Source organism: Gossypium arboreum, chromosome 5 (genome assembly GCF_025698485.1).
Source record: "Gossypium arboreum isolate Shixiya-1 chromosome 5, ASM2569848v2, whole genome shotgun sequence".
In the NCBI taxonomy this organism is placed as follows: Eukaryota; Viridiplantae; Streptophyta; class Magnoliopsida; order Malvales; family Malvaceae; genus Gossypium; species Gossypium arboreum.
In genome coordinates, this window is record NC_069074.1 from 18,269,001 (window position 1) to 18,413,179 (window position 144,179).

Below are 144,179 nucleotides of genomic sequence, written 5' to 3' on the forward strand. Positions count from 1 at the left end.
ATATAATAACAATAATAACTATAATAAAAATCTATTTAATAACAAATATTTATTTAACACTTGTACCAAACATTTTTATACACTTGCTTTTCTTTTCTTTTCTTTTCTCAGTAATGAAGTTTTCGTACGTCGTAGTAGAACTGAACGAGGATGTGGAGGTTCTCAGTAATGAAGTTTTCGTACGTAGTAGTAGAACTGAACGAGGATGTGGAGGATCGGATATTGTGCATTCACAATAGTGGGGGGAGTTCTCAGTAATGAAGTTTTCGTACTTGCTGTCTGTTAATGGAATGGGTGTTATTGATTTTCCGTTCGATAGAATTTGGAAATTGAAGGTTCCAACCAATAGCGCATAATTTTATGTAGAAATTGGCGATTAATTGTGTACCAACGAAAGATTTTTTGATTAGGCGAGGGAACAACTGGATCCGTTATCTAGTGGCTGTGCATGGTGTGATAGAGTTACATAAAATGTTATCATTTGTTTCTTCTATGTCCTTTTATTAATAGTTTTTGGTCTCGTATTTTTAATTGGTGAAGTTTTGATTGGAAGAATGTGGCAAATTTTGATGAGTTCTTTACTTTGTGCTAGAACATGCCCCTGATAGGTCTGCAACAAAGCTTATGGTTAGTGGCGATTACGGCGTCTTGTTGGACATGGCTATCTCAGAATGGTAAAGTGTTTGAAAGGTTGGTTACAACTCTTGACACTTTATTCTTTCATTCTAAAATGAGAGTGTTAATATGGACAAGAGTTGTCCATAATGAATGTTTCTTCTCGGAAAGTGATTGGTGGAGCTGGCCAGTGAAATGTTGTGTGAGGACTCGAGACTTAGTTTGGGATCCTCCTCTCATGGGTAGGATAAAATTCAATTTGGCAGGGTTTGTTATGAATGAGATAGCGGCTTGTGGAGGAGTGTTGAAGGATGATAGGAGGGTGGTTTCGGCTTTATTTTCTGGTAGATGTACAGCGGGAGGCTTGAAAATTGGGTTCTAATGGCAATTAAAGAGGCTGCAGAGATGGTTATAGAGTTGATTCGGAAGGAACAGGTCCCTTTAATCATAGAATGCGATTCAATTATTGTTCCGGATTGGTTGAGGTATAGTCGTCTTCGGCCATGGTCGTTTAGGAATTTATTCGCAAATCTTGAAGGAAGTTTAAGGCGAATGGCTGAGGTTTGGATTGAAGTCACAAATCAAGATAAGAATGGAATGGCGGAAGCCTTGGCTAAAGCAGGTTTGTCGAGGAATACCTTGTTTAGAACATATTGTTAATCTATTTTGGGGTTTGCTATTTTTCTGGTTGTTTGTGCCCTATTTTGGCATAGTTTGGCTGCTTTTGATTCGTTGTTCGAACTGAAATGGGTTGGATGATCCCAATGCCTTTTTCTGTAATCAATTGACTGAGTAAAAAAAATACGAGTAGATTATGTAGCAATCATAATGTTTGATTGTATGTATATGTATCAATTATTTATTAACTACTTGTTGTCCCAAAGTATTTGGTTAACCTATCAAAATGTGGCACCACCACTTTCTTAAAAAGAAAAAAAGATATAGTTGCTTTTATGAGAGAAATAAACCCTAGTGCTCAATATGTACCATTGATATAAAACTTGCTACATTGCCAAAAACCGACATAATTATATTACAATTCCTTTCTTTTTATATATTCCGACCTTATTCATGGCTTCGACTCTTTTTTATTACTTTTTAAAATATACAATAAAACGCAATTTGCTTCAGTACATAAAACCCTAACCCAATGTCTAGAAATGTTAGATCTTTTACCCTATCATCCGAAGAAACAAATACATGGAGCCAAATTTGCGTGTGTAAACACACCATTGATGTCCTTAATGTCTCTCGAGACTTCAAAATGCTCCACAACTGGAGAATACTTTAATTGCCATAAATTGAAATTCAATGGTACAACCTTTTGCGTCCCGATTGCCCAAATTTGTACATGAAGATAATAAAATAATATTATCAACTCAACGTTAATGATCATGCATGAAAGAAAATGTAGAATGTACTAAGATACGGGATATTACCATGTGTCGAATCTTAATTACTCTAGTCCTTTCCTTTCGACACGTATTGACATTGATTTGATTTACGTAATCTCCAAATGACAAGGAAATCTGTCCTAAATCCTACTGTGTTGTCAATCATTTAGGGCATGTGTCGCCTTCTTACAAGGTTCGAGTCACCTAGCCATGGTATTACTATTGCTGCACCTGAAAAGCACTGGACGTTCTATTCTTTTTGAAGTTCAAAGAAACCTTTGATTGGTGTCTGAATAAAATTGTAATTGAGAGATTCGGTAACAGTCTTAGTCAAAAAAGTTAAATAAGATGGTGTGTGTCTAGAGATTCTCACTGAATTTAGTGACCAATGTGGACGATCAAAGTACAGATTTAGTTTTCAAAGCTATATGTAAGTGTGTCTAGAGATCCTTACTGAATTGATAGTTCATTTTGTCTATACAACTCACTAATTCTTTTAATCCATGCATATTATTTAAATTTAAATATAATTTCATAAATCAGAGTTTCTTAACTGAAAAAATACCTTTGTCGTCCGGAGTTAAAACAAGCCTATCCACCTCTTCTGGTAGTAGCGGGATCCTCGAGACATGCTGCCATAAATCACCACGGGTGCTGCCAACAATTAGAAATTTTTAAAATGCTTGTATTTTAGATTTTTTTTTATTTTTTATCCTTACAAACTACAACTCTCGCTACTAATTTTTTCCTAAGAGAACTTAATCTGTAAAATTACATTATATAGGTTTACAATTAAATGCACTTATACAAATAATATTTCTCTCTTGAATAGATTTAAGTCGTTCAATAATTAATACATTAACTTATACAAGTTTTGAAAATTTACTAACATAATGAAAATTAATTACAATCCTTCTAAAATGCATTTGAAATAACCAAATACAATATAATAATAATAATCAAGGTAGCATAGACTGTTGGCAATAAGATAATAAAGTTTCAATTAGATCCAACTTCCTCGTTACAAGAGATAAAATAGACTTGTTCCGATCTAATTCGATTCTTCATATATATTTTTCTAATTAGTATAATATTTATTGATGAGCTAAATATCATTCACAATCTCAATTTAACGTAAAAATATGATTCAATAAATTGGTAATCTCGTAAATATGACAAGCTGTTGATTGTTGCAATAGTGAAGGAAGTTGACAGTCCTTCGTATACATCTCAACAATTTTAAATATTTCATATTGTTATAATATTGATATTATGATCAAAATAATTAAAATATTTTAATTATGTTTATTAATTTAAATAATATTTTTTACTTTAATTATATTAATTATTTTAAATATAACACACGTTGCACTAAAACTAATACTATAAAGCCATACTGACATGGGACATAACAGACTTTTAATCTAATATAATAATTTTTGAAAAAAAACACCTAAAGAACTAATAATATTTTGAGTACATTTTGCTTTCAAAATTCAAAATATTATAGGAAATGAGTGGCATTAGCTAATTTACATTATGCTTTTGTCTCTCTAACTGTTATGGTTTGAGGTAATATATATGAAGGTATCTAAATTAAATTAATATATATGAAGGTACTTGAATTTAGTAATTTGTACTTACTTGATATTTAATTTTTTAGATTTAATTCATACCTAAATTTGGAAACTATAAGCTAATTTAGTACATTTTTTAGGTATTTGACTAATATCATTAAAATATGTTGATGTCACACTGACACCTAATAACATAGTGACACGTGGTAACCTCACATTTTGACACGTGAAAAAAAAATAGAAAAATATTTAAAATTACATAGGGAACAAACTTGGACAAATAGTTCTTCAATTCATCTCATGAATCCAGACAACATTATGTCCAAGTTCATTCTGACATAATTCTTTAGTATTTTTTTTTATTTTTTATTTTTATTTATAACATATCATATCAATATTTTGAATTTTAAAATATATAAAATCTAAAAATTATAGACTTATAAATTTATAAAAATATTATAAATATTATTTGAAACTAGAACTAACTTGGGCAACCATTATTCAGATACTTTTCAACCCAAATAATCATTTGTCTAGATTCATTCTAGACATGTTTTTGAGTAGTTTATATATTTCTATTTTTTCATAAAATATTAGATTTTAGATTATTATTAGAAAGTTAAAATATATAAAAAAATTATATTTATAAAGTATATTATTTCACGTCAGATTTTATAAACAAATATAAAAAATTAGATTTTATAAAATAATTTGTCAAATACATAAAATATAATTTATATAAAACATATAAAATCTAAAATATATAAAAATGTATATAACATTAGATTTTATTAAATTTTATGTATTGTAATTTAATGGTACAAAAATATGATAATTTATGAAAAATTAAAAATATATGTGTACTATTTTTATAAATTGATAATTTTAATTTTTTTAGATTTTATATATTTTAAATTTTAAAATAATAATATAAAAATATGATATATTATGAAAAACTTAAAATAAATAAAAATACTAAAAAGTATGTTCAAGTACATTCCTTTTTGTAAAGAAAAAATTATATATATATTTTTATAAATTTTAAATAATTTATTTTTTGCCACGTATTAAAATGTAATGCTGTTAAGTGTCGACATACTAATAGTTGTCAATGTCACCTCAACGTATTTAGTGATATTAGTCAGATACTTAAAAAAATATCAAGTTAACTTACTATTTCTAAATTTAAATATAAATTAAATCCAAACAAAACTTGAGGTATGAATTATAAGGTTATCCTTAAAGTTTGGAAGGGCTTTCTTTGGGTACATATTATTTACAAGTTAGCAAATGAAGAAAAAGTATTAGTTATATAATAGGTTAAGTTAAATTATTTAAAATTCAAATTAATTGCTTTTTGGCTTAATAACTTTAAGTTAAGTGAGTAACAAAAATTCCAATCCATAAAAAAGATGGCGCTTTGTTTATTTTTCCAGCTTTTTAGCGCAATATGGCTTTATGTCATTTCTAAGTTGTAAGTGAAAATTGAGAAGATTTGTTTTATTGTTAAAGTTACATTACCTTTCAAAAAAAAATTTTGAGTAACGAAATAAAATCTTCAACACTTGAATGGTGAATATTGGAATGTATATTGAATAGCAGAGTTAGAAATTTTTTAGATTAAAATTAAATTGTATATTTTATGATAGTAAAAGTATAATTTTATAATTTTAATAAATTATATTTTATAATTTTTAAATGATTAAATCAAAATCTTATCATTTTAAAGGATAAAATATAATATTATTATTAATTTAAAATTTTAAAAATTATAAAAATTAAAATTAAAATTGTTGCATTTTAAGAAGGACTGATTCTCTATTCGGCTCTGTAACTGTATATATCTCTATCTTCTTATCTCAATGCTTTTATTGGCAATGCCTATCTCTATTGCCATTGCTACTACAATAGTTGGCGTCTTTATCTCATATTTTGATTATGATATTTATATTATAATACATAAATATATATATATTTAATTTTAACTAAATAAATTTAGAGTTAAAATTAAATAATACAACATATGTAAAGAAATTTAACACATGATACAAAATATAATATGAAAAATAATTAAAAATAAAATGACACAAAATTAATTACAAAGCAACATATAAAAATTATAATAATTGATACACAAAATATAAATTGAGTAGGAAGGTAATTTTCATTAAATTAAATCACTATTACAAATTATACAAAATATAAGATAAAAAATAATACACAATCTACCAAAGAATAAAGTAATCTTTATGACTACACAAAATACGATAGACTCACCAACATGGCACGCATACACAAACTTGTTAATGTATACATAAAAAGGAATTATTAGTGCGAAATACATATATAAACTCATGATATTTTGAATTAAAAAATAATACAGACACAAACATATGTACTTGGAAAACTTAAGCAGCTTTATCAACGTGCAGGTAATATGCTTTACACTTTTATTAGTGCTAATGAAAGTTCTTTAGGAGGAGTAGATGATTTTCTTACATAAATCTTCAAGTTTGCAAATTTGTTTTGATTTAATATAGAATATATACAAATTTTAATTAACGTACTTAAACCCCACATTCTCTTATATTAATAATGATATCGTTACTAATCGAATTAAGATTCGATCGGAGTTTCCTATATTGTTTTATTTTCTAAAAAGGTTTGTAGCTATTTTATTTAAAAAGAAAATCAAATATATCACTAGGCGGGAAGAGTGATGCGTGGCTATGGAATAGCAAAAAGGGAGAAAGAGAAACAGAATTGACTTTCAAATATTCAATAATTAATCAATTTAATGAAAACCCTAGATAAATAGGCCCGAAATGGGTCCAAAACAATTCACATGCGCTTGAAAATGGGGTAATTTTATTTGAAGTCCTTCATAATTATTAACAACTTCATTTAAGTTTTCTCTAAAATTATTTTAATTTTAAATTTTAATTTTCGCTATCAATTTCAAATTCTCGGCTTCATCATTACATAATAATTCCAAAAGTCCAGCTATAAGTATATATATGGACATATATGTATTTCTTAGGGTAAATGACTAGCTAGCAGCTAGCTAGCTAGCTACGTAGCTAGGCACTTGGAACATGTTTCATGCGTTCAAACTATATAGACATATAATATATTATTATCCAATGTAGGTTGAAGGACACATCGAGCAATAGTATTTGCAAGTAAATACTGATCATTTCCTAGTTGAATACATATAAAATGAATGGGCGGGCTCAGGAATACTGCTTCAAGCATGCATCAAGGATTCAAGATGGATGCATGGCTTCCCATCATGAGAAAAATCTTTCTCGGATTTTATTCCCTGTGCAAAGACTAAGTAACAAAATTCAAAATCATACATGCATTAGTGTCCTCTTGTCACATTGCATTATATCACTGCCTTGGCTGCATTCCATTAATTCAGTCATTGATTTTTCACGTTTGTTTTAGTTAATGAACTCTAAAAGTCGTGGGTCTTGCATTTTATATAGTACCATTCATTCATCATATCAAACCGAATTTGTAATAATTGTTTTAGGGTATAATTCTACTCATCATTTTGTCACATAAGACATTCAATTTGACATTTAAAATCTATTTGAATTGTCACGTAGGACCGCATTAGGGAAGTAACAGAGTTAACGGTAGAGTAACCACTTCGTAACAAAATAATAATGTAAGTGACTAAAATGTAAAATTTCAAACATAAGTGACTAAAATCTAATCTAAAACAAATAAAGTGACTATTTTTATAGTTTATCCAATTAAAATATATTCATAATAATGCTCCTATTTCTCTAAGGCAGACTTATTTTTATGCAGATAATTTTATTCATGATAAGTTCTATGTATTTTGGATAATGACCATTATTGAAAGTAAGAGATTTAGGAATGGATGTATAAGGTAACTAAGCATGTTGTTTTGGATTTTTGGTTTCTCTTGTTTTTTTATCGTATTAATGAAATGCTTTTTACCTTTAAAAAATTAAGAGTATATTCACTTATTAGCCAGGCAGTCCGTAAAGCAGTGCCTGCAGCTTGTAAAACATAGCATTTCATGTTAGATTTTTAATTTTCAATAATCAAAAACATTTATTTTGATATAATCACCTTCTCAACTTTTAAATAAGAGGTATAAATGCATTTTGAATGTTTGGACTCATATCTTTCTGCAATAATAACAATATTGATACCAACTAAACTAAGATTCAATAAGGTAATTAAAAAAAGTTTTAGGTGTATAAAAAATGGTTAAATCCATTCTTCAAACTATCACTTAATTTTAAATTGGCCTATAAATTTCAACATATTTTAATTTAATTTTCAAATTATTAAATATTATATCAATCGAGTCATTCTTCTAGTTTAACCGTCAATTTAGACATTAAACGCCCATTTTGATCTTATGTGGGTCATGGAGTATGTTTAAAACATGTAATACAAATTGTAAACACACACACATATATATATTGCATTGACAACTTGGATCAAATGTGTAAAAAAATTGTAAATAAGGATTATTTCTTCTTCTTCTTCTTTTCTTATTACAATGTATCCAAATTGATCATGTAATAGATACACATATTTATAATTTAATCCACGTCTGATTTAATATTAAATGTCTAAACTAATGGCTAAGTTAGTAGAAGACCTAATCAATACGTATATAACTCAATTTAAATATTTTAAAATTTGAACACCAATTAAAATCCTAGACTATAATTTAGAAGTATATAATACAATCAATGATAATAAAACAACCGTACGAGAAATATAAACGTACAAAGCATATACGATATATATTATAGCAAGTGGGCAAAAGCTAAGCATATCTGGATTAAGTTCATGTACGGAATTATTAAAGATGTGCAATGTATCAGTCGTAAAAGATTTTGGCTATAGATTTTCGCTACATTATCAACTTGCTGGACCCTATTCACACACACGTATAGATAGAGTTGAAGAACATTCAATTTTGATTTTCATGAGAGGCACGACTTTTGGGAGCTGCTGTGACAACGCCAAGATAACGTATCAGCATCAAATTAATAGCCGTCAATAATGAATATCTTCCTTCATCAACAACTTGTTCTATATATTGGATAAGCCAATTGTTAAGCTCGAGATCATCTTTATTATTATTATATTATTATTATTATTATTATTTTAAAAGGTTGAAAAATACCAATTTTAGTTTTATCAACAAGTTTCTTTTTAGTTAAATTAACAATAAAATGGTATGGCTATTATTAGTTTGATTTGAATTTGGAAAATAAGCAGTCAACCTCAACATGAAAAATAGCAATACGAATAGGAATAGGTGGAGGGCGGGATCCACGACCACATTGTGTGGTGGGGCAGCAATGCAGTTGCAATTCTGGGACGTACACTAACAACGCTCTACTGCAGATATTTTCTTCTCAACATGGCTGCTTGTTTATGAAATACATGAACTTGAATTATATTATTGATTTTTGTTAATTTATTGCATATAAATTTGTGCAATGTAATGATAAATTTTAGCGTTGTTACGTACCCAAGTGGGGTAGCTTCTTAATTCTTGCAAATTACAATGATCAAAGTTTATTAATTGAATTATTTGATATAAAAAGTAGATGAGATAAAAAGAGAAAAGAAGAAGATATAATGTATTAGCTGTTGGTCATATTTGATATGGAATGAGGGTTGCTTAATACATATATCCAATCATCATGGATTGGGGGAGGGACAGAGTGTGGGAAATATTGGTATGTAATAAAAGAGTAGTTCCAGCTGGAGGTATCTCCGAAAGTACATGAATTATTGGGTGGGCTTTAGGATTATTTATAATTTGAGGTAAATAGATGAGGGGGATCTTGACAACTCTTACTTACAGCCAATCGATTACATGGTGCATAGGCATATAATTGAATTTGAATGTGGGCTCACTCTCATCATCCTCTCTTTTTTCTTTTTATGATTTTTGTTCTAAACGCTTTGATCAATATTTGATATGACACGCTCTTTTTTTTTTTTTTTTTTGGTTGAAGATTCAATGGCAAAGGCGAGTCCACATAAAATCAGAGTCTAAATCTATGATTTTATAGATCATATTGGTGTTTGTAATTGTCAAGGGTCGTTTTCGTGAGTTTTGGCCTGTCATCCATTACCCATTTTCCATAATCCCGCCTCCTTTCTCTTGTCTTCTTCACCACACCCTTTTTTATTAATGCTACAGAAAAACAAAGGGGAAGGGGATGGGGGGATTTGAAGGAAGGGGCAATGCGCATGTGTTGGTAGCTACAACAATGATTGATGATTGGCATTCACAAATGGTGCGGCCCAGAGTTATGATCCCTAGTCCCACTCAAACTCGTGCCAATCCTTAAAACTATAATAAGTGTACCCAAAACATCTGCCAGTTCAAAAGTTTAACCTAATTAAAGTGAAATCCTTAATAAATAATAATAATAATAAAGCAGAAACTGCTTTTCTTTATTATCGATTTCCGAACATTGATTTCTCCAAAGATTTTTACCAACACTTGTTTTCACATCAACTATTATATTCAAAGTGACGTATTCATTCTTTTCTCTTTGTAATAGATGTGAAGGACAATCAATGATAGACAAGTCTTGATATTACTACAACTAATCATAAATTTAGTTTTTGAGGTTTAATTCCGTCTAAGACTCAAGTTTTTTTCTGTTTTATATATATATACATATATAATATACATCACGTGAGTTGTTATGTTTAAAAATATTTTTATTTTAAAAATAACAATTTAACTATCTTTTAAAAGTTTATGGTTAAATTTAATTCATTCTAAAAATTAAGTGTCAGCTTTAACATAAAAAAAAAAAGTCAATTTGATGAGAGATATAAACATTAAAAGGTTAAATTTGTTATTTTAAAAAAATGGTTAAACAAATGAAAAGAAAGTAAAGATTATTATAATTACTTTTTTTAAAAATCTATTTTAATACAAAATAATTTATGAAAAAGATTAAGGGGATGGGAAAAATTATTTTATATAATTACCTTTTACTCCTTTTTCAACATTCTCCTCATAAATAAAAATTGGAGTAATTCAAAGGAAAGTAGTCTCCTTGGCTTAATAAAATATCCATCCAAACAAGAGCCCTCACTTTCCTTTATTTTAATCTAATCCAAATGTAAGAGTAGTCTTGTATAATAAAATATGGTCCAACAAAAAAAATTAAAGTTTTAAAGGTAATATTGATGTTTGAGCCTTTTAAAATATTTATTCTGAAATTATAAATTTCAGTAACACTTTTTTATCTAAACCTCATTCATTAATAATATTTTTTAATCAAGTAGGTATCAATTATATTAAATAATTGTATGTATAATTCAATTAAGTTATAGAGACATTAATTCTTTAATGTTTACATAAAAGATATGGTGTTTCTATATTTTGGCAACCTCACAATAAATTATTGTTTATATTTGAAGTTTGGGTTTAAGGAATTTTAAACATTAAATAGGACTACTTTTTTAACTCCTCTCCACTCGTTATAGGTTTGGGCAGAATGTTTTGTCTTTATTAAATAAATTTTAAAAATATTTTTATTTAAATTTAACTCTAAAAATATATAAAATCTCCAATCTGAAATTTTTCTAAATTAAAAATTAATCTATCTCAACTCATGAACATCTTTAATTTCAATCTCCTTTTATCACTGTTCTTGACTTCCCCCGTGTATTATAATCTGAAACTCAGATTTAGTGACTGGCAATTCGATGGGCACGTAAACATAATAGGTGGGCAGAAACTGATGTGATGAAGGCCTATCACACCTGGGGGAACATTGTCACTTACCAAATGTTGAATCCTATAAAAAAGATGTTCCTCAATAGCTTAGCATAGTCTTAATTCTTCCTATATTATTATTACGGCCATGGTGAAGCATCCTCAAATGCTTGATTTGTCACTTCATAAAATTAGAACAACACATCCCGGATTTCCTCTCAACATTTATTTCTACCTCCAAATGCAAAAGCCCAACAATATCCTAAGCTTTAAGAAGATTTAATTTTGTCTTGTATTCACCTATATTCAGTAGTCTTCGAAAATCAAGTTAAATTAAATCTTTAAACGAGATGCAAAGCTCTATTATTGTTGTTCTATAACTTAAGAGACATTGCTGACTATGACACGATTATAACTTAGAAGGAACAAATATTACTTGTAATAATCATGGCAAGAAAAGCGCATTCCACCCATACAGACACACGAACACATCCGCTTGTTAAATATGAATGAAAAGCTAAAAGTTACTGTGCCAGGATACCAATTTGAAAAGACTTAATTTATAAGTAAATTGTAATAATTAAATCCGAATTACATAAGTTTTCACTATAACGCAACCTCATTAGGCTTTTATACTTCCACTAAATAATATCTTTCCAATTACATTTTTTAAATTTATTGGGTTTATAATATCAGAACGATTGGGCCTAAGGCCCAGACTTTAGCTATGGGAAGACAATAGGCGTTGTGGCCTCTAGAGAGAAAATAAAATAGGCATATATGCCGGGACCGATGAGTCGTTTTAACTTGCCAAATTTATGGTGAAATTTTAGAATGCAAAGGAAACAAGAACCAGTGTGCATTATCAACACTAAAAAGAAGACCCCTTCATTCCAACTAAAGTGAAAATTATCATGCTATTATAAGATTATTGGGTGCAACAACACAAATGCATGATCGATAATTCAATAGTTATCAATTTGTAAACCGTAAAATATAGACAGAGCTGAAAATTGGTTGAATGACAATCACTTGATCTTTGTGAAAATTGGATGAGGGCAAACGAATACCTAATATGGTTAAGGCAAGTTTTAATGGCTGGGCAGTGCAGAAAACACACTACCCAGCAGGCATTGTATCCTTATAATTCCAGCTGCTGTCCTAAAATGCACTTCAAACGCTGCTTCTGGAAAACAAATGTTTATGTCCTTTCTCCATAAGAGTTCTCAAGGACTGGAACCCCCGGCCCATAAATCAATCGGCAACGTTCGCTGAATGAGCTGATCATTCGGGACACTACTTCCTTAAAAAACATGGATGCCACCTGTTACACCAAAATATTAGGATGATCCAAGACTATTGAAGCTACCTCAGATAAAAAATTTCCTTTTTTAAACCTATCTATTATAAAGCCATAAAATTAATAGTTAAAACTCTGTTGGTCCTTGGATATTTATATATTTGGCTATATGTATCCACAACCGAAAATATGCACTCTCAAGCAATAAAATGCTTTGAAACCCATTTAGCTGACAATATGGATGCAGTTATATTAAAAGAGAACAGAAGGGAAGAAGGTTCAGGTGGTTAACAAGAATCTAAAACAACTACTCAAGAGGCTGGCAACATTTCGTCAAAGGAGAAAAGAAATAATAAGTCAAAAAACAAACAGCAGAGTGATTGTTACACGCATACCACAAGAGGGAAAATCAAGTATTGGTAATGACCTATAAACGCCCTATGGCCTATTAGGACATTACCTGCCGATAGAGTGGTGACTGGAACTTAAAGTCCACAAGAAAGTAAAGGCTGCAAGTTCCTGGGACTGGTCCAGGATTGAATTCCCAAATGTTTATCAAATGATCGAAAAGACTACTTTCTGATGCAGTTGACTGCAAAAACATTACATAGGGTCAGATCATCAGTAAGGGTAAAAATTAAAATCATGGACCAAAAAAAAAAAAAGGGATCATCCATACAGAGATGAGCCAAGCAATATCTTTTTTATAATTTACAAGTACAAAATAGTAGCCCACAGATGCCATAGACAGGGACTAAGAAAAGACTCTTCGTATTATCCAGCCAAGAGGAAACCCTAATTAAAAGCAATCAATATGAAGTAGTATGCCATTGCAATCCTAAAGAGCAAAAGAGATCACATACATACTCCACGAGCATACAGGTTAAACAAATAAAAACCCACTATAAGATAACTTGAAATGGTACCCAAAACATTCAGGCAAACTTTGAAGTTTGAGATTGTTTTGACTGGAAACAAGATGATTTCTTTCTAAGTTGAGGCTACATGGCAATGGCTTCTAACTCCAATATTTTGGGAGAAGGGAGAGAGACAAAAACATGTGCTGCCGTCCAATGGCTTCATTCCAGTTTTGGTGAGGTTATGTTCAAAACATTAAGTATCATATCTCAATCATGCCCAGTTCACCCTAATCCAAAATTTGGCATCTGAATCCCCCTAAATGCATTGCATAGAGTTCACATAAGTTGCCTCAGAAACATTCTCAGACAGGCAACCAATCTACATCAAGAACTACTCTATTCGTAGATATATAGGACAATGAAGGCTTTAACAGATTGCAAGTAGCATATCCAGAGAAAGACAATAGCATGCTCAATGTAAATGTTGTCACAAATCTTCAATTTCATGAAATGGCAAAGCATGCAAAAAGATTTACAGCTAAACAGCGTATTGAAATTCAACTCCATCTCAGTATCTACCAGATAAAATGTGTTGTAATTAGCATATTGCAATATTTTCAAACATCAAATATCCAATATCTTAATACAATAGACGTCGCTAAGTAGATATCATCAGCTTACAGAACACATAAAAGCCAAGCGAAGAGAAAGCAGCAGTTTTAAATATAAGGGTGAAATTCACTGCTATTACCTTTACAAACTTTGGCCTGCTTAATTCTACATGAGAAACATAACTCTCAACCAGAAACTTAAAACCAATCTCTAATTCAGCATCAAACGATCCATCTGGATAGTGTTTAATTACGTCAGACCGCTGACACCAAGGAACAAATCCGTGGTACAAATCAACAGCTGCGACCACATCAAATAATTGTTCTGGCGAATACCTAATTATCAACAAAATCATCTTAATCCAATAAGAAATCTTATGCTAATACTAACTTAAATCTCTTAACGGAAGTAAAACAAGTTTTATTCATGAGAAGGTTTTTTATAAAATTACCCCATGACGATCCTTTCCTCGTAAACTTTAGATAAAACGCCGCCTTCTTCGCCGTCACCACAGCCTAAAAATTGTCTCCTTTGGAAAGTATAATGATTGAAAAAATAGTTTAATGGAACAATGGAATCCACCTTGCGTGAACCAAGTACCGGGTGAACCGACGGCATTTGGATACCGGAAATACTAGTAACCCATCGGATTTGATCGAAGTTCCCGGTTCGCCCTCCGTTCTTTGCGTGCCCAACAAACTGGTTAATCACATTTCTACGGGATATTACCGACCCGACCGCCTTTGAGGTCGATAAAAATGGCGGCATTGCAAGTTTCAGGAATTAGGCACGAATTGAAACTGTTAGGTATAAAAAGATTGGGGGGTTAAAACCAATGATGAAGACTAATGTGAAGAAGGTAAGAGGAAATCTTTAAAAAAAGGAAAAAGGGAAACCCTAAGTTGACAGGGAAAAAGGGAAAGAAAAGATACGTCTTTTAGAAGAACTAGGACAAGTTTACCATAGAAATTTCTTTGTTTGGGACATGGAGCTAGGTTCCTGGATATTCCCGGCTTCAATTTCCAATTTAAGCGTTGGGTGATAAATTTCTAGATTAATATCATTTTTTGTTTCTCTCTGAAGGGGGAAAGAAAAAAAAAAAAGAACGAAAGAGAAAAACTAATATAAATTTTAATTTTCTCTAAATTTAAGAATTTGAGAATTTTCTCTAATTTTGATTTTGAAAATGATGCTGGATATTATTATTAATTATTTCTAGAATTTTTATTTTTTTAGGAATTTCCAGAAATTTTTATTATAAATTACATATGAAATGTGACGTAAATTATCAGGTCATGATATTTCAAAGAAAAACAATTTAGACCAAAGAAATATAAAAAATTAAAATGAAAATGATAAAATTAAAATAGTGAAAGTTAAGTTATTAATATTATATCTTCGTTATCTATAATTTCACAGGCAAGGCGTGAAAGTTAGTTTTTTTTTTATAAACCAAAAAAAAAATAAAAAATAAAAAATCAAAGATTAGCCCTCAACCTCAATACCAAAGCCCATGGGCCATAAGGTCAATGGCAGCTGTTCTACAATTAGCTTAACCAAACCATAAAGCAAATTCCAAATTTACTTGTCCTTCATTCTTTTTTGACAATGAATCTGTTCCATCTCCTCAACTTATAACAATATTCACACGCAACACACACTAAACGGTGTAAGTACGTACACGGTCTCAAGAAATAATGATAAAACAATTTTGATTAAGTGTAACAAATATATCACAATCAAATTATAAATGTAAATACTATAAGAACAAATTGTCTAAGTAATCGTAAAGTAGAATTAAATTATTACAACATAAACAAGCTAAAATTAATACAATTTAAACTAAAGTCAACAAATTAAACTAAAAATTCAATATATGATTAAATTTAAAACCTACGATATAATTATGCATGACAAAATATATTTGTATTTTAAAAAAATTCAAATCTTAAAAACAATATCATAAAAAGAAAATCATGACTCCCAAAAGATTAATTAATTTTATCAATAGTGAAATAAATATAAAAGACTATTTTTTTGAAAGTACGAAAGACACATTAATTTTAAAAAAATGTATAACTTGCAAATAATCCTGATTCATATTAGTTCTTATGTTATTGAAACAAAAACCGAACGAAACTAATTCAACACTATTTAATGTCTTGATCAAATTGATTAACAACTTAGTTAAGAAACGACAAAAAACCCCAAATCCAATCGTTATCATCATGGCTACGGTTTACGTCAATAGAGCGATTAAAGCTTATGAGAGCTTATGTAATCACTAACTACTAATGCAAAATAATTTGGTGACGAGAATAGAGAGCATCACGACGCCGACTTATAACGTGTATGTTGGATCGAAGATCCGGAAGATATCACAAGAAAAATTTTCCATCAATCTTTTGGGATCAAAAGCAAGTTGTTGATTTCTCGATTCATCGTTGCATCTATTTATCGTATGGGTTTCTCATTTGTAGTGTTTTGGACTAAAGAGAAACTACTTGGGGTGACTTGGGAAATCCAATCAGTATGGAATGATATAATCATGCGAAGACTCTTCCAATTTACAATATCAATGATGCTGAAGCCCTGAATTGGACATGTAGAGAAGCTAATAAACTAGTTTCAACTTTGTTAAGTTAGGATTGTAGGTATTTTTTCTCATTGTATTCCCTGTATGTTTTCACTTTGTTCATAAAAAAGATTGTCTTCTTATATTAAATAAATAAACGAACCCTGGGTTTTAGTTTTAACATTTTAATTAAAATCATGTTTGATTTTTATATATAATTTTTTATAGTTGTAGCAATACTAAAAAAAACAAATAAGATCAAAATTTAACTATTAAAATAATATCATTTACAATTTAAAAGAACTATATATGAAAACTGCAAAATAGGACACAGCAAACTATCTGCAACGCATTGCTCTACTTTACGCATTGTAGTTCCACTAAAAATTAGTATAAACCTTTTGTTACACAATGAAGATGATAACAAGGTATCCATTCTGAGTTCAAAAACTGCTATGGCAATAGTATGCACATATAGAAGGACAGGGTAGACCAAAATATTCTCAGATCATACCATCACTGCCTGTGTAAGTGTATAAATTTATATATCGCCAATGCTTCAAATTTGAACCCTATAACTCATCTTTCTGGCACTAAATACTAATGTCGGCCGCACTTGTTTATATTTGCAAGGAAAAAAACTGCCCTATATGAACTACTCCTATCTGTCTCTTTGTTAGTGTCATTCCTTTATACGTACGCAAATGCAAGCAACACAAGCATTAAGTATGAAGTCACAATAGTTTTTAATATTTATAGAGTATCCTTGGGTTTGCTTACTATATCAGGATGTAACTAAACAAAACATCTGCTATTTTCCAAATGAATATTCACTGGTGGAAGCTCTTTATCTAGCTGCCGTGCCAATACATGTTAAGCTAGGTACTTCTGCTAAAGCAGGCTTCGCCTTAAGGATGAAACTAAAAAACAGAAAAATGAAAAAGTATTCAGAAACTTAGGACTAAAGAGGTGATCATTAATCAATGGCAATGCCAACAATTTGATCTCATCATTACATGAAGCAACAGTTACCAAAGATGTCAGCTTCTTGGAGCTACATTCTCATTGCTAGCCTTTTCACCTTTTTCCTCATCTACGAAGTTCTGATCAGACACCTCTGCAAACAAAAACTCCAGCCAAAGCTCTGATAATCTTGAATAAAATGTTCATTTTGATACATATATATAGAAATGGTGATTATAATAGAGATGAAAAATATTAGTGAAAGCACTTCAATTGAAACGTTGACATATGGACCATTCAATTTTCAATCATCATGCACACACCGAAATACCAGTGCGGACATCTGTTGTAGTACTGCCAAGTGAAATAATGTTATCTTCACAATCTCCGCCAACTATGGGTAATGGGATGCATGAAAGTGTTCATTTAAATTGTTTGTTTTTACCTCTGGTTGAAGCATTGCCTTGAAGACTAGAGGAGGCTAAGACACATGACTTAGATCCAGATCTGAACTGCTGGATGCAAGGGCTTCCCACAAAAGAACGAGAGCCATTAGTTTTATTAGGTTGAAATCCAGGTCTTTCGAAATTGATCTTCTTCCAGCAACCACCTCGAAGAACTTTAAACTGCAGTATAGATGGGAAGAAAGCAGTATATAAGACTTTGCATAGGGAATTCAGAGGAACACCATCATTATGAAGGAGCAGAGATCAGCCTTGAACCTGGCCAGAAGAGGTACAGTGTATTTGCCTTGATGATTTTGGTCTTTCCAATTTCTCCTTTTGTGAGTTCCAGCCAACAAGATTCACAGAATCATATAACTGGTTAATAAATGATGCTTCCATGGAATTAAGGTATTAACTGTGCTTTTCATCTGTCCATTCATTAGAGGTAGTCTCTGCCACCACAGAACTCTGTTGTATTATCATCAACACACATCATCAGCAAGTTATTGCAAAAGGGCAGAAATTAAAACAGTACGTAATTCTTGCTGGCAACCAGATTAGAAAACAACAATCCAAAATTAAAGTAAATAAACACCAAACTATAAAACTAATGCTCAAAAGAAGAAAGGTTGTAAATGAAAAATTAAAAGAAGATGCATGCTTGAAAATAAACAAATAAAAAATTAGCCTATAAAAGTGTTTTATTAGTATATTAGGTGGTTTTAAAGTGAAGCAAGGAAATTGAGCTACAAACCCATATGTAATTTACACTTGTCAACTGAGAGGGAGACGCCTCTAGACTCCTCCGAGGCTCAATTCTGTTCATACCCTCCATGCCAAAAACAACTTAAGAAAAGATCCTTAGAGCGATGAAGACAAATATATTTAAAGGGAGGGGTAGAGATGATGGCAGGTGAGATGTAATGAAAAGGTGATCAGTCGAGGAATGAGGATTGACAAAAAGAAAGTTACACTTGTCATCACTTTTACACGTGTCATAGGACTTTCACACAGATATTTGTTGGAGTGTTCAAAATATCTCCTCCCTCCCTCGGTCTCTTTCTCTCCTTTTTCGCTTAACTTCGGAAATAAGATTATGTAGCAGTACTTTTCCTTTTTTCCTTCAACTATTTTTATTTCTTATTTCTTATTTATATTTGGAGATATTATCTTTAAATGCATACATTTAATTTGGTTTTTTACTTGATTATGGCTTTTATTATATGTTTCTGTAAAAGATATTTTTATTATAAGACTCAAGTTTAGGGTAATCTACGATCATTATGAAAGTTTGTGTCGTCTGACAATCCTATAAAGTATAATTAATAATATCTTGACGTTTATAGGTACTAAGTTCAAATATTGAAGTTTGAGTCCACAATTATGTGAGTATTCCATCTCTTTTTCTTTTCAAAATCCACTTCAACCTTCCAAAAAGTAATTTATTATTAGGAAGATTATCACATTGGCAACTATGTTGTCAATATCATCAATTTTTTTATAGTTTTACATTGGAGTATCAATAAATAAATAAAAATGACTTCAACAACCATTTATCTAAATTTATTTAATATATATTTTCTTAAGTTTTATGTCTCTATAATAAGTTGTATTAGCACTATTAACGGTTAAATCAATTAACTAACAGTTTTCGCTAATAAAATATTTTAATTAATTTTTTCGTCATTAAGGAATTAACAATGTAAACTTTTTAAGAATTAGTTGATTTTTTTAATTTTTTTAACTAAAGAGCTTTTTACCTTTAAACGAATTTAAATTAAGGTTTTGCTGAAACTTGAAACATAAAGATGTTGATGTCCCTTTAGGATTTCGTTAAAATTTTTCAAATTACATTATACTTATTCTTAAAATTTCATAAAATTTCAAATTAAATGTTAGTCCAACCATTAAAATATTTAGTATTATTGTCACTGTTTAAAATTGAAATAATTATTCTAATTTCGACCAAGTGCAAAATATTTGGCTAAGTAAAAAATCATATATAATTCAACCCTCATGAATACCATAATAACAAGTAACCCTAAAAGAAAACTTATTCAAAGAAATATTCTCCATATATACATTTTAATAAATAATAATATAAACAACAATCAAGTAAAAGGATCATTACTTTAAAAATAAAATCCAAAACAATGAATTTCGAATCCTCCAAAATTTCAAAGAACAAAATGGAATCAAACTAATATTTAATTTACACACAAAAATAGACTAAACATAATTTTGGGTTTTAAAGTGGCAGCTTATACCCAACAATTTTAGAAAAGGAAAACAAAACTATAGCGGTCAAGATGACCTCCTTCCACCTGAATATGTCTTCCAAGAAGCACTTCTTTCACTAATTCGATCCCATATGATAGCTAGCAACCCTTTTGGGCTTTGGCGTAGTGAGTGTTCATCATGGGATGAAACAAAAAGATCAGACAGACAGTGCTCTGTCTGATTCAAGTTTTCTGCTCGGCCTACGGAATCACCGTTCCTTTGAAAATCAATCTGACCTGCTTCAATAGAAAGGGAACTAATTGATTATCAAGTGAAGCCTCCATTTTCCACCTTTTGCAAATATACGAGTACTATAGTTGTATGTATCTGCTGCCTGAAAACTTGTTTGAGCACAAAGCAAATCCCCCACTAATGTATAGTAGTTTTGTACAAGGGGAATAGAGTGCCTGAGTTTTATCATACACACATTCTCAAATTTGATTTTGTAATCTTAAAAGGATTAAGTCGATCTCTTAAAAATCTCAATTGTAGATAAGCTCGAATCTCGGCTGTCGATGTAGAGTAAACTGTATTATTGGATCTAGGAACATAATTTGAATATATTTTAAAGTATTTATTCAAACACTTGATGTGCACTATTTTTCTATTTCATTCGTGACTTCTTACTTTTACTTTATTTTTGATGTCTTAAATTTTTTTTTTAATTTTCCGAGAGTGACTTGTCTTTAGCTTTGTATTCCACGGAAGGCCTATGAAAGTTTAATTTCGTCAAAACTGAATGTGATTAGAGTGGTAGTAACATTTCTGTTTAAGTGTTTAGGGCTGTAAATGAACTTAGCTTAAACAAACGAAAACAAACCTTTGTTCATGTTCATTTGTTTATTTTTAAGCTTGATCGTATTCAGTTTGTATTTGTTAAAAAGTTTAATTTTTTTTTAAAGTTCGTTTATTTAAAATTATGTATGCTATTGTTCGTTTGTTTAATGTTCGCGAACATGTTTGTAATATCCTGATTTTGGGCCTAGTCGGAATGGTGGTTTCGAGACCACAAATTTGAAATATAAATAATTATTTTATAATTATTTTGAGGTCTATGATATGATTGCATGATTGTGTGAAAATTTCGTGAAGAAATTCTATACATAAAGTGCTTAATTTGAAATTAAGGACTAAATTGAATAAATTGCAAAACTTGTGTTCTAGAAGCCTTTTGCATAAAATTGAATAGATTATTAATTAGAGGTCCTTAAAGAGCAATTTTACCAATTTATAAAAAAAATTTGGACAAAAATGGGCTTGGAAGGGTAAAAATTTAAAGATAGTGAAAAGGGCATTTTGGTCATTTAGGGGTAAAATGAATTGAAAGACAAATTTTAAAACCCAAATGTGTCCATCTTCAACCCCATGGCCGAATATAGCAAGGAGAAACCATGGCTAGGGTTTTTCAAGCTTCCAAGCTCGATTGTAAGTCCATTCTAGCCTCGTTTTTAATTTTTTTACGTTTTTGGAGTCCCGGTAACTTGATTTAGCTTATGCTAGCAATAATTTAACCTAGGGTTTATATTTGGAAAAATACCCATAGGTGAAATTTGTGTATTTTGGTGTTGTATGATAGAATATGTGGCTTTAAATTATGTTAGACAACTTGTGCTACTCGGTTTTAAGTGAAAACGAGCAAAAGGGCTTAATCGGTAAAAATACCTAATAGTCATAAGTACATGTTAGAGTGAGAATTTGATGTTTCCATAGAAGGGAAAAATGATCAGCATGTCATAAAACATAAGAAAATAGGCTGAAGTTTAATTTACGAGCTTTGGGGCAAAAGTGTAAATATGCGAAAGTTTAAGGGCAAAATTGTAATTTTTCCAAAATATGATTTTGGCTCAATTTGAATAATGTGAGTCCTAATTAGACTATATTTTAAATGATAGAGCAAGGAAAACTGAAATTCGGGCTAAAATGGGAAAAATACCAAGTTGTAGACGAAATGGTAAAAGTAGCCATTTTCGCATACGAGGTAAGTTCATATGTAAATTTTGGTAACATAGTTATTATTTTAAATGTTTTAATGTTATTTAAATGATATGATAATTATTATGAAATATTATACTTGTGATAATTGTTTGATAATATGTCAAATTATGTGATATACTTGGAAAATGTGAAATACTACCGAGTATCGGTATCGGCATTCCGTAGAAGATGGTTGAGACACATGATTGGGAAAAAGGTCCCGTTGAACCTTAGGAATGGATTAGGATACAAGTGACATGTCACTAGGATATTTGGGCATCCGAACTCGTTGAGTTGAGTCCGAGTTCGAGAGATGTAACTAGGCATCCGAGCTCGTTGAGTTGAGTCCGAGTTCACTTATGGATGCGAACGCCCGAGCTCGTTGAGTTGAGTCCGAGTTCACTTATGGGCGGGTTACATGGTAGCTTGGCTACATATATGGCACTTATGTGCAAACTTTCCATGTATCCAAATTATATTTCGATGTGTTCAACGGGTAAAATTCTACTCAAATGGAGGAATACTCGAGATGAAAGGGACGTATTGATAAGTGTTGTGAAATGGATACTTTGAACAGGTATGTACTTAACCCTCGGGTTGAAAACTCGATATAACAACAATATGGTAAGATGATAAATGAAAATGTGATAAAAATATCTCGGTGATGATTATGCAAATGATGTTTTATGTTTGCTTATATAGTTGTGTTACTTGCTATTTGCATGTGAACTTATTAAGCATTTATGCTTACTCCCTCCTTTTCATTCCTTGTAGTTTTGACAAGCCAGCTCGGAAATCGGGAACGGTCGGAGGCTCGCTCACACTATCCGTGTATCATCTTGGCATAATGGTTTGTATATTTTGAGCATGGCATGTATAGCATTATAATCATTTTGTGTATATGGTCTTATGATATGGTTATTGAGTGGTATGGAAATGCTTGGTAATGATTAGCCATTGGAATAGCTAATCATGATCATATTTGGTGTTATGCATACTAAATTGCTAGCTAATCCATGGAAACCATGAAATAGGTAAAATTTACCATAAAATAGATTCAGATAGCAGCAGTGACGTGAGTTTGAAAAATCATTAAAAATAGTAGAGATATAATTAGATGATGAATAAAATATGGAATTGAATAATTATGAGTCTATTTTCATATGGATGGAACAAAACAGATATTTAAGTTATATTTTATGAGATGTTTAAATTTTTGTGAAACAGGGCCAGAGCGATTTCTGGATCCCCTGTTCTGACTTTAAAAATTCATCATAAATTTTAAAAAAATAATTAGAAGTCATACTTTATATGTACAGATTTCTTATTGAGTCTAGTTTTATTAGAAATAAACAACATAGTCATTGAAACTCTGTACAGGGAGATATCTGATTCGTAATACACAGAGGTCAGAGCATTCAAACCCTAAAACAGGGGAGACTTTAACTAATAAATTGTACTAATTGGCTTGACCAAAAATTCTAGAAAAAAATTAGTAAATAGATTTATGAGTCTAGTTTCAGGAAAATTTTACGGAATTGGATTTTTAGTTTCAAAACTCGAGATATGAATTTTTAAGCAACTGTGACGTAGATTGCTAACTTGACTAGAAATTTTAAAAATAAATTGTTTGAGCTGTTTAAGTAATGAATTAAGTCCGTTAACACCTCATTTTCGACTCCATCGACGGTCTCGGGTACGGGGAGTTACAATGTTCATTTAACTTAATTGAATATATTCACAAACATTAAACAAACATGTTCATGAATATATAATTGAACATGTTTATGAACAATGTTAATAAATAATAAACAAAGAAACAATAAATACATACACATATATTGATTGGATATAAAATAGTCAAATATAAATATTAATAATTATATTATAAATGAAAAAATAAAACCAAGATAATTTTATTAATATATACTAATGGAACAATAAAAAATTTTAAGATAATTTTATTAATATATACTAATAAAATTTTTATAAGAAAATATCATTAATAAATAAACAAGTCAATAAATGAGCTTTTAAATAAATTTATTCATGAACATAAACAAACAGAACACACTTCTATTTGTGTTCATTCATTTATTAAATGAACATAAAAATTTTATTTATACTCACCTATTTAACTTAATAGACAAAAGATTCACGAACAGTTCCATCTATTCATAAACACATCTACAAGTGTCTAAGAATTTTGGGTGCGAGAGTCCAAACAGTAAGCTTTTTAATGGGCTGAAATTTATTGATAAGTCTCCCTACCTGACCGACCCTTGTTGGGTTCAGTACAGTGTTCACCTAAATGCTACAAAATGGCCGAGCTGCCCAAAACAGTTCCTGGGCTATTCACAAGCTACCAATGGGCTTAAACCCACTGACCTCGGACAAGGCCGATATTATCGCCACACTTGGTTCTTTAATCTCGACACCCCTCAAATCACAATCCGTCCGTTATCTGGTATGTAAGAAGAGGCGAGAATAGATAGGCACGTGTGTTCCCTCTGGCTTTTTTGCTTTTTCATTTATTTTCCCTAATTTTAGCAGTGAATTTTTCTCACCATTCTCTATTAGTTAATGAGTTATTTTTCTTTAATTTCCAGAAATCACTTATAATTATAGCTTACTTTCCACTCTTCGTCAGTCCTTTTGGTTCTGAGAAATCCGGGTAAGTTTCTTTCCTTTTTTTTTTTTGGAATGGAATTTATTAATTAACTATCCATTTAATCTCTGACAAATCGAAGCTTTAATTATAAATTAAGCGACAATTTTTTTTTTTGCCTGTTGGGAATGAAGATCTGAGAATTTTGAAATTGCTGGTGTTTGAGTTGGTTGAATTTATTATCACGACGTTGACTTAAGTAATGGAGCTTACTTTCCTGATTTATTTTCCTTTTTTGTGGCTGACGGAAACAGTCGAGACTTCAAATCATTTATGGCTTCTTAATTAGCATATTAGCTTCTTTTGCCTGCTGTGAGCTTTCCTTTACACTTATATTCCCAACTTTTAGCAATTGAATTCAAGGTTACAGATTTTATAGATGATAACCGGTCAGCTTATTCTAATTATTATCATGATTATCACTCTTTGGATAAGAAGCAATCCTTTTATTTGAAAACACTGGTAAAGATCTTCAATCCTGATTAAATCAAGTTGTTTTATCTGCTTATAACAAAAGAAATAGGATTGAAAATGGTTACGCTTCTAATCTACGACTAGGAATAAGATTTAGGAATATGAAATGTCTGTTTGCTGATTAAATTGCTAGTTTATGTCATTGAGAGACCCTCTAATTTGTGGGGCTGAATTTGGGGTCCATTGTTAATGGGGCTCTGTTTTTGACGTTTTTAGAGGTTTGAGCTGAAAGCTGGCGTGTCTTTTTCCATTTAATTGATAATTGAATGGGGCTTTTGCACGAAATTAAATTTGATGAGATGTTCAACTTTTGCTCCGTTTTCTTAGACATTGTTGATTCATTCCTTGATGTGATTAGTTGTTGTTGAGGTATTTACCAATTGAATCTTTACTTAAACATCTGTGCCTGATAAAAGAGGACATCTATAAGGTGCATGTGCTAGCTTAAACATAGATAGAGGAAAACAAGTTTGAGATGATAAATTGTTCTAGCTTTCCAGGGTCCACTTGATTTTTAATGCTTTCTTACTCTTGCTCCTAATTTCTTTGGTCAAAACTTGTTAACATAATTTGAGGATCTACAATACATGAATGCAGTTGTAGACGCTAATTCGTTTTGCTGAAATCTACTTTGCATGTTAAACACATAATTGCTGATTTTCAGATCTGCTATTTTTTTTTCTTGGAATTAGATGGATTACGCTGTGATATCTTGTGAGTTTCTTTTCCCAGTCCCTTAAACGGTTTTTGTTTTCTCGGTTTCAGACACCTTATCATTTTCAAGTATGGAGAATGTAAAAGCAGAAGAGATGCCTCGTTCAGAATCTGTTTCATCGCCAGTAGATATGGACCACATTTCTGGTGAAGGTCAAGCAATTTCGATTAGTAATGGAACAAAGCAACCTGAAAGTCATTTGTTGGTAGCAGACAGTTGTAAATCAGCCTCTTTACAAAATGCTTCTGGTGATCCAGTTAGAGGACAAGAAGCCAGTAGAACAGAAAGTGCAGCTTCAACTTCGTCAGTTAAAATTGAACAAACTGAGACATATCATCAGGGTAGACTGATGGAAGATATTAAGACTGGGGGAATACATGATGGTTCTGATGAACATCCCTCTCAAAATACTGGCTCCAATCCAAAGGTTGGAGATTCCAGAAATGACCATTTAGAACCAGCCAGAACTGCTGTTGGATCTATTCATGGTGTTTCTGATGGACAACAATCTCAAGAAACCAATTCTGTTGTCAGTTCTTCTCTTGTTAATAATGACAATGGCGTGATTTTACCTTCTGTTTCTACCAATCAATCGCAAATTAGTGAGCTTACCTTGCCCCTTCGCGATATTGGTACCATTGCTGTTGGGTCCTCACAAGATACTTCTATTGGATCCTCTCTTGATAGTACTCATGTTCTGCTTGATGGCGTTATTTCGTCCTCTCCCAAGGTCAATGACTCTAAGACAGGAGATGCTAAAAATGAGGATAATGTATACCAAATCAATGATCTTACCCTGCCTCATCAAAAGATTATCAGTTCTGCTGAATCCCCAAAATCTATTGTCCCTTCACGTAAAAAGCAAATTGATTTAAATAGAGGTCTCATTGATACAGCTGCACCTTTTGAATCTGTTAAAGAAGCTGTTTCTAAGTTTGGAGGAATTGTTGATTGGAAAGCTCATAGAATGCAAACTTTGGAGGTATATTAGATATGTTAATATGGTCTTAAAATAATTTGCGTTGCTGCAATAAGTTTTTTCATGTCTAGTGAATGTTGTTTATCTTGAATTTTATTATGCCTTTTATCAATTATTATTTATCATCATAAATTTGTCTTTTCTCTCTGCCTACTTTGTTCATGTCCACTAAAACTTAAAATTTATTTTTATGTAACAGAGACGCAAGCTTGTGGAACAAGAGTTTGTAAAAGTACAGGCAGAGATGCCTGAATATAAAAAATGGTCAGAGGATGCTGAAGAGGCAAAAATGAAAGTATTAAAGGAGCTCGATAGCACAAAGAGACTAATAGAAGAGCTCAAGCTAAACCTGGAGAGAGCACAAACTGAAGAAAATCAGGCAAAACAAGACTCTGAACTAGCCAAGCTTAGGGTGGAGGAGATGGAACAAGGGATTGCTGATGAGGCTAGTGTTGCAGCAAAGACACAGCTTGAGGTTGCTAAAGCCAGGCATGCAGCTGCAGTTTCTGAACTGAAATCCGTTAAAGAAGAGTTGGAAACATTAAAAGAGGAATATGCTTCTTTGATGAATGACAGAGATATTGCCATTAAGAAAGCTGAGGAGGCTGTTTCTGCTTCAAAGGAGGTTGAGAAGACAGTGGAAGAATTGACTATTGAGCTGATTGCCACAAGGGAGTCCTTAGAGTCTGCACATGCTGCCCATTTAGAAGCAGAAGAGAAAAGGATTGGTGCAGCAATGGCCCGAGACCAAGATACTCACCATTGGGAAAAGGAACTAAAACAGGTTGAAGAGGAGCTCCAAAGACTCAATCAGCAAATTCATTCGGCAAAGGATCTAAAATCAAAGCTAGACACTGCTTCAGCCCTGCTACTTGATTTAAAAGCTGAGTTAGCTTCTTATATGGAATCTACACTTAAGGAGGAAACTGATGGACACCACAATACTGAGTCACAGGCATCAGAGACAAGAACTCACACTGATGCACAAGCTTCCGTTGCTTCATTAAAGAAGGAACTTGAAGATGTGAAGGTCAATATAGAAAAAGCAACTGCAGAAGTGGATTGTTTGAAGGTGGCTGCTATTTCATTAAAATCAGAGCTTGATAAGGAAAAATCTGATCTTGCCAACACTAAGCAGAGAGAAGGCATGGCTTCAATTGCAGTTGCTTCTTTGGAAGCTGAGCTGGAGAAGACTCGATCGGAAATAGCAGTAGTCCAGATGAAGGAAAAAGAGGCCAGAGAAAAAATGGTGGAGCTGCCCAAACAACTGCAGCAGGCAGCACAAGTGGCTGATGAGGCCAAGTCACTTGCTGAAATGGCTCGTGAAGATCTGCGCAAAGCAAAAGAAGCAGCAGCGCAAGCAAAGGCTGGAGCAAGTACCGTGGAGAGTCGATTACTTGCTGCTCAAAAAGAGATAGAGGCTGCCCGGGCTTCAGAGAAGTTAGCTTTAGCTGCAATCAAAGCTTTGCAAGGGAGCGAATCGGCTAAAAGCATTGATAATGTCGACTCACCAGCTGGTGTAACACTTTCCTTAGAGGAGTATTATGATCTTAGTAAACGTGCAAATGAGGCAGAGGAGCAGGCCAACACGAGGGTTGCAGCAGCTATTTCTCAAATTGAGGTAGCTAAGCAATCTGAGTCGAGAAGCTTGGGTAAGCTGGAAGAAGTGACCCGAGAGATGGCTGAAAGAAAGGAAGCACTAAAAATTGCTATGGAGAAGGCTGAGAAGGCCAAGGAAGGGAAGTTAGGTATTGAGCAGGAATTGAGAAGGTGGAGGGCTGAACATGAGCAGCGGCGTAAGGCTACTGAATTGAATCATGGAGAAAACCCTCCAAGGGCAATCTCTGAGGGAAAGAAAGAAACAAAGAACTTTGAACCTGTACCTGCTGCTCCTACTCTGGCCGATACCCTAGCAAGCCCAAAGGCATATGATCACGGGAGCACCACAGAAACTGAATCATCCCCGGAACCGAAGGTTGTAAAGAAAAAGAAAAAGTCATTGTTCCCGAAGATTTTAATGTTTTTGTCCAGGAAGAAGTCAAGTTCATCCAAGTCCCACGTAAGCAGTCAATGAAGTGTTGCGGTATATTTGTTGTTGTGATTTTGCCTCCCTTTTTCTTGGGTTGTCACAGTGTCCATAAATGTTCAATAAGATTTGACTGATTTTTACTCATTGAGTGTAAATTCTAGTGATTTATTTGATGTATGATAAAGTTGAGAACATATTTTTGCATACTGGAAGGGTTGTATGGTTCTGTATAGGCTTTGAGACGCTTGGACGTCAGCTCTTGTAAAAGTGATGTTTGTTATGAGGACAGATTTTGGTTTGTTATTCACATTATGCTTATTTTAAGAAATTCCTAACCTCGTCTACATAAGCTAGTCACTTCTCCCCAGCAGGGAAGCTGCTAGCTTTTCATTAAGTTGTTCAATTTCATTCAATGTCCTTGTAACATGAAGAACAATTTCCTTCGCAGAAAACTTGTAGTTTTAATACCCAAATTCTTGCTGTTCTTGTCGAAACTGTTGTTTATGTTTTTAGCAAGTATTTGATGAACTATAAACTGATAAATATTTTACTGATGGATATGTTTTTAGATGCTTTTGCTTAGCAGAAAGAAAACATAACTTCAATAATAACTGTGGTGTGAATGAAAAATAAAAACAAAAGGAAGATCAGAAAACTGGGGTGTAAATGGAACGTGGATATTGCTTTACTTAGTTTCAAGATTGTAGAGTTTGGCGAAAGATATTTTACAAAAAAAAAAACCTACTATTTTGCTCCTGTTTTTTCACAGTTTAGTTATTTTTTTACTATTTTCCCACTGTTTTGCTGTCATTTTATTATTATATTGTTACTATTTTGTTGATTTTATTTGCATATTATACAACTCTTGTTTTATTTTTAGACACATTTACTTATTAAATTGTACCTATGTTAATGTTATTTAAGTAATATTTCTAGTGTTTCTAATGAATTATATTTTTAAAATTGTTTTATATAAAAAAAATAAAAAAAATTAATACAAACGAGCCAGGTCGAACCCAAGTTTTAACATTTTTATCCGGGTCGAATTTGGACAAAAATTTAGACCTATTTTTTGGATAGGGCTATACCTATAAATTGGGCTAGAATTTTTTAGGGGCCCGACCCGACCTATGCACAACTCTATAAATATTTATGACTTTGAAAAGAAATCCTATATCATATCTTATGTTTTTTGTTTGTCATTCAATTTTAAACTTACCGTGAATCCGTGGAGAGTTATTTATGTTAGAAATAGAGCACAACATTTTTTAATCTTGGAGAAAATTCTGATAGTTTGTGTTGGTATAGATATATAGTGAACTTACTAATGGCAGTTCATCCTTTAAATTCATAAATTTTGGAATTTATCTGCAGAAGATGAAGAAAGCCTAATAGATATGGCTTTTTTTAAAAATCAGTGAACCTCTCAAGATATGGCATATCTAAAAGTTAGATGATCAAGAATATGACATGATTCAAACGAGGGGAAAACCATATAAAAATCATATATTTCCTGGCCACTCACTGCATGATGAGGTTCTCTGTCATGTCTTGGAGACATGAATTTTTCAATAGAAGAGTGTGGTTAAGTAGGATTTAATCAATAAAAACAGCATAAACCGTGGTCAGCAAGCTTGGGTGTGCTTCAAAGGGTGCACACCTGCCAGAGGCATCATCCATTTCAACTAGCCAATACGTGTATCATTTGCAGCTCCTGGTAGAAAGCTCTAAGGATACATCATGAGTGTGGTCATGATTTATAAAAAACGCCAAGCTACTAATACTAAAGCATGACGTTTACTTTTATCTGAAAATGAGTTGCCGATGAATGTAATGTAAAATTTGGAAAGCTACTTGTCTGCTAACAGAAATCTTTCGATTATCATAAATTTCAAATTTTTATTTTGATTTAATCGGTTAAAAATTATGTTTTATTATTATAAAATTTATAATTTAATTTCAATCCTCTATAAAAAGAAAATTCTAACTTCACCTCATAATGAAAATGTATTACATTATTAATCGACTTAGAATATTGAAAGTTAAAGATTAATAACAACCTCCCAACATATACATCTTAAATTCTCTTTCATTTGATTTTACTAATTTACAAGATATCTACTATATAAATAATGCTAAATCGGTAGTTTTCCATTAAGCTTTAACGTATTCTAAACTAATAACATTCGAATCAGAAATGAGAATGCCAAGGCTGTGAGTCATAACATATTTGCCAAAATTCCATTCAGGCCAAGAAATTGGAGTTGTCTCAACATTGCCAGAAAAATCCATCACTTGAATTCAGGCCGTCCATCTCCTCTCCTCTCTATTCAAGCATTTTCTCTATCTTTTTCTCTTTTTTAATAAATAAAATTGTCTTCTAATCTTCTTAAACCTGGGATATTTTTTTGCATCAGGAGAATTACGTGGCCCTACTTTATTATTATTATCATCATCATCATCATTTTAGCAAATATTCTATATTTTTTTATGATTATTTCAAAATTAAAATCCAAATCTATGAATCTCAAATTCCATTTTAACATCCAAATCTCAAAAATTCAATATGATGGATTCTATAACACCTATGACCTAATAGCTATAACATCATTTCATTACAACAACTAAATTTGTTGTATAACTGATTTATCATATTTTATTTTTAACCTTTATAAAACTTTTTCATTTATACCAATTACTCTTATAAAATATGAAATACACTCTTTATTAAATTAGTTATCTATAAGGATATTTTGCCTAAAATTTTAATAAAATTAATTCAATTCTTAAGTGAAATAAAAATAATATATTTTAATTAATATATTATTTCAATAATGTTTAACTTTATATAAAACTATATTAATAATAATCTTTAATAAACGAAATTCTTTTTTTAAATTCTATTAAATCTACCATCTAATTCTCACTTATTAATATTATTAATATATTATGATTTTTAATTTTGAAATTTTAAAATATTCAAATATTGTTGTAGATATGTTATTATTAGTGTCTAACAACCACCTATCTATATCATCTAAAATTTGGATAGACAAATGAAGCTGTTTATAAAAAGTTTAATGTAGTATTTATTTTACAGACAAAAATGGATTCAACATAATTTTGGGTTTTAAAGCAGCAGCTTATACACAACACTTTTTTGGAGAAAGAAGACCAAAATATAGTGGTCAAGATGACTTCCTTCCACCTGACCTTATTAATGTCTTCCTTCCAAGAACCAGTTCATCACAAATTCAATCTCATATGATAGCTAGCAACCCTTTGGGCTTTGGCTTACTGAGTGTTGTTCTTCATGAGATGAAAACAAAAGGTATCAGACAGACAGACTATGTTCTGTCTGATTCAAGTTTCCTCCTGTTTCTGCATTTCGTTCACCCTCTGGTATCACTGTTTCTTGAAGATCAATTTGACCTGTTTCAATTGAAAGGAACTAATTGATTGTCAAATGAACCCTCTATTTTGCAAAGATAAAACAGTTATGTCATCATATATGGAGATGATTTTTCCATAAACAATCAATTCATAATCTGATGTTTTGCTACACAAGAGGAAAGTGGGGAGGAATCCACACACGATCGTTCCAATTTGTCCTATGCTAAACAACTATTCTAGATATTATAGACAGGTTTTAGGGCAAATGGAATTCAGATATTTTGCTTACTTAGAGAAAAGGGGAAAGAGAACAAAAACAATATAGTATACAGAACAAATCCGATCTCGTGCATAGCAAGTATGTGTGTTCTAATGCTGGATAATGAGGCATATATACGTTTTGATCAACCAGCAACCAACCATACACGAATATAATAAATCGGGTATTCTCAGTATTCTCCAATGAGAAAATATCATACCTAGCAAGGAAATAAGAGATGGGGCCTTTGAAGGGCCGCTGGCTGTCCTGTCAGTACCTGTAATGCATACCTAAATTATTAAGTCTAATCCCAAATAGTAACATGTGTGGCAACTCACGAAGTCTGTCATAAAATTCTCTGTTTGTACAGTTATCATATTCATAGCTGCTGTGCGAAAACCAGTCGCAAAAGCATTTCTGAACTGCTATCATGAAAAAAAAAAAAAAAAAAGGATTGCACTCCCCGTCATCAAGTAGCTTTAGCGACACACCAACCTTATGAATCCCACGAAATAATGTTACTACATGGGAGTTACAAATCACTCCCAAGTACGTGTACAGAAGTATACCTGAACTTTCAAGTGATTTAGCGATATCTGATTTCTTAAAAGTAAATCCTATGAAATTGGTATCTTTTGATGTCAACATCTGCGCAATCAAATAAACAAAAACAAAGTAACAATTTTCAGAATCAATTTACTAAAATAGAGTGGCGAATGCTTTCTAGGAAAGAAACAAAAAATTGAGCAAAGGTGTTTTACCTTCCTCCAAGGTCCCACTTGTGGTATTGCGGAGGGAGGGATATCAATCTACGAAAAAGCAAGAAATTGCAAAATTAGTTTTACTAAAAATGTATTAGAAGTAACTTTAAAGAAAGACAAAAGGAATTCCGAACTTATATTAAAAAACATTAAGGACCAACAAGAAAGTAATCAAAATTGTTACACCACCTTTCAACCAAAATAAAAGGAAGCAGCTACCAGCCTACAAATTTCTAGACATATTAATATCCGCCATGTAAAACAGGCTTTACTGAGTTTAAATTACTCCAAGTAAGAGTTGTAAATACTTAATTGCCCCATCGAAAGGATATGAATCAGATGCATCAACATTCAGAGTACTCACTTCGGGGAACTTCTCAAAATTTTGAGTGTCCAAGTCTCCATTGACTGTTGGCTTATATGCAGCTTCAACTTCATAAAGTTTTTCCCATTGAACACCTTCGAACCATGGATGCACCTGATAAATATTCAACAAACGCTAATGATCTCAAACCAAGAAAATGAACAAATTGATCTAATACATTAAGTATTGCACAAACAGATAATGCTAATAGTTTGTCAATCTACATAATGGTGCAACTAGTTTACCAATCTACATAATTAAGATCTAGATGCAGCCTTTTGTCAGGAGAATCAGTGTGTACTTGTCGTTACTGCTAGAGTATTTTGCAACAAAACCAGGTATGAGAAACATATATGGAACTATCTGAACTTTAATATATGACACTTATGCTAATGAACATTTATATGTCATTGAAAATACTTACCTTCAGTTCTTCTACTCCTCTGGTGCCCAGGCGTGTTTCAACATCACAGAGCAGGTGACAAATTAAATCCTTAGCCTCGGCAGATATTTTTGGTTCCTCAGGGAATTTCAAACAGGTTCTCCAATTGATTATCTATGCAAAGAGAGAAAGATTAGTATCTAGTGGACAAAGGAGGGTAACAGAATAACTTAGAATGACAAACTTGGTGCCACCTTGCGGCATGTTATCCGAGGATCATCAGAACAAAATGGAGGATAGCCAATGAGCATCTCATACATGATTGCCCCTAGAGACCACCAATCACACTCCATACCATAACCCTTCTTTAAAAGAACTTCAGGAGCCATGTAATCAAGAGTTCCAACAGCTGAATAAGCCTGCAAAAACCAGAAGTTAACTGTTACTGAATGAAAGTAACTTACCTGATTAACAAATGTAAAATCAGTAAAGTAAAAAGTTATTTGTATGTAAGTAACTGCAGATAGATAAAGATAATACCAATGCACGGCGATTTCGTTTCCATTGTTGTAGCTGTTCTTTTGGCATCAACCAAGGGGCTCTTTCAGAGCGCGACTGGACCTCAGCTTCATTAGTAGATTCCATAGAAGTTAAATCTTCATCCTCCAACAATATTGTTGAATATTTTCCATCTAGAGGTTTACACAAGCCAAAATCTGAAAGCTTCAAATGCCCATTCCTATCTAGAATCAGGTTGTCCGGTTTAATGTCCCTACAAAACATCATAGAGGGTAAACATATTTAAAGACACCATTCAAGTTTCAAGCATTTTAAGTATCTAATTAACCCCGCTTCCCTCCAGGCCAAGCAGAATGTATGAAAACCTTGTGGCTAGCCATGGCTATCCTCTCACATTGACTAAAATGCACATACATTGAGGAAAATCCAGGTCCAGCCACTGAAACACTCACCTAGTAATTTTGCAAACATGTTAGCAAAATGCAATACCTATGAATATAGTTGTGTTGGTGAATTGAATGAATAGCCAAAATGCTCTCTGCTACATAGAAACGCGCAACGTCTTCAGATAGAATATCTTCTCTCATCAATAGTGTCATGATGTCACCACCAGGCAAATACTCCATAATAAGGTATAAGAAATCAGAATCTTGAAAAGAATAGAACATCTTTACAATGCACCGGCTATCAACCTCAGCAAGTAAGTTTCTCTCGGAACGAACATGCTCAACCTTGCAGAAAAAATAAAGTGAAAAGTAAAGATAACACTTTAAACTAATCTGTGGGTTTGTGTCATGATCCCAATGAATGCGTGAGAAGGTTCCAAAAAGAACTTAACCAAAGCCTGTGAAATCAAGATGTTTTTAAGATGAAGCGAGTATTTGCTAACTGCCTATGCATGGGATTGGAATTCAATAATACCATACTACCAAAACTAAAGGCGGATTTGAAAGAAAAAGAAGGCAATAACCATGCAAATATTCCTGCATTAAAGGCATCCCTAAAGAAGCTACTGGTCATGTTCAGGTATTCTAGCAATTTTTGCATTCATATGATTAAACTAGAAATTAAAACAAAAATGAAATACAAATCCTGTGATAAAAGAAATTGGCATAATCAATAAATGCAATACTATTTCGAAACTATCCATTCATTTTTATGGGTTACCTGTCCACGACTAAGCATTTCTGATTTCTTTAACTTCTTCATGGCAAAAATCTCTCCCGTACTTTTAGCACGACATAATCTAACCTGCATTTGTTACAGATATACGGTAGTAAGTGCAAAGCCATATGATTATATAGGTTACCAATTTCTTGTTCTGCAGAATGGCAACAGGTTAAAAATTCCACTGAAAATTTGAACCAAGGATAAAGAGCATTAATGTAACAAGCCTATGAAATATACCTCTCCAAATGCACCTTTTCCAATTACAGTTAATTGTTCGAAATCATCAATTCCGATTTTACGTCTTTGTAGCCTCATGTATTCAGTTTCTCTCCTTTCCAAATTCCTCATCATCTCTTCTTGTTCCTCACTTGAAATCTGAGCTTCCTCAGCTCTCCTTTGCAGTGCTCGCCGTCTTAAAAGAGCAACAGTTAATATCCAAATAAAGCTACCTTAATTTGAATTCTCAAAAACCTTACAGCAAATTCCATCAAAGCTAACCACATCCATTGATTAACATCAAATTTTCAATAATGACCTAAAACAAATGAATTCAACTACAATAATTTGCATTTGCAAATAATAGTAAGAATGAGAATAAAGAAGCACGTGGATATTATAAATGGAACAGAAGTACGGACCAGAATTTACCTTTCTTTACGTTCTTGCAATCCTTGCAAATAGTTCTTATAATGATTCTCTATAAATTGTTTGGCGGCGGCAGCTTTTTGCCTGGTTACCGGCGAGGAAACGGAGACATCTGGATCCAAATCTACGCCTCGACCAGCTTTCAAATTCAAAGCTCCTAATCTCACCGTCCCATCTCCACCGTCCATTTTTCCTCAAAAAAGTTCTAATTGAAGGTTTTCTATTTTCACCAAATACCAACTTTCAACTTTAAATCAAAAAAATTAAGTAATAATAACCATTCCAAATACAACGGTAAAAAGCTGTTAAATGAAGCTTGTTTGGTGACACAGTATCGAGGAGAGATCTAGGAGCTGTCACTTGTTATTTGCTTGTGAAAATGACTCAAAGAAGAGCAAAAGGATTTACAAATTATTCTTTTAAAAAAATGAACCACCAAATGTTTAAGGCGTGAGCCTGTGCCTTGGCGCGCGCCAGATTCGTTTTACAGATATAAATTCACATACAGCTTTGCATTGCAAGGCTGTCTGTAACTGTTAAGATTGCTACTGCTATTGTTTCTATCTGTTCAGGCTTTTCGAAGGTTTAATTTTCCTTTTGAGACTTTATATTTGGGAGTTGAGTGTAATCAACGCCATCGTTTTCCACCTGTAAACTGAATGCCTGCTAGGAAACCTCTTCCTTTTTCTTTTAAGATTAGAGCAAAAAATTGAAAAAGAAAAAGGTGCGCGCAATTTGGTGTAGATTTTATGAACTGGCGACTGTACAGTGTCGGCGGAGATCTAACGTACGTTTTATATGTGCGCGTGAAATATACGCGTTCTGGTTTTAATATAAACGGTGGAGAAAATTGAGGAATTATTATTACGGTGTGGGCGGTGGGTGTTTTCGTGGTGTGTGGAACGTGAAAAATGAGTCTGGCAGAGAAATGAATTCGCGTGGAATGGAGGAAAAAGGAGATTGATGTTGACGCGCGTGGGTTAGGCGAGCGGAAGAAGGGGATGAATTTGGTATGATCGATATCAACTCGACATCCGACATGGTCCTGGAATGGCCTCTGACTCTGTCATGTTGTGTGCGTCAAAGTGCTTCAATTTAACAGCAACATGCCACGTGGTTTTTCTGAAAAGGCCTAATTCTACGTTTAATCACGGTAAAAAAATTATGCTTCAATTCCACTATTTCTAATCTATTTTCAATTTCAGTAACAAAAAAAGGAAGAAGGACATTTGTAATTATGTCATCGCTCTATACTTTGTTTTGTAGGGTGAGTTTGGATGGGTAGTGTATTTAGTTATGATTAGTGTAAAAACAGCGATAGCGGTGAGATTAGATACTGTAGTGATATTGTAGTGTGAGACAAAAAGTAAACTAAGCGCACCTCACCGCAGTCAATTGCTCATCCAAACGAAGCCTTAGAAAATAATATTACTTTAAAAAAAATTGCAACTAACTATAGCTTAACCGGAACAAAATAGCAAGTATTTATTTACAAGTTTATTAACTCAATGTAACTTTTACCTTAATATTCGGAAAGATTCTCGTATGAAAAAAGAAAAATAAATGAAATTGATTGATATTAATTACTTTTATTCACAAAAAGACATGGATATATATATATATATATATATGTACAGTAATGTTTCTGAAATTTCCATCTAGATGTTAATTTTTGTCATTAAAATATTAGCTGGACTATTTGTTTAGCGGATGGGATTTCCCTGGAAGAACCGAAATTCGACAAATTGGGTACAATTTGTGAGAAATGTAAATGCACATGTTCGGACTCCATTTAGCTTGGCCCGTATGAATGTTGGTGTCTTCTTGCCAGGCGCACTGTAGCCACTAGGAAAGCAAAGGCCGAGATTCCACCTGATACAAAAAACAGGCCAGCGAATGGGCGAGGACCTAAGCTTGAGCTTGATCCGTCGCTCACGCCCGTAGATTGTGAACATGAGTTGTTAGAGATGAGCAAATATTCTTCTAATCGCAGCATTTCTCCATTTTTTATCACTTTTAGGATGCCTCCGAAAACTCAAATGCCAAACGAGAACCTTTCGGGAACACCTAAAGCAGACAAAAATATATTTTACAAAAGATTCATCAATGGAAAATCGACAGTATATGGAAAGTGGTAGGAATTAATTACAAAGCCAAAACCACCAAGCTTGAAGGTAGGTCCTGTCATGGTGAACCCTTTACAGTACTTGGCAAGGAAGACTTTTGCATGAGGCACAACAAAGAAAGCAGCTTGAATATCTCCATTTCTAAATGCATCCGGATAGTCATTAATGGAATCGATTTTCCTGATGTTCTTTGGCTTAAAACCCAACACATTGATCAAATACCCAACGATAAATGAATTCCCATTACATCCAACGCTTGCATTTGTTCTCAAAAGTGTGTCAATGTCTGAAACAGATGGTTGGAGGTGTGAGATTGTCAACATGGAGTTAAGACTTGCGGTGAAGCTTGCCGATATGATTAGAATTGCAAACAACCATGGTGCCAGCACAAATCTAGATAAATTGCTCCTTAATGGTTCTCCTGCATGTGATCATATATCTCAGACTTCTCTAATGAAGCTAAATGGAACATATTTAGAACTTAAATGACTTTTAACTGAGCTTACTGTGTGCAAAGAATAAAACAGTGATAGAGAACCAAAGTACTGCCCCAAACCTCGTGAGATCAGGGTTCTCCGCATGTTCAATTAGCCAAATAACAAATCCTATGAAAGTATGCATTGCTATAGTTATCAGCCACATTCTCCTTGTAAATGTCTCCAAGAACACCCACCGTTCTTTTGACTTGTCTGGTTTTGCAGTCACTACCATAATAAGTCCGGATTCAAGGTATGGCTGTGAAAACTCTGCGTATTGATATCGATATGCCATTATTTCTGTATCTTCAACTGCTGCATCTAAACCCTATCAAGTTTACATGAATCTATCAGTGTTCACCAAGCACAGTTGGAAGATTATAGATAGCTATAGCATGGTGAAAGGAAGAAACCTGACCTTGCTATAGACTTATTCCACCATATCATCATATGAGCCATAAAACGGAACCAGCACGTAAGGTAATTGATAAGGAAGGCGTTTGACAACAGCTTCAAACACTTAAATTGAGAATCCTGTGACATATGAACTATTAATGCCTTGGTCGTAACTCACTTTAACGAACTAATTAAAGGCTCCCCTGACAGGTGTTGAAAAGTCAAATAAAATAGGTGTTGAAAAGTCAAAAATAGTGGGAGGTGCAATTGGCACCGAAAGAAAAAAATAGTTGGCAAGTTGTTTAAAGTTTGGAGGGATAATTTTTTGGTCCCTAATTTTTTAGGCCATTTGCAAGTTAGTCCCTAAACCTCAACTATAAATAGGCCTAACTATTTCTCATTTCAACTATCCCAACCAATCTTTCTCTCTTAGTTTTCTCTCTTCTCCCATTTGAGAATTCTTAAGAAATTCTATTTATTTGTAATATTTTGGAGATAATAAAGTTATCATCTGGTGTTAGTGCCCGAGGACGTAGGTATAATTTACCGAACCTCGTTAAAACTCTTGTGTTCTTTCTTGTCCTATTTTTCTTTCAATATTTGAGGGTATAATAGTAGTATTTAATTGTGCTATTAAATTACTATAGAAGGGATATTCTGATTAAGGAAAGGCTTGGTATTTAAGAGATCCATGTGATCCACCTCTCTTCCCTGGGAATTGAACTTTATGTGATTTTTTAGTATAATAATTTACACGCTTCCGACCCTATTGGAACAACAGCAGGAACCCCAAATTTCAGTGGCTTTTCCTCGTCAAATTCAAAAGAAGTCCATCCCTTTGGAACAGTTTGTAAGCCGCCAGGCCAATAAATCGGGCCTAATTCTTTCATGGTCATGTTGCCAAACGTAGTGTTCTCTCCTTCATGTCTGTTGGAGTTTTCCGTGAACCTTAATTGTGGTGACCAAATTGCAACCTCTCTGTAGCTTTTACCTACCACATTAATGACCTGAAAGGTTGGAAGATGTTTCAATAATGTGGTATTTCTGAATCTTATTCTTCCGCTTAAACCTTCAGAGTTACTTGATAATATTTGTTTAAACAATTCTTTGGATGTGGCATTAGCTGGTGATTTGTCCATGGCTTCAGCAACTGTCGAAGCTGCATCATAAGCTCGCAGGGCATAAATACTTGGGTTCGAATACTCTTCTTCTTCAGCGTATCTTGTCCCGTAGTGCTTTCGGAATTTTGTTTTGAACCGTCTAAAAGACTTGCTAGAGTCGATGAAACTGGTTCTGAAACCGAGCACGCCATGCATGTTATAAAGAGCTGAAGAATCAATAGAATAAAGAAGGCTGGCGATTTCATCGGCGACAATCCATACATATCCTTTTTCCATCATCCCCATTTGTTTAGCCTTCTCGAAAAGCGAGATAGCGAACCGTATAGAGGACTGTACTAGAATGAAGACCCTGTTGCTATTGCTTCTCAGCTTCCTGAGCTCTTGTTTGATGGCACCATTATGTTCCGAGACAGATGATTGAGGAGGGAAAGATAAATGATGATCAATCTCTGAACCAACAACTCTAAGTGAGTCAGAAAGCAGAGTTATAACAGAATCAGTAATAAAATCATTGTTATCTTGGTAAATTACAGTCACTTTCTCCATCGGAAGTAGTTTACGATGGCAGCAATGCATTGTATGTTGACCTTGATGTCATTAGCCATTTGGAGGAAGAAGGGCAACTGGTATGTTGGTAAGATGGATGGTGAAGAAGTTAGGGATATAATAGGCATACCCCTGGTGGCCTTTTCGATTTCAGATACTAGAGTTGCTTCTGGCGGTGTAATTGTTCCGATGATTGCTTCCACTTCTTCGCTACCAATGAGCTCCAACGCTGCAATAGATGTAGTATTTAAATTGTGTTATAGCTATGGTCAAGAACTCAGTAGTATCAAAGCTCCAAATTACATCATTGCTTACATGGTATGAGACGATTGGTAAACATGTAATTGTCCTAACTTAGCGCAACAACCCCTGATGATAATCAAAAATCACCAAACCCAAATCCATCCAAACACCAAGGTTTTGAAACACGAGTTAAAATATCGTTACAACAATTGAATTTTATTTAATTTATATTTAAATAATAAAAATAATTTAACTAAGATTGTAAATAGAGTTATTAATTATTTTTATTTATTTGAATTTTAAAATATTTATGAAAAAAAGTTACTAAATAATAAATTAAAATCAATATAATTAAAAACTCAAAACTTAAAATTAGTTTGAAAAATCAAACACAATTCTGGTAATCTAACCAACAACATGTTGATCCTCACATACACCAATAATAACGTTGATAAGATGGGTAAGGTATATTTATCAGACTTATAAGTATGGTATTGGACCCATAGTTTTTGTTTTATCTTGCAAGCCCAAAATTCTCATAATCTGGCGAAACTAACCATCCTTGACGTAATTTTATGTGCTAAAGAGGAAGCAATGCAGTTTAGGATATTAAAAAGATTTACCAGAAGAAGCTGCTCGAGCTGAGCTTCCTTGTGAATCTTTGAAGCGCAAAACCAGGTGGATTAAGCAAGTTAAATGATGAAAATCCTGGACGGCCATTTCCATTGCTATTCCCTGCTTCCGTCATGTTTCATTGCGCATTCCCCCTCATCTTTGCCATTTGATTCAGCGATTGTTCTCATTATTAATAGCAAAAGCAGGAGGAAATATGAGATTCGAGACATACTGTTCAAGTCTTCGCACACCTTTTCTTTCTGAAGGAGAAAGAAAAAGGAACTCTGGGTTGTGGATATTATATTACTATTACGAAAATGACTTGAAATTGACGTTGATATGATACAAGTAAACCACACAGTTTTCTCTTCCTTTGACATTTCTGCATTACGCCAGGACTAGTATCATTTTGAATCCTTTGACTAAAAATTACAAAGCAAACATTCTTAATCAAATCCAAGTTGATACTGCTTTCATCATCCCATATAATTGCCGATTAACATATGGAACTCTTGGGGTCAACGGTAATACTTTACTTACTTCCCTCAAATGATTTATCAATTATATAAAATACCTATAAATAAAAATTCATCATTCAACAAATCCAAAATAAATAAGGAAAAAATCGTTTCATACATTAAACACTAAGATTATAAACAACAAAATCATCCTGTACAAAACATATAAGATAACATGTTTACGAAGCTTTTAGGAATTAAACCTTTTTTTTTCTATTTCGTTTGTTCATTATATAAATTATTTACTTTTTAGTATTTATTAATTTTTTATTTTAAAATTTAAATTTTTAGTTTAAAATTACTAAATTTTAAAGGTTAAAATTTTATTATTTATTACTAAAAATTGTTAAAATTAATATTTTTTTTAACTATTCATGCAATGAGACTAGAATTCAGTAGGGTGAGTCAATACAATCAAGTTAAAATTTTCACCAATGTAGAATTAGGTGGAATAGTGCACACTGGTCAATGCAACTAAAATCAGCGTAGAACTGACTACATTGGTATATATACAATAATTAAAGTATCATCGCCGTTATTTTCCTAGTTTTAATTTTTAATTAATTTTTTATCAAATTCAACCATTTTTCCATAAACAAAAATATAAAATTGAAAACTACTTCCTCAAAACTTTTAAAATTTTATTATTTCCATTTTTTACTAATAATAATTTTAAATAATATATAAAATTAAATTGTGGCAGATCCAATTCAATCATAATACCTTGGATTTTAAATATAATTTTTTTAGTTATTTCTTAACTAAATTGGAAACCTATTGTTAAGTAACAAAAATGCGGAAATAATAAATTTCAAAGAAATATATTTATAATGAAGTAATGCTCAAAATTGTTTAACAAATAAGGAGAATGAGTGTGTCTAAATGTGTTATCCTCCGATTTAAGTGGGTGCTTGGTATTTTCCCAAATTATGATTTAAATAAAATGTAATTGATGAGAATATTTGGAAATTTTAACTAAAATTTTGGAGAAGTTACATTAACACATCGATATATTCAACACTTTCTTAAGAATGTAATGTTAGTTTATAAAGTTACATTTGTTAAATAAAAGATAATATTCATGTATTTTAATATTTTCAGTAATCTTTATTCTTAACAAATATTTAAATTAGATATTTAATAATAATATTTTTCAATAATATTTTATTAACCAATATTGAATTAATCCACCATGTATGTTTTTTATTAAATTATGTTATTAGTCTCTATATTTTACTTAAAGTTTTGGATTTAGTTTATGTACTTTTCAATTTCAAAATTTCAATCCTCGTTAAACGATAATTATTAAATTCATTAAGTTTTGTTATTTCCCAAATCTAATGTGAAAACATATTATCATATGTATAATGTTATGTCAACTTGTTATTTCCACTATTAGTCATTAAAAATCTCATTAACCTATTAACGATTATTTTTGCATTAAGACTGAAATTTAAAATTCAAAAAGTATCGAGATTTAAAATAATCCAATTGGAGAATATGGAGTAAATCTACAACTATATGTATAATATAAGACTAGTAATTACACGAACCAAACGAACTTAATTGCTATTGATTGGGGTAGGATTAAAATTTTAAAAATTCAAAAGTACAAAGGCTAAAATTGATCAAATTAAAGTAGAGAGACTAAATTCATAATCTCTACAAATTACAGGGACTAATAATATTATTTAACCATTATGTTCTCATGTTTTGATTGAGTCTATTACATAAATACATTAAAAAAAATGCATATTAACTTAAAATTGTGAAGATGTACAGTTTGAAAAAAAAGAATTCATAACATTGTAGCATAAATTAAAGTATATTTATATATTGCACATATGAATTAAAATTGTATTAATACTAAATTTTGATTTCAATAAAAATATATTTTAAAAATATTTACCACACAAAAATATATAAATATTTACTTAATGACACTATATGTGTATAACTTGTTTAAAAGAGAAAACAAAAAGAATATACATAGTAAAATTTACAAATTGAGAAATTAAAAAAGAGGGATTTACTTTGAAGCTTAGATACTAGAGAATGAGAGAATGATAACATGTTAATTTGCATGATTTTTTGTGTTTAATTCAGTTAATTTTTAAATTTATCCCTGCTGAATTAGTGTTTTTATGTTTTAATCTTGTTAGGGATGCAATTGGGACACTAATAGTAAAAAACGAACAGAAAATGACTAAATTGAAGCATAATCAATAAAATGAGGCTGAATAAAAAATGTGGTAAAAAGTCAATGACTCATCAGATTCTTTTGACTTTGTAAAAGCCAAAAATAGAAAAAAATTTATTTTATTTTTTTATTTAATTTTAATTATATGTTGAAGTGGTTAAAGCCAAAATTAGTACATACCATGTATATAAATAGGGCTTTAATATACTTAGGAAAGACACCTTTAATTTTACATTTTGATTGCAATTTGGAATTGAATAGAATTATTTTCTTTTCTCAAATTTGGTGCGTAACATTCTGTTACTTCATTTCCAATTCTTTGTTCTTTCAAATTTTGTCTAAATGTCTTCCAAGTCCTTTTCTTTTCCCATTTCCACAATCTTTCATACAAATCCAATCATAGCCAACCAAAATATGATTAAATCCATGTTTCACTAAATTCCATCTTAGCTTTAGGCCGGTGTTCTTTCCAGTCGAAAATTGTGAGATACGTATCCACACTAAAAATCCTTCCAATCAGTATTTATATTTTTCCTAAGTATTGGGATTGACAACTTATCCCTTAAAGTTAACTTGATTTCAAGTCAAAATGTGCACGTTGGGTTGGAGTCGTGTTTGCTGACAGTTGGAGAAATGAGTCGGTCGTGCTGTATTCAGATCTCCAACAACAAATCAAGGAAGAAGTGATTGGGTTTAAACGACACACAGTTGAGGTCGTTAATTCGAGTTGGGTTCTTCAGAGCGCAAGGCTGCCAGAATCTTGAATCGGGAACACGTATATCTCGGTTAGATAATTGGTAAGGGTTGGTTTGCAGGTTGTACCGAAACCAACTATGAGAGAAAGAATTGATGGTTAGGACGTTCTTAATTGCTATTACCAACTTATTGTTTGGAGGAGAAAATTAATTTTCAAAGATCGATACAAAAATTCGGAATCCACCGAGTCTAGGGCTAAGGCTTATTATCTTTGATTACAAAATTCAAATTTTATTTTCAATTTAATTTCTAATTTATTTAATTATTTATTTATGTGGTTTCAATTATTTAGTTTCTAAACATTTTAAAATTCCCCTAATTTATTTGTTTATTTTTCAGTAGGTTCGTTTGGAGTCGTGGGCTCGACCCGACTACCACTTTTTACTACTATTTAGAGTTATTTTTTTTGTAGGAATTATTTTTGGTGGTTTCAATGTCCATAAGATAACAAGTAATAACTGTGTTTTTTTGTTCTCTTTTTTACTATGAATAAGTACATACCCTAATTACAAATGAAGAAAAATTATTTTTATGTGAATCACTTCCTATTATTTATCAACCCAAGGTCCAGTATTTGGCCCAAGTAAATAAACAAAACAAGAAGAAAAGCAAAATAAGCAAAAACAAAAGGCGGGCAACCTGTACCAAGAATCGTTCTCTCACGGTCTCACCATCTATGTTGTCGGCTGAGATTTACCGTTGCCAAAACACTTCATATTTTTCATATGCGTTTTTCATGTGACAACCATATACTGTATTGGATAATGAAATTTGACTGATAAAATTTTATTTTAAAGGTAGAGGGATGGAAGTTTCAGATTAGTGCCCCCTCTCCCTTTCCTCAATTCATCAGGAAACTACAGAACACTTATTTTGGGAATGTCAAATCTCTAAATAATGGTGGTCAGCAGCAGTGTTTGCTAACTCCCCTAATTTACCAACTAGATTGGGCAGTTGGAAAAACAGGGATTTAACCTCCAATGCTTGGTTCCATAGTCCAAAAATTCCTTGGACTATGATCGTTTCTTGTATGACGTGGGAAATTTGGCTCCGATGAAATGCTTTGGCTTTTGGGGGCAATCCACAATTAATGCGATACTCGAGCTGTTGAAGGACCTGGAGAGTTCTTTGCCCTCTCACCATAACACCTCTACCATCCTTTGTCCCGGTGGCTTGGAAGACCCCCTTAAGAGGATGGTACAAACTTCATAAAGATGGCTCCCACCTAGGACAATGGAGCAACCAGAGTCGTGGGCCTTCAGGGATGGTCTCTTGATGACTAGAGACTTGAACATTAGCAACTTATACATAAAAGTAGATGCAACTACTATCATACATTTCTATGTCTAATAAAGAGAATACTTTTAATTATATCTCGTCCTGACTGTTATGACTTCTAAGACCCTTGAGTATGTTTTTAGGGAAAGCTGCCGATACTCCAGCACGATCTCCCTTAATGTATTTTAGTTTTTTTTAAAAAAACCTTTGTGTTTGACCAACAGCAGGTTAGACTGTAGAAAAGTTGATGAATTTATGCTTAGTTTTAGATAGAGATCTATTATGGGAATTTCTAGTCTGTTATCATGACATTTTATACTGTTAAATGTATGGAGGATCCTCCATGACTTTTGATACGTGTGTTTCGGAATTCTCTTGGGATTGATTTTGTGTGGGATTAGTTTTCTTATGTTTAGACATGTGGAAGTTTGCAATACGGATTGCTTTCATCACCTCTATGTAGCAGGTGGGACAACCCATTCGATATTGAGTAAATTCCCCATATATATATGTATTTGTTAAGTTCTTTTGTGGTATAAAATTATAAAGCCCAGTAGCAAATGAACCCCCCCAACAAAAAAAACGCAGGTAGTATAATTAAGTGCCGGATGTAGTTTCTGGAAAGTATATTCCTAAAATATTAAACCATCTCTGCTAAATGGCTTTGACACACCCTTAATTCATGATACATCACTGGATTTCACCATTTGCTCTGCTACTGCTCTGTCCCTCTCAACACATAAACGCGGCCATGTGCACACACTCATGCTGCTTTGACTGCACCATGTCTTTCTTTAAAACGGAGGATATGTCAGTCAGCCTTTGCACTTAATAAACTGGCAGAGATAGTGAATTGCATATCTGTCCCATTTACTTCTTCACTATCATCATTTTAGCTCTTCCTGATTGTTTTACCATTAGGTGTTGGCATAGCAAGCTTTCACCTCAGCTAATCGCTAATCATTGCCAATTAACATATGCACCTCTCATATTCATGAAACTTTCCACTTATAGGTGAAAAGTAGAGAAAGGGTTGGTCGTTTCTAATTCCGACAATGAAACAATATTTTAATGAATTGGGTAGTTCACTTTAAAGTATGGAACAAGACATCCAAGTATTCATTACCAATACAAAACCATATCTTATGTTATAAAATTCTGCTTTTCTCTTCTCTTTCTTTGCCTTCAATTTAGGTATATATATAATAAAGAGTTTTTTGTCTTTTGCTAACATGGTATCACTCTACAATCAAACATCCTTAGTCATGTTACAGAGATAGCTGAATTAGAAAGGTATTTATTTCTTGACTAAAAATTAGGTGAATTCTTGTTTGTAGTTTCTGTTATAGGTAAATTGTTGCCACATCTTATCTCATCAATCATCATGCTTTTGCCTTTGATTTGAACTAATCAAATACAAAAATGGGATCTTCCATTGGCCACACACGAACTCAGAAGACAAGGTGCTATTTCATAGGTAAATAACCTGTCTTTGGGTAGCTTAGTTTTATATGTTTCGTCTTTTTGGTGGCTTACTTCATACTCAATTATATGTAGAAATATGAATCTCGTCCAAGCTAAGAGCTAATAATATTTGACATCACACTTCCTTTTTTTTCTATTTTGTAAAAAAAAAGTATGAAGAAATTATAAATACGTAATATTTTTAATATATTAAACAATAAACAATATGTTATCCAAAAACCAAAATCAATGCTTTATAACCAAAATTTAATTTAATTAATGATTTTTAATTCATAAAATTCAACGCTTTATCACGTGTATGAAGAAGCCAGCCCGAATCTCATGTAATAAAGGAACAAATAAAAATTATTGGCTTTATCGGGGCTATGAAAAAAAAAAAAAAAAGAGGGGGATAAACATCACGCAAACATTGTGTTTAGACGAAAATACCCCCGGAATCCAATTCAACGCCTGCCCATTACTCTTCTTTAGCTATTTATCTCTTGTCGGCGCTATCCAACCAACAATACCACTACAATCCAAAACCAAACCAAACCAACCCAACCCAAAAGAGTTCAATCACTGCACGCAACGTGGACAGCCCAGATCGTCCCACTTTTCGACTTATGATTGGTCAGAGCTTACATCACAATCCTCCTACCCCTACTCTATTGGTCCACGTCTCCCAAATCTAGCTTCCCCACAAAAATTATTTAAAAAACCTATATATTTAATGTCTTAAAAGGGAAAATGAAAAAGACAAATCAACACTTGGCGCTTCCACGGCGCCCCAAACGCCGTCCAAAGAAGCAACCAGAAGCACAAATTATATTAAACCTAAAAAACAAGGTGAAATATACTACCTTTTTAAATTTCTCTCTCTAACTTTAGCCCTGTGTTTCTTTGTCTCTCTAGCTAGCTATAGCCCATTCTTCTCTTTGCCGTGTTCCACTTTTTTATTTCATTTAGAAAACTGGGTTTTCTTTTGAATAATTAATCGACTCATATGTAGTATCTGATTTTTTTAATTTTTGGGGGGCGTGATTGTGTGTTCTGATCTTTCAAGTATTTGGCTTGTTAAATTTCTTGAGCACATTGGAATGTTAGGTGTTACTAGCACTTGCAGAACAAAAAAAGAAAGAGTTGGTCTTTACTTCCCCTTTTGTGTTTATGTTTTTTTTTATTGTTTTTCTTAGTTAAAGAATTCCTGTATAGATCTTGATTTTTGGGTTTTTCCTCTTTTTTTTTAACGTGTACTTCCCAAATATAGAAATATGTAAATCTTTCAAACTGCATGGGATTTATTTTATCTGTTTTATTTTCATTGAAGTAGTAGTTAAGGACTTTTATATAGCATAGTTTTTAGGATCATTTCTTTGACACTGTTTTATACAGATTTTAATGGGGACTAACATGAACTTTGGAAGTAACCCACCGCCGTCAGGTGATGGCGGCGGGAACAAACCGCCGGGCAATAACCTGTTAACTAGACAGCCGTCAATCTATTCTCTAACCTTTGATGAGTTTCAAAGCACTATGGGTGGAATAGGCAAAGATTTTGGGTCAATGAACATGGATGAATTGTTGAGGAACATTTGGAGTGCTGAAGAAATTCAAACAATGGCGTCTTCCGGTGGTGTCCTAGAGGGAAATGGAGGGTTACAAAGGCAAGGCTCTTTGACTCTGCCAAGAACACTTAGCCAGAAAACAGTTGATGAAGTCTGGAAAGATATTTCAAAGGAGTATTCATTGGGGAAAGACGGTATTGGAGGTGGAGGAGGCACTAATAATATGCCACAAAGGCAGCAAACTTTAGGAGAGATGACTTTAGAGGAGTTTTTGGTGAGGGCTGGTGTGGTAAGAGAGGATACCCAATTGGCTGGGAAGGTTAATAATGGGGGGTTCTTTGGTGGGAATAATACTGGTTTTGAAATTGGGTTTCAACAAGGTGGTAAAGGTCCAAATTTGATGGGAACTAGGATTCCTGATGGTGGTAACCAAATTGGTATTCAGGCTTCCAATTTGCATCCTAACGTTAATGGAGTTAGATCAAACCAGCACCAGTTGGCTCAGCAGCACCAACACCAACAACCAATCTTTCCTAAGCAAACAGGGGTGGGGTATGGAGCTCAGATACCTTTACAAAGTGGCGGTCAGTTGGGGAGTCCTGGAATTCGGAGTGGAATGCATGGGATTGGGGATCAGGGAATAAGTAATGGTCTGATTCAGGCAGGTGCACTGCAAGGTGGAGGCATGGGGATGGTTGGTTTAGGAACCGGATCACCTGCTAACCAGCTTTCGTCAGATGGGATTGGGAAGAGCAGTGGAGATACTTCATCAGTTTCCCCAGTTCCTTATGTGTTTAATGGAAGCATGAGGGGTAGGAAATACAGTGCAGTGGAAAAGGTTGCTGAGAGGAGGCAAAGGAGAATGATAAAGAACAGAGAATCAGCTGCAAGATCACGAGCTCGCAAGCAGGTGAATCTATTCTCTAGGTTACTCAAATTCGTTTAGCTACTCAATGAACTTCTGTTTGAAATTTTATGCTTTTCGAGTCGATTAAAACGTAACCCACATTAAATTTCCAAAGTTGAGAAATCAGAATTACCATCCCACCCAGTTTCCTCTTGTTGTGTGGCTTAATGAGTTTTATCAGTCATTGACCTTCTGCTCTTATTATCTGTGACTTGGTTCGTACCGAAACTTCATGGAATATTTATGCTGCAGTATGGTAATTTTGATAGCCATCTGACATGACATGGGAAGTTTTACTAGCTAAATAGAGCATTTGTTTAACAACATGGGAAGTTTGAAGCTGTGCATCGTATACGAACCTAAAAAAACCCTTTAATTGAGGTTGACATTCTTGACCTTATTGATTTTGGTATAACTATTATCAAGCAAAACGGTTGTATCCCATGGTGGCTTTTAACCAGTGAAATTACTGTTGTCTCAAACATGCATTGAAGTTTCTTAAATTTTTTTTTTTTTTTTTTTTGGTTTTTTTTTGGGGGGTTCTCTTCTAGGCTTATACAATGGAATTGGAAGCAGAAGTTGCAAAGCTAAAAGAGGAGAATGAAGAATTGCGGAAGAAACATGTATTTTACTTTTCTTTCTTTCAATGCACCCCTTATCATTTGCACACAATAGTACTTAATTCATTCTCTTATCGTCTGTACTTTGGTTGTTTGCAGGCAGAAATCATGGAAATGCAGAATAATCAGGTGATGAAGTTGTCTTTGGCACCTCTGTTTTTATTTATATACTAACAACTTAAGTTATACCCTCCTCAAACACCATGAAGCATCGTTATTTGCATAATCTTACACTATGTACTCTACTGCACTACTTGGTTTACTTTTGAAAGCATTCTTAATTGCACAATCCACGTGAGCTGTAAACTTTTCTTTTGCCGTATTAAATATTATGACCGACCTCACTAGAAAATGTGCTTTGAACTTGGCAACCTTTGAATGTTCTATATTCTAAAATCATGCTTAAATTCTTCGACTGCTATAGGCCATTGAGATGGTGGATATGCAACAAGGAGCTAAGAAGCGATGCCTACGAAGAACCCAGACCGGTCCTTGGTGAAAGTAAATCATGTTTACGAAGCAGCCTGTGATTCGTTGGTTAAAACTTAAAATTATGCGTGGCAGGTGGTTGTACATATTTAAGTGGAAAGGATGGTTGTTCCATCTTTAGGTTTGGAGTGATGAATTAGTGTTGTAGCCTGTAGAGTAGAATAAGGATCTTCCAATATTTGCAAAAAAAATTTTCCTGCTCCTACAAGGATGATGGTTCATTTAGTTAACCACCTTTGTAAATTTCCGAATATCCCCAACATCAATTGGAACTAATTTGAGTTTATTTCATGAAAAAGCATGGCCCATTTAGTTAATGCGATGCCCAGTACATGTTCATCAGAGGATAATGATATGAATTTTTTCATCTTGGCCTGTTGGATCGTGCTATGCTTAGGCTTTTATTCTCTTTTACTAAACCATCGGCCCTTGGCAGAAGTAACCAATGAAATTACCCAATCTCTGTTCTTTGGGCCGTTGATGGCTCAACGAAGAGAAATACATGCAATACTATTGGGGGAGGGGTGTAATTCAGCATACAGCTTAGAAAACATGCCTGTTCGTAATTTTATCCATATGCCCTAAATTCAAAAACCAATTAAAACATAATAGCAAATTGATAAATAAGAGCACCAGACATACCTTACGGTTCAAGATTATGAAAAAACAAATTGACGATGATCACGGTGACCTCAGCCCCCAAGGCCACATCTGACATTAATACAGCTTGCTAATCAAAGGCTGAGCCCCTTCTTTTTTAGTTTAGCAAAGTCAGGGGAATCAGATCCACGTTGCCATAGCAGCCTTATCTTCACTAGTAGATTCACCGTTTTAGTTGCACAAAAGGTTCAACCTGGTCCCCTTTTTGGGTTAAAGATCCATATCCAAGTCACTTTCTCTGTGGCCGTACAGCAAGATAGCATCATTACATCCAAATTATGATATACGTTAATTCTAAAAAGGATAGCCAGTAGTGCATTCCATGTCCTTCCAGGATATCATTTTCCGACGATCCCTTCCCCTGAATGATCTGGCGAGAAGCCTACCACTAACAGGTTTACACAATCCAACATCAATCACGGAACTACTCTTCCTCTTCTCGGAAGATGGAGTTGCCTCATCCATGTAATAGTCAAACAACATAGCAATACAGTAGACTTGATGTGATAATGTATAGTTTTCATCATCTGGGGGTACCATCTTTAACATATGAAGATTTACCTACAACGACGCAACCAGAGAATGAGAATTTGTTGCACATGCTTAGGGAAGATAGTTGCAGTAGGCTCTCAGGCAATGCAGTTTAAAGTTGTTAGGAGAAAAAGAAATTGGTAAAACTTTTTATCATTTCCGAACTTCATGATTCACCATAAGAAGCATGAGCTTGTAATTATGCTACATGTAATATCATTCCATGTCTACTCCTGGAGAAAATACTCTAATGAATCACAATGCATTATCATGAGAAATAGCTACTTCAGAAATTCTAGTTGCTTACCTCAGCTTCCATAGCACGAACTTCATTCTGCCACCTGGAATAGTCATTCTCGGAAGAACTTTCTCCAGGAGAGTAAAGATTCACAGTAAACAAAGGAGGCCTGAGAGGGTACTCCATGCTGATCTTAATCTGCAACAGTTTAATTTGATGTCAGATTTCCATCTTTAATGACCATGATAAAACAAAACGAAGTAATTATTGACACCTTGGCTTCGAGTTTCATATTGTGTCCAGTTGTGTCCATTTTCTTCGTTAAAAGAAGAACAAATTCCTTGATACCACAGTCAACCCATGATTTTTCAGCTATTTCACAGCACTGAGTAGAAGAAGAGTTTTCAGTCTCTGTCTCTAGGGGCTCATCCACTTCACTATCAGTCTCTAGCATGAAGACAGAGTCATCGTCATGTTTTTTGAAACTAGGTAATTTTCCCCTACAGCCTGGGGACAAAATGCTCTTCGAAATCAAGGCCAACTGCTTGGAATGGTTAAGACTAGATCCCTTTAGTGGAGTCAGTTTAGCATCATTTGTGAAGGATGGAACTGAAAGCAAAGATGGAAGCTCCCCATCTTCCCTAAAACCCTCCAGCTCTTCCTTCAAGATACCAGATCTTCCATCCATATCAACATCCATGGGCTCTTGAACTGGTTCTGAGTCAATAACAACTTGAGACGAAGCCTCGTTGACTTTGGATCCTACAGATGACCAACTATGCAAACTGCACAAGGGAGTATGCAAGGCCCACGGAACACTTTTACAATTCAGAGCAGGCCATTTAAGCTTCGAAAGTGAATCAAGCTGTTCCCTGTAATTCAATGAAAGAATTCCAAATTTTCAACAAAAACTACCATACTGAAGACAAAACAAACTAAGAGAATTCCAACATAAAATAAAACAAATTCCAACGCGCAAGATGCATCAAACAAACAAGTTCCATTTAAGGCAGAGAGAAAGAAATTTGTACTAAAACCACAAATTTGGGACTTTATATCATAAAGATGCCAACAAAGAACCTAGCACAGGAAATTATATTTTATAACCAAAATATTCAGATTTGACCACATTGTGGAATTCACTCCTATTTGCTTTCTTATTGTTTTCTTCAAGATCCAAACTCCAAACATACAGGACAGTGACTCACGCAAGAGCCAGCTCAGCTTTTATCCGTGAGCGGATTCTTTGCACAACTGTCTGCACTCTGTTCTGCTGACGATACAATGCAAGACCAGAGATAACAGCTTCGCTTTTGGTTTCATTGTTTGAAGCTTCCTGGCTATTAAGCAATGGTGAAACCTCAGGTAAGAAATCAATTCCTGCCAAATGCTGGGCCCACTTGTATGGACGTGAAGTTCTCTTTTCATCAAATGTAGCCCCATCACCAATGAAGAGCTTGGCTGACTGCAATATCATTCAGAACAGTCAGTATTACATGAAAAGGAAAGCTTAAAAATGTTAATGAAGGTAACAGTGAAAGCAGGGCACATAATGGCCATCAGACACAAACCTGGTGAGGCAGATCCAGTCCGGTGTCATCAGGAAATAAATTACAGAGGATATTATACTCAGGTCCTTCAGATGATCCTTCAGTCCCAACGCACACAACATTCAACTTTAACAGGTACTCAAACTTCAAAGTAATAAGTTTTGTGGATCCAGGATCAGATGCCTCATCATCATATATGTGTAGGATAATTTTCAGAGGATGAACTTGATAGACTCCCGCCTGATCAATAGCCTCCTTGCTGGGAACCCTCTTTGGTCGTTTTCTCCTCCTCTGTCCATCATCTTCCTCATCTGGTATATCATCCTCCATCCTTGTGCTCTCTATACTATTAGATACGCCTGGTAATTAACAATATCAGTACTAGACTAAAAAAAATTGAAGTCATTTGCTAGCCCAGAACATGTTAGAGGCAGAGTTAAGAAGATAAACTTAAGTAAAATAAGTATCGGAAACATCATAAATAAAATTCTTTGCAGAAATAGACAGGATTAGTTACACTCACCCTCCTAGGAGTTTAACCTAACCTAACAAAGTTAATTTCGTTAACAACGCTTATTTTTCAACTTGAATGATCACGCCCATTTGTAATAACCTAATTGTCCATTACCTGGGAGTACAGAAATAACTTTGAAGTAACATCTGAAGAGCTATCAACTATGGTCACTATGCATACAAACAGAAGGAAGATTAGCATTACTCACCATTGTCTTTATTTGCTTGCTGACGGGCAAAAGCCTGAGCATCCTTCAGACTTCCTATGATCTCCAGATCAATATCTTCACCAAATGCTTCCTTCTGGGCCATGAACTGTGAGTAAATCACATAGAGTGGAGGTGGAAGAAGTTCGGCTGAATTATGTTGCTTCAGTTTCTTTGTATGCAAAACACCCAATTGATTCTGAACAGGCAACGATGCTTTCTTAAGGGACTTGAGGTGTGATGGCAGACTCGACAGAAACTTCTTCCGATTGGCTATCGTCTCCAGAAGACTTTTCTTCTGTTGTTCCAACTTTTCTAAAAGTTTGCATAGCTCTTTCCTCTGAGAAAGATAATATCCAAACATTGGCTTAGCAAAGCAGTTTTACCCTAATTCCTTTAAACACGTTATATGCTTTACTAAACACAGTTTTCATAACATCAAAAAAAATAGATAAAGAAAATAGTATATTTATCAATTAAGCTTCGATTTAGTTAGCAAATACCTGGAATAACTCATAATTAAGTCTCTTAAGCACCAAATTGTGCGAGCTATCATCAGACAAGTTTGAACCCTTGATTTCTTCAGGCGCATCGCGAAAAAACTCCTCCTCGGGTACAAGCTCGATATCAGGATACTTAGATTTGAAATCTTTGCAAGTTTTTATAGCTTTCAAATAGTGGCTCTTCTCGTACATTAAATTGTGAAGCTGCAGCGTCGTGAAATCAACCGGCGCCTTTGCGCGTTCCGTCTCCGCTTTCACTTTGTCTTCCTCCAACAATATGCTACGATTCGCCTGAAAAATAAAGAAAATCAAAACACGAGGTTTACATTTCAATTATTTTTCCTTCTCTAATGGATAAATAGAAATGCGAGGGATAGAGAGGAAGAGACGAAGATAACCTGGCGGAGATTGACGAAGTGAAGGAACATTTGGGTGACCTGTTCTCTGAGCTCGGATTTTGGTTTTTTTTCCTTTTTGACAGAGAGGATTTTGGCGACGACCGCTTCGACCGAGGCTTTGGTTTCTTTAAGCGTATCGTAAGGAGATTTCTGAGGCTTGCGCGGCGGAGCTGGTGACTCTGATCTCTCGTCCACCACCATTCCCTCCTCTATCTCTCCGTCCTCCATTTTCTTGCTTCCCCTCAGGAGCACTCTGCTTCAGTTTTTGGCTACAAGAACAAATCGCAAGCAAACAATCAGCTCCAACTTCTATTTGATTAAAACGGCGATCCCCTTAGTTGATTCGGCCTTTCTTTGCCTTAGGGTTTGAGTATGTTAAAACTGGGCGCTCGTAGCCCAACTTTCGAGCCCAACATTCTAAAGAGATAAAAATGAAATTTCATTTAAATGTTTCAAAGTAGAAATCATAACAAAGCTTTTAATAAGTTGATCCGGTGGAGATTCCATCCACTGATCAGCGCATGCATATACTTCAATGTCTCTTGCAGCCTGATCAGTGGTTTTGTTGTTGTTTCCGCAACACGGGAGAAGGAAATATCCCTGCCTAAATCACATGAAAACCTAATATCCTCAACCACTGCAAGCATTTCCTAGGGACAAGTGCTGTGCCGTCCTTTATTAAGTTGGAATGTATCCTGGACTTGCACAAGGTCTGGCGATCAAGCCTGAAACTCCACCCAAAATATGGGAGTATGTGGGATAAAACTCAAATGATAATGCCCGAAAAATGTTTTTTCACGAAGCGAAACTTGTTTGGTAATTGATTCATAATTGATTTGAGTAATTGATTCTATTAGTTGTTGCTTATCTAAAAGTATTTAATAAAATTTAGTTGATAGTTGAAAGTTAAAATTAATATATGTAAAATAACAAATAATGATATGATACATTTTATTATTAGGTATTTATTTTTTATAATACTTTTAATTTTTATTTGGTGAAATTATTAAAATAAAACAATATTATCAATTAATTAAAACATCCATTATGAAAATTAATTAATGAATATTTTAAATTTTAAATAAACAAATTTCTTAAGTTCCTTATTTGCAAATATTAATCTTGTAGAAATTGATACATATTAATAGCGTATCAATATAATTGTAAACAATTATGTCATATTCTTAGTATATAAATTAGTGATAATTATGTCTCCGAATAAATTTGTCAAGTAACATATTTCAATTGATATAAAGTTACATATAAAGTAATTTTACACAAGTAAATTGAAAATAAATTAAGAGTACATAAATATTCAATAACATTTGAGAGCATGTGACAATGGGAGTAATTTTTTAGCAAGTATGGTCAGATATGTCGTTCCACATATGTCATTCTCAATCAGCTGCGGAAAAAGTTGTTCATGTAATACTCCTACCGTATTCATTGCCGGAATAGGGTACGAAGTATTACCGGAGTTTACGAATTATTTTTTTTTAACTCAATATAACCCCTTTATAGATATCTAACCTTCCCTGAAATTTTAAACCCAAAACAATCCACGTCAACCAATCCAATTCAACACATTTTCAAGATAAATTCATGCATATTTATAAAATAACGTCATCACATACCCAAAACCAGGTTTGTTAACCATACTAATGGCTAACTTTACATTCATTTCACGTTAACATTTACTTTATTAGCTTATACATGCCATTGATTTCCAAAATAAAGTTTCTTTATATACCGAAATCCTGAGGTTGATAATGTGATGTGTCTCCGACAAAATCCGACCTCCGAGCTCTTAACACTACAAAACAGGGAAAAAGGAAACAGGGTAAGTACTTTGTGCTTAGTAAGCTCATGTAACAAGAATTATACTTACCTAATATTTTCAATACAATACAATAAACATTCCTATATCCATCCAATGCATTATTACCCTAACATGCACAAACTCAACATTCAAGTTAGTACAATAATTTCTATGTACCAATAATATATACTATGATTGATGAGCTCATTAATATCACAATTTCCATTTCCTTGTTATTTTTCCATATTTATCCCGTTGAATTTATCGAAATTTCGATGGATTTTCAGAGGTACACTTTTAGTGTACATTCCCGGGTCCGTCAATTCACATTCATGTGCATACATTTCCATTTCAGATAAAGACACTCCTGAACCTCATCCTTACAAAATGGATTACCATCAGAGCTAAATCCCATGTAATATAAACTCATAGAGTATTGTCGGGATTACTAGTCCAGGCTAAATCCCCTGCAACGACAATTACTCTTGTAACATTCCGAAATAGGGCCTAAACGGAACAGTGGTTGCGAAACCACAAATTCAGGGTAAAAAAAATAAATAAATAAAATAAAAAATATTTTATTATTATTTTGAGGTTCATGGTATGATTACATGATTGTGCGAAAATTTCGTGATAAAATTCTATGCATAAAGTGCTTAAATTGAGGTTAGGGACTAAATCGAATAATTTGCAAAACTTGCATTCTAGAAGTTTTAGTATGAAATTATTTTGGAATATTAATTAGGAGATCTTAAATGGTAATTTGACCAATTTTAAGTTCATGGACAAAATTAGGACATGTAAGGAATTTTTGAAAGTTTAGTAAGGAGGGCATTTTGGTCATTTGGTTATTAACATTAATAAAAGGTAAAAAGATGATAAAATTGTATCATCTTCTTCAAGTTACCAGCAGAACCTTACCTCTCTCCATAGCTGGGGTTTCTTCAACTTTCAAGCTTCATAGTAAGTGATTCCAAGCTCTGCTTTTAATGATCTTTACGTTTTGAAGTCCCTAGCTCGATAAAGCTTATGCTAGCAATAATTTAAGTTAGGAATCAAATTTGGAAAAATACCCATAGGTAAAATTTGTGTATTTTGATGTTTTATGATGGAATATGAGGTTTTAAATTATGTTAGACAACTTGTGCTACTTGGTTTTAAGTGAAAACGAGTAAAAGGCTTAATCGGTAAAAATACCTAATAGTCATAAGTACATGTTAGTGTGTGAATTTGATGTTGCCATAGAAGGGAAAAATGATCAGCATGTCATAAAACATAAGAAAATAGGATGAAGTTTAATTTACGAGCCTTGGGGCAAAGGTGCAAATATGTGAAAGTTTAGGGGCAAAAATGTAATTTTGCCAAAGTTTGAGTAAAGGGTTGTTTTGATAAATGTTGATATTAAATAAGCTAAATTTGCTATTATAGATCAAGAAGAGCGAAATTCGAGAGTAGATCGGGGAAAAGAAAAAGTAAAGGACTAAATTGTAAAGTTTAGTCACATTTTGTATCGAGGTAAGTTTATAGTAAATAAATGCAATATTCTTTTATTTTACATTATTATTGTCAATTTCAGCATTTATATATTTATGTTATGAAAATATTTAAAGTCGAATTTAAGGTGAAGTGATAGAGGAAAAGTGTTAAAAAGCCGGTTGAACCTTAGGAATGTTAGGATATTAGGGTTGATGATGACGAACGAAATGAGCCATGTAAGTCCATATTAGAAATATGGCTTTGGAGACAGGATTGAGCCATGTAAGTCCATATTATATATGGCATTGGAGACAGAATAATTCATGTAAGTCCATGTCAAAGACATGGCATTGGCGAGATATTGATAGACAGAGCGACCCTAGTATCCTTAGTATTCCGAGTGGTTCAACGGGTCAGGATACGAGTTAAATTATAGTGAATTAACAGCAAAGGAAAAGTAGATTATACTTATGAAAAGGAAAGGTCGGTAAGAAAGAAGGTAAGGGAATAAAGAAGAAGATAGAAATTGAGAAGTAAAGAAATTTATGATGTTAGATGATATTATGCATAATTATCCATTATGTTGAATGTTGTGATTTATTTGCTTGTAAGCTTACTAAGCCTAGTGCTTAATCTCTTTATTTTCTTCTTCTTATAGTACTTATCTAGCCACTCGGGATCGAAGGAAACGCGTCGGAGGCCGATCACACTATCAAAGAAATAACTTCGGTATAATTAGATGTTTTGTTTTGTGTATGGCATGTATAGAAACTTAGCTACTTTTGGTATAATATGAACAATGAATGATGTGTAAATACTTGCTAGTGATTAGCTAATAAAATGGCCGATGATATGCATGTTTATTAATATGTATGATTGAATGGTGATTATCACATGAAAATTATGAAAATGTGAAAGTAACCTAAAAATGCATTCAAGTAATGAAATGACGTAACTTTGAAAAATCACTAAAATTGTAGAAACATAGTTTAAAGATGAATAATATATGAAATTAAAGCTTATTATGTCTATTTTGTGGAATAAGAAAAATAGGTAAAGGTATTATATTTCATAATATATCGAGTTTTAGTGAAACAGGTCGAGCGATTTCGGAACCCCTATTTCAACTTTGGAAATTCACCATAAATTGTACAAAACTAATTAGAAGGTATACTTTATATGGTTATAATCCTTGTTGAGTCTAGTTTTAAGAGAAACAAACGGCTTAGTGATATGAATTTTGTACAGGAGGAAACATGGTTCGTAGTAACAAGAGGTTAGTGCAGTCGAGTTTTGAAATAGGGAAACTTTAACTAATAAACTGTACTAATTGGCCAAGTCAAAATCTATGAAAAAATTAGTAGATAGATATATGAGTCTAGTTTTAGGAAAAATTTACGGATCTTAATTTGAGTTTGAACTCAAGATATGAATTTTTAGGCGACTTCTGACGCAGAATGGCAAGCACATTCAAAATGCTTAAATAAACAATTTAAAACTATTTAAGTGATAGATTAAGTTTAGTAATGCCTCGTGCTCGATTCTGACAACAGTCTCGGGTAAGGAGTGTTACATTTATTGGTATCAGAGTAGGTTTAGTCGGTTTTCGGAACAGTTAGTGTGAGAAAAAGTCTAGCTATACATGCCATACTTGTATTTTGATAGTGTGACGACTCCTGACGATTTTCTTTTAAATATTTTGTTTTATAGTAATGGATCCCGGGCAAGCCGGTGATGATGATGTAGAAAGTAATGCGCCTGCTTCCACAGAAGGGGCAGCGCCATCTGAGAATAGGCCAGTAATAGTTGATCAGGGAGGAGTGACTCGAGAAGCTCTCTTCCGAGCTTTGAATGATTTGTTTACCGAGTTCGTTCAATGCGAATCCGCAGTTAGACCTCCACCCCTCATGATTCACAGGCTACCCATGTAGCTCAAGCTTCCCGATCCACAGTGCAGTGGTAAGAGAAAACCACCAGTTGATAGAATCAGAAACAAGGGCGAAGAGTTCCGAGCAACAAAAGATGATGATGCAGAAGAGCGAAATTTTGGTTAGAAAATACTATCGAGTCTTTGACGAATTATCTTGTACACCGAGGAATGTATGAAATGTGTAGTATCACTTCTTAGAGACTCACCTACTATTAGTGGAAGACACTTGTATCGGTTGTACCAAAGAGAGGGTCACTTGGGATTTCTTTCGGGAAGAATGTCGTAAAAGTACATCGATCGAGGTTTATTGACCGAAGAGAAAGGAATTCTGGAATTGAAACAAGGCAATATGACGGTGACCGATTATGAGCGTGAATTTGTCGGGCTCAAGAAATATGCTCAAGAATGTGTGTCCACAGAGGCTATCCTGTAAAAGGTTTGAGGATGGGTTAAATGATGATATCCGATGTCGGTGGGTGTCCTAGAAATAAAAGAGTTCGTTATTTTAGTTGAGAGAGCACTGTAAGGCGAGGAGCTATTAAAAAGAAAAGGCAAAGTTGAGACAGAGACACAAGATACAAAGAAGAGACAGATGAGCAGATCATTTCAGGCTACATCCAAGAGGCCCAGAGAGTTTTCTACCAGATCTAGCTTTTCGGCAGGGCAATCTAGTCAGAATAGAGGTAGCAGATTTAAGGATCCGGAAATGCTCCTACTAGAGGCAGATCACTGAGGCAACCAGGAGTAGGAGCAAGTAACAAAGGTACCTCTAGAGATTCGACTGTGAGACCAGATGTTAGAGCCCCTGCAAGGACTTATGCTATTCGTGCACGCGAAGAGGCATCCTCCCCCGATGTGATTACGGGTACATTTTCTCTACATGATATTAATGTCATTGCTCTGATTGATCCGGGTTCAACTCATTCTTATGTTTGTATGAAATTGATGCCTAGTATAAGTATGCCTATAGAATCTACAGAATTTGTGATTAAAGTATCGAATCCATTAGGCAAGCATGTATTAGTAGATAAAGTATGTAGAAATTGTCCTTTAATGATTAGAGGCTCTTGTTTTCCTACCGATCTCATGCTATTGCCATTTGATGAGTTTGATGTGATTCTTGGTATGGATTGGTTGACTACACATGATGTGATAGTGAATTGTGGAAAGAAATTCATTGAGTTGAAGTGTGAAAATGGTGAAATTCTTGGGTTAATTCGGAAGAGTCGATAGTTCATTTCCTATAATTTCTTATGTCTACTCGTAAATACTTGAGAAAAGGGTATGAAGCTTATCTTGCTTTTTGTTGAACACTAAAGATCCGAATTGAAAATTGAATCGATGCTGTGGTATGTGAGTTTCCGATGTGTTTCGGAAGAACTACCGTGTTTGCCTCTGTTAGAGAAGTTGAGTTTGGTATTGAGTTGATTCCGGTACCACGCCTATTTCTATTGCTCCTTATAGAATGGCTCTATTGGAATTGAAAGAATTGAAAGCTCGATTGCAGGAATTAATGAGATAAAGGCTTTGTAAGACCCAAAGAGTTCACCATGGGGTGCACCGATGCTATTTGTGAAAAAAAAGACGGATCGATGAGATTGTGCATAGATTATCGGCAACTTAACAAGGTAACAGTAAAGAACAAGTACCCATTGCCTAGAATTGATGATTTGTTTGATCAATTGAAGGGAGCTACTGTGTTTTCCAAGATAGATTTGAGATCCAGATACTATCAGTTGCGAGTTAAAGAGTCAGATGTCCTGAAGACTACTTTCCGGACTAGGTATGGTCATTATGAGTTCCTTGTGATGCCATTTGGCTTGACTAATGCTCCTGCCATTTTTATGGACTTAATGAACCAAATTTTTAGACCATACTTAGATAAGTTTTTAGTTGTGTTCATTGATGATATTTTGATTTATTCTCATGATGAGACTGAGCATGCAGAGCATTTGAGAACAGTTTTACAAATTCGAGAGATAATCGGTTGTATGCCAAGTTCAAAGAAAAGTGAGTTCGTTACGAAGTTGGTTTTCTTGGACATATTGTCTCGGTGAAGGTATTAAGGTTGATACGAGTAAGATTTCAACCATTGTTGATTGGAAGCCTCCTAGAAATGTATCGGTTAGAAGTTTTCTTGGTCTTGCCGGATATTATAGACGATTTGTGGAGGATTTTCAATGATAGCTACCCGCTTGATTTAGACCTGCTACGGAAGGATGTTAAGTTTGAATGGATGAGAAGTGCCAACAAAGTTTTGACAAGTTAAAGGCATTGTTGACGGAAGCTCCTATCTTAGTACAAATTGAACCGGGTAAAGAATTTGTGATTTACAGTGATGCATCCTTGAATGGGCTTGGTTGTGTACTCATGCAGAAGGAAAGGTAATTGCTTATGCCTCTAGACAATTGAAGCCACATGAGAAAAATTATCCGACACATTATTTAGAGCTAGTTGCTATTGTATTTGCATTGAAGATTTGGAGATATTATTTGTATGGTGAAAGGGCGGATATTTACCGATCATAAAAGCTTGAAATACTTGATGACTCAAAAGATTTGAATTTGAGGCAAAGAAGATGGTTGGAATTGCTTAAAGATTATGAGTTAGTGATTGATTATCACCCGTAAGGCAAATGTAATTGCCGACGCTTTAAGCGAAACTTTTATTTACATTATGAGCTTTGAATACCAATTTATCCATGTCGATGATGGTTCTATTTTAGCTGAATTTAGAGCTAAACCGGTATTTCTTGAAGAGATTTGTGAAGCTCGGAAAGATGATAATGAGTTACAAGCTAAAAGAGTTCAATGTGAGTCGGGCATAGAATCGATTTCGGATTGGTTCGATGGTTGTTTGATGTTTAGAGACGAATTTGTGTACCAAAGAATGATGAGCTTATTCGGAAGATTTTACAGAAGCACATAGCGCTTCTTTATCTATTCATCCAGCAAGACAAAAATGTATAATGATTTGAAGAAATTGTATTGGTGGGTAGGAATGAAAAGAGATATTTCGAGTTTGTTTCTAGATGCTTGATTTGTCAACGGTAAAGGCCGAACATCGGTACCCTCGGGATTATTGCAACTTTGTGCTAGTTAGGAATGGAAATGGGACAGAGTTACTATGGATTTTGTGACGGATTGCCGTTAACACTGAAAAAGAAAGATGCAATATGGGTTGTGATTGATAAGCTAACTAAGTCGGCTCATTTTATCCCAATCCGTATGGATTATTCACTTGACAAGTTGGCCGAGTTATACATTTCGAGATAGTTAGACTACATGGAGTGCCATTATCGATCATTTCGCATGAGATCCAAGATTTACTTCACGGTTCGGAAGAAGTTACAAGAGGCTTTAGGTACGAAGTTGAGTTTTAGTACGGCTTTTCACCCTCAGACCGATGGTCAGTCAGAGAGAGTTATTCAGGTACTTGAAGATATGCTTAGATGTTGTGTATTAGAATTTCAAGGTAGTTGGGAAAAATACTTACCATTGGTAGAGTTTACCTACAATAATAGTTATCAGTCAAGTTTGAAGATGGCACCTTATGAAGCTTTGTATGGACGTAAATGCCGCACACCTTTATATTGGACAGAGCTTAAAGAAAGCCAGATTTACGGGGTTGATCTAGTTAAAGAAACGGAAGAAAAAGTGAAAGTTATCAGAAATTGTTTAAAAGCAGCTTCAGATAGGCAGAAGTCATATGCAGATTTAAAAAGAAAAGAGATCGAATATCAAGTTGGTGACAAAGTTTTTTTGAAAGTATCCCCGTGGAAGAAAGTTCTCAGATTTGGCAAGAAAGGCAAACTAAGTCCACGTTTTATTGGACCGTTTGAAGTGGTAGAGAGTCGGACCATTAGCATATCGGTTAGCTTTACCGATTGAGTTAGAAGATTCATAATGTATTTCATGTGTCTATGCTACGTCGTTATCGTTCAGATCCGTCACATGTGATTTCTCAAACAGAGGTTGAGATTCAGCCAGACATGACTTACGGTGAAGAACCGGTAAAGATTCTAGCTCGAGAGGTAAAGCAATTAAGGAACAAAAGTATTGTACTTGTGAAAGTACTATGGAATAGACATGGGGTAGACGAGGCTACATGGGAACCCGAAGAGGCTATGCGAAAACAGTACCCATATCTCTTCACGGTAAGATTTTCGGACGAAAATCCCTAAAGGGGGAGAAATGTAACATTAGAAATAGGGCCTAAACGAACAAAGGGTTGCAAAACCACAAATTCAGCGTAAAAAAAATAAATAAATAAAATAAAAAATATTTTATTATTATTTTGAGGTTCATGGTATGATTACATGATTGTGCGAAAATTTCGTGATAAAATTCTATGCATAAAGTGCTTAAATTGAGGTTAGGGACTAAATCGAATAATTTGCAAAACTTGCATTCTAGAAGTTTTTAGTATGAAATTATTTTGGAATATTAATTAGGAGATCTTAAATGGTAATTTGACCAATTTTAAGTCCATGGACAAAATTAGGACATGTAAGGAATTTTTGAAAGTTTAGTAAGGAGGGGCATTTTGGTCATTTGGTTATTAACATTAATAAAAAGGTAAAAAAGATGATAAAATTGTATCATCTTCTTCAAGTTACCAGCAGAACCTTACCTCTCTCCATAGCTGGGGTTTCTTCAACTTTCAAGCTTCATAGTAAGTGATTCCAAGCCCGCTTTTAATGATATTTACGTTTTGAAGTCCCTTAGCTCGATAAAGCTTATGTTAGCAATAATTTAAGTTAGGAATCAAATTTGGAAAAATACCCATAGGTGAAATTTGTGTATTTTGATGTTTTATGATGGAATATAAGGTTTTAAATTATGTTAGACAACTTGTGCTACTTGGTTTTAAGTGAAAACGAGTAAAAGGCTTAATCGGTAAAAATACCTAATAGTCATAAGTACATGTTAGTGTGTGAATTTGATGTTGCCATAGAAGGAAAAATGATCAGCATGTCATAAAACATAAGAAAATAGGATGAAGTTTAATTTACGAGCCTTGGGGCAAAAGTGCAAATATGTGAAAGTTTAGGGGCAAAAATGTAATTTTTCCAAAGTTTGAGTAAAGGGTTGTTTTGATAAATGTTGATATTAAATAAGCTAAATTTGCTATTATAGATCAAGAAGAGCGAAATTCGAGAGTAGATCGGGGAAAAGAAAAAGTAAAGGACTAAATTGTAAAGTTTAGTCACATTTTGTATCGAGGTAAGTTTACAGTAAATAAATGCAATATTCTTTTATTTTACATTATTATTGCCAATTTTCAGCATTTATATATTTATGTTATGAAAATATTTAAAGTCGAATTTAAGGTGAAGTGATGGAGGAAAAGTGTTAGAAAGCCGGTTGAACCCTAGGAATGTTAGGATATTAGGGTTGACAGATGAACGAAATGAGCCATGTAAGTCCATATTAGAAATATGGCTTTGGAGACAGGATTGAGCCATGTAAGTCCATATTATATATGGCATTGGAGACAGGAATAATTCATGTAAGTCCATGTCAAAGACATGGCATTGGCAGGATATTGATAGACAGGAAAGACCCTAGTATCCTTAGTATTCCGAGTGGTTCAACGGGTCAGGATACTGAGTTAAATTACAGTGAATTAACAGCAAAGGAAAAGTAGATTATACTTATGAAAAGGAAAGGTCGTAAGAAAGAAGGTAAGGGAATAAAGAAGAAGATAGAAATTGAGAAGTAAAGAAATTTATGATGTTAGATGATATTATGCATAATTATCCATTATGTTGAATGTTGTGATTTATTTGCTTGTAAGCTTACTAAGCCTAGTGCTTAATCTCTTTATTTTCTTCTTCTTATAGTACTTATCTAGCCACTCGGGGATCGAAGGAAACGTCGGAGGCCGATCACACTATCAAAGAAATAACTCGGTATAATTAGATGTTTTGTTTTGTGTATGGCATGAATAGAAACTTAGCTACTTTTGGTATAATATGAACAATGAATGATGTGTAAATACTTGCTAGTGATTAGCTAATAAAATGGCCGATGATATGCATGTTTATTAATATGTATGATTGAATGGTGATTATCACATGAAAATTATGAAAAATGTGAAAGTAACCTAAAAACAGATTCAAGTAACAGAAATGACGTAACTTTGAAAAATCACTAAAAATTTTAGAAACATAGTTTAAAGATTAATAATATATGAAATTAAAGCTTATTATGTCTATTTTCTTATGGAATAAGAAAAATAGGTAAAAGTATTATATTTCATAATATATCTGAGTTTTAGTGAAACAAGGTCAGAGCAATTTCTGGAACCCCTATTTCAACTTTGGAAATTCACCATAAATTGTACAAAACTAATTAGAAGGTATAATTTATATGGTTATAATCCTTGTTGAGTCTAGTTTTAAGAGAAACAAACGGCTTAGTGATATGAATTTTGTACAGGAAGAAACATGGTTCGTAGTAACAAGAGGTTAGTGCAGTCGAGTTTTGAAACAGGGGAAACTTTAACTAATAAACTGTACTAATTGGCCAAGTCAAAAATCTATGAAAAAAATTAGTAGATAGATATATGAGTCTAGTTTTAGGAAAAATTTACGGATCTTAATTTCGAGTTTCGGAACTCAAGATATGAATTTTTAGGCGACTACGACGCAGAATGGCAGCACATTCCGAAATGCTTAAATAAACAATTTAAAACTATTTAAGTGATAGATTAAGTTTAGTAATGCCTCGTGCTCGATTCTGACAACAGTCTCGGGTAAGGAGTGTTACAACTCTAATGAGCTTTGATCTGAATTACCAGTCCAGGCTAAATTCAGATCCTAATTCAAATTACCCGTCCGAGCTAAATCCATTTTACACATATTCTTCGGGAGAGCTATATCAGGATAGGATCACCCGTCCGGGCTAGATCCTTTTTACCGTTAATTCCTTTTCAGAGATCCATCGAAATTTCCTTTCATTCAACCGGGATTTCTTCCCCCTTTTTATCAAATATATCAATGTTTCATCAATTTTCATACAATGAACATTCAAATCATATTCACATCAATAACATACATTTCAAGCATTTAAGAATATAATTCAAGTTACACGAACTTACCTTGATACTTGTTTGTAAACAAAAAAAATCTACTAATCCCGAACTTTTTCCTTTCCTCGATCTAGCTTCGTATTTGAATCTTCTAGATCTAAATAAATAAATTTAATTATCAATTTAATACATTTCATGTTCATATGCAACATTCTCTATAATTCAACTATTATTATTTATAGTTTATTCAAAGTTGTCTATTTGAGTCATAGTCACTAAATTATTTATAACTCGAGATACAGAACTCCAAATTAAGATCCGTTAATTTTACCTGAAACTAGACTCATATATCTTCTTACCATAAAATTTTAAGAATTTTTTGGTTTAGCCAATAAGTACAGTTTATTCTTTAAATTCAACCCTGTTCTGCTGTCTGACAGTTCTGACCCTTCTTCACTAAAAATTAATTATCTCTTCATACAGAATTCGGATGATATTTCCGTTTGTTTCTCTTGAAAATAGACTCATTCAGAATTCTAGAAATATAAATTTAAGCCCCTAATTATTTTTATTCAATTTTTTATGATTTTTAAAACTCAGAACAGGGGAACCCGAATTCATTCTGACCTTGTCTCAAAAAATTCATTATATCTCAAAATTTAAAAATCCATTGCTTAAACTATTTCTTCTATGAGAAACTAGACTCAATAAGATTTAATTCCATATTTTTTTCATCTTTTAATTTGATTTCTAAAATTTATGGTGATTTTTCAAATTTAGTCTACTGCTGCTGTCCAAACTATTTTAGTGCAAACTGTTTATTACCATTTTCCCCCTAAGCTTTTAATAAATGATAATTTCGTCCCTACTCGATTAGCCTCTCAATTGAGATGATTTTTCTCAATTAACATTTTATTATATCACCTTAAACTAGTTTACAGCCTTTAGGAATCATAATCTCAGTAATAGACTTTAATTCCAAGCATTTTCACAATTAGGTCCTAAAAATCAATTTCTATTGAAACTACCTAATAAAATCATCTCATAAACAAATTAAAGTTTTAAATTCATTCTATTTCATCATAAACTTACAGCACTCAACCATGGTGACTTTCAATTTCATCCATGAAATCAAAAACTAATGAATTTAATAGTAGGACCTAGTTGTAAAAGTCTTATAAACACAAAAATTACAAGAAAAAGGCAAGGATTAACTCACTTGGTGCAAAAATTATGAAATACCAGCTTAGATAACCCTCCTATGGCGTTTTTAGCTGCTGGAATTGAAGAGAAATGAAGAGAAATCTAGATATTTCCTATTTAGTCCTATCTTTATTTAGTTAATTTTGCAATATTCCAATTTTGCCCTTAATTTATCAATTTTCCTACTAATTTCATGCCCTTGCCGTCCAGCCATAATAAATTTTGGGTCTAATTCCTTTTAAATCCTTTCTCATTAGACTCTTAAGCTATTTAATCATTCTAGTAACTTTTACACCTATTACAATTTAGTCCTTTTCATTTAATTGACTACCGAAACATTAAAATTTCCTAACGAAATTTTAATACCACATTACTAAAATTTCATAAATATTTATAAAATTATTTTCAACTCGGTTTTACGAGATAGAGGTCCCGATACCTTATTTTTACCCAATTTCTTCAATAATTTCTTTTTTTAACTAACTACTAAATCGGTAAAATTTTTCTATCAATATTTTCATACAATTTTCCTATCATATCAATTTTCATGCAAAAATATTTAAAAAAATTTCTCTTTAAATCGGATTTGTGATTACGAAACCACTGTTCCGATAACTTTGAATTTAGGCCATTACAGTTCATCCCTGCGTTTTTTGTTTTTGAAGTTTTAGCTCAACAAATTCTTACAAACCTCCATTCACTAAACACTACAATTAGAAGATTTGACTACTTAATCCTCTATTTGTGCCTAAATCAATTAAAAGAAGACCCAAAACATTATTTACCAAACACTAACAAAATTTAAGACTTTTTTTTTTTGAGTCAAGTTAGAAAATTTTAACCTAAGCCAAATATTGCCCAATTATATATAATATATATTTTTAAAAATAATAATTATAATAATTATTTTTTTGTGAAAAATAACAATAATAATAGCTAAAGGAAAGCCTTCTAAGAGTTTCTAAAAGCTTTATCTTGCTAAATAGCGGTAACCACCAAGTTGGGGGTACTTCGAAGAGCTGGAGAGATGATTTCCAAGAGGAACTGATTTTTGCCAGTTGATCTGCAATTAAATTACACTCCCTAGAGACGTACTTGAAGTCCCATTGGCCATTAGAGCGCAAGATTCGTTTGATTCTTCTGAGAACAGTAATGCCCGAATCCACTAATATCTTCGTGGATAATGCCTTAATCACTTCAAGATTATCAGACTGAATTTGAATTTTCTTATAACCCTTATTCAATAAAATGAGAATTCCATCAAGAATGCCCTAGAATTCTGCCTCCAAATGTGAGCATCTACCCAAATAATGGGTGTATACCAAAATCCAATTGGCACTCCGATCTCGAACCACTCCTTCCGCAGAGGCATTCCCAGAATCTCTAGCAACTGCTCCATCAGAAAATAAATGAACCCGACTATTAGCCAGGTGATGATGAATTCCAGAATTGATTGCAGATCTAGGTCCACCAAGAAACGGTTCAAAATGTTGAGCCCAACTAAGGGAAGTTTTGATGGTCTCGTAAGCCTCCAATTGATGTCTTGAAAGATGAATAGGTTCTTGCTCTTCCAAAGTCTCCAAACAATTATCAATAATTATATTTTTAAATACATGGAAACATTTATGTATTGGTAATTGATATGAAGGAAGTAATTGATATATGTGAATATATGATTAAATAATATAAATGATTAATGATATTTAGTTAAATGAATTGTGATTTGAATAAGGGAAGCATATGATTTAATAAGATAAATTCATTAACTTTAAAAAAAAAGATAAATTCATTAATAGGTATAAGTGCATGACTAAATTATTACATTACATTAACAGGTATACAAAATTTTGGGGTTTTAGTGGAAGGGTAATTTTTTTATATATAAAAATATTTCTTTTTCCTTTAAATTTTAGGATTAATTTATCAATTATATAAATTATAATGTTTCTTATAAGTCTTTTCTTTCCCGTTTTCATTTATTCTACTAAACGGAAAGTTTCTTTTTTACATGTTTTCTACCCTTCTACTAAACATAAATATTTTTTTCTTCCTTTTATTACTTTGAGTAGAAACCAAAAACTTTAACACAAACCTAAAACTTCAACAATAACAAAAAAATTCCAACAAATTAGATTTTAGTCGGGGATAGAGTATATATATATATTCGGCGGTGTTGCCTGACAGTGATTTGGGATAACTAGAGCTACCTGACACATTGACAATTTTGCTTAACACACCGACAACACCTATTAATTTTTTTTTTTTACAATTTTTTTGACACAACTTTTTTCTCACATTGGCGTCACCTGACAGACTGGCGGAACCATTTAAAAAAAAATATTTTTTTCTTCACAATTTTTTTTAAACATTTTTTTAAACTGGTGCCACCTAACAAACCAGTAGCACCATTAAAAAAATATTTTTTTTGGTTTTTTTCTCATTGTTTATACTCTATTTTCACTGGTATTTGGATACATATATGTGTGCCTCCTAACACAATGACAACGACCAATTAAACATGGTAACAAACAACCCATTCCCTTAAATAAATTGTCTCCAACACATTTTCGTAATTAATTAATTTTTTTATTTTTTATTTATAAAAACAACCTTTTTTTTTTCTTAGAAGATGAGAGTTTTTATTTATTTATCCTTTTTCTATAATAATTCTTCATTTGCTAAGCAAATACCCAATCAAGCAAAAGGTAGAGGAAGATGAAGCCACATGGGAAAAGACAAAAGAAAAAGGTTGTATTTTTAAATATATATATAACATATGGCAGCACTACATTGGTCTATATTATGACGTCGTTAGATTATTGTAACATTTTTGTGATCGTTCAGGAACCAAATATTTATTGTCCATAGGTACCGAATTAAAAACAAAAACATGTTTAAGTAAGGTATTAATGAATGAAGTATACTACATATACCAAACTACATATCAACCCTAACAAATCTCATTTAACAGTAGTTTATAAGGATCAAACTTGTGAAGCAATCGGTTAGTAACAATAAATTTTATAGGAGTGGATAATAAATGAAAAAACAAGGCTAAATTATTGAGATTTCAGTTGGTGGTTACTTCGTGCTTCATATGCAGGTTTACTATTAATGAGTAAAGATGGATGCAAGTTAAGGTGCAGGGAAGATTCATGAGTTGTGCTAAATAAGTAAAAGTAATAAATATTTAATGTTTAAAGAGATGGGTGAATATGGATGCAACAACTGGATAAGCTAGTAATAAACAATATTAACAAACAGTTGCCAACAACGTGAGAGCATGTGCTTGGTAGGAAGATATTACAGTTATGAGTAGGATTATAAAAATGGTCCCTTTGGAGGTTCGTTTCCAATCGAAAACAGAGATGATGCATGGCCTGGTTTTTCAACTTTTTTCGTGTTATGAAAAGAAGACAAATACCATCTTAAAAGGCAAATCAGATTGGGGTCAATGACTCGAGATACCACGCAAGATGAACCAGAAGAAAAATATCCATTCAAATTATTGCTATCTGTGAAGTGTACCACAAAATAATTAATTCGGGCAAAGCGACACCTGAACCTCAACCTTCTCCTCCCATCCATTCTACTCCAAAAAGGGGGTTGGGTCCATTCCTGCTTCAACCAAACACACCTAGCTAACCTCACTCACCAACAATGATAGCAACAACAATGCCGACCAGCATAAATCAATTTATTAAAAGATTAAATATCAAAATAATTGTACTGAAATCTTTTAAATCAGATTATTAATTTTTGAATGATTAAAATGTATTTAAAAAAATTACTAGTTTTTTAAAGGAATTAAAAGACTGAAACTAAATTATTAATTTCATGGAGAGAGTCAAAATAATAATAATTTTGTCATTATTCAAAAACATGGTTGCTCCTAGCAAAGTATATTGTCAAATCGGGACATCAAATTTACCAATTTCATCTCATGATATGTGCGTATATGTATATAAGTAGCTAAGTAAAAATAGTGAGTACATATCCTTTATGATTTATTTATTAATCGTTTTATCTTTGATTATTAGTTCTTCCTATTTTAATAATTTCAGTAAACATTAATTAAAAATTCAGCAGAATATGAGAAAAAGGAAGTGAGGGCTGCGAACTGCTGCCTAATTGCTTTTAGTTTTTTTTTTTTCTTTAAATATATACTTTATACCATTAAAGGTCACATGCAAAGAAACAGGAAGCTAAGCTTCGTTGTAGGCCCCGAAGGCTGTTAGAGATGAAGAAAACTGTTAAAATTAAATATCCATGCAAGTTGTAAGGTGAGTAATACTAGTCGGATGAAACGAAGATGACAGCTCCACGTAGTGAGGCAGTTTTTTGCCCACTCAGGATGCAATGCTATGCAAGATTAAACCATTGTTCATCAAAATTAAAATTTTATTATTTTATCAAAAGACCCCTGCATATTAACCCAAGTCAAATGATAATGTTTGGGCATCTATATATTACAAATAATTAATTCGGTGGAACTATGCTTTTTGTCTGACTTTGTTACTTATATTTGCAACCAACCAATTTAAAGCAGTCAATAACACACATGATTTATTATTATTATTATTATGATATAGTAAAAGTTAAAGAGAGTAAAAGAGCTAATTGCGGTTTCGTTTCGTTTATTATATAGTTAGAATGATTGATGTAACTTTAGAAACAATTTTTTATTTATACCTATGTGGGGTTTTATTTGGATAAGTAGTTATCATGAGCAAGACAAGCCATCAAAATAAAGTTGGAATTGACCCTAGATTAGAATTCCATTTATGACTTGAATACATATAAAGTCTAAAAATTTCAATTTTTTTTTGTTTTTAATTATATTTTAGTCATTTATATTTAAAATGTTACGTTTTAATTACTTACGTTATCATTTTGTTATGAAGTGATCACTCTATTGTTACTTTCCTAGCGGCAATCCTACGTGATAGTTCAAATGGATTTTAAATATCAACTTGGATGTCTAATTGCTAGAATAAAAATAAGGTTTTAATTAAATAAATTTAATTTAGACTGCTAAATAGGACATCCAAGTTAATATTTAAAACTCTTTTGGACTGTCATGTAGAACCGCCGTTAGAGAAGTAACGGAACTTAACAGTAGGGTGATTACTTCATAACAAAACAATAATATAAATGACTAAAATATAATATTTCAAATATAAATAATTAAAATATAATATAAAACAAATAAAAATGACTATTTTTATAACTTACATTTATATATATTCAAGCCATAAATGGAATTGTAATGTAGGGTCAGTTCCAACTTTATTTTGATGGCTTGTCTTGCTCATTCCCTGTTTCTATTATGATTTCTAATTTGTTGGTAAACATAATTATTTCTACTTACATTTTTATATCTTTAATTTCTCAAATTATATATTTGATAAAATTTACAATTAACCAAATCATCTTTAATAAACATAAATAGAATCGATGAACAGTTCAACCAATAACACGTAAATTAATTCAGGAGTTTTATTTTTTAATATATATTTTCTTTTATTTCAAAAATCCAAATTGAATTATATAATTCAATTAATGTTAAAATGCAAGCTCCTTTTGATGGGTTTCCTTTTTTAACACAAGAATTCCAACTTACCAATTATTAGTTTTGACCATCCTATTTTTCTCAAAATAAAAAATAATCATAAAATTATTTTTATATAATACTTTCTCTATTATTCTATTAGATAATATTAATAATTAATTATTCTTTCAAAAATTTGACATAAAAATTCAAATTTTATTGTTTGTAATTATTTATTTTAAATATTGTTATTAAGCCAAGTGTCACTCAAATAACACTTAGGGATAGTTTAAATATATTAGATTAAATATTAAATTTATATTATTATTTAAGGTGTTAATTGAATTGTTTCACGAGTCAACAAGGCACTAATTTAATTAAAGAAATTATTGAAATTTTCTTTCGTAATCATAATAAGTTGTATTATTTAATAATACTTTGATTTTTTATTTTAACAAAACCAATATATATATAAATAGTGGTATTTAAATTCATGCCAATTGAATTGATAAAAACGTAAATATCTTAAATTTACCATTCAACCAAAGCTAAGAATGACAATAGAGCAAAGTAAGATTGGACGGGTTTTTGCCCTCCCCAAACCCAACCTAAAACTTGACCAATCCACCCTGACCCTAACTCTTAAGAAAAAAATCCACCTCGAATCCAAAATTTAACAGGAGATCAAATAAGATTGCAACTTTAATTGTTTTATTTCTTATATTGAAATAAATAATATTACTTTTGTAGTAGTAGCAAACAATATTAAGCGAAAGCAATAAAATCAAACAATTTTATTGAGGAAATTAATATCAGACTGTAAGATCTCTTGAAGCAAATAATATTATTATTGTTAGTTTATACTTAAAATTTAATCTTTATTTATTTATATATTTATTTATTGAAAGAAAAAATTATATACATATCAAAGGTATTTTTGTAAATATCTCAGGACAAGGCAAGATGGATTTACTTCAAACTTGATCTTAACTTGACTATTTTATTTCTTTGGTAATTTCACCCAAACTAGCTTGCCAGAATCTAATTTTTCAAAAAAATCCAATCCTAATAGATCGGGTTGGGTTACAACCTGTCATATTCGGGTTTTTTTGTCATCCCTAACCAAAGCTTCATTTTGATATGTTATATACATTTTTTATTTTAATGTGCACAATTTATTATCTTCGTTAGTTGTATATATTAACAATGTTGTGAATTGAGTTGGTGTTGCAAGTCAACTCGACATTTGATGACAATACCATGATAAACAATTGTAAACTTGTAGTGCATTTAGTATTGTTAATACGATGTATTTATGTGTTCAAAATTTATTTTACTCACAATTTGATATATTATTTTATTTTAATATTATACATATTTCATGTGTTATTATGACTAATTAGTCTCAAACTATTTTTTTATATGTTATTTTTAACCGAACACATGTGTTTTAAATCTGTAATTTCTATACGCATACGTGTGTGATAGGATTTGTAATACTAAATAAAAGACTTTAAATTATGCCATCATTCTATACTTAGTATAAGTTACAAGCATGTACTTGAATTTGGTTCATATTAATTTTTGTATGCTTTGAGTTTGAAATTTTAGTCTTGACTCAAAAAGTTAAGGTTAAATTTACTATGTCAAAATTTTTATTAGTCTTGTATTATATATAAGTTGTAAATTTAGTCCATTTTCTCTAATTGAATAAATTTTATCCTTAAACTTTTAAAATTTGAAATTTCAATCATAGATCAAACTATAACAATTAAATCCCTTAAATAAAATAACATGATTTTACTGTATTATGTGAAAATACAAAAAAAAAGACATTGCATCATATATATATATATATATATGTGGTAATATATTCCTAATATAAAATATTAGAAATAATCTCATTTAAATCAAAGAATTTAATGATTATTATTTGTATTTAAATTAAAATTTCAAAATTCAAAAATTTTAAAAATCAAATTAAAATATGAAAATTAAATTTGTAATTTAACATAGTACTAGACCGATAATAGAATTTGATTTTAAATAAAATTATTTATCTTTTATAATTTTATATTTTTACAATAAATTTAATGGTTTTATTTTTAAAATTAACTTTTAATTTTGGAATTTTAAAATTTTAATTAAATATTGGCGTGTCATCTACGTAGTAACTCACATGTATGTATCATGGGCTGCGAATCAAATAATTAAATGATTAAATAGAGCTCAATTGACCCATTTTGAACAGTTGAATTGATCTAATCCATGGAACACATAGAGAAGTCTATTTACTTGAAGTATTGGTGGCCTAGTGAAATACTCCAATAAAACTAGAATTACCATGGTGAATATTTGTATTCTTAAAGGATCATGTAAAGTGTTTAAATCCCCCAAGATTCTCAAACTTATAGATATGCTTAATCTCGACTGTCGATATGATTTAAATTGTACCGTTTAATTTGGGAGAGCTTAATTATAAATAAAGATCTTTCCCTTCCATTGTAATCATTCAAAGTAATAGAAACACTTTGAAAGCATTTACTCAAATACTTTATTACAGTTTTTTTATTCACTTTTTTCTCATTCGCTTAAAAATTTACTTTCACTTTATTTCAAAACCTTAGAAAATTAAAATTTGTGAATCTTTATTTTTCTAGAAATAAACTAATTTAAATAGTTTTGAAATTAAATTCCTACTTAAAGTCGCAATGTTAATGAGACTTAAGTTTTATTCTCAATTTTATTATTTATTTTGAAGTGATATGAAAAAAATTTAAATTTAAAGGTTAAGAAAACGAAAAGTTAAATGAAAGTCGGAGTGACAATCATTATGGTGTGGTAAATTTGTTTGATCAATTTTCCCAATTCTCCTTTAACGGTTGCCTTTTTCTCCTTCTAGACATCATCATTTAATTCAGATAATTTGTCCTGCACGAAAAGAATAATTCATAATAAAACCAAGCATCTACTTATATATAAAAAAAAGAAATTTGTCCTAGAACGTGACAACCCCGCAATTTCTCTAACAAATGTATACCTTAAAGTCCTTATTACCCTCTTTGATTAAATCTGAATTACCATATATGCAAGGGCTGTCAAGTCAATTTAAAGCCGGTCAAAATCCCAGTTCTAAGACCATCCAACCCCGCAAATCGAAGGCATCAAACCCACTAATTAAGAAAAAAAAAAAAAAACCCACTAATAAAAAAGGGTTTTAAAAAGGCCTTCGTCTTTAGCTCGAACCCGCCATATCTGACAACAGAATACAAAAAAAAAAAAAAAAAAAGAGGGAGAATAAACAAAAGAAAATGGCCGGCCGACATTTGTAGAAGTAGAAGAACTAAAGAAGTGAAGCTTTGAAGAAAAATGGCGGAGCTAGGGCTTCAAGATCGAAACACAGTGAGATCAGGCTACAGAGCTGGAGCTGCGAGCCCTGACTCCGTTATATTTACTTTGGAATCGAACTTCAGCCTCTTCTCGTCGGCTTCCGCTAGTGTTGATCGTTGCTCTTTTGCTTCCGATGCTCATGACCGCGATTCCATTGCTTCCGAACTCTCTTTAGTAACTTCTCTAATCTTTCAACATTTTATTATCTCAATTTGTGAGTGCAGTAAGCAGAGCAAGCTGTAACTGCGTACATTATGATCGACCATTTTTTATAAACTTGCATGTTTTTTTTTCCTTACCTGATTTAAGGTTTCTTTTTCAATTTTTTGAAAAGAGGAAAACAGAAGGAAAACAAAAATTGAAATTGAAATGTCAATGTCTTTTGCAGCATATGGCAGGACAAGAAAGTGGAGATCAGAATGAGAGTTCGAGTGGACCAGATCCAGATCCAGATCCAAACAAAGCTATAACAGTCCCCAAGCACATTCGTCTCTCCAGAAAAGGAGAAAAAGTGAAAGGTACTCGAGATTTCTTTCATAAGTAGCTTCTTTTGAAAAAAGTTAAAAAATTGAAATTGCACCGGAAAAGAAAACGAATAAGCCCAATTTTTTTTTTTAAATTCACTCACTGTCCTTGTCCTTTTGTCTGCCTCCCCCTCGCTTCTCCCTTTTTCCCTTTCGCGACATACGCAGTAAAAACGGAAGAAAGCGGTCCAGCTCATACAGAGGACGAAACGCAACTCAGAGATTCAGCAAGAAACTCGTTTTCCCTAGCTCTTAAAGGTAACCTTTAGTTACTTTTTAAAGTTGTATTTTTTAGCTTACTATATTTCAAAAAGTAATAATTACGAATTCTGTACATAGAGTGTCAGGACAGGAAGACGAGATCTGACGCTTTGTTGAAGAATCCTGATAGGCGAAGACCAGCTTCATTAGATCTAAATAATATCTCTGGTTTGTCTCCACGGTTGGGGACTGTGAAGAAAAGCTCTGTTGTGCCACGGAAATTGGGTGCATTTCCTAGTCCTGGGACACCCAATTATCATCATCATTCAAGTGTTGGGATGCAGAAGGGTTGGAGTTCAGAGCGTGTGCCATTGCACAGCAATGGTGGAAGGAGGCAGGGGAATGCTTCTGGGTTGTTGGCTTTTAACAATGGAAGGACTTTACCTTCAAAATGGGAAGATGCTGAGAGGTGGATTTTTAGTCCTGTTTCTGGGGATGCTGGTTCAAAGCAATCTATTGTGCATCCGCAGAGAAGACCAAAATCAAAGAGTGGTCCCCTTGGTCCTCCTGGGATTGCTTACTATTCGTTGTACTCTCCTGCGTTGCAAATGTTTGATGGAGGGCATATGGGGAATTTCATGGCTGGTTCTCCTTTTTCAGCTGGTGTAATTGCAGCTGATGGTTTGACAGTTCATTCTCGTAGCCATGGTGGAGGATTTGCTGTTCAGACTGAGCCTTGCATGGGCCGTTCTGTTAGCGTACATGGATGCTCTGAGGCAGCGAATCCACCATCGTCTCAAGGTACATTTCCATCTCTATTGTGCAAAATTTCTGGTTTAGTTGATAATATGATCGTTGGCCTACTCCAGTAATCTCGATATTATGAGTGCCTTTTTAATTTTATGAAATCCATCCCGGAAATTTCTTTCTTCATGTTTATTGTCTTGTCATCCAAATTGGTAATATTAATATTAAGACTTTATATTTGATGCGTGGTCATAAACTGAAACTTGTCATTTAATAAAATTTAAAGACCTTGTATTAAATCCTAATTTTTTTTTTGAGTTATTACCAAGTGCATACCTCTCGATATGGGAACTGTTTAAACGTTAAAGAACGTAAAAGTCAAGGCTGGTGGACATGAACAGAGTAGGCCTTTATTTCTCTACATACGCTTAGATTTATGAAACTGATGCTTCTTTTTCTTAATATGATCCATGAAATATCAAAACGAACATTCACTAAATCTAACCTTGATGTAATATTAAGAGATAGGTTGTCATCATTATGGTAATTACTAAGACTATTGTACTCTATAAGTCATCTTTCCAATTGTTTTCTCACCAAAGATGCAGAAGAAAACCTTGATGTCGTCAAGGATGCAGCCACTGATATTTCTCAAACGGTTTCAAGAAGAGACATGGCGACCCAAATGAGCCCACAGAGTAGCACCCACTCGTCTCCCAAAGGAAGGCCTTCCTTCTCTCCCTCTTCCCCTTCAGCTCTACCTATCATGGAACTGCAGAGCATCCATGGCTCTAAATCAGTACTGAGAGATGTGCCAGTAGATGAAAGAGTGACCCTGACTAGGTGGTCGAAGAAGCATAGAGCTCGAAACACTGGGAAGAGCTCAGAAATTGTTGATGATTGGAGAAAGAAAGTTGTAGATACTTGTACATCAACATGGGATGTTACAGAGACAGGAAAGAGCATTTCCAAGTATGTCTACTTCACTACTACATTGCCTCTATTTATTTTTTTAAAGTACAGATCAACTACTTTGGGAGTGACAATATGCCTTAAGGACTGGAGTAAACATCCTGTGGGTTCATTTCTATAATCAAGCACTCAAAGATACCTTCAGTAGCATGCTAAAAGTTTCCAGTCAGACATTTTGTTCTCTGTTCACTCACAATCACATTCTTCCTTCAGTAACAGCTTTAAATAATTGCAGTATAATGATTAATTTAGGAGATATTATGAGCCTCCTATCAGATTGTGTTGGATTTGCCTTTTGTCTTTTCTGTAGATCTTGCCTAAAACTGCATCGAACTTATCACTTTAAACAAGCAAATCTTAGTCTAGTTAGGTGAAAGGTTTTTCTGAAGTCTTTCATGTCATCTTCAGATATCAGAAACTGATCAATATGAGAGGACATTGGAAGAAATTGAAAATCCTATAAAACAAGCATGGTAGATATTCAATATCAATTCGTTTCCTCCTCTTTTGCAGGATGAAAAGAGAAGAAGCCAAAATCACTGCCTGGGAAAATCTGCAGAAGGCTAAAGCCGAGGCAGCCATAAGGAAACTAGAGGTTTCTTTTCTCCTGAGTACTATTAACAACTGTAGTAATCTATTTAAGTCAATGATCAACCTTGATACAGAAAAAATAAAAATCCTCTCGCAGTATGATTTAAATATTTCTTTCAGTTTCTTATCTGTCTAGCTTGCTCATTTAGGTATTAAAGCAATCATGTAACATCTTGATGAACTGGAACTGAGTAGATAGTGTCACTTGTTCTTTTACCGGCACAACTTTTGGTTTTTCTCTTAAATAGAATATACATGACAAAAACATAGACAAAGTGACAAACATGACCACTAAATATGATAATTTGTGGTGAAAATGCAACAGCTCTAGCATGACCAAAAACCTTATTTCTTCATCATTACTGACACAATGATGTATTTCAGATGAAGCTGGAAAAGAAGAGATCGTCATCAATGGATAAAATAATGAATAAACTAAGATCAGCTCAGAAGAGAGCCCAAGATATGAGAAGTTTGATGCTGGCCAACCAGGCCCACCAGGTTACAAAGACCTCGCATATGGCTATATCTTTCAGAAGAACCCGCCAGATGAGTTCATTGAGTGGTTGCTTCACCTGCCAAGCTTTCTAATGCATTTGCTTATCTATCTGTTACTGGTTGAATCAGGCCTGAAATGCAGGGTAATTTCTGCTTGGAATAGTGATTACTGATTTGTTTTCTTCTTTTTTCATTTGTTTCGTTCTCCCTTTCCGTGTTTGTGTGCGCATGTGTGAAGTATAAACATTTATTCACCCTAAGTTTAGACAGTGATAACATATCAAATATCATTACTGAAACAACTGAAATGTCATGAATTAACCGTATGTATGTATTGGATTGATGAGTTCATTGATGTGGAGAGTACTCCAAATTCTATAACAAGTCCCAACTGCAGATCTTGGTAAACATATTAGCTATTCGTGTTGTTTAAACGGGCAGCTTAGCACTTCATGTAAATAGACTGCTTCAAGTTTTGATTATATGGCATCTTGTTCAGTAACAAGACACGAGATTACTTGCTTGTTTTACATTTAATTTTTAGTGAATGTAGAAAATGGAAGTGTGTCCACTTAGCAATCAAAAGTTTTACTTATTATATCGGTAGTAGAGTTTTATACTTACATTGTTTCATCTTATCTCTTGCCAGTTTGAAGAACAGAGACCTCTGGAGACGATGAATATTGCACAGGAAGCAATTGTTACGCGGACACGAAAATGGTGTCGCCATAGTTTTGATTGAATGAAGCACTGCTACCTCCATAAAAATTCCCTACGAGTGCAAGACCCCAGTTGGCATGTCCCGAGACTTCCCACGGTTTCCTGAATGTTTTGAGTAATAAAATCCTGTATGCATGTATGTATGTAAATCGACCTTTCAAGTTTACATATTTTTTCTGTGACAGCTTGCCATGGAAATGGAAATATCATTCATATCTTTTAAGTTTTACCCTATTATCTCAAGTAATAGTACCGACGATAGATCAGATAGATGCAAAAGCATTGCAACTTTGTCATTAGAATATCTATCGCCGAGTGGAGATGGATTCTTTTGAGAGAAATTTTCAAAAAACCGTTCGTCTAGAGTTAATGGATCTCACAATAGATTGATATTGTCTCTCAACTCAATGGAGAATCCGAGTGCTTGACCTTACTTGAAGAGGCAACGGTTCATCTCATTGGATTGGATCTTACTAGGTGATTATGTGGTGAATATGTGTCACATATTGCACATATGGACTATCTTGACGAAGCATTCTCGTTCTGATAAACCTGTCATCTCTTCTGATAGCATTAGGCAATCAATTTTTTTACAAAGTCGGAAAGCAAAACCTCGAAAGATAACAATACTACCCGTTGAAAGTTTCATCCCAAGAGATCCCCTCAACGTCTCTGTATAGAGTGTTGGTGAAACAAATCCAGTTATTCAGATTTGCCAATGACGAGGTATATGTCACTGAATCATCTTTGCCTTTAAGTTCGTGTTTATGTATTGGGTCTTGAAGTTGAAGATCCGAGGGCGAGGATCCCATTTGGGTAGGTTGGTATAATCTTGTGCAGTAATGAACTGGTCAACTTAAACCTAGCTTTCCTGATTTTGGGCCAGAGGCCTAGTTCACATAATGGAAGTTTGGAGACCAACAAAATATAAAATCATAAATGGGCCTGGAATTTGTTTATCAGTTACATTTTGTCAGGAAAAAAGGGATAACAGCAAGTTTTACCCCTATAATTTAGCGAAATTCCCACTGTGGTACCTAAACATTTTACTGTTGTGACACGTTGGCCAATCACCACCAACATCTTTCAGTTTCACATTTCAACCTCAACATTTACCATCACAATCGAATCACCATATTATCTTCTACCTTCGTCCCCTCCCATCGACACCATAACTAAACCCAACCATGACCTACACCCACAAACAGTTGTAACAAACAACACCAGAAAAAAAAATGTTATCCTTTTTATAGTTTTATCAGTAAATCAGATAATATACAAAACAATTATATTTTTAATGAGGTTATATCTGACTAATCTGTCAAAGATAAAACACTTTCTTCTAATTTCTCATAAACATAATTATTAAATATTAAAAAAACTAAAATGTAAAGGGGAAAAATGGTCCTTTCATCCAAGTTAAATACAATGGATGGTATCCACCGAAAAGGATGTATAATCTTTGGACCACCGATATTTATTATTGTAGAGTCCATAAATAACAAGAACAATGTGATCCAATATAGTTGGCAGACGTTCTTTTTTGGGGGTCGGTCCTAGAATTTTTACAGTGATAAACCCTCAGCACCCTTCGATCGACATATCTCTCTCTCAAAGCATTTTGCTTTCACATTTCTGGAAAACAACAGAATGGGGACAACCTTTTCCAAGATCCTGCAAGAAATACATCCCACCCCTCAAAAAAGGACAAATTGGAAAACATAACATTGTCCCAAGAGATTATATTTGTGTCCTTATCCCAGAGGGACCCCATTTTTCCTCACTAAAATCTAATCCGACCAACCAACCAACATATTTTAATGTTTTGTTTTCAGTAACACAACCGTCGATTTTCTCTTTTCAGTTGGTGCGTATTTCACTTTGCAAATCACGAAAGAAATTCATTTATATCTCCTTGGGCTCATTTTCTTTATTTTTGGGTGTCATTTTCTCTCAAAGATTATAGATAACTATGCTCACGTTTTCCTGTCTGGTGTAAGAATTAAGACAAAAACGAAACTAGTAATTTTGCATCAAGTTTAGCAACATAGTTTTGGTCATAACCAGAAAGTCCATGATAAAATGTCTGTACTTGGAGGGCCATATTCCATAGATAAGCAGCCAATTACAATTTTTCAAAAGTTTTTGAGCCTCCAGAGATCAAACTCAAACCTAATGCGGTAGGCATCTCTTGTCCTTGTACCCAAAAAAAAAAAAAAAAGGGTTTTTCCGGAGCTTTTTACTCTGTGTCACATACAATATGCCCATTTCCGACACATAATCATTCATAATATTTGCCTCCCTAAGTTATGTGCAGCTCAAAATGATAGCCCACTTATTTGGACTTTCAATGTCATAGGCATTGTAGCATGGTCAAATCTAGTCTTTAAAAACGTTTGAACTATTATACTATATTCACCACTGATAAATGAAATTCAAGTTAAATTCACCTGACATAAATAATTATTTTAAAATGTTTTAACATATTTAAAATTCGAATGTCAACACTTTCAACTTTTTTTCACTTAAATATATAAATAATTTACTTCATCTTAAAATTTCAAAATTACCTATTTCTACAGTCTTGAATTCATCAGTAGTGTTTCAGAATATTAAAAGCATGTCTTGAAAAATAAATTGGATTGGGGGTTATGCCTGAAATAGAGAGGACAAGGGGGGCTCCCCTTTGCTGAAACCCAGTAATCCCACTATGTGCTAATGTTGGAGTTATAGTGGGATATCTCACATGGGTTTTCTGATAAATATCTTCCACCATTTCCTATTATTATTTGTCTGCCCTCCCTTGCTTTTAAATATTTATCTCCTTGCTTCAACTGTGGCTTTTGGGTAAGGAGGAATATTATTATTATTTTCACATTGATTTTGGGGATGACATGCATTTCCTCCATTTAAAAAAATAATAATTTATTTTTACAACATTTACTCGGCACTTAGATCATTTAAAAATAGCTTATGAAAATTTATATGATTTAAGACCCACAATTGATTTGTGAATGCATAAATAACATAAAAAGAAAAATATTGAGCCAAAAGAGATCAATCAACAAATTCAATATATTAGGCATCTACATTCTTATATGTTATTTATGTTTGAATATCTAACAAATAAATAAAACTATCAACATTAAATATATTAACAAAAAAAAATTTATGTCTCGGTTTGATGGTCATGGTGTTCACCGCCTCAAATGTGATCAGAATTTGAGTCGCACTAGTTGCATTACTATTAAAGCTTTATCCTCTTTTTATAATTCATAAAAATTAATAATTTAAAAGATATTAAAAAAAAATTCAATCAATCATAACATCATCAAAGGGGATACGGGTCAGGAACCCATGGCCATCGTGCTTACTACCAAGGCTTGAAAATCTCCTCTAGACTTAATGAACTCGTACTTCAAAGCTCAATCAAGTATATATTCTTGTAATTTATTGTGCTTACTACCAAGGCTTGAAAATTTCCTCTAGATTCAATGGATTCATACTTTAAAGTTCAATCATGTTTTTATTCTTGAATCCTTTACAGGAAAGATAAGGAAAATCCGCACAAACAAGTTAAATAAAAGGCCAAAGAGATATAAGCCCCTAAATTTTGGTGAAAAAAAATGAATTAAGCTTCTTTATAAAAATTTGTTTAATTAAGTCCTTAAATTTTTAAATTACATTATTTAAGATATTTGATCAATGTTTTCTGTTTTTGACTATTATATTACTGATGTGACTATTAACGAAACTGATGTAGTGGTCTAGTTAACTACCATATCAAAAAAAAAATTATTTATGTTTGGAATGAACTTGGATAATTGTCCAGGTTTGAACTCAATTCATTTTAAATTTACTTTATAAAAATAGTTTATAAATTTATAAAACATTATTAAAGTCTATAAGGAATATCAAATAATTTTATTTTATTTTTAAGTATAAGTCCAAGATGAATTGGGACATACAAATTTCAATTTCAAACTAAATCTTGCATGTGGAAATTTATTCTTGATAATTTTTTAAATTATATAATATTTAAAATATTTAAAAAATTAATTCAAAAAATTTAAAATATATTTTCTAAATATCATATGTGTATCAATGTTTTAATTTTAATGATACTTTTAGATTATATAAAAATAAAAATAATTTAGAAAATAAATAAATAAAATTTTATTAATCAAACTAAAATAGTGTGAACATATACCAATTAAAAAATGTGTATCATCTATTTTGTTACATATGTAATCTAAAAGGTGCATAAATTATTTTATTACATGTGTAGCTTAAAAGGTCAAATAATTGAGATGTATTTACATTTTTTTTAAACTTTACTAGTATGATTAAAAAATTAATATATATTTATTTTATGAATTATTTTTAGATGGGTTAATATTTGGTACACTAATAGTATATTTTATTTTTATTTCAGAAATAACCTTAAAAATTGTTATGTGTGTTTTTAAAAAAATATTTATTTATTTATTTTTAATATTATATTATATCCCTATAAGACACTTATCGACCTCATAATCTTACTTGTGTAGTATAAAAACTCCATTGACAGTTTACCAAATGTTATTCATTTTTATATAGCATAAATAATAATAATGATATTCACATAATTAATAATCGCATGATAAATCAATTTTAAATGATTTATCAAACGATTTATTTATGAAAAGAAATGAGAAAAATGATTATATTTGTGGGGAAAGGATTATATGAAACTGTGATTCCACGTCATCCCTATCCCTTCTCAATAAGAAAATGACAAATCAGATTTTTCCTCTTGATTTTTAGCATTTTTAGTTTGATTTAAATTTTGCCAGGAGAAAAAAGCTGAAAATCAAGAAGAAAAAATGTAATTTGTCATTCTTTTATTAAAAAGGGATAAAGATGATGTGAAATCACAATTTGATGTTTGTGTGCAATTCCTTTAATAAACAAGTCTGAAGATGATATTCATATTTATTGTTTAGGTTGATAAATAAAGATAGAGACATATTTAGTGTCTTAATCAAATTTGTTGATTAGGAAGAAAAGGATTTGTGAGAGTAGATATGGGTCAGTGGTCCAAAATTCCAAATAATACATGAAGATGAAGCCCAATCCACGACAAAATTAACATCCATCCTTTTTGTTTGATGCTTACCAATGGCTCACATCCAGAAAATGACATTTTAGTTCCTTTGAACCTTTCCCACTTCTTCAACTGGAAAACCTCTTTTTTATTCACTTGAAAATGATATGTCTGTACCCACAAAATAGAAATGAGTTTTGTTTTTCTAATTTTTTTGTAAATTGTCACAATCTAAAACTTTCCATTCCTATCATATTTATAAATAATTTTAAATTAACAATTTATGCACCTGCTAATTCTCTGGAAATAAATTTTCTTGTTTTTTTTTTTTATGTTAAGAAAATTAATTAGAAACAAAATTAAAAATACCCATAAACGGATTATTGTTGGTGCGTGGAGATAAAATAAATTCATGAGAAATTAATAATATCTTCAAGGCATGTATCAATGTCGTTTTTTTTTTTAGTTTTATTTGTCCCCACTTATATTATGGTGTGTAAATGAGTTACTGATAAATGAACCTTGAAGATACAATGAAAGCCAATGACTATCTACTTTTTGCACTCACGGAAATAGTTCACTAAGCACTGATGAGAGGATAGCAAGGATATCAAATTCTATAAATTCACATATTTATAGTAAATCTCATATATCTTCGTAGGACATAACCATCCAAGTGGATAGTCATATATTTAACAATAAAATAATTATTTAATAGATATTTAATTGAATAATTATGATTATTTGTTATTAATCAAGTGACATAATTTTTGAATTTAAAAAACAAAACTCATCACTATAAATAGTGACAACTTTTGATTAATAACCAAGTGGCATAACTTTTCGTTATTTATAAATTTTCATTTGCAACTATTGAAATACCATATATATTTTGAAAATGTTCCAACAATCTTCCCCACTTTTGAAATATTCTAAATTTTGATAACTTTATAAATCAATTGCATAAATAAATGTGTCTTACAATTGAACCTTTGCTTAGTAAAAACATTTTAAAATTAATCGATTGTAGACTATCCTTTGAACCAACTATTCCATCTGATTAACCAAACCATCTCACACAATTATTTTAACATCAGTCAATGCACAGTATCCAGGGACACTATTATGGCCATGTGTTTGTAATATCTTTTCATGAGTGCTGTTATAGTCAAGCCTTTGAGCTTCTAGAAACGACATCACTTCAACTCACATAGGTAGATCCCATCGAGAGTGTTTTCGTAATTATAACACTTTAACATATTTATGTTATGAATCTATTAAAAGTATAATACTCATCATTCCCCTTATCATTATGGGTATCTAACACTTTTTTACCTTGAGATGATGATATTTTATATATTATTTTACAATATTTGATATATTATATATTATTTTACAATATTGATTATGTACTTTGTTTTATTTAACTTAAAACTTAACGTTATTGTAATAACATATATTTCAATGATGCTAAAATGGTGGTTTTGAAATTTTATTTTTGATGATCGAGTTCTTAAATATTATTATTTAATATTTACAAGTATATTATAATATTATATTAAATTGATACTTAACTAAAATATAAAGATTAAATCGTAGAAATGATAAAAGTTAATCAATATAAAATTTTAATTGCTAAAAGAGCTAAATAATATTATAATAAGGTCAAAGTGGAAATTAGAGCATTTTTACTAATAATTGACGGTTGGTGCTTAGATTTGGGTGATTTACTTGTTGAAATTTTAATTAAAATAATATTAAATGTTAAAATGATAATAATAAACAAAAGAAAAAGTCTATCATCATCATCATCTTTCTTTCACCAACATCCACCGAATTTTCACCATTGAAGAAGAAATAAAAGCTCCAAATATTCGGACATTGCATGCAAATCCAAATCGAGTCCCTTTTTTTTTTTTTATGGATTTTATGTTTTTATCATCATTGAAATTTGGTTTAGTTAATCGTGAGTTAATTTTTAAAAGGAGCGTTATAAAAGTTGAATGTCAAAGTCCTCTGTATTGACAGGAAATTTTCAGTTTCTGAAGTAAGCAATCGTGAAAGAAAGTAGGTATGAGACGTTGAAAACTACCGTAGTATTACGTTGAAAACAGGGTTGTATAAATTTCGATTGAGGTGTGAAAACAAAACGGGTGCTGTCGGCACGTAACGCATGATATTTTGACGTATAATACCCATTTCAAACAAACAAACAGAGAGAAGATAATTAAAATAATGTAGGATATATTAGGAATAATATTTCACCTGCATCATGTATTTGATTGTAGAAGTGAGTTGCTTTCGAATTGAAAAGTGAGAGAGGTGAGTTGACGAAGGTGGCGTGGAATTAATGGAGTATCATCACGTGAACAGCTGTTGAAGGAAAACGACGTTATCGAATTGCCACATTGCTATTCTACAATTCCCTCCACCGCTTTGTCAGTCTTCACGTGAATTTCCCCCATGCATCTCTCTCTCTCTCTGAAATGACATGGAAAATCATCAAAACACAAGACTCAAGTCACCTTAATTCGCACCCAATATGGTTCCACCTTTGATGGGTTAATATTAATTCCAACATGCATTAATTACTGTTTAACTACTACTTGGATTCGGTAGTTTTAGCCCTCCTTTGTTTGCTGGAGAAAATCGATGGTCATGATAAAACAGCTCGCCATTTGGACATCATCTTTTGTACAAATTTATATTATGAGACAGAGACAGATACAGAGAGATGATCTTGAATGGAAAAATATGGAGTACTATTGATCTAATATGAAGTTTTGATTTGGGAAATATCTATTCAGGGATTTGAGCCTGAAATATACATAGCAATACAACATGGCTAAAACATGAAGACACTACTAACAGTCATCCATGATCATGATTATCAATTCGTTTTGCTTTTTGTTTTTTATTTTATACATCCAAATAAGTCTAACATTTGCTAGCCAAAAAAGGAAAAAAAAAAAAAAGAAAGAAAGAAAGAAAAGGTTTATGCTAAAGATACTTGTTTTTATTAAGCTAACTTAGCCAAGCATCTCCAAATTCCTGAAGGTTTTGAGTAGGTTGATATGGTTTTCCCATTGGATGTAAACTCCCATTAGACATTGCAACAGGGAACCCTAACCCAGCTGGCCTGCTAGTGGCAACTCTCTCCAGTGACTGCACCTGAGTCTTCAAAAACTTGACATAGTGAATTGCCTCATCTAACATGGATGCAGTGTCCATTTTGGTTCCTCCGGGGACAAGCCTTTGAAGTATCCTAATTCTCTCACTTATCCTCTCCCTCCGGTGCCGTGCCGCCACACTTTGAGGGTCCTTTGATATCTTCACGTTTCTTCTCTTTGGTGGCTTCACTGACTCAGGGTCTATATGAATCGGTTGCATAGCGGCTATTCGGAAGATCATCTCCCTCATTGCGGCCATTGAATTCATCTTTTGGGAAGAGGTGGAAGAAGCATTTGAACCGGATGATAATAATAATAATTCCCCTGCACTTGCACTGTCTGGGGTAAACGAGAAACTTGGTTCTTGAACCGGCGTTGAACCATTGAATGAAATAGTGGTCGTTGGCAGGTTTGCAAATGGTCCGGGTGAACCAACCTGTGGGTTTTCAACAAAATGCGGCATGCTATTGCCATTGATGCTATAATTGCTAGTATTGGAACTATTGGTAGCGTGATCAGCTAGCTCAGCGTGAGGAAATTCAACAACGTTGTTGTAGTCCCCGTAGAATTCAGGGAGCTTTCCCATCTGCATCTGCATCATCATCATCATCGTCTTCATTTCATCTCCTGTTGCAGACTTTAACTGGTCAATTTCCATGGGACTGGGAGAATGTCTGATAAACAGAGTGATGGGGAAGATAAAAAGAGAAGTGTATAAGAGTAGGAGTTGTATCAGAATTTGCAGAAGGGATAAGAAAATAGTAGCTAGCTACAGCTTATTATTACAAAGGCAGGGAGAGAAGAAAGGAAAAGGAAAAATAAAATAAAATAGTAATATATTTGTAACAGGCCATATCAACCTATAGTGGGAATAGATGACTATATATAGCATATAAGTGGTTGAATATTATAATATAATATTTAAAATATTTCCCCAAATTTGATATTTTCTTCTTCTTTTTTAAAAGAATTTTCACAAGGTTGTTAAGGTTTTGTTTGTTTTCTTTTAATTTTGGAACAATAGGATTGCATGGTTTAAAGAGTTGGAGGAGATGGACAAATATTTCTATTTATGAGGATAGCAACATACAATACATCATTGAAGCATTCTTTAATTGACATATTTTATTTGGACAATTTAAAATTATTTGTTGTCATTTTCATGGAGATGGGTATGGATTCAATGCCAAAATCTGGATGTAATCAATATGATGAGTAATATTTACTTTATTTGTTTTAAAGAAATTCTTCTGTTCTGTTTTGTTCATATATTGTATGAAGCATTGTGAGATTAAATTAAAAAATGAAATTGTGAAAATGAGTAACATAGCAGATAGTGAAGCCCTAGGGGGAATCTGAAGTAGTGGACTTTGTAAAGGAAAGAATTATAAATACATAAATTGTTTTAAACTAATCTAAATATATAATGTCATCAAATGAAATGTGTATTTTTATATTGTAATAATGGGACAGCTGTAACGTGAAATAGAATTATATATCCTGAAGCAGAGGGGGTATAAAAGACAGGTGAGGGTGACAGTGTAAGGTAAACCCATTTTCACTCTGCCCCCCTTCGGCCCCTCCGTTTCGAAAAGGCCACTGTTTTATAGGTTTCCTTTCTGACGTCAACTTCCTTCATTTCTAGCGAATTTTTAACCCTCTTCTCTTTTAATTTCACTATTTCACAAAACCTATTTCCACAAATTGAGATACTTCAAAAATTTGTAATCCTTGACTATCTAAATGAGTCAGTTTAATCAGTATATCAACTTCATAATTCTCTTTTTTTAAGAATATTGTAGATTCTCCAATATTAAAATAAAAAAAAATTGCTGAAAAATTCTCCTACTCAAAATAGGGTTAGATCCATTTGTGAGTCCCTTGTAACTACTTCAACACTATTTCCCATCTTAATTCTTTTCTAAACATGGAAACACAACTTAACATGTCATGCTAATTAAATTAATACACATTAATTAATAATATTATTGAAAAAAATAACCATCAATGACAAGATTAAAATTTCTTTGCACACCATGAAATTAATATAATGATCCTCTTATCTATGAGTTTGAGTGCGTTAAAATGCATTATTTTCTTATTTATGAGTTGAGGAGGGGCTATAAATACTTTGGTTTTGTTTAGTTTTGCTTCTCAAAAATGCTTTTCAACCTTGAAGTAAATACAGTGTTTTTTAGCTTTTCCTTTTGGCAAAAGTGCTTATAGGAATAAATAATAATTTTAACCCTTATAATGTATTTTATATAATATTTATATGATACATGTAATTAGTTTCTTATTAAAATTTATTTTATATATAATATTATATATTTAAATTTTATTGATCATATTTTATAATTTAAAATACAGTTTATATATTCAATTAAATTTTATGAATAATTAATATTAATTTCTTAAAAAATTGAAATTTAAAATTCATATATTAAAATATTAACAATAAATTATAATAAATTATTTTTATATTATTACTAAGATATCACAATATTAATTTATTTGAACATTATTTAAATACATATTTATTACTTTATAACACAATGTTTAAAATAGACATTTTATTTATAAAAATATTTTTGACAATAATACTAAACACTTAAATCTTAAACTAAACTTTTCAAAACTACTTTTCCCCAAAACACTTTCCAAAAACAATGTTAAACTGACCCTTCTAAACATTAAGTCAAAAATAACAAATATGATTAAAAACTATAATAAAATTATTCAAGAAAAAACTTATATTTAAAAGAAAAATAAAATTCAGATTTTATCAAATTATAAAACACATTATTTTTAAAAGAAATTTTTAAGTCTAGTAATAGGTTCACCGTTGACGGTACTTAAAACCGAGAATTGCCGTTAAAAAACCAAACTCTCTACTATTTAGGGCAAGAGATATTTTTTTGTTTAGAACAATAAAAAATATTTGTCGCAAAAGGTGTACTCAAAAGGTACACAAAAAATACCATGATTGTTTCTAAACAGCTTAGAGTTGGCTGATTTTCTTCGGTTTAGTACAGGTACAGCTTTCTCTGTACAGACTTATTATACCAAGTTGATCACTTTTTTTTATTCCTCAAAAATAAAAAAAAAGAATAAAACCAAGTCCGAAATCTGCTTTCAAACCCAGAATTGGAATCCATGGAAATACAACCATGCCAAAAATGCAGACAAGAAAAAGATAAATTAAGTTTATCTCTTCGAAGTTTAATATTTCAGGGGTTTCTATTTTGCTTACAGGCTACGGATTACTGTAAATTTCATTTTACTGGTAATTTAGTTTTGAGATACTGATCATCCTTAGGCTGCTTCTCCTGCTGGGCACACGATGATATGATGTGGACGTCCATAAAGGAAAGCTCTATTGAGTGAATTAATTAAGGTTTAATCCTCCAACCAACGACAAAGCTTTGATTTCTGCCATTTTTGTAAGAGACAGATAGTGACTCAATTGCCTTACCGGCTTAGTTATGAGAAATGGGTTTGAAATTCTTGAACAGTGGTTTTGAGAGCTATCCATGCACGTAAAGTTAAAATATATGCTAAGTATTTGACAATTAGTTGGTTGTTTTCATGCAGAAGCCAAAAAGCCTACCTAAAACATCGCATAGCTAATGAAGTTGTGTATGATAAGAGTAGTTATCAAGACCAGAGTTGTTGCTGCAAAAGGTGAGGGGTGATGAAAACTTGAAAAATGGAAAAAGAAACCCGGAATTCAGTTAATATGACCACTTCTATTATATGATATTAAAATATTTGGGCTTCTTTTTGTAAAGAAGAAGGGAAAAGTGAAAAAGAGATTGGAGTTTTGCCTATTATTCTTCAGTCTTCTGCAACAACACCAGTAATCTAAACACACATTAGATCGCCCTGATTCCAAAGCAAAACTGCTTGAGATTGACTAATATATTAACCACAAGTTGAGAAATTAAAAGCGCCCATATTTCTCTGTGTGAATTAACTTTATTGTGATAATGATAATAAATGAAAGGGTCTGTTGATATATGTGAAATTGATTTTATAATAGAGAAAGACATGAACAAAGCGACATGTTCTGTGCAAGAAGAGGTTGGATTGGATAAAAAGAATCCAGAGAAGCAAGATATTGCTGTTGGGTTGGTTTCTTTTACTTTGCATTATCACAGTTGCACCACCACCTTATCTTGTATTCCCCACATCCCATTTTATAATGCTTTTTTTTCTTTCTATTATTATATATAATATGAATCCAACATAGCAAACAAAGCCACCATTATTATATTCATTATTCTTGCTTATTCCTACTTCCTTCACCCTCTCTCCCTCATCGGGAACTGCAGGGTTAGCAGGCTCTGTGATGTCAAGCAAAGGGAAAATATATATATATATGTATATATAAAATATTACTTTATTCAATAAAGAAAATGGTCCCACTTCTACCATTCCCTCTCTTTCCCTGCATGATTTTCAACATTTTCGATTTGGGATCGTTTTCAAGTTGCCCAATTGAACAAAACAGACAGTGAGCATCTTAGGGAGAGTTTTATTTTTCTCCAACTTGCTTTTCCAGCCTCCCATTTTTCATGAATTGTTGTAAGAGTAAACGAAAGAGCGGTGAAAGTGGCTCTCTTTGGAAGGAATAAAATAGCCTAGGGTTTTGTAGAGGAAGGAGAAGCAGGGAGAGCAGCTTCCCATTTTACTTATGGGGGTTCATTTTCTTATTTTCTAAGTGCTAAATAATATTTCATGATATATACCACTATTAAAATAAAACAGAAAATTGTACACAACTTATAAATTAATATTTATTATAATTATCATATTTCCTCAGTTTAAATTTAAAGTTTATATTGAATTTTGGGTTTTAATTTTAAAATTTTTATTTAAATAAAATTATTAGTATTTATTTATAAATATTTTTATTTTACTAGTAATAGGTGTGTTATTTACTATTTATTAAATGTTTTATTAAGTTAGTGTCACTCTAAACAATCCCATTAAGAATAATGTTCTTTCATAATTAAATTAAATGTGAGTAATCAACTCGGTTAGAAAATTTGAAAATCTCCTTCTATAATTAAATTAGGTTATACTATTTAAGGATATTTTAGTCTTTTCTTAAATAAATAGAAATATGCCTATGATAAGATTTGAACCTTTAGTAAAAATTTTAATTTATCACTCAATTAAAGTTTTATTTTAATATTTTATATATTTCAATTTTAATATGCACACATTATTATTTCCATTAACTTGTTTCAAATCATATATTTTATTATTTATTACATATTATTTGTGGTTTTAGATTTCTAATTATTTATTATTATACTAAACTTATGTAGTAATAATATAAAAATATTCACCTCTATTTTAAAAGGATTGTAAGAATTATTTGGAGATTGAAACCAAAATTAATGTGAACTTAAATATAAAATTTTACCAGACAATTTTCAGATCTTTGGAGTTTACGTGGCTTCCTCCTATCTTGCATGTCATTCACGGTTTCCTCATCAAAACAAAAATTGATAAGGCGTGAACGTGTTACACATGAACATATATTTATTTTTGGTAATTTTGAAAGTTTTAAATTTCATACTTTCTTTTATTAGATATCTCAAATTTAAAACATTTTTTTTTACAAAATATTACATCAAAATAAACCATTCCAACTGTTATCTTTTTCAATCTTTTTACGTTTTACTTGAATTGATGTCTTTTTTAATTGTTGTAACAGAGATAAAATTTAATCCATAGAATATAATTATAGATTTTAAAATTGAATCGGTAGTCGATTTAGTTAGGTCACCAATTCCTGATTCGACTGTCGGTTCGATTCAATTAAATAAATTATTAAAGAATTCATAAAATTTTAAAAAATATATATAAATCGGGATCACTCGATTTTTATTTTGCTTCAATTGATTCAGAGTAATTCGCATCCTTTATCTATAATTATATACCGATCAATTTCCAATCTAACTAGTACAGTCTGATTGCAACATAGTAATATACAAAATCAATCGCATGTTAAAATTATAAATAAAAAACATATGATTATGATTACCCGTCGAGATAATATATTCCAACCATCAAGACTTGTTTGAAATAATGATTAAAATTTTGTTGAAATTAATTGATAACACAATTCAAACCCTATCTTCTAATATTGTAATAATAAAATGTAGGTAATATAATAAAATTGAAATGAGTTAAGAGTCTAGAAGCCTCAAAACATTATTGAGAAGTAGTTGATAGACCCTTCCATTATTATTATTATCATCATTAAGAAGAAAACAATGAAATTATTAGTATAATATTGGTTTCTTTGCTGGACCCATGAAAATGCTGGGTTTGATTCCCGCAGGCCTACCACTTGAATCTGATACAATGGAATAGGAATAGGAAAACATACAATTCCATGATTTCTTTTCTGAAACATATTTAATATTCCATGAATTAATAATTCTTAAGAGGCTAATTAAATATTTCCTTGAGAAATCTAACTTCATCTTTTATATGGTATACTTGGGATTTCCTTTCTTCAGATAAGATACACATCTGATGAAATTATTAAAATATTTCTTTGATAGCATTCATTGTTTGAATATAATAAATTTCAACAATTTGTCTCTTGGACACGTTTATAATGTCTTACAGAGCTTGAATATGAAATTATTGAGAGAAAATAGTAAAAAAACATTACGTTCAAAACAGAGACCACGACATGCAAATTAATACATCTCTTGTTTACTTGGAGAATGTCTATGGTGCATGCCTACATGGTTATATTTTAAGACCATGGAAATGGAGGTAGATAGATCACCAACTTTGCAGACACACTAGCATTCCATGTGGTCACAGATTTCTAACTTTGTTGCTAGCTGAATGTGATTGCATAGTAGAAACATTACTCATCAAACTGAACATTTTGCACACCTGTCCTGAATCTGCATAATCTTTCTAGAATATGTTTCATTATTATGAGGAAAATTTGCATATTTTTGTAGTGGAGGTGGTAAATCTCGACTTCTTGAGGAGCTTGCCCATTTGGTCCTGCTGCCTGACCAAGAGGGAAGATTGGTCACAGGGCCTGAATATGATTGAACATAAGTTAAATGGTTTGCGGGTGCAAAATAAAGAACATGTGCAAATCTATAGTAGGAAAAAGGAAAAGGAAAAGCACACCAACTAGATGAACAAAATCTTAGCTTTGGCAAAGGAAAAATACTAATTTCCTTCTTATGCTACATTCTTTGGTTTGTTTATCATGAGCACGAAACTATAATGGAAGCACTCCTTTAAAGTGTTGGAGATTAATTCTTTTAGCATGATAAACTAGGAGAGTTCTTATTAAGATGGAAACTTAATATGGAATTCTTGGTAGTTCTGAAAATCTAAGTCAAGTGCCAAGTTCAAGGGACTCGTGATTACTAATCCTTCAGAAACAAGGGATTATATCATAACCAGACTGATTAGCGGTCCAGTTTTTCATTTCTCTTCATGGCTCTCTCGTTGAATGTTCCAGGGTTCTGTTCAATAGACTGTGTTTTAGATTCCCCTACTTTAAGACAGTAGTAATAATATTTTTACCATTTTATGCATGCAGCATGGACTAAATGTACAGCACAGAATGTGAAGAAACAAAATCTATGCTTTTTCAAATGAGATCCGTTTTAAAGAAGATGCAAAGCATGCAATCTAATCAAGCCTTTTGAAGAAAACAAGTAAAATCTCTTGTTGTTTGGATGAAACCTTTGGCATGTCTAAACATGTGAAAGATGTTTTGGGTTTTCACATCCCAAACTCGAACCATGCAAGTAGCAGCCTTACTGTTCTAAAGTTTTAATGGGGAAAGCACAATATTTATTATAAACTACGACTATTATTAATCCATCTATGAGTAAAATTATGACGTATCATCAACTTCATGTTGGTGTGTGACAAACAAAAAGGACTAAAATTTAAAAAGAGATACCACACCAACCATCATAGACTAACAATGCCAGAATTACTTAATTCAGTAAAGATAGGAAAAACAAAAACAAATAACAAAATAACTCCTGTGATCAGGTAGTGAACCGATGATGTGCAGCCCATAACTGTTGCTAGGTGAACTTTCAGCATTAAGGGCAGCAATATAGATTTTACCATCTTGAAAGCCACCGTAAAAGACATGTTCACCAGGGTCTAAAGCAATTGCATCAATGATGGAAGGAAACATAATGTTTCTTAATAATCTTCCCCTGGACAAGCTCCAAACCTATCAGCAATGTACAAGATATCAGGAAACCTTTATAAAGCAACTAGTAGAACAAAAGGATAGCACCATGTATTAGCAAAAAAGGCATCAGAATCACATCAAGTAATTACAAGAAGAAGTCAAAAGATCTACTATGCAATAAGGTTCTATCACCAGCATGATAGATTTGTCATAAACACACACAAAAAATGGTGATCTATTCTCTTCTGAGAGAGCATTAGTTGCTCAAGCAACCCGCGTCTTTACAACTATATGACTAATCTTCAATTTATGACTAAGAAAATGCTTTGGCAGATGCCTCAACATCAATCTCACAATCAGAAAAATATCACCTTGATAACAGAACATTTCTTAGCTTTAATATTACCCGTTCAAAGACAGAAACCGAAAAGGACTATAAATAGGTTCAGTTATGGTGCCAATAACTTGCCACCTAAAGATTCCATCTTGGTTCTAATGCATAGTCCAGAAGGAAGCTCTAGTTACCAATCTTCCAAGACATTACATGCATTTGGGCTTTCAACTAAAACCAGAACAAACCTTACATGTGTGATCCTCGGAAGCCGACACTATAATTGCATTGCTTCTACCTTAACCCATAACGATATCAGTTACAAGCAGGGTGTGTTCTGCAAAACAATGCTCTGTACAGATGCCTTGCCTGCAGCCTCCTAACATCATCAAATACCCTAGCATAACAAGCTAATAACCACAATAATCAAATAAACAAGCGCAATCCTGACAGAACATGGAGCATGCATGAAAAGCGACCAAACTCTAACGCATCCATCCTCTGATCCAGAAATGAGGAGTGAATCATCCTCGGAGAAAACCAAGCATGTAACTGCCTCATAATGAGCGTGCCATTTCTTTGATAGCTTACCCGTAACAACCTAAATTGTCAAAAGAAAGTAAACCTAAAAACCTTAGCTTTAACTAACAAATCAATGGCAAATAATAAAGCAATTGAATCTTACCTCCCAAAGGTAAATATCACCGGATGAAACTCCAGCAACGATGTATCTACCTTCGCTATTAACAGCGAGCTGTTTAACAGCTTCCGTGGGAAAGCTTTTAACTTTTGCCTGAGGCTGTGGGGAAGAGAAAGAGTTCAGGCGAAGAGTGGAAGAGCTAGTATGGTTTTTAGAGTAAACCTTGGAGCAAGACTAGTAAAGGAGATGGCGGAGGGGTGGCAAAGTTGAGAGCAGGCAAGGAAAATGCAACCTACGGAGGCGAGGCCGTGGGGAGTAGAGGAGAAAGCCTTGTAACGTAGTTGCTCGGGACCCAGTGCAACCAATGGCGATGTCAATTGATGATGGCGCTACTACTACATTCATTGTTGTTTGGACAAATTTGTTACAATTTTTTATTTTGTTCCAGAATTTGGTTTAATTCAACAGTACAGACCGGGGGGGTTTTGTTGGGGTTTAAGTACTACAGTACAGAGGTGAATGCTGGACCCTAAACGAGGCCGTTTCTATATATATTGGTCATCCTGGGCTGAGCCTTAAATGGGCCTCAAAGCGGAGTCTTCTCTGAGACTTGAGAGAACCCTAAACCCCAAACGAAACCAATAAAATAAAACCTAATTTCCTCTCATCATTCCAGCCTAACCTAACCAAAATCAAGTAGTATCTATAATATATAAAAACAAAAATTAGAAGTCTGTTCTTCCTTTTCTCAGTCACTAAAGGATAAAGTAAATGTTAAAATGAATGCAGGTCTACAACCAAAAGGGACAAAATTGGGGATATATCACCCAACAAATCTATCTATATATTCCAAAATTTATATGAGTGCTTAGCCATGTGCATTGCCGCACTCTATGTATTTATATATTTAAAGTTCTAATCCAAAGCAGATCACCACATCTGTTTTTTTAAAACTCACATTCCAGTTGAATATATCAGATGAAAACTTATTATTTATCGGTGTATAAAATAAGATAGAAAGCCAATGAAGTGATGCCCCCCGAAAGCCTTTAAAACTTATGCTGTAGTCCCATTTTGTAATATTCAATGTATTATTGAAAATGATTAAAATGATGCTTCAAATTCATCACCAATCCAAATGTACTTTGCTCAACAAATTGGATGAAGGAGAAAAAGTAGCTAAGATCGAGATTAAACAAATGGACACATGCATCTTTGCAGCCTTTTACACATTTCTTTATTTCCTCTCTATACATACACTTTTTCTTAATGTAGATGTTATTTAATAGTCTTCTCTTTTTCTAAATTGTCAATAAAGTGTTGGACCAAAAGGAATGCAAAAACAAAGTGAATTTCCAAAGTGCAAACAAGAAGAGGAGTAGAAAATAAAAGAGAAAAGAAACTTATGTCTTTTTTTTTTTTTTTTTAATTTCACATTTCTCTCTTCCTTTTTCTTTTTCTAAACTTTCTGGGGAAAAAAAAACAAAATAGAAGAAAATTTTCTTGGTCCAACAGGGCAACTTGAAAAAAAAAAAATACTATGTCGTTATATTGCAAAATATTAAATAAAAAAAATCAATGAATATGTTGATAGTAGTACCTTTTCTAGTATTTAGTTTCTCCCATGCCATCCTTCTGCATCACACGTACACTTCATTTCTAGGTCACGTGCAATACTACAACATCAACTTGAGAAAAAGGGTAAGAGGCTGGCATAGATATATATAGTGTCAAACTAGCTTATTAGGGTTTAGGGTGTTTCTTTTTTAGAATTTTATTTTTGGTATGATATGGAAAAGAAAGCATGTGCACGACAAAGATACTGTAAGAATTACATATCGATGCATTTATGTCTCTAGGTAGAACTTAAATAGATGTTTCTTAACTTACTTTCATCACTGTCTCACATAGTTTTCTCTGTCTTGGGTAATTAATAACAGCATGAAAAAAATATACAGAAAGAAAGAAGCAGATTCAAGAAAAATAGAAAGCAAAGAGCCTGTTGAAATGCCTAGTCAAACTTTATCTGAAACTTTGTTTGTATTGGGATTTTAGACAAAGAGACAACAAGTAAAAGACGTAAAAGAGAAAATGGGGTGTTTTTTCTTGGGAAGAAGGAGGGTTACATTGTTTAGCTGTCAGTCAAGCGTTCTATCTTAAGGTTTTTGGTGTGGAAGAAGAGGAAAGAGAGATTGGAATTAGTAAAAAGAAAAGAGGGATCCATAGATGGATTTTGAAGACGTTGATCAGATACTTAAAGTAGGAAAAGGCAAAGGTTTTCTGCTCCTCAGAAGAAGTATAGAAGCCTTGATTGCAACATTTCAAACAACATTTTTAGTTATTTTCTCTTATATTTCGCTTTCATCGAATTACTCACTCTTTTGGAATTTGTTTTTTTTACTCTCTATCTGATTCTCAAATTTAAAACTCGGTATTTTGGGTTTTTCCTTTTTTGCTCGACTGACAGTTGAGTGGAACAAGAAATGATAATGGAGCTGATTATGATTATAAGCTTCATCAAACGATATGATAACCTTCTTTTTTGACAATAATCATAACCATAATCATAATTACACTGATGATGATGAGAAACCAAATGTGAACTGCTGGTTATTTACCCCTCATTTTTAAAGTAAATCTTTTTGAATGGGATTTTTTTAATTTCGGAAGAGGGTATCAATTAAAAGCATGGGTTGTACGTATCATTCATTAATGGAGTAAGCAGAGAAAGCCCTTGAGAAGCTGTCAATGGGGCAGCTATAGCCAGAGACTTTCTCAGGCTCACTTGAAACTGAGGACACTGTCTCTCTGATATCTCTCTCCTGCATTAATGCAAGCATATATGTAACTGGAACATACAGTACAGATATCAGAATCGTGAAGAAAGGGAGCAAGAAAGGGTATGAGCAATAAATTGCACCAATGGAAAACTGAAGAAACATCAAAGAAAAAGATTGGTGTTGAAATTTTGAAATTGATTTTCATCTTCACTCTAACCCAAAACCCACCTGCATTCATGTGGCTAGCTAGGTAGGGGAAAGAAAATAGTACCGGCACTAAAAATTATATACACAGTCACAAACACTCACACACACACGCACAATTTCCTCCAACAATATCATCATCAGATTCTAAGAGATAAACAAAAAGAAAAAAAAAAGATGGAAAAGGAAGCTAGAATATTCTTGAATGGATATTTGAAACTAACATGTAGGAGGCATAAGGTTCAGCCGTAAATCATCTTTTTCCAAGACCAAACGTGCTTTGTTAGTCTCCATGTTAGTTGCACCATACTCGGGGTGCAACCTCTTCTTTGATTGTAAGGGTACACCAAAGAGCTTTGTTTTGCAACTATTGCTGCATGGTTCTTCAAGAATCGTCAAGGAGCTTTGGGATGTAGCCGTTGGAGAGTTCAAAACTTGCACTCGGGGCTTCTGACTATTTGGATAGTGCCCAAGAAGCTGGTTGGAAGGCTTTTGCAAGAATGAACTATTGGTGGTGGTGGTATTAACAACAGGAGCAGCAGCAACGGATGAAGGAGGGCCATAAAGAAGCAAAGAAGGGGAGTATGAATTGCTAGGAGTGACAGGCTTAACATGGTTTTGAACAAAATAGATAATATCATTGTAAAGCTTTTTCATATGGGCAAGTTCAGACATCAGCAAGTTGTTGCTTTTTCTCAGCCTCTCATTGTCTTCTGATAAAGCTGTGACCGAGCTATTATAGCCTCCACCCCCGCCGCCACCAGCAACTGAGACTCCAGTGCCTCCTCTTGGAGAAGAAAGTGGCGGTGAGTCACACCAGTTGGCTTGTTCGTCTGAGTCTGCTGGAGAAATGCTGACTCGGCTTGGAAACGGAAAGAAACTCGGGGCATTAACCAAAGGAGAATGTGGGTGGTGATGGTGATGATGATGGTTTATCCCCACTTGTGGTTGCGCAGTTTTTCTTCTGTGGATCTCACAAAGCAAGTGTTTTTCTCCTTTCTTGAAGAACTCATTGGCAAACTCCCATCTGTCTGGCACAATCTTCCTAAAACCCTAGTTCCATTAACAAAAGAAAAACGCAGAACAAACCCAGATCAGTACAATAACCCCCAAAAAGAAAAGAATTTACAAGAAAAAAGAGAAAGTGATAAAGATTGGGTATTTTTATTATTATACATAAGTATTGAGCTGTCTGACAAAGCTGGAGAAGTTGTTGTGCTTGAAGTAATTAGGGAGGAGATCACGAGCAAACTCAGGAGGTCTCCAAACAACGAAAGTAGTGTCATCTTCACCCCATGAGACGATGTGGTCAGTGGCGGGATCATCGACTAGTTGGTATGTTTTAGTGAGGAATGGAGCTGGCACTGATTTGTGGGAGTCTAGTGATAGTAATATCCCTTCACAGTTATCAAGCATCAGAGCCATTGAAAGATGAAAGCAGGAATGGAATGAAAGAGAGGGAAGAGAATGGAGAGAGAGATGGTTGAGGGAGATACAAGGGGTTTAGAGCAGACGATCAGGTCAGGACAGATAGTTTGATGGGTAGATCCTTGGGTGGGATAAAAATGTTGGGAAAAAAGGGGGGGGGTTACTGTAAAGAAGCGGTTGTTTTTTTTTGGCTTTATTAATGCTTTTTTTTTTTTTTGGTTGGCAAGTTTTTACGTGTTATTTTTTTGTGGGTAGGAGGATTAGTATATATTTGTTGCTCTCCTCGGTTATGTAGTGTGCGAGAATATGTGTCTATCTGTCTGTCTAGGACTGTTAAATAAGGGCCTTCCAAGACAAACCCGTGACTCATTCTCTCTCTTTTCTGACAGTTGATCGCTCCTCGCACACCCACTTAAAATCAGGCACAGGGGCATGGATGGTTGCAGTGTGTCTCTGGGAATTGACAATGTAACCCCCCCTCCTTCCCTGTTTTTTTTCCTCCCTTGTCACGTTCTATATTTTAATGTTGCTCATCTTAATATAGTCAACAGTTCCTTAATGCAGAAACTTGAACGAGAAGGGTAACCATTGTTCATATTTGATCTTAAAAAAGTCTTTTGCATTTTTGAGTATGTTCGTGCTACTCATAATTAGAAACTAAGGATGGGTATTGGGTAATATGGTCAGAGTGGGAGACTTGTTCTTTTGATGCATGAAACAAACAAACAAAAAAAAAAAAAAGAAGGGAGAGGTGGTTTCACTTCATGTCAAAACGAGGGTCCTCTTTGCCATTTTGTAGCTTTACGTTTGTTGTTTAATATCAAGAAAGCAAAGCGAACCCAGCCCAGGACACCCTCCTATTTGGAATCCCATGATTTTCATACACCAATATACGACTTTGTAATAGATATATGGTAAACCATATACAGCCAACTACGTGGTCACCACATTTGTTGTTCTTTTTGATAATACTCATTTTGTTTTTTGTTATTTGCTTTCGTAATGTTCCGAACTTCAATGACGAAAAATAGACATGCCCTGTGGATGTAGCCGCTAGGTACCACCTTTACTGACTAATTAACTTACAATTGTAAAAACCCATATAGCTATATGTGTTGTAGACCTTTCTCTTTGAGCCTCACAACTATGTATCAGCTTCTTTCTTTGCTCAGGTGATTGAATTATTGGCTCTAAAAGTTTCCATGGATAACTGAAAACATCACACCTTTTCCCTTTCTTTCTTGTAATCTTTCAAGAAATATTTGTTTTATTTATGTCTCTTCTCTCTCCGAGGGGCCAGGGATAATTTTCTTAAATTTGCGAGTAAAAAATGACGTTCGAAAACAGCAAGCTGAGACAAACATTCAGTCTTGGAATATTTATGGATTCTCTAATAAAATATACTATATAGAAAAGCAATACCAATAAGAACATAAGAAAAGGGGTCGTCTAGGATTTTACTCCAACAAGTGTCAAAATTAAAACGAGATTGCATGAAAACCATATAAGCAATGAGTGGACAGTGAGGGATCCTATAAAAGCGAGGAATGGATTCATGTTGTGATGAGTGAAGGGTGAAGAAAAAGTAAGGAACATTAGGGACACCAATGGCAAAGGTGAGGTCCAAAGTGAGAAATAAAATAAAAATGATTACTAATTATTTCACATAGATCCTTATGTGATTTTATTTTTTGATAATGCCAATGATTCTCATTATTGGAAAAACAAAGTTAAAAATCTGATTCCACCTTCGAACCCAAAAAAAAAAAAAAAACATATAACTTGTTCCACCACCCATTATAATTCCTCTCTTTACATTTACTTTGTGGCAGGAGAGGGTACTTTCCATTCTCAATGAAGGAGTTTTTTCTCCCAAAGTTAATCCCCTATAATTAACTTTTCAATATTTTTTATTTATCTATAATATATAGATATAAATATTATAAGCATAAAACTTTTAAATTCACAAGAATATATATCTTTTATTTTTATTATAATATTAAATTAACTTTCAAAATAATTATAATTTAATTTAGAATTATAATATTAAAAATGTTGTGCTAATTTAAGATAAAATTATAATATAGAAAAATAATCCATGAAAAAATTTGGTATTAATTTTATTTTTAAAATTGTGTTTCTTAATGTAAAATAGAATTATTACTTGAATAAAACTCTAAATATCTTAATTATCACTTAATTAATATTAGTTATATACTAATTAAAATTTAAGTTTAGCTTGATAAATAGTATTTGGTAATCTAGCATATTCAATCAAGTAGCATCTAACAAAATTACTTATAAAAATATGGAGATTTTTAGCATTTATAAGTTAGAATTATAAAAAGAATAAAGAATTAAAGTCACGATTCATCGAAGAGAAAATATCGAATCATATTTGAACAATAATGACATCGAGAGTGATCAAGATTATATTAATTGATGAAAAGATAATATGATACTATGATATTATTTTTTTAAATATTCTATAAGTTTATATTACGAAGCAAGTACTCTTAAAACCATTTCTTTTTTTTTATGTTATTTGTTTAGTATAGGTGGAAAATGTTTTGTGGGTTCCTTTTGAAAAGGTCAAAGTTCAACCATTGTTTTTAATCATTATTATCAAATATTTTAGTGATTTAATTTAAATATCTTTCCAATTTATCATAAATTATTATTATAATTGCTACAAGTTATTTTGCCTATCTTTTAAATTTATCATAATTATTATTATAATTGCTACAAGTTATTTTGCCTATTTTTTAAATTTGTTTTCAAATTATCATTATAGTTTACTTTTATATATATATATATATATATATACATATATATTCAAATTTGTATGTTATTTAAAGACTAATAGAAATTTTATTATCAATAATAGGTAACAATAATTAAAAATAAATTGTTTAAAAATTAATTAAAACATAAATATGTAAATTTACATGCAACAGATCTATCATTAAAATTAGTCTAAATAAAAGGTTAGTAATTAGAATTTTATAAGTTATTGACTGACATTTAAGGTTTTATAAACAATCCATTTGTTTTACAAGTATATTTGGACACAAAATAATTGGATGAAAGTGTAATAAAATTAAAATATTTTATTATTATTGTATAAAAATAATTAGGCTAATGTATTATAAAAGCACTTAAACTAGACATGTTTAAGCGTCGAGTTATCCAACCAAGCTCGAAGGCCCGCTTGAAATTTGAAAGGGTTTAAGTAAAAATATTAGGCTCAGAAAATGGGTTTTAAAAAAAGTATTTAAAATATGAGTCGGGTCAAGCTTGAACATTTAATACTCAAGCCCGACCTGACCCAACCTGTTTTATAGTTTTATTATATATCATATTATGTATTTTATATACGTAATTTATAATAAAAAAGAAACAAAATCTATAGTTATATGTAATACTATAATGTAAACATTAAAAATGTTAAGTTACCTATATAAAAAATTAAAATAACTGAAAAAATATAATTATTAAATTCTACATTAAAATAATGTAATATATTTTGAAATTTGATTATTGTTTTTGAGATCACGTTACCAAGCCTTGGATATCGCGATACTCACATGATATATTTTGAAGTTAGGCTACTGCCTTCGAGATTGTGATACCAAGCCTTTGCTATCACGACATCCACCTAACATATTTTGAAAATTTTTAATTTAGTCCTGATTTGACCCCGAGATCGTAAGCTCGATTTAGACCTGTAAATGCTTGTTATCATATTTTGAGTTTGATTAACACTTGATTACACGTATAAATGTTTGTATATTGATTGAATGATTGTAGTTGCTTCGGCAACAAATATGGCAACTTGTAGCTTGGACCCAATGATTGGGTCTTGCGAGGGTATTACACTCTCTCCCCTTAAAATGAATTTTTTTTTCATTTAAGTTACTTTATAATTTATAAAATTTTAAATTAATAAAGTTAAAATTACACTTTTCTCTTAAAATGATAAAAATTTAATTTAATCATTTAAAATTTATAAAGATATACGACTATTTAAATGGTGAAATTATATTTTTATTATTATAAAATATATAATTTAATTTGTTCGAATTATTTTTTTCTTGAATGCATACAGTAGCTTCCACAACAAATGTCGTAGGTACGTTCATATTCATATGGGTATAGCTGGGCAGGATCAAACCTTCTTAATTTCTTACCACTACTCCAGAACTTGAAATTTCCTGCTCCCTTCTAATCGTAGTGTCGAAGTTATCTTTGATCGGAGCTTCCTTTGGTGGTACCCAGCTAACGTCTGGGCGAAGAACTAAAGATTCCTGAAATCATGCAATTGGGCTAAACTCCAATAAAGGTATGTAACTCTCTATTCTTCCTCTAATGAATATGCTTATTACGAGCATGCCACGATGCATACAATAAAAATAAATATAATATATAATATTTTTGAAATGTGATAAATTTTGTAAAAATAAATATAATATATGTTAATCGACTAAATCAATACATATCATAATAAGATTTAAATATATACATTATAAAATTAAAATAATTTTACATATTTTTATAATTATTTATATAATTAATATTTTAATTATCTAACCGTGATATAACATGGTCTATTCACGTCAAATTGATATAAATTTAAAATTTTAAACTATTTTTATGTAAAAATTTCAATCGTTAAATATATATTAACATATAAAGTATTTTAGATCGATATGATAAAAATATTAGATCGATTTGAAAATTTACATGCATGAAAGATACAATTATATTGATAAATTTAACAATTGAATCATATAAATAATTATAAAAATATTAACTAAATCCTCTTCATATATACATAATGTGGAGATTTAAACCTAACTTTAATCAGTGTATTATAGCTTTATTGTTTTAATGGTGGAATAGATTTATTATTTGGAAAAAATTATAGAATAGCAATAAAAAAGATTGTGTTAGAAATTGTTTTATAAAAAGGAAAAAAGGGGGCTAAAAAGATTAACTGTCTCTCACATCATATCTTTTTTCTTTCTAAAATATACAACTATTTCTAATTTCACTTTAAAGACCATAATTAGTCGGTGCAAAGTAAATAACCGTGCTAAAGACTAGATTGGGGGACTGTTTGTTAGCTCCTTTGTTTCCCAATGCATTATCATAACAAGAAAATAAATATAAAGATTTTGCTAAAACAATGGCAAGAAGAATCGATGTGAGCTTCTAAGAAAACAGATCACGGTTTCACGCTAACCCTTCTATTTCCTCTTCTTTCAGTTCTTCACACCCTCGCCAAACCCCTTTTCTTTATTTATTTTTATAAGTATGTATACAACCAATTTATCTCACCAACTTAATTATGATGTCATCCTCAATTAGATCAATAATTTAGTTATGAAAATTATAAATATACATCTTCTTTTAAATTATAATTGGTATTATTATACATCTTTTATATTTTTATATTATCTTTAAATAAAATAGTTAAAAATATAAATTTATTATTGAATAGCATTTAAAAATATTTACTAAAATATCAAATTTATGAGATTAATTACTGAAATATAAAAAAAAAAAACAACATATAGTGCCATACACAGTGGCATACTAAACAAGGACGTACCCAAAATCTTGTCCTCATTTTCCCACCAGTCCTTGTAGAATCAAAATTAAGAAAAATAACAAAGTTGCATACTTATTAGTGATGCAAATATTTGAAAGAACTGAATAATGCATAACGTGACTGCTTGTCACATCTAAGGCCACCGGTACCCTTTTCCTTCTCCCCAAAACCAAAATACCTTACCCTTTGTAAAACCTAAGTTTCAATTCCAAATAAGACAAAACGTATCTAATCGCAACGTTTCCACTTGATCTTAATAGGTTTGGAGAGATACCATGTTATGAATTTGATTAATTTTTTTGAATGGGTTTGGAGAAATGCTTTGTTAAGAATTTGATTAAATTTAAAATTTCAAGTATCTTTAAAAATTAATTTATTTTTACAATTCTATTAATGTACCTAAAATAAACTCTTGCATTGACAGAGGCGAGAATGAGAGCAAGGCTAAGGGTCTTAGCCCCTAAAAATGAGAAATTTTCAATTTAGTCCTGTCACAAATAAAAAAATTATAAATTAATATATAATAAAATTATATTTTGACCCCACAAAAGAAAAAATTTTCAATTCAATTCTCTTATAAATAAAGAAATTATAAATTAATTTTTAGTAAAATTACATTTTAACTCCCTGAAAATAAAAAAAAAATTATGCTTGATCCTTTCAAAAACAATAAAATTATAAATAAACACATAATAAACTTATATTTTGATTTATGCAAATTTATATGTTTTGCCCCTGATTATAGGATTTGTCCAAATAATTAAATAGTTTTGCTATAGCCTTTTATTTAGAGGCACAAACTTCAAGATTTGAGAGGGTGTATTTGAATCGAGAATGCATGTTAGCAATCAAGATGAAACTCGAAATTATATTTTTTGCTTTCACCAACGACATTATATAGTTGCAGATTAAGTCACAATCCAGTTTCAATTATCTTGTATAAGTTGTACAAAAGTGAATGTGTGGGGTCCAACTTATTTTTTAATATCCTAAAATAGTTTCCTCTTTATTAATGTTTCCTTAACTCTCCACTTGCACCTTTCCCTAAACATTCAACACTCCCAACAAATAATATCGTTGAAGATATGGGAACTATAAACCGATATGCAGACATCCGATACTTGGTGTTGAACTCATCATATGTCATGGTAATATATCAAGATATTTCAAAATTTTTAAGGCATGCATTACATCTATATCAATGTTGCACATATGATATATGGGTTCATTTGTTATAAGAACGCGAGTAGATCCACTAGATTGAGGGGCGTTTTTAGCAATATTGGTTGAGATGTCTCGATCAAATTCGAAATAATCACCATCACTATGGCCTCGTTCTTCATCATCGATGTCATCAAGTACATTGTGATCATTAAATTCCGTGATATTTACATCGCTGTATGCTACGTCGTACGAGACATCCTCCATACTCGACTTGATAACATTTTTTTGAGTGCAATGTTTCCAATTGGAACTTTTACTAGGGGAGTGCATTCATTTTTTTAGTTGGCTTGACCATTTTTTTTGTTAAACCAACTTTGTAACACCTCATATTTGACCCGATTGCCAGATTAGAATGTGCGATGCCACATTACGTTGCCGAAGCAACTCAAGCTACTATAACACAAACACATTCAATTTAATCATCATATAATTCATATGCATGTATTTATAAACCCAATGACTTCATTTCATTAGTTTACAAGGCATAAGGGTTAATTTCAGAGCTGGGACTCGAATTCCAAATTCATGTCTAAAGGCAATGATCTTTATGTCTTGAGACAAGTCATTAATTATTATAGGATTATTAACTTTGAAATTTGCATGTCTCGAGACACTAGACATTGTGTCTCAAAGAAAGGTTCTTTGTAGCACCTTTTACCCAATCTCGATACCTTATTATTCGACACCACTGACTTTTGGTACGCACCACTTGTACATTGACTAACTGACCAATTAATAAAATATATCAAATCATAATTCACTACTATATTATATTTAACTAAAAATATTAGTTAAATATATCTATAAACTCTCTCGTCGTAATTATGGTCCCAAAATCATTGTTTCCAACACTATTGGAAAACGAGTTGTTACAACTCTCCTCCCTTAGGAAATTTCATTATCGAAATTTTTACCTGTGAATAGATTTGAGTAATGTGATCTCATAGATTTCTCGTTTTCCCAAGTAGCTTCTTCAATGTCATGTCGGTGCCATAAAACTTTCACTAACGGTACTCATTAAATTCCATAGTTCTTCTATTTACAAAGCTAAAGTTTGAATGCTTTTCTAAATATAACAAGTTAGGTTGTATTTCTCTTTCATCGAGAGTAATCACATAAGAGGAATTTGATCTATACCGTCATAGCATTGAAATGTAGGAAACATTATGAATCTTTTGGAGCTCCGAAGGTAATACTAGTCTGTAAAGCACATGACTAATTCTCTCAAGAATTTCATATGGCAAAAAAATTCTCGAACTAAGTTTCCCTTTTCTACTGAACCGAAATACCTTCTTTCATGGGGAGACTTTGAAAAATACTTTATCACCAAACTAAAACTCAATATATTTTCTTCTCAGATCAGTATATAATTTCTGACAATATCAACCAAATGATATTTAAACCAAACCACATATATAATTTTAAATGGTAAAATACCAACTTCAACTTAAAATACATCATAATTCATTTTCTATTCTATCACTTTGTTCACACTCACCATTCAATTTGTGTCATGCACCTTTACCATAAACATTCATTAGCCAAAATCAAATTGCATATCTTCACATTTCCATTATTTTATTTCTACCCCATGAAACATCATAAAAGAATTCAGTACACAAGTGAAAATGATAGTGTCTGGTTACCTAATTGGGTTAAACTTACACGAATAATGAGTAATAATGTCTGGTTACCCATTAGGGTTAAACCTATACGATGAATAGCCTGATCAAGGCTTAGTGTACATGTATTCTTGAGTCTGCAACACGTATTGGAGCTCGGAACCTTTAGGCATTAACCATAACCTCGTATACGAGACTTTTACTAAGTTCATCGATATTTAACATCAAATTATACCATAATTCATAATCACAAACAAATCACTATTTCATAATTAAGTATTACACATCAGTAATAGGAATTTAGTTATATTGTATTAAGTTACCTCACAAAACAACAGTGGTTTAAATAACAAGGGTATTCAACAGTTTTCCCTTTTTCGCGTAAATCCTCCGGTTGTTGTAATTATTGATCTAAATCATAATTCATCTCAATCATCTATTCTAAATATATTTTAACGATACATTGAAGTTAACTAACAACTCAATTTCATTTATATAACAATTCTTCAATTTTTCATTTATTTCAATTTAGTTTCTAAGATCGAAAATACCTTAACTTTCACATTTGAGCTTCGGTTTCGAAATCGATCTCAATTCTGTCCTCCTATACAATAGTACGCATAATTACAAAATTTTCCATTGTAAAAGTTTCACAATGGTCCTGATTTAGTTTCGAGTTTGTTTAAGGGTTTTTGTAAGCTCGTTTCACAATGCTCGTTTAAATTCTCATACTTATAGGCCATAACAAGACCTTTAATATAACCAATTCTTAGATCTAAAAATGTCATATTATCACATATATCCTAACATTGTAAACTACCACATTAATCAATTCACACATTTGATTACTTATATCAACCGTGTTTTACTAACTCATTCATCAACGTGCCTAAAAAATATTCATCAATTAGCCATATCTATACATATATCTAGCATGATAAAACTATATATATATAAGTTGATTGGAAATATAAACAAAATGTAATTCTTAACATTTACACAAACTTTTCCAACTCTATACATGCCATATAAACCATAATGTACGTTGCAAAAACTACCGGAATGATCTGGATAGTGTGACTTGATATGCTAATCCGATCTCCCGACCTTACGATAATCTACAATGACATTAAACAACACAAGTAAGCTTAATAAAGCTTAGTAAGTTTGATGGGTTAAACGTAAATCTTACCGAACCTACTATAACATATCAATTGAGTAAATTATTCAATGTACACTTCCTGCCAATCACAACTTCAATTGATGAATTCACTTATTTTAGATCAATATCAATAATAACAATAAATTTTCCAACATTAATTTCATATGTCTCTTACTACATCTTACCCAATCGGAGAACGGCTTACAAATATGAGTACATCGTTTTTAGAAGCTCGAAAGCTGAACTGAAGCTCATAAGAGCTAAACAGAAATCCAACGGAAGCTTGTAAGAGCTGAACGAAAACCCATAAGGGTTAAACAGAAGCTCAAAAGAGCTGAACGAAAACCTATTAGGGTTGAACAAAAACTCATGTGAGTTAAACAGAAGCTCGTAAGAGCTAAATAGAAAGTACAACAAATGCTGAACCTTGGTTTACTTGGGTAATTTTCTGTCAATTCTTTCTTTGCTGTCTTTCACCACAGAACGGTTGTACTCAATCTCGCGTTCCATTCATTTTGAACATTCAATTCAATTTCATAATTTTAACAATAATTTTATTTTCAAAAAAAGATATGAATAAATACATAATACCATTCATTAATTTAATATATAAACATTAAATTTAAACGATCCGAACTTACCTGGATTGAATTGTAAGATTTGCAGAAGTTCGGGGACTATTTTACTAATTTTCCTTTTTGATGATTATCTACGGGCTCTTGATCTAAAATATAAAATTACTTATTTATTAGCATATATTTCAATTCCAATTCACTTCACAATTAATACCCTTCAATTTTAAAAATTACACAATTACCCCAACTTTTACAACTTTTGCAATTTAATCCCTTACTAATTAGTCTATCAAATAAGCTAATTTTTCTAAATTGATAATTTATATAAATATTCTAGGCTATTAAACAGCTCTTGATATTTATAATTTCAATACCAACCCTAATATTTAATCTTTCCACAATTTGGTCTCAAAATTAATTTCTATCAAAATCACTTTATAAAATCACCATATAACAAAATTAAAGCTCTAAATCTATGTTAATCCATCAAAAAAATTTAGTATTCATCAATGGTAACTTTCAAAATTACCAATAAAATAAAAAACTAATGAAATAAATAGTTGGACCTAATTATAAAAGTCTTAAAAACACAAAAATTACAAGAAAAGAGCAAGAATTGAACTCACTTGAATAAAAAATATGAAACCAGCTTCTCAAGCTCTCTCTCCTATGGTGTTTTTAGGCTGAAATTTGGTGTTGAAATGTTTAGAAACTCTTAAATCCCAATTTAGTTATTTTAATTTAAATTTTATTTCCCATTTTGCCCTTCTCTCACCTAATTTCATGATTTTTTCCTGCCTATGCCGTCTCAGCCAACTCATTTAGGTTTATTTACTCTTTAAGTCCTCCCTTATTTAACACTTAATCCATTTAATCATTATTTTGCATCTTTTTCAAATTCAGTCCTTTTTAATTAATTAATTATCATAACGTTAAAATTTTCTAACAAAACTTTAATACTAACTTAATGACACCCCATAAATATTTATAAAAATATTTATGGCTCTGTTTATAGAATCGAGGTCTCAATACCTCGTTTTCTAAACCGCTTAACCTAATAAATCCTTATAAAACACAAATTGCTAATTAAAAAATCTTTCTAAATTTACGTTTAACTCTTAAATACTAAATAATAAAATTTACGGGCTTACTCGTTAGGTTTGGTAGTCTCGAACCACAGTTTTCGACACCACTAAAAATCAAGCTGTTAGACATGTTCTTTTTGTCTTAAGACTTAATGATCAAATGGCCAAAAATGCACATTTCCAAACATTCAAACCTCACCTAATTGTACAAAAAACATACCCCATTACTCCACCAATACAAAATCACCAATTTAACACATGTAAACACAATCAAACGTCATTAAATCATTGTATCCAAAACATTAAGACTTAATATACTAATTAACGCATTCAACCTTACATAAACAAGCATAGATAATCAGAATTCAAGTGGTAAAACTTATTTTTAAAACTTTATAGGTCATAATACCAAAAGTACCAAAATTAATTTAAAACATACTGACAAAACTAGGTACATGCCATTAGACCTAAAACACTTAAATACATGCAAGTTCTAAACTTGATATTATTGATTTACACATGAAGAAATTTGAGTAGTGAATCTAGGTGAAGTTGGAAGAGTAGCTACATCTTAAGTTTGCTCACGCTCATCCAACTCAACATATAACTCCATTGCAACATTCTTATTTGAACAATGTGTTGCTAACATTGTCTCCATGTCATCATTATTAACAAATTTGAGCAAATTATATATGTATGGATTTGAAGACATTGAAAATATGTAAAAAAGTCTGGATACTACCTTTCCACATCGGGTTGCAATTTTGGGATTAATATTTAATTTATTCCTTCAAGTTTTACCCTCTTCTTAAACCTCATGTTTATTTGATGATTAGACTCAAATACAACTCCAATTTTCATGAAGTGAATTTTTCCATAATAATAATAGACGTATTCAAATAATTGGTTAGTCATCCTGTAGGCTAAACCTACAAAATAAATTGCAATAAAGCATATATGTTTAGTTAAAATTCAATAAATATTTAAGGTAAAATTTAAAATACTAGTAGAAATTAAATACAAGGAGTGTAATTTAATTTTTTTTCAATGACATGAATTTTATTATTTTGCGTGGTAAAAAGAGAATTAAAGTCGTATGTAACACATTAACAAACATTTGGGTGTAATGATAAATTACTAAAACACTTTCAATAAACAACATTCTTAGAAAAAATAGTTAGGAACTATAAAATTATATTTCGTAAGTAGTTTTTAAATTTATTATATTCTCACCATATTTCATTGCCTGCACCTGACATGGCGACAGTCATTGTTTTTTGTTTATTGTTGTTGATGAACTTCTTTGTTTGTTGCCATTGTCGTGATTCTTTCCTAGACAACCTAAATACCGCTTCTCTGCATGTTTCATACACATTTCTGGTCAATATTATTTCCTTTGAACTACGCTAGATATTGTTTGTGTTTCCTCACCTACCACAATAATAATAGATTAACAGTACTTTGGTCTCTCTGCTACACCTTATCCTTTTCAGATTTACAGACCATAATTACTTCTAAATTAACTAATAACCTACCTCCTCTGATTAACCAAATCATGTAATTAACCCATGGCGGTGGTGAACTGTGAAATTAGAAGAAAAAAAAAAAGGTCCCAATCTCAATGATTAAACTGAACAATTTTGGGGACAAGGAACGGATTTTGAATGAATGATGATGAAATTGAAAAAGAAGGTGAAAACCGAATGAAAACTTTTTCTTTTATTTTTCTTATTCTTTTATCTACTGGGAATGAAATCAAAATTTGTTTGCATTAAGGCATTCATGATATCTAAGGGTGTGATAGGGTCCCATTGAATGAATCGTATGGAAATCTAGAGAGGAAAGGCTCATATTTTTCACTTTCTTTCTCTCCAAACAAGTTGTCAGCAACTTGGACACGGATCCTACTGAGCCCACCATTATTACTCCCAAGCTCTCTCTCTCTCTCTCTCACACACACACACACACACTTCTTCCCTATTTCCATCTCTGCACTTTTGAGGAGCCAAGAAGATTCGATTCTAATTTCTAAAACGCTGTGAAAGTGAAACCCACCACACCCACACCCACACCCCTGCCCTGACCTGACCCCACCTTTCATCCTCTCTCACATGACCACCGCCGATTCACTTTCCAATATACTGCATTTTAGTATATAATTAATACAACAACCTCACCCTTATTTAAATATAGTATTGGTGGATATGGGAATTTCAAGGAGAGACAACTTAGAACACAGAGCGAATACGGATAAAACCCTACTACTATACTTTATATTATTTTAAGGGCTGGCTGATGGCTAAGTGTTGGGTTAAATAAAAACTTAGGGGTAGCTCCTATTATTTTATTTGATCTTCTTCCAACTCTGTTTTCTTATTTCTAAAGTGTTAAAAAGAAAAGAAAAAGAAAGAATCAAAATCAGTATTCTATACGACAACGACAAGCTACAAGGTTCTTCCTTCTGTCTCTTCTTGCACTCTCTTTTGTCTGTTTCACTGTCTTTTTTCCTCAGCAGAAGCGAGGGAGAGAGAAAGACATTGAAGACAAACCCCATTTGCTGATTTTGCATTTCAATAAATTAATACTACATATTATATTACACATTACAAACTGGATGATACATACATATATAAATAAAATATAAAGTATACCACTATATGTTATTGTTATGTTTATTTGTTTATACATGCAAAAGACAAGAGCATTAAATCGTAGTAAAAGAAAGTTGAGAACATGTAAAAAGGTAAAATTAGGCGAATTAAAGAAAAAGGACTAAACTGCGGGTAAGGAAGAGGGATCACGAGGGAATGGCAGAGTGATGTAAATGGAGAGAAGACAAGATAGGAAACTGTGTTGACAGTGCAGATATGAAGGCAGGGGTTTGTCTTTAGTGTTTTTGTTTGTGTGATTGACATCTCTGTTCTTCTAGATGACACACCTCTGCACCACTCGAAGAGAGCTACATGATCTGCCTGCCCGCTGGGTGCTGGCTGCTCTCTGATAATGCATGCAAAAATGAACAACGTGCTATTCTTTTTCCCTCGGTTGATTAATACTAACATTTTTTATAATCTTTGACATTCATTTTTATAGCGTTTTCTTATAATTTTAATAATAATATTAATACTTTTGGATAATATATTTGTTTAGATATTCAAGCTCTTAATTTACTTCATTTTGATGAGTCAGCCAGGTTAAGCTCAGCACTTAGATTCACAATTTTCTAGGAACTATGTGAGGGAAATTGTTTTCAATTACTTGGCTATGTCTCGAGTGTAAATTGTAAAGCTTTCGTTTATAAATGCATGATTCTCTTTCTCCGAACTGAATTATCTTCTTCAAATTCTTTAAATGCTGAATGCATATGGTGGTCCATCGTGGTTTCCATTTTCCAACAAAAGGAAGAATTTGACTTATAACATAACTATTTTGTGTTTTTTTCCACAATAATAAAGTTTCTAGATGTATATTTATGCTTAAGAGCGTTAACATTGATTTTATGAATGTGTTTCAAATGGGATCGATTGAAGAAGTTATCGTTTTTATCAATTGATTAAAGGAACCTGTTCATGGAAGGTAAGCTATTAGAATAATGGAGGGGTTATTAGGTTCCCATGCAAAAGTTGTATTTTTTCCATCTAAAGAAAAAAAGAGGTTAAAAAGCAGCTTCTTTCACGACCAATATCTCTTTAACAATGGGTCCAAAAGAGGTGGTTTCCATATCGAAATTTTAGACTTGCATGGGCTGCTGTTTCTTAAAAAAAAAAAAAAGAAAAAAGAAAAGCTCATTTTAACAAAAAACACTTTAGAGAATTTACATTAAAAGGAGAGAACAACAAGAGATATCTTTCCTCCATTATCTTCTCCTTTTCCTTTTCTTTTTCTTCATTCCTTTGTTAAAGACATGAAAATTCAACTTCTCCCTACTATAAAAAGTGTGCAACTTTGTCATGTACAAAGGACAATATATATATATATATATATATATATATAGATTATGCAAGTATATTCTACCAACGAACTACAGATGAAATGAAGATCAGAATTAATAAAGTTAGTACTTTCCTCCACACGCACAAAAGAAAGAAATAAAGATATCAATCTAGTTGGTATCAGCTAGCTAGGTATGGTTTGATGGGATTTGGCTGTGGTGGTGGCCTCTGAATTCCACTACTACTGAAACAAAAACAATTTTGCTTTTAATCAGTGCATGATGAAAACATGACCGACCTTGCATGTCTAAGTATGGGCCCAAAATTAATTAAGTTTTTTAGAACCAAAAAAAAAAAAAACATCATTAACATATACATGTAGATCTATAATTATATATATATGTGGTATGTTATGTGCTAAACATGGTTAACCAGAAAAGCAGTTAGCAACCGAATGTCAAAAAGTGAGTTCGAAGGAATGTAAAAGGAATGGTGGATTTTGGATGGGATAGAAGAGGGGAACATAAAGGCTGTTGGATCACATGCACATCACATTCTTTTTCTTTCTTCCTCTTCGCTTCTTTTTATACTGTGGGTGATGAACGTTAAAGAAAAAAAAAAAAGGTGATTAAAAACAAAGGTCCCACGATTCAAGGCTGCTGCTTTGCTTCATCCTCCTCCTCAATCCAAGGGATTCTTTGTGTTGATCAACCCAAATTCTGGGTCCCTCCATCATCATCACCATCATTTCATGCATAAATAATTTATTAATGCATGTATATATGAAAGTCCCACCTCACTTTCTATTTTACTCTTGCCAAACCAAAATGCTTAAAGGTGACCCCTTTTTTTTTTTCTCTGTTCACAACCAATAATTTAGGTTACAACATTAAACTTTGCAAGTTCTTGATTTTTTGTTTCATCGAAATTCGACTTGAATTATTGTAATTTGATGGATATATCTCATTTGGGAAAATGCAGTTAGGCGCGAATCATTTGCCCTGTTTGGTTAATTCGAGCAGTCCAGTTCCCTAGTTCAACTTCTTTTCATATTTTACTACTATATATATATATATATATATATATTGGCACCTAACTATCCACTATACCAGGTCAATCATGTCCAACAAAAAGCTTGCAAGTCACTCTGGTCTTCGATCATTCCTCGAAAATGACCATCCATAGATGAAAGTGATATAACTCCATTCTTCCACTAGACGCCGGTTAAGAGGTCTTGACATAATATTGCTAAATGCAATTAATTGATGTTGATTGTAGCCACTACGAAAATGATTAACTTTGGCTACCAAAAGTGAGCAATTAAAAGCTCATCAACTTGATGACAAAGAACTTGCGGCTACTCATTATTAGAGAGGAAAATGCAAATTCAAGGGCTAGTGGCTCTCACGCATGAGAATTAAGGGAACTGAAAAGGATAATTATAAATTACAGTCCTCCAATGAGAAAAGCCATATTTGAAGAGAATAGGACAAGGTCGTGAATTTAAGGTGGGTTTTTCTACGTAGGACCACTGTTGCCAAAAGTGAAGCCAACAAGCAATAGAGAGAGGGATAAGACTTTGCTTTTGCTTGGTTTCTTTTCTTGTTTAAATAAGTAAAATTCTACTGCAAGTCCCTCTACTACTGTAACTATAATTTAATTCAGTCAATTTTAGTCTATGTATTTTTAAATTTTAAAATACATTTAGTCTTTGTAATATTTGTATTTTAAAATTTCATTCCTGACATTGGATATGTTTGGTTATGTTATTAGTTTTGTACTAAGTTCAAAATTATAGATTTAGTCTATATCTTTTAATTTAATTATTTTTAGCCCTTATATTTTTTTAGTTTTGAAATTTTAGCCACGACATAAACGACATCTGTTAAATTCATTAACCAGTTTTTTGAGAGTGATATGCGTAAATATCAAGTTGGCATGGCATTGCATATGTAATAATGTGTATGCCACATAAAATTTTAAAAATAGTAGTACTTAATGAATTTACCCGCTATTGTTTGGTCAATATTGAAATTTCAAAATTCAAAAGTGCATAGACTAAAAAGGGATAAATCTCAAAATTACATATAAACTTTGGTTTAATATGTAATCTTATACATAAACTTTAGTTTGGTGCAATTTTACACGTGAAACTTTGATTGTGTTTGAAATGTATAGATGAAACTTTAATTTTGATTCAATCATTCACATTAAAGAAATAAATAGATCAATTTATTTTTCTATTGGATAAATATAATTAATTTTGTCTACAATATATAAACATAAAATGAAGTTATATCAATAATTGCGTTAATAATTTGTGACAATTGAATTAAACTAAAATTTCGTGGGTAAAATTGTACAAAATCAACATTCACGTATACAATTGCACATTAAACTATAATCTATGTATAATTTTGAGATTTATTTAAACTAAAATATAAAGATTAAATTCACAATTTACACATAATATAACGACTAATAATATAAAAAGAAACCAAAAAGCTCATTTATACGTACAATTATAAACATAGGATTAGGGGACAAAATCTACAATTAGGATGTTGAATGGTGGAGCCAATAAGGGATAAAATTCCAGTCCTGCTTTGTATAGAAAAGCCTACAATGATAAATTGAAACATCAAGAGAAAATTCATCTTTTCCAATGACAGAAGGTGCGGTGTTTGCATTAATTGTTATATAATATTAGCCGGTCGAGGAAATGATAGAGTAATAAACTAAAACTAAACTGATATATGTTAATAATGAGATTATAATATGGGGGGAATGGGTGTAAAGAGATTGCACATGATACAAAGACAGTCCAAAAAAAAACATTAAGAAAAACGAGGAAAGACAACGCTGGGAACTATGAAAATACAAATATTCCATTTTACGTTTGGGGACCCCTTCAGAAACTTAGCAGATTGCAACTATCTATATAGTATAGTCTCGTCATACCCGAGGCTGACGCTGTGGGTATCACAAGATGCATTTTCAGTTTAAAAATGGAATAAGTTTGACAGTCTAAGATCACATTGGAGTCCCCCAATATTTATATAATTTTCACGGATGTACAACTACATCTGATGAATAAAAGGACAGGTTAAAAAAAAAGGAAGAGAAAGCAAAGTGGAGGTAAGCCCCTCCATTAGGGATAACTCGAAGACCCCACAAGGGGAAGAAAAAAACAGCTTTATGGGGAATAAGGAGGAGGTTGGATGATTGAACTGGACTAATATAAAGTGTTACTTCGATAACATTTCAATTTCTTCGATTTTTGAAGGATAAAAGAGAGAATGGAATGGAATAAAAAAGGGGGAAATGTGGGGGTGGTGGGGGCAATGACAAGACTGAGATCGGCTGGGGTTAGCGGTGGGAGGTGGTGGTGGAAGTGGAAGTGAAGGTGGAAATGGAATAATAATAACAGCAATAATGGATAGCAGATAGTTTATAATCATGGGGGCAACCAGATTCACTTTCTTCTTTGTCATCACTTTCCAAGGCATGATTAGAAAAAAGTTAATCTTCCACCCCCACTCTTAAAGAAATTAAAAAGCATTCCCTCCACTTTTGTCCATTTCTACATCAAATTATTATAACCTGTTTTCCTTACTAGACTTGTACAAATATACTAATTACAATATTAGTTAGTAGAGAAAAAGTATGGGGTCTTCGGGTTATTATTCCTTTTAGGAAGTACTTTGTATAATGCACATCGGCCTTGCAATTTGATTTCTCAGTTGGGACGATGGCAGTTCAACTACTAACAGTACTTGATATGAAATTTTCTTTTTCACAAGTACTGCAGATTTGAACACAAATCCTAAAGTTCAACAGTTGGTTTTTAGAGTAATACAGAATTCAGTCAGAAACAGCAATTAATATTCCCATAGCTTTAGATCTCACTGATATCTCCCACCATTTTTCTCCATAATGTGTTGCAGTGCATGTGCATTGTGCATGGCCCTTGCGCTATCACTTTCTCTTCTTTTTTTTTTTTTTTCTCAGTTGCCTTATAAAGTTTCTGATTTTCTGCAAACTAGGAAGCCAGCTATCTTGTCTACGTGATATATGGTCAGACTGTTGCTATATTTATTCAAGTAGAATGTGCTACTTTTTGTTGAAAAGCGAACGTTATCTTGTACTATTTTTCTTTTCTAAAATAAGACCTTTCGAAATGATGGTGTTACGTTATAATAGTAGAGCAACAACTATCAGAAGCAAAGAAAAGAAAATGTTTTAATCCAAATCCTCTTTATTATACTTATATGAATGTGGTTAAAATTAATGAAAGGAAAAGATGGGAGAGGAGTTCAAAGGAACGAGAACAACATGGGATGGGATTCTGGTGAATAAGCAAAAGTAGGCATGGGGATATGTGACATTAGAGGAACTTCACTGAAATGCGATCTACTTCAAAGAGAAAGGGCTCTACCTAGAATTTAGCCCAACCAAGGGAGCAGTCCATATTCCTCGAAACAGTGAAAGAGCTAAACGCCGGCTAGTATTTAAATTACTGGGCCATGGTACCAAAGCAGATAGAAGCTAACTAGCTAAAGTTCAAACACGGATTCCCAAAATCTCGACAGTGCGTAATGTCAACAAAAACATGGGGGTTGCTTTTGCATCTCTGATACAAATATGAGGCCACTTTATTATTATTATTTTCAACATTTTTGAGTTTGAGCCGTCCATGGCTTAAATTGTTTCCCTTCTCTCCAATTCATATTCCTAAAGTAAACTGTTTTCCTTAAGGATACAGAGATCAAATTCAGGAAGAAAGGGAAGATGAACAAACCAGGCTATATAATAAATAAAAACGCGTCTTTCCAAGGAGAAATGCAAGTTTTACTCAAAGTCTAAACAGAGACCAAGAAAAGAACCTACTAACAGTAAATAATAAATAGGACAGTTCAAATATGAACAATTAACAATAAATACGTAATTGTTCTAAATACTCCACAATTGCTTCAAAAACCAAGCATCCATGGCTCAATCACCTGTCCTACTACAATTACGTGTCTACAAACCTGTAAACCCCAACCTCCGCTTCCTAATGTGTGTTTTGGTGGGGGCATTTCACAACTAACAACACGCTGGTGCATCCAACAGATACAGCAATGAACAAATAAGTCATTAGGGAAAAACCAAACGGGATTCCTTATCATTTTATAAACCCTTCAACCACCTCTGAGAATCATTGTAGTTATATATAGTTCAACCAAACTAAAAGCAAGTGTAATCACAACTTTAGATATTTTATATAACCAAATACTCGAGGAGAAACCTTCTTGAAGCATTTGGGATTTGCATCAACCTACACTCACTTTCTAAACTCCCACACTGCATGTTTTTGCTTCTATATAACCCCCCTCGACAACAAAGACCATGAACCTCACATATGCATTGGTCTTCCTGTGTTTTTTTATCCCCTCAATAACATTCTCATAACAAGGTCTCCCGAACACCTTGCTACTTAAACTAGCATAAGCAAGTTAAAAATAAAACTACTTGAACATAACAGTGAACGAGAGAATAACAATGAACACTCATTCAACAGCTTAAGTTAGTGCAGGTGTAGTATCCTTAACATGCAATGGATGACATAAAAGGGCTTTTGAACAACAAACTGACAAACTAGCAATCATCAATATCACAAGAATACAGGTTATAACTTTAGTATAACATTAAAGCATTTATACGTATATCATTACATAAAGACCTCCATACCAATAAACTTAGATGACTGACACAGGGGGCAAAAACTAAGCTTACTTTCACAACTTTTACACAGGCAGAGATGCTTACAAGGTAACAAGAGCATGCAGGCTTCATTCACTGCACAAACCTTACAAGCCATCAACTCTTTCTTGTCGCTATTCTCCTTGCAGAGCAGTTGGAAATCAATGGCTCGGCCATTGCAGCATGAAGCTGTATCATCAACCTCACTATCACCACATCCTTCCTTACTATCTCTACTTTGAGCATAAACTTGCTGAAGATTAAACTTGAGGGCAGTAATCATGTTCTCATTGTATCTGGCTCGCTGCTGCCAGGCACCTGCTTCCATTGTCAGTTGCTCCATTTTCTCTTCAAGTTCCATATTCTTTTTGTTAATATTCTCCACTTCTGCTTCTTTTTCACGAAGTTTCTGAAAAACTTTCTCTTCCACAAGCGAAATTGTCTGGAGCTGGTTAGCCTGAACCTTCTCCAACACAGATTGCTGTAATCGGTCACCCTATTCAAAGAAAAAAGATTAGAAGTTAATGCCAAAATATAACATAAACAATAGGTTTCACCACCATGAACTTCACCTCAGAGTGTGGAGAACAGAAACATCCTCCAACTATAGAATGACCAAGCATGATAGATCATCAAAATTCATTGTCTATGTGAAGGACAAAAATAGTTCACTTTATTCAATTCCACACTAGTTTTCTTCATTTCTAACATAGACATAATTAACCCTTGTTTCTGTAAATAAGTAGAGTTACAAAACTAAGCACATGATGAAGAGATCCATAATTAATGACAAGCTGAAAACGCAGATGATTAAAGATATATCTTAATTGCTATTACTTCTACCAAACAATGAAAAGAGAATGGGGAAGAACATTACTATTGCAAAAAGTTCAATACTAATAGTTAAAACGTTGAAGGGGAAACATAATGAACATATGCAGGACATGCAAACACTTGACTCGTTCTCAAAAAGCACTCCACTGCTAGGTAACAACAATGACCACAATCTCAAAGAAATGTAAATATGACATAACCGCCTTATCCAGAGCTTACAGAACCATTAACCACACCAAGAAACTTAAAACAAATATACGAAACAAACATCAACAGCAAAATTTTAGCACAAAACCATAATAATGTTATAAGCATTAAAGGATCATAAAATCCACTGATATCCACATATGGCGTAAATGATGTCCTAAATAATAAATCAATCCTTGCAACAATGGTGGAAGCTAATCAAACATGTTTTATTTCCGGTTAACTACATTTAAAAACTAAGCTAAAGACAACAAAGAAAGACCTGAACTTTGAGGAACCTATCAATCTCTGCATCTTGTCGTTGCAACTCATTATCTATGTCATCACCAATGAGGGACAACAAAGCCGAATCACCCGAAGAAGCCATTCGATTATTATTGTTATTGTCAAGTGACAAACCTAACCCTGTCGAGACTGACTGTGCTTGAAAAAAGTCAACAGAAGATATTTGTGAATTGTTCTCCAAAAAATCTTGTTCCTTTAACTTCTTCCTTTTAGGCTCAACCCCATTGTTCCATTGCATCTCAGCTCCTCCATCACTCCCATCTGTAACCGGTACCGGACCCGGTGCAAACCCCACAACATGAACTAAAACAATAAAAAAAATCAACATACCCAATTGTTATAAGAACATTTTCATGAATGCATCTGAATCCCAAAGACATTAAACAACAAAGTTCCAAACTTGATGCCTAAAAGGTAAAAGAAAGAGATAACTAAGTTGTAAGCTCAGCTAACTAGCAGTAAAGAAGTTCAATTTTAACTTAACTTCACATAATTCTTCATCAATTAAATAGAAATATAAAGACATTTTTAAAGGAAGAGAGGAATTACAAGGAGGGATATATGGAGGATGCTGAGAGGAATTTTGTAAATTAGGCGTATTGTAATAAGCAAGTGGTGGCGAAACCTGAGCGTCGATTGCGTACAAGTTCCTGAGATCAAACATATTAGAAAGAGACATGTTCAAAATTTTAGGGTTTTCTTTTTTTTTAGCAGAAAATCAAAAATGATTTTTTAGTTATTAAAAAGATCGATCTTTTTTTCTTTTGGGGATTTACCTGAAACTTTTTGATTGTTGTTGTTGTTGTTGTTGAGGTTGGTAGTGTTGTTGAAACTGCTGCTGAGGGAACGCCATTTTTGGGAGGGTTGAGTTTTCTTTCTTTCTTTCTTTCTTTTTTTTTTTTTTTGTAAATTCTCTAGAGAGAGAAATAGGAGACGAGTTTTTCCGTCATATAGAGAGAGAAGACGATGCGTAGGCGCGTGGCGATGGACAATATTCCTTTTTATTTCTAGTTTGGCCTTATTATTTATTTTATTTTTCGATTCGAGCCATATTTCCTTTTATTTACCCGAAAGACCCCCTTGTTGATTTGCTTTTTTACAGAGTAGCCCAATTCCGATGAACAAAAAGAAATCCATGTCCGTATTTATACCACTATATATATATAAAGGTCCTAATGCCTTCCACAATTTTTTAATACAATCATAATTGATAAATTTTAATTTCAATCCCTTTATTTTTATAATCTAAAAATATCAAATTTTAATTTGATCCCTATATTTTGTTGAAATTTGAGATTTAACAATAGACACTTGTCTATTTTTTTTAACATAAAACCATAATGGGTAAATTTCAATTTCAACGCCTTTATTTTTAGATTATAAGATTGGTTGAATTTCAATTTGATCCCTATATTTCATTCAAATTTGAGATTTAATCTACATATTTTAATTTTGACATGATTTGGTGCCTCAACTTTTATAATATCATTAGCTAGCCTAAATATTTTATTCTAATTAAAATAATTATGTGAATTTTAAGAATTTTTACCACCATTAAAATTCTATATTAAATTTAAGTTGGGTACAATATTTTTATTACATAAATATCAAGTAATTTTTTAATTTTAAAATGTCGGACCAAAAATTTAACAAAAAATTTTAATAATCTTAACAAATATACCTAAATTTTTAAATTTAAAAATAAATAACTAAATTTTTAAAATAAATATATAGAGATTAAATTTCAAATTGTAATGTTTAAATTTTTACTCTATGATTTAGTTAAGAAATAAATAATTAAATCAACATAGAGCGTCCGTAGAAACCATACTAGTACCTATATACAAAAGGACACATGGCACTCACCCACATGTTTCCCCCTTTTTGCATTTCATAGAAAAGGCTAAATTTCAGGTTTGCTCCTTCTAATATGTTAAATTTAAGATTTAATTTATATAATTTAATTATTAACATAATTTGGTACCTTAATTAGTCCATTTTAACACATTTTTGGGGCGGTTTGTCCTTATATATATAATAAGATAATAAAATTTGACCTTTAATTAATTTATATATTTTAATTTTTTTCAATTTGATTCCTCTATTTTTATAATTTGATTCAACATTACTTTTATTGTTAATAACTATCAAGTGATCTTTTTCTTTTTAATTTTAAAATGTCATACCAATAGGTTTAGTAGAAAAATTTTAATGGTGGTGACTATTGCATCTGAATTTTTAAATTTAAAAAGTAAAGAGACTAAATTCCGATGTATGAAATCTATAAACACTTAGAGCATATTTTAACCTTCAAATTTTTACTTTATAATTTGATAAAATAATTAATCAATCCAGTGCAAAATGTGAAAGCCATATTAGTATGCATTATATTTAAATCCTAGTTAACATGATGCCACAAGTTAATCAAACATCTAACTCAACTAAAAATTATTTAAAAATCAATATTTAAAAAAATCTCATTATAAAGAATTTTATATCTTTCAATTATTTTATAAAGTTTTTAAATTAAAACGTTTAATATTTAAAATAAATAAATTAAGTTAAGAGTTTAAATATTTTAGGATTAAAGTAGATCCTTAAATATAGAAAAAAATATTAATAGGCTGTAATTTACTTTCTAATTAATGAAAGTTTTGATTTAATTGCAATGTTGAGGTGTTGAAAATTTTGGCATGTATTTTACTTGGATATTTTGACATATGAGTGCGTATATAATGTAAAAAATTTACCTGTCTTAATTTGACAGATAATGTGCGTGTATAATGTAAAAGATTAACTGTCTTAAGAAAACTCAGGCGTAAATGCGACAATTTAAATTGAATTCTTAAGTGAAGGGAAAAAAATTATATGAAAGCAACACCAACGATTAAACATAGGTTCAAATATTTTTAAAATTTTTAATTTAATCATTTATTTATTTTGAATTTTTCTTTGAAACTGTAGTTTAAAATATTTAATTTAAAAATAATTTATATCAATATATTACGAATTTATCAGATATTAATTTAATAAAAAATTATAAATAGAAGAATGATATGCTTTAACGCACTCAAACCCACACATTTCTTTATTAACAACAATGTTCATATAAATCGAGCTAAAACTCGATCAACAATATTATTATAATAATACGGATATATTATAGGACAGAAATATAAATAACATAATTATAGAGTTAAGAAATACATAATAAGATTCATAACAAGTTGGTTTGTTTACGGTATAATCCCAAACAAATATTAAAAAATGTAAATCAAAATTTAGGGATATATATATATATATATATATATATAAAGATTCAAGCGTACAAATACTTGAATTAATTTTGATTTCTAGAAATAATTCAATTATTCCACATTTATTGTACCAAGTGCTCTGTCTATGTAGATTAGGGGTGAGCGTTCAATCGAATCGAATGAAAAAATTTTGAGTTAATCGAGTTGACGAATCATATTTTATCATCCTAATTTGATTTGAAATTTTCTCAAATTGAGTCGAGTCGATTAAATTTTAAAATTTAAAAAATAATTTTTGAGTCCTTCTAACCACTGTTACCCATCGTAATAAAATTTTCCACCGTAATCAAATTTTTTATTACCTTACATCACCTCATAATTTATTTATTAATCTTTTATATACGATTTAGCTTATTTGCTTGCTTAGTTGTTTCAATTATCTTCATATTCTTGTCGCTATATATTTTGGAATTAAAAATATATTAAATGTAAAATGTGATTTTTAGTAAAAGTTATTTTAAAGATAAAATGTGAAATTGATACCGATATAAAATTTTAACACGAATATTTTATGGCATCATTAATAATTCAATTTTAATATAAATATTCAATGTGACTAAACAATTCAATAATATAAATGTAGCGACGTAAAAAAAATTTTGTTTTGGGGTCGCTAATTGTGGCGATTTATTAAACGTTTGAAAACCAACTTTCAATTTTATTAAAAAGGGAGTCACCACCGATCCTTTTTATAGGTGTGATCGGACACCATAGATCTCTTAAAATAAATAAAAGGCTAAGTTTTGGTCTATGTCAAAATCAGAGAAAAATTTAGGTTCGGGAGTCGGTTACGCACGAGGAAGGTATTAGCACTCTCGCGACGCCCAAAATTGGTATATCGTAAACACGTGTTGTCTTAATTTTCAAAAATACGAGTTTAGTGTAAAATTTAATTGTAATCCGATTAAAAAGACGAGAAATTTTTGGTTTATTCCGGTTTTTGAGAAGGGTATATCGCTTTAACACGAGTCAATCGACATTCACCCAACATAGCGATGAACTCGATGACTTAATGTTAAATCGGTATATTGCCTTGATTATTGAAGTCAATTAGCAAAACATGAACGGGATTTTGAAATAACATGAAGTAAATTAGAATAAATAAATGGAAGAATTTAAACATTTTTGGAACGAACATCGTAATATGGTAAAAAATTTTAAAGATACTAACAACACGTATAAAATTAGATATGATCACAATATTAAATACTGAACACGTAATGAATATACATAGATAGAATGACATTAAGAATATACACATAAAACATATACGTATAGGTAGTGATAATATTAGAAATATGTTATATATATTGTTTGAAACATACGAGATGATGAAAATATAAGGCCTCGTGAGACATACACGTAATGATACTAAATATATGCATACTAGATATATATACACATAGTATAAATGTACATACATAATATATATTAGGAATACTATGAACATAAAAGTGTATTTATATTAACAATAATAATAATGTATGTACACCAAATAATAACATATATGTGACAATAATGAAAATAATGAATATAAGAATAAATAATATGACATACGAAAATAATACAAATAAAGAGCACATGTATATACATATATACGATAAAACACGGATGTTAATTATATAATAAAGTATAATAATGGATGGTATGATATACGAAAACAAAAAGCACACATAGGTATGTATAATAAAATATGTATACTAATATATAACAAAACATAAAAACGCTAAAACATATGTATAATATATAAGGGTATACGAGAATATATCTTATACATAGAGTGATATGAAATCTACATGTGTAATATAATATTAAAATATTAAAATATATGATACATATAAAGTATAGTATTAAGAACACAAAAATATATGTAATGCTAAACATTTGAGTAATATATACTCATAAAAAGAGAACTAGTAATAATATCATTTGGATATATACAAATATATTAAATATGTATACGTAGTATAAATGCAAATATATACAAACATAAACTAATAATAATAACAATGATGATTTTATTGGAATACAAAAGAAACAAGCATATTATTAATAAACTATTAAAATAAAGTGAGTAAAATATAAATATATATATATATATATATTTATACGCATAAAAAAAAGTATTTATTAATACCCTATAATAATAATAATAATAATAAGAATAATAAAAACATGGATATTTGAAAATAAAAAAGCGAAAAGGACTAAAATTAAATCAAAAACAAAGTTATGGGGCTAATTTAAAAAAGAAAATGAAAGGAAAGGATCGATTTGCACGCGAGAAAATGTGGGGTCAGGACCGTAATAATTCCATTTCCTCAAACGCGCATAGCGATGTGGAGGACCGATTGCAAAGAACGCTAAATAACGGGGCCAAATTAAAAGCAAGAAAGATCTGATTGCAAACACAAAAAAGCGGAAGGGCTGATTAAGAAATAGCCCTTCCGCTTAAAAACACGCGGATCTGCTGGGGGCGGTCGGTCGACCGACCCACCCTTAAACGACGTCGTTTTATTGGTTTGGGGGACCAAAGCGGTGCGTTTGGTCCCCTATAAAGCCAACTTTTTAAAATTTCATTTGTATCGGGGAGAGAAAAAAAGGAGAAAGGAGAGGAAGAAAGAGAGAGGGAGAGAGGGAGCTCGGCGAGGGGGCCACCACCGACGACCACCGAGGTCCGCCTGGCCACGGCCGCCACCGCAGTGAGGTAAAAATTCTATTTTTTATTCTTTTTTTATTTTTTAGTTTCAATATATATGTTTTATATTTTCACTAATAGTAAAGAAATAAAATGTAATATATGAAAATCGAAAAAATAAAAGATAACCTTTTCGTTTGCTTTTGTTTTCCTTCCGATATTATACATTTTTCTGAGATTGTTTGAATCTCAAACTATACTGCTTGTGAATATTGGAGGTTGTTGTTTCTTTAATAGTTGAAAATTTTTTTGAACTCTCTGTATTCTCAAAAACTCCAACCTTTTACAAAGTATTACCCTTCGGTTTTATAACCATTTGTCAATATTAATCTAATATTGTTTTTCTTTTCGTGCGTTTCTTGCGGGGCATGGGCGAACCGTGTGGCAGGCGTGGTGGGGCTGGTGGTGGGAGTGTCGACGGTATGGGCAAGTGGGGTTCGGGTTTCTGAATGCTGAGTCAGAGGGTAGGTTCGGTTGGTTTGGTACTTGGCTTTAGGGTTAGCTAATGGGTTAGGCTTAGTGGGCTTGGTTGTTTAGATTAGTGGGTATGGGTTAGCGGGCTATTGGGTTTAAGATTGGGCCTCTGGGTTTTGGAGTTTGGGTCTGGTTGTAAAGGGGTATTGGGTTTTGGGCCTAAAATTGGCCTGTACAATAAATAATATAAAATGTGAAATTTAATTTAATAATATAAATAGTAGATATAAATAAAATTATTACTATTTATATTTAGGGATTTTTTTTGGATAATTTTAATTTTTTATTTGGGAGTAAAGAGTGAGAAGTAAAAGTTTAGGGGAAAAATAAAAAGTTTTGGAGAGTAAAAGTTTGAGGGAAAGTAAATAGGGGGAGTAAAATTTTGGAGGAAAAATATTAAAAAAATAATGGAGATGGGTTTGGGGTAGATAAGGGGTGGGATGGGAAGGAAGTAAAAGTTTTGGGGGGAAAGTGAGAGGGAGTAAAAATTTAGGGGGAAAATAAAAAGTTTTAAGGGTTTTGGGGAGTAAAATTTTGAGGAAAAGTAAATGGGAGAGTAAAAATTTGGTGGGAAATGGATTTTGGGTAGATGGGGGGATTAAGATAGGAGGGGAGTAAAAGTTTTGGGGGAAAAGTGAGAAGGAGTAAAAGTTTTGAGGGAAAAATAAAAACGTTTGGGAGTTTGGGTAAAAATGTAAAATATTATAGTTTGATATTTGAATTATTCGAATTATTCGAGTTATTTGAATTCGAAAACTCAACTCTATTCGAACTCGAAATTTGAAAAAAATTTGAGTTGATTCGAATAACTCGATTCGTTTAACTCGAAATTTGAAAATTTTTTTTCGAGTCGAATCGAATTTTGCTCACCACTAATGTAGATCATGAAATTAATGCCTCAATATATTAGATCTAACTTTTACATTTGTTTCATGTACATATTCCTCACAGTAGATCAACCATTATCTCGGGTTGTCGTTAAATTGAATCAAATCAAATTAAATGAAAAAATTTTAAATTACTTAAGTTGGTAAGTTTTATTTTCTCATTCTATCTCGATTTGGATTATTTTTCGAATTGAGTTGTGTAATACCTTGAAAATTTTTATAGTAAGATATTATCCTTAATATAGTAAAATAAGGAAATAAAGTGACAAAAGGGAAATTTTGAGTTATGTCAATATTGAGAAATATATTATGATATATTAATTCAAGAAAGGACTAAATTATAAAAGTGAGAAAAGTTTTGTTGCACAATAGTAAATACTCAAAATTTAAGGGGTTAAAGTGTAAATATGAAAAATTTGAAGGACCAATAGTATAAATATTTTAAGAGTGGAATGATCTAGAAACTAAGAAAAATGGATGAATTAGGACCAAATTGAATAGGTGAAAAATTATGAGGGACTAAATTACAATTTTACCAAATTAAATAATGACTCAAGGATAGAATTTTAAAAGATAATAAAGAGCAAAATGGTCAATTGGAAGAGATAAATTTAGAAAGTAATGATGATGTTGATGATATTTTATGATTATTTAATTAGATATATATTATTTTAATGAGATATTTTATTATTTTATTATTATTTTATTATTAATTATTTAGTATAAAAGGAAGGAAAGACGAAGAAATTTTATGAAGAATTTTCATCATCTTTCCATGCATGCAACTAACGTTAGAAGAGAAGGAAAAGAAAAAAAAATTATTTTCTTTACAATTTGATCCTTCCACCAAAAATTCACCATTTTCATCTAGAAATCAAAAGAATTTCCATAGCTACTAAGAGAGAAAATTGTTAAGGAGACCGTGGGGAGTTATCAAGTTGGATTCAATAAATAGAAGCTGGAGGAAAGAAAAAATCAAGTTAAAAATTAGTATCAATAAAACAAGGTAAGTATATTAAGATTTCAATATGTTTTTAAGTTTGTTATTTTTGACAAAGCATGGAAATAATGTTATAGTAGAGTTTTCTTATATAAGGTTTTATGTTCTTGATATGTTAGTGAAGAGAAAATAAGAGAAAGTGATGAGAAATGGTCTAGAAAAAGAAAATAACGGTGTTATAACATGGTAATTAATATCTTGTACTAAAATAGTTTTGGACAGCAACAGTAGTCTAACTTTTGAAAAATCATAAAAATTGTAGAAATCTAATTATAGGATTAATAAAATATGAAATTAAATCTTATTAAGTCTAGTTTTCTATAGAAGAAATGATGTAAGCAATAGAATTGTAAATCATGAGATATGATGAATTTTGTGAGACAATGTCAGAATGATTTCGGGTTCCTCTATTCTGACTTTGTAAAATCATAAAAAATTGGATAAAAATAATTAGGGGATTAAATTTATATTTTTAGAATCCTGAATGACTCTATTTTCAATAGAAACAAACGGGAACATCATTCAAATTCTGTATGAGGAGATAATTAATTTTTAGTGAAGAAGGGCCAGAACTGTCAGATAGCAGAACAGGGGTAACTTTAAAGAATAAACTGTACTTATTGGCTAAACCAAAAATTCTGAAAATTTTATGGTAAGAAGATATATTAGTCTAGTTTCAGAAAAAATTATCGGATCTTAATTTGGTGTTCTATAGCTCCAGATATAAATAATTTAGTGACTATGATGCAGATAGACAGCTTGAATATTCATAAAAGTAAATAATAAAAATTATGGATAATGTTACTTACAAGTGTGTTATCTACATTAAGGATGTGAAATGGAGAGGAGGAGGAGGGAAAATATGTATGAATATTCATCTAGCATGGCTAATTTGTATATTTTAGGTTGAAGGACTAAATTGAATAAAAGTAAAACTTTATGGGTAATTTTGTAAAAATTTCAAAAATGACCAAATTGCATGAAATGGATTATTTTATTATTTAAATTACAAAATTGAATGAAATTATTAATTTAGTTCAAGATCGGGGAAAAACATGTTTTAGGGATCAAATTGAAAAGTGTTGAAATTATGGAAAATTCTGATATTTTATAGAATTCATGGACTGTTATCAATACATATGAGAATAATAGTTGGAAATAAGGATTAAATTGTAAGAATTTTATTTTCCTGACCCTAAGGATGAAATCGTCATTAATTAAAAAATTAGGGGTAAAATGGTAATTTTGCCTAGAGCATTAATTAAATGCATTAGAATATGAAATGAATGAAAATGATGTTTAAATTTATTTATAAAGATCCGGACGACTCAAATATGAGACTTGATCATGGAAAAGAAAAGATATCGGATTAATGAAATTATAAACACAAACAAGCAATGAGGTAAGTTCGTGTAACTTGAATTATATTCTTAAATGCTTGAGATCGCATGTTATTGATGTGAATATAATTTGAATGTTCATTGTATGAAAATTAATGAAACATTGATATATTGATAAAAAGGGGAAGAAATTCCGGTTGAATGAAAGGAAAATTCGATGGATCTCTGAAAAGGAATTGACGGTAAAAAAGGATCTAGCCTGGACGGGTGATCCTATCCTGATATAGCCCTCCCGAAGAATACGTGTAAATGGATTTAGCCTGGACGGGTAATCCGAATCAGGGTCTGAATTTAGCCTGGACTGGTAATTCAGATCTAAGCTCATTAGAGTAATTGTTGTTGCAGTGGATTTAGCCTGGATTGGTAATCCCGACAATACTCTATGAGTTTATGTTACGGGGGATTTAGCCTGGACTGGTAATCCCACTGTAAGGATGAGGTTCGCGGCAGTGTGCTCTCTGATATGAAATGTGTAAGACCATGGTTGAAAGATACCATGGCAACCTGATATGAAATGTGTAAGACCATGGTTGAAAGATACCATGACAACGTGATATGAAATGAACAAGACCATGGTTGAAAGATACCATGGCAACATGACAGAAAATGAGTAAGACCATAGTTGAAAGACACTATGGCATCATGTCAAAGATAAATAAGGCCGTGGATGGGAGACTGTAACACCCCATACCCGATACCGTTTCCGGAGTTGAACACGAGGTGTTAACGGACTTAATTCATTAATTAAACAGCTCATACAATACATTTTAAAATTTTCAGACAAGTTGGCTAACTGCATCATAGTCGCTTTAAAAATCATATCTCGAGTTACGAAACTCGAAATCCAATTCTGTAAATTTTTCCTGAAACTAGACTCATATATATATCTACTAATTTTTTTCTAGAATTTTTGGTTGGGCCAATTAGTACAGTTTATTAGTTAAAGTCTCCCCTGTTTCAGGGTTCAACTACTCTGACCTCTGTGTATTACGAATCAGATATCTCCCTGTAAAGAGCTTCAATGACTATGCCGTTTGTCTCTAATAAAACTAGATTCAATAAGGAATCTGTACATATAAAGCGTGACTTCTAATTATCTTTGTAAAATTTATGGTGAATTTCCAAAGTCAGAACAGGGGATCCAGAAATCGCTCTGGCCCTGTTTCACAAAAATTTAAACATCTCATAAAATATAGCTCATATACCTGTTTCGCTTATTCCATATGAAAATAGACTCATCAAGCTTCGATTCCATAACTTATTCATTATTTAATTCCATTTCTACTATTTTTAGTGATTTTAAACTCACGTCACTGCTGCTGTCTGAATCTATTTTATGGTAAATTTTACCTATTTCATGGTTTCCATGGATTAGCTAGCAATTTGACATACATAATACCAAATATGATCATGATTAGCCATTCCAATGGCTAATCATTACCAAGCATTTCTATTTCCATACCACTCAATAACCATATCATAAGACCATACATATAAAATGATTATAATGCTATACATGCCATACTCAAAATATACAAGCCATTATGCCAAGATGGTATACGGATAGTGTGAGCGTGCCTCGACCGTTTCCGATTTCGAGATGGCTTGTCAACACTACAAGGAATGAAAAGGAGGAGTAAGCATAAATGCTTAGTAAGCTCACATGCAAATAGCAAGTAACATAACCATATAAGCAAACATAAAACATCATTTGCATAATCATCACCAAGACATTCATATCACCTTTTCATTTATCATCTTACCATATTGTTGTTATATCGAGTTTTCAACCCGAGGGTTAAGTACATACCTGTTCAAAGTATCCATTTCACAACACTTACCAATCGTCCCTTTCATCTTGAGTATTCCTCCATTTGAGTAGAACTTTACCCGTTGAACACATCGAATATAATTCGGATACATGGATAACTTGCACATAAGTGCCACATATTCAATCAAGCAATCATGTAACCCGCCCATAAGCGAACTCGGACTCAACTCAACGAGCTCGGGCGTTCGCATCCATAAGTGAACTCGGACTCAACTCAACGAGTTCGGATGCCTAGTTACATCTCATGAACTCGGACTCAACTCAACGAGTTCGGACGCTCGCATCCATAAGTGAACTCGGACTCAACTCAACGAGTTCGGACGCTCAACCATCCTAGTGACATGTCACTTGTATCCTAATCTATTCCTAAGGTTCAAACGGGCTTTTTCCTCGATCTCACATCTTTTCCGTCTTCCACGAATATCGAAATCGATACTTGGTGATAGTTCATACTCATCAAGTAATTCACATAATTACATATTATCAAACAATTATCACAAGTATAATATTTCATAATAATTATCATATCATTTAAAAACATTAAAACATTTAAAATAATAACTATGTTACCAACATTTACATATGAACTTACCTCGTATGCGAAAATGGCTATTTTACCATTTCGTCCACAACTTGGTATTTTCCCCATTTTAGCCCAATTTCAGTTTTCCTTGCTCTATCATTTAAAATATAGTCTAATTAGGACTCACATTATTCAAATTGACCCAAAATCATATTTTGGAAAAATTACAATTTGCCCCTAAACTTTTGCATATTTACACTTTTGCCCCAAAGCTCGTAAATTAAAATTCAGCCTATTTTCTTATGTTTTATGACATGCTGATCATTTTTCCTTCTATGGCAACATCAAATTCTCACTCTAACATGTACTTATGACTATTAGGTATTTTTACCGATTAAGCCCTTTTGCTCGTTTTCACTTAAAACCGAGTAGCACAAGTTGTCTAACATAATTTAAAACTTCATATTCTATCATAAAACACCAAAATACACAAATTTCACCTATGGGTATTTTTCCAAATATAAACCCTAGGTTAAATTATTGCTAGCATAAGCTAAATTGAGCTACGGACTCCAAAACGTAAAATCAAGAAAACGAGGCTAGAACGGACTTACAATCGAGCTTGGAAGCTTGAAAACCCTAGCCATGGTTTCTCCTTGCTATATTCGGCCATGGGGTTGAAGATGAGCAAAATTGGCTTTTAATTTTGTATTTTAATTCATTTTACCCTAAATGACCAAAATGCCCTTACTACTAAACTTTCCAAAATTCCTTCCATGTCCTAATTTTGTCCATAGACTTAGAAATTGGTAAAATTACTCTTTAAGGACCTCTAATTAATAATCTAATTCAATTTTATGCAAAATACTTCTAGAACACAAGTTTTGCAATTTATTCAATTTAGTCCCAAATTTCAAATTAAGCACTTTATGCATAAAATTTCTTCACGAAATTTTCACACAATCATGCAATCATATCATAGACATTAAAATAATCATAAAATAATTATTTATATCTCGGATTTTGTGGTCACGAAACCACTATTCCGACTAGGCCCAAAATCAGGATATTACAGAGACGCTATGACATCTGTTGAACAATTGATATTCAGGTAATATGTATCAGATGACGAATGATTATATGAAATGGTTGTGTGAAATGTTTACAAGAACTGGTCATATGAAAATATATGTACAAAATAGTTGTATGAAATAATTATGAAGATAGATAAACGAAATAAGTATAAGTAAATGGAATATAATTTATGTTAAGATATAAGCTATTACCGGAATAAATATACATAAAATATATGTGTAATATCCCGAATTAAGGTCTAATCGGAATAGTGGTTTCGTGACCACAAATCTGAGATAGAAATAATTATTTTATAATTATTTTGAGGTTTATGATATGATTGCATAATTGTTTGAAAATTTCGTGAAGAAATTTTTGGCATAACGAGTTTAATTCAAAGTTAGGGACTAAATTGAATAAGTTGCAAAACTTGCATTCTAGAAGTTTTTAGTATGAAATTGCTTTGAAATATTAATTAGGAGGTCTCAAATGGTACTTTGACCAATTTTAAGTTCATGGACAAAATTAGGACATGGAAGGAATTTTTTTGAAAGTTTAGTAAGGAGGGGCATTTTGGTCATTTGGATATTAAATGAAATAAAAAGGGAAAAATAACACAAAATTGGTTATCATCTTCCTTAGTTGCTGCCGAATGCTCCCTCTCTCCATAGCTAGGGTTTCTTCAACTTTCAAGCTTGAGTAAGTGATTCCAAGCCCGCTTTTAATGATTTTTACGTTTTGAAATCCGGTAACTCCTCGGTATAGCTTATGATAGTAATATTTTGAGTTAGAGTTCATATTTGGAAAAATACCCATACGTGAAATTTGTGAATTTTGATGTTTTATGATAGAATATGAGGTTTTAAATTATGTTAGACAACTTGTGCTACTCGGTTTTGAGTGAAAATGAGTAAAAGAGCTTAATCGGCAAAAATACCTAATAGTCATAAGTACATGTTAGAGTGAGTATTTGATGTTGCCATAGAAGGGAAAAGTGATCAGCATGTTATAAAACATAAGAATAAGGAATTAAGTTTAATTCCCGAGATTTGGGGCAAAAGTGTAAATATGCAAAAATTTAGGGGTAAAATTGTGATTTTGATAAAATTTGAATTAAAGACTAATTTGATAATGTGAGTATTAAATAAGCTAAATGTGTTATTTTAGATCAAGAAAGACGTGGAATCGACCCCAATCGAGGAAAAGAAAAAATTGTGGACTAAATTGCAAAATCATTATATTTTGGTACCAAGGTAAGTTCATGTGTGAATAATTTAGCATAATTGTTATTTATAAGTTATTGATGTTAATTATATGATATGCTGATTTTTATCATGAAATATATGCTTTGTGGTTATTTTCGAATAAAATGTAAATTATGTGTATTATTTGTTAAATATAAAGTGCTACCGAGTATTGGTTTCGGTATTTTACGGAAGATGGCAATGATATGTGTTCGATGAAAATCCCGTTTGAACCTTAGGAATAGATTAGGATACAAGTGACATGTCACTAGGATGGTTGAGCATCCAAACTCGTTGAGTTAAGTCCGAGTTCACTTACGGATGCGAATGTTCGAACTCGTTGAGTTGAGTCCGAGTTCGTGAGATGTAACTAGGCATCCGAACTCGTTGAGTTGAGTCCGAGTTCACTTATGGATGCGAACGCCCGAGCTCGTTGAGTTGAGTCTGAGTTCACTTAGGGGTGGGTTACATGATTTCTTGATTACATATGTGGCACTTATGTGCAAATTATCCATGTATCCGAGTTATATTCCGATGTGTTCAACGGGTAAAATTTCTAGTGAAATGGAAGAACACTTAAGATGAAAGTGACGTTTTGGTAAGTGTTGTGAAATGGACACTTTGGACAGGTATGTACTTAACCCTCGGGTTGAAAATAGATACAACAACGATAAGGTGGTAAGATGATGAATGATGTTTAGAAATGTGATATATGTTTTGGTGATACTATGCTAAGGTTGTTTGGTATAATTGTATTGTTATATTACTTGTTATTTGCATATGAACTTACTAAGCATTTATGCTTACTCTCTCCTTTTTATTCACAGTAGTTTTGAACAAGTCGGCTCGGGAATCGGGACAGGTCGAAGGTTCGATCACACTATCCGAAGGACATTTTTTGGTAAATGGCTTGTAAAACTTAAGTATGGCATGTATAGCAATATACCTATTTCGTGTAAATAATTTTGTGATATGGCGGTGATTTGGTTGAGAAAATGCTTGATAATGATAGGTCATGGAAATGACTAATTTAGACCATGTTTGATGTCATGGAAAGTTAATAGGTTATCTAGTCCATAAAAACTCATGAAAAGATGAAATTTGCCATAAACAGAACATTGCAGCAACACTGACGTGAGTTTGAAAATTTACTAAAAATCATAGAAATCGAATTTGGTGATGGATTAAATGTGAAATTGAAGCCCAATATGTCTATTTTCACATAAAACAAAAGAAACAGGTAAAGGAATTATATGTTAGAAGATATTTAAATTTTTGTGAAACAGGGCCAGAGTGATTTCTGGATCCCCTGTTCCAACTTTAGGAATTCACCATAAATTGTAAAAAAATAATTAGGTGTTGTATTTTATATTCTTGGAATCCTTATTGAGTCTAGTATCAGGATAAACAAACAGCACAGTCATATAAATTTTTCACAGAGAGATATATGGTTCGTAGTAAACAGAGGTCAGTCCATCCAAGTCCTGAAACAAGGGTAACTTTAACTAATAAACTGTACTAATTGACCCAACCAAAAATTCTATAAAAAATTTAGTAAATAGATATATGAGTCTAGATTTAGGGAAAATTTACGGATCTTGATTTCGAGTTTCGTAACTCGAGATATGATTTTTCTTGTAACTGTGATGCAGGTAACTAGAAAGCTGTGAATGTAGAAACAAATGATTCGAAGTTCTTAATTTGATAAATTATGTTCGGTAACACCTCAAGCTCGACTCTGGTGACGGTCTCGGGCATGGGGGCGTTACAATATGGAAATGATGGAGCATGAAATATTGATATAATGAAATGAATGATATATGCTTATGAAGAAATGGTAAGAGCATGATATGTTTCATGACATGTACATATATGGTTATCTTTGATATGCTGATACAAGGAAATTATGTAAGTTGAGACTATTATTAAACTCAAGTGTGATATGTCAAGAAAATAGATATATCAATGTTGAATTTATATGAGATATGTGCAAGTATACTAACAATATTGCTGTTTATACAAGTGTCAAACTGTTGATTGAATGATAATATATTTATTTATATGATGCATTGAATCAGTAAGTATTTAAATTTTTTTTTAAGTGATCTGCAAATGGTAGTAATGCTCCGAAACCATGTTCTGGCATCGGATACGGGTTAAGGGTGTTACAAGTTGAGTGAAATGAAATTCGATTCGAATCGAATCGAGTGAAATTATTCGAGTTAAATTAAAAAAATTAAACATATCAAATTAAAATTTTATTACAATATGACTAATTTCATGTTAGAGCATATAAATTTGAA

The 144,179-nt window shown here is 32.1% G+C and overlaps 10 protein-coding genes, 1 long non-coding RNA gene and 2 pseudogenes across 18 annotated transcripts; 4 read left to right on the top strand and 9 right to left on the bottom strand.

Annotated features, from left to right (window-relative positions):
* Window positions 1–12,233: 12,233 nt before the first annotated feature.
* LOC108450480 (uncharacterized) lies at window positions 12,234–15,258 on the bottom strand. 2 transcript variants are annotated; one of them, XM_053027687.1, is made up of 5 exons: window positions 15,076–15,219; window positions 14,566–14,914; window positions 14,254–14,449; window positions 13,103–13,234; window positions 12,234–12,666 (listed from the first exon to the last, which is right to left on the bottom strand). In XM_053027687.1, the coding sequence occupies exons 2-5, from the start codon at window positions 14,880–14,882 to the stop codon at window positions 12,544–12,546; spliced, it is 768 nt and encodes a 255-aa protein (XP_052883647.1). In that variant the 5' UTR covers window positions 14,883–14,914; window positions 15,076–15,219; the 3' UTR covers window positions 12,234–12,543. The 2 variants fall into 2 exon arrangements, with proteins under 2 accessions (XP_052883647.1, XP_017603617.1); XM_017748128.2 differs by having other exon boundaries at window positions 14,566–15,258.
* Window positions 15,259–17,411: 2,153 nt separating this feature from the next.
* On the bottom strand, window positions 17,412–19,070 carry LOC108451949 (cold-regulated protein 27-like). Of its 3 annotated transcripts, none has more exons than XM_053027882.1 (5): window positions 18,853–19,070; window positions 18,375–18,566; window positions 18,098–18,278; window positions 17,722–17,806; window positions 17,412–17,609 (listed from the first exon to the last, which is right to left on the bottom strand). In XM_053027882.1, exons 2-4 carry the CDS (start codon window positions 18,495–18,497, stop codon window positions 17,730–17,732), a joined length of 381 nt encoding a protein of 126 aa, XP_052883842.1. In that variant the 5' UTR covers window positions 18,498–18,566; window positions 18,853–19,070; the 3' UTR covers window positions 17,412–17,609; window positions 17,722–17,729. The 3 variants fall into 3 exon arrangements, with proteins under 3 accessions (XP_052883842.1, XP_017605154.1, XP_052883841.1); XM_017749665.2 differs by having other exon boundaries at window positions 17,706–17,806; window positions 18,853–19,069; XM_053027881.1 differs by having other exon boundaries at window positions 17,412–17,806.
* Window positions 19,071–24,779: 5,709 nt separating this feature from the next.
* On the top strand, window positions 24,780–29,545 carry LOC108453318 (protein WEAK CHLOROPLAST MOVEMENT UNDER BLUE LIGHT 1). Of its 2 annotated transcripts, XM_017751346.2 has the most exons (4): window positions 24,780–24,847; window positions 24,962–25,026; window positions 26,260–27,191; window positions 27,388–29,545. In XM_017751346.2, exons 3-4 carry the CDS (start codon window positions 26,280–26,282, stop codon window positions 29,260–29,262), a joined length of 2,787 nt encoding a protein of 928 aa, XP_017606835.1. In that variant the 5' UTR covers window positions 24,780–24,847; window positions 24,962–25,026; window positions 26,260–26,279; the 3' UTR covers window positions 29,263–29,545. The 2 variants fall into 2 exon arrangements, with proteins under 2 accessions (XP_017606835.1, XP_017606834.1); XM_017751345.2 differs by having other exon boundaries at window positions 24,786–25,026.
* A 2,715-nt stretch (window positions 29,546–32,260) lies between these two features.
* Window positions 32,261–37,494, bottom strand: LOC108450248 (uncharacterized). Its single transcript, XM_017747782.2, has 12 exons — window positions 36,714–37,494; window positions 36,303–36,477; window positions 36,063–36,146; window positions 35,385–35,626; window positions 34,917–35,148; window positions 34,631–34,795; window positions 34,419–34,550; window positions 33,995–34,108; window positions 33,631–33,678; window positions 33,439–33,517; window positions 33,090–33,146; window positions 32,261–32,649 (listed from the first exon to the last, which is right to left on the bottom strand). Exons 1-12 carry the CDS (start codon window positions 36,896–36,898, stop codon window positions 32,552–32,554), a joined length of 1,611 nt encoding a protein of 536 aa, XP_017603271.1. The 5' UTR covers window positions 36,899–37,494; the 3' UTR covers window positions 32,261–32,551.
* A 1,232-nt stretch (window positions 37,495–38,726) lies between these two features.
* On the bottom strand, window positions 38,727–41,375 carry LOC108450952 (glutamate receptor 2.9-like; annotated as a pseudogene).
* A 7,788-nt stretch (window positions 41,376–49,163) lies between these two features.
* LOC108452880 (ABSCISIC ACID-INSENSITIVE 5-like protein 5) lies at window positions 49,164–52,331 on the top strand. Of its 3 annotated transcripts, none has more exons than XM_017750661.2 (5): window positions 49,164–49,298; window positions 49,845–50,927; window positions 51,476–51,547; window positions 51,644–51,673; window positions 51,969–52,331. In XM_017750661.2, the coding sequence occupies exons 1-5, from the start codon at window positions 49,200–49,202 to the stop codon at window positions 52,041–52,043; spliced, it is 1,359 nt and encodes a 452-aa protein (XP_017606150.2). In that variant the 5' UTR covers window positions 49,164–49,199; the 3' UTR covers window positions 52,044–52,331. The 3 variants fall into 3 exon arrangements, with proteins under 3 accessions (XP_017606150.2, XP_052884347.1, XP_052884346.1); XM_053028387.1 differs by lacking the exon at window positions 49,164–49,298 and adding an exon at window positions 49,307–49,595; XM_053028386.1 differs by lacking the exon at window positions 49,164–49,298 and adding an exon at window positions 49,307–49,591.
* A 245-nt stretch (window positions 52,332–52,576) lies between these two features.
* LOC108452879 (THO complex subunit 5B) lies at window positions 52,577–57,472 on the bottom strand. The gene is made up of 8 exons (XM_017750660.2): window positions 56,633–57,472; window positions 56,235–56,525; window positions 55,735–56,071; window positions 55,034–55,371; window positions 54,671–54,927; window positions 53,737–54,334; window positions 53,532–53,660; window positions 52,577–53,254 (listed from the first exon to the last, which is right to left on the bottom strand). The coding sequence occupies exons 1-8, from the start codon at window positions 56,858–56,860 to the stop codon at window positions 52,988–52,990; spliced, it is 2,445 nt and encodes an 814-aa protein (XP_017606149.1). The 5' UTR covers window positions 56,861–57,472; the 3' UTR covers window positions 52,577–52,987.
* An 8,934-nt stretch (window positions 57,473–66,406) lies between these two features.
* On the top strand, window positions 66,407–67,857 carry LOC128292802 (uncharacterized). The gene is made up of 3 exons (XR_008282728.1): window positions 66,407–66,531; window positions 66,996–67,082; window positions 67,703–67,857. It is a non-coding gene; the product is annotated as an uncharacterized LOC128292802 (long non-coding RNA).
* A 10,905-nt stretch (window positions 67,858–78,762) lies between these two features.
* On the top strand, window positions 78,763–83,518 carry LOC108453760 (uncharacterized). 2 transcript variants are annotated; one of them, XM_017752049.2, is made up of 8 exons: window positions 78,763–79,210; window positions 79,425–79,554; window positions 79,729–79,818; window positions 79,900–80,562; window positions 81,111–81,480; window positions 81,994–82,075; window positions 82,456–82,712; window positions 83,219–83,518. In XM_017752049.2, exons 1-7 carry the CDS (start codon window positions 79,016–79,018, stop codon window positions 82,660–82,662), a joined length of 1,737 nt encoding a protein of 578 aa, XP_017607538.1. In that variant the 5' UTR covers window positions 78,763–79,015; the 3' UTR covers window positions 82,663–82,712; window positions 83,219–83,518. The 2 variants fall into 2 exon arrangements, with proteins under 2 accessions (XP_017607538.1, XP_017607539.1); XM_017752050.2 differs by having other exon boundaries at window positions 81,117–81,480.
* Window positions 83,519–91,179: 7,661 nt separating this feature from the next.
* On the bottom strand, window positions 91,180–92,396 carry LOC108452230 (transcription factor HEC2-like). Its single transcript, XM_017749997.2, has one exon. The coding sequence runs from the start codon at window positions 92,201–92,203 to the stop codon at window positions 91,400–91,402; it is 804 nt and encodes a 267-aa protein (XP_017605486.1). The 5' UTR covers window positions 92,204–92,396; the 3' UTR covers window positions 91,180–91,399.
* Window positions 92,397–99,401: 7,005 nt separating this feature from the next.
* Window positions 99,402–103,745, bottom strand: LOC108450953 (protein ROOT INITIATION DEFECTIVE 3-like; annotated as a pseudogene).
* On the bottom strand, window positions 103,686–105,670 carry LOC108450708 (heat stress transcription factor B-4-like). The gene is made up of 2 exons (XM_017748445.2): window positions 104,892–105,670; window positions 103,686–104,768 (listed from the first exon to the last, which is right to left on the bottom strand). Exons 1-2 carry the CDS (start codon window positions 105,138–105,140, stop codon window positions 103,935–103,937), a joined length of 1,083 nt encoding a protein of 360 aa, XP_017603934.1. The 5' UTR covers window positions 105,141–105,670; the 3' UTR covers window positions 103,686–103,934.
* Window positions 105,671–125,975: 20,305 nt separating this feature from the next.
* On the bottom strand, window positions 125,976–128,425 carry LOC108449953 (probable BOI-related E3 ubiquitin-protein ligase 2). Its single transcript, XM_017747350.2, has 4 exons — window positions 128,205–128,425; window positions 127,978–128,078; window positions 127,406–127,731; window positions 125,976–126,598 (listed from the first exon to the last, which is right to left on the bottom strand). Exons 1-4 carry the CDS (start codon window positions 128,279–128,281, stop codon window positions 126,071–126,073), a joined length of 1,032 nt encoding a protein of 343 aa, XP_017602839.1. The 5' UTR covers window positions 128,282–128,425; the 3' UTR covers window positions 125,976–126,070.
* Between the last annotated feature and the right edge of the window lie 15,754 nt (window positions 128,426–144,179).

Coding starts and splice junctions, on each gene's coding strand:
- LOC108450708 (XM_017748445.2), bottom strand. CDS start 105,140: ATGGCTCTGATGCTTGATAACTGTGAAGGGATATTACTATCACTAGAC. Junction 104,769..104,891: donor TCAGACAGCTCAATACTTAT/GTATAATAATAA, acceptor TAATGGAACTAG/GGTTTTAGGAAGATTGTGCC.
- LOC108449953 (XM_017747350.2), bottom strand. CDS start 128,281: ATGGCGTTCCCTCAGCAGCAGTTTCAACAACACTACCAACCTCAACAA. Junction 128,079..128,204: donor CAACAATCAAAAAGTTTCAG/GTAAATCCCCAA, acceptor GTTTGATCTCAG/GAACTTGTACGCAATCGACG. Junction 126,599..127,405: donor ATAGGTTCCTCAAAGTTCAG/GTCTTTCTTTGT, acceptor TTCTTTGAATAG/GGTGACCGATTACAGCAATC.
- LOC108452230 (XM_017749997.2), bottom strand. CDS start 92,203: ATGGAAATTGACCAGTTAAAGTCTGCAACAGGAGATGAAATGAAGACG.
- LOC108453318 (XM_017751346.2), top strand. CDS start 26,280: ATGGAGAATGTAAAAGCAGAAGAGATGCCTCGTTCAGAATCTGTTTCA. Junction 27,192..27,387: donor ATAGAATGCAAACTTTGGAG/GTATATTAGATA, acceptor TTTATGTAACAG/AGACGCAAGCTTGTGGAACA.
- LOC108451949 (XM_053027882.1), bottom strand. CDS start 18,497: ATGGAAGCATCATTTATTAACCAGTTATATGATTCTGTGAATCTTGTT. Junction 18,279..18,374: donor ACTGTACCTCTTCTGGCCAG/GTTCAAGGCTGA, acceptor TCTATACTGCAG/TTTAAAGTTCTTCGAGGTGG. Junction 17,807..18,097: donor AGGCAATGCTTCAACCAGAG/GTAAAAACAAAC, acceptor TTTTGTTTGCAG/AGGTGTCTGATCAGAACTTC.
- LOC108453760 (XM_017752049.2), top strand. CDS start 79,016: ATGGCGGAGCTAGGGCTTCAAGATCGAAACACAGTGAGATCAGGCTAC. Junction 79,819..79,899: donor GTTTTCCCTAGCTCTTAAAG/GTAACCTTTAGT, acceptor TTCTGTACATAG/AGTGTCAGGACAGGAAGACG. Junction 80,563..81,110: donor GAATCCACCATCGTCTCAAG/GTACATTTCCAT, acceptor TTCTCACCAAAG/ATGCAGAAGAAAACCTTGAT.
- LOC108452879 (XM_017750660.2), bottom strand. CDS start 56,860: ATGGAGGACGGAGAGATAGAGGAGGGAATGGTGGTGGACGAGAGATCA. Junction 55,372..55,734: donor GCAAGCAAATAAAGACAATG/GTGAGTAATGCT, acceptor GTTAATTACCAG/GCGTATCTAATAGTATAGAG. Junction 54,335..54,670: donor AAAGCTGAGCTGGCTCTTGC/GTGAGTCACTGT, acceptor ATTGAATTACAG/GGAACAGCTTGATTCACTTT.
- LOC108450248 (XM_017747782.2), bottom strand. CDS start 36,898: ATGGACGGTGGAGATGGGACGGTGAGATTAGGAGCTTTGAATTTGAAA. Junction 36,478..36,713: donor TTGCAAGAACGTAAAGAAAG/GTAAATTCTGGT, acceptor TGCTCTTTTAAG/ACGGCGAGCACTGCAAAGGA. Junction 33,518..33,630: donor AAGTGGGACCTTGGAGGAAG/GTAAAACACCTT, acceptor TTGATTGCGCAG/ATGTTGACATCAAAAGATAC.
- LOC108450480 (XM_017748128.2), bottom strand. CDS start 14,882: ATGCCGCCATTTTTATCGACCTCAAAGGCGGTCGGGTCGGTAATATCC. Junction 14,450..14,565: donor GAGGAAAGGATCGTCATGGG/GTAATTTTATAA, acceptor GTTGATAATTAG/GTATTCGCCAGAACAATTAT. Junction 13,235..14,253: donor GCAGGCCAAAGTTTGTAAAG/GTAATAGCAGTG, acceptor ATGTTTTTGCAG/TCAACTGCATCAGAAAGTAG.
- LOC108452880 (XM_017750661.2), top strand. CDS start 49,200: ATGAAAAAGACAAATCAACACTTGGCGCTTCCACGGCGCCCCAAACGC. Junction 49,299..49,844: donor TATTAAACCTAAAAAACAAG/GTGAAATATACT, acceptor TGTTTTATACAG/ATTTTAATGGGGACTAACAT. Junction 51,548..51,643: donor AAGAATTGCGGAAGAAACAT/GTATTTTACTTT, acceptor GGTTGTTTGCAG/GCAGAAATCATGGAAATGCA.